Source organism: Tenrec ecaudatus, chromosome 3 (genome assembly GCF_050624435.1).
Source record: "Tenrec ecaudatus isolate mTenEca1 chromosome 3, mTenEca1.hap1, whole genome shotgun sequence".
Classification (NCBI taxonomy): domain Eukaryota; kingdom Metazoa; phylum Chordata; class Mammalia; order Afrosoricida; family Tenrecidae; genus Tenrec; species Tenrec ecaudatus.
The window spans coordinates 168,213,966-168,335,861 of NC_134532.1; the positions used below are offsets into that span (position 1 = coordinate 168,213,966).

The 121,896-nt window shown below is 40.3% G+C and overlaps 2 protein-coding genes across 2 annotated transcripts; both read left to right on the top strand.

The window, feature by feature from the left end:
- Positions 1-30,878: 30,878 nt before the first annotated feature.
- On the top strand, positions 30,879-60,088 carry NMU (neuromedin U). The gene is made up of 8 exons (XM_075543579.1): positions 30,879-30,935; positions 45,599-45,658; positions 47,243-47,272; positions 49,161-49,358; positions 49,676-49,753; positions 53,428-53,481; positions 57,019-57,058; positions 59,911-60,088. Exons 1-7 carry the CDS (start codon positions 30,879-30,881, stop codon positions 57,052-57,054), a joined length of 513 nt encoding a protein of 170 aa, XP_075399694.1. The 3' UTR covers positions 57,055-57,058; positions 59,911-60,088.
- Positions 60,089-62,865: 2,777 nt separating this feature from the next.
- On the top strand, positions 62,866-107,990 carry PDCL2 (phosducin like 2). The gene is made up of 6 exons (XM_075543580.1): positions 62,866-62,871; positions 79,691-79,811; positions 82,473-82,563; positions 95,196-95,339; positions 104,026-104,234; positions 107,836-107,990. Exons 1-6 carry the CDS (start codon positions 62,866-62,868, stop codon positions 107,988-107,990), a joined length of 726 nt encoding a protein of 241 aa, XP_075399695.1.
- The last annotated feature ends 13,906 nt before the right edge of the window (positions 107,991-121,896 follow it).

Sequence of the window (121,896 nt, forward strand, 5' to 3'; positions counted from 1 at the left end):
GAATGTCTACGTGTCTGCCCTTTGGGGAGCGCGGGGGAGGCACGCTTCTCTCTCTTGAGATGTAATGAGATGCAGCTGATCCATCAGCCACCACAGCTCTGGAGGCTCCCAAAGCAGTCAAATCAAATAAAAGAAAACAAGATGATCCTAAATGACTTTTGAATACAAAGCAGCTCTTCCACTTGCTACACGGCTTTGACAATAAGATGAGAAGGATGAAACACAACCAAGGGCAATTTAATGCTCTTAAGACCTTATAGGCACCTTTTCAGCAAATGTTGCTGAAGCAACTGGACATTTATAGGCAAAAATAAATAAACATTGACCTAAACGTATAGACCTTATACACACACACATTTTTAATGTGGCAGATTTAAATGTGAACGTGGCATTTTAAAAGATTTTAAGAAAATCAAAGAGAAAACTTTCAACCCATAGGACCTGAAGCTAAGTGAAGAGTTTCCAAAAATCATTGCAGCAGGACATTGACAGGGAGCCCGTTGAAAATCTAATCAGATTCAAAGAGGGCGTGGTGTGAGGAAGGTCATTGCTGGGCTAAGATGGATCTTGGCTGAAAGCAGAGAGTAGCACAAAAGTGTTTCCTTGTGTTTAATTGACTATGCAAAGGCATTCGTTTGTGAGGATTACAACACACTAAAGATAACATTGAAAGACGGGGAATCCCAGAACACTTCATTGTGCTCGTGTGGAACCTGAACATGGATCAAGAGGCAATCATCAGAGCAGAATGAGGGCATGTTGCTGTTTTAATAGTTTCATTGGCATATAATTCACATATCATAAATTCAATAGTTCGGTCACATCAAAAAGAGTTGTGCAGTCATCTCCATAGTCAGTTTTAGAATCTTGGGTTTTTTGGAGTGGATTGCACTGCTCCTTGCAAGAAAGGGTGGCAAGAGTTTTCTCATCTATTTGGGCTATGGTAGCAGGAGAGACTAGTCCCTGGAAAAGGGCTCCGGAGGAGCATTCTGGGTGTACTTCTTCCAAGACATATTTGTTTATTCTTGGATTTTGTTTTCTTCTCCAATACCATAATTCAAATGCATCAAGTCTTCTTCAGTTTTCCTTATTCAATGTCCAACTTTCGAATGCATATGAAGTGATTTAAAATATCATGGCTAGGGACAGGTGCACCCTAGTCCTCAAAGTGATGTCTTTGCTTGTCAACACTTTAAAGAGGTCTGAGTTAAAGTTTATTGTGCCAACTTGGCCAATAAACACAGGTGGGGTTAATTGAAGGCTGGAGGGATAAATGGCTTGGTAAGCTTCGTCTTTCTATTTCTCGATTCTCTTGCTTTCTGATGGTCAGACCAGGATGCAGCTGCCTTAGCAGTTCCCTGCTTCAGCTGGTAAAGCTCACTTCCTGCAAGACATCCCTGAGGAGAAGCCACATGGACCTACCCGATGTAGCCCTGGGTGCTGGAGCAGCTGTGTGGAGATCCCTGCCAGCACTGAGTTGCTTACACGTTCACTGACTTGGCTTTCCTCCTGCAGTCGGCATCATTGCATGTGTTTTGTGAGATGGAGGAGGACTTTGTGGATTGGTGTTGGACATATAGGTTAATGTTGGACTTGTAGGCTTGGAGAGCACTAGGTTGGGATGTTTTCTTGATGCACACTTACCTTTTATATAAAACTCTCTCTCATACATCAGTCTCTGTGGATTTGTTTCTCTAAAGTACCCAGACTAACACAAGGACTTTATCAGCAGATATTTTTAATCATTTTATTGGGGGCTCATACAATTCTTATCACAATCCATACATCCATTGTGTCAAGAACATATGTACATTTGTTGCCATCAGCATTCTCAAAGCATTTGCCTTCTACTTGAGCCCTTAATATCCGCTGCTCATTTTCCTCTCCCTCCCCACTCCCCACCTCATGAACCCTTCATCATTCATAAATTATTATTATTTTGTCATATGTTACACTGTTCGGTGTGTCCCCCACCTTCTTCTCTGCTGTCCATCCCTCAGGGAGGAGGCTATATGTAGATTCTTGTGATCGGTTCCCTCTTTCTACCCCACATTCTCTCCACCCTCCAGGCATCGCCACTCTCACCACTGGTCCTGAAGGAGTCATCTGTCCTGGATTCCCTGTGTTTCTAGTTGCTTTCTGTACCTATGTACATCCTCTGGTCTAGCCAGATTTGTAAGGTAGAATTGGGATCATGATAGTTGGGATGCAGGGGGGGGGGAGCATTTAAGAACTAGAGGAAAGTTATATGTTTCATCGTTGTTATCCTGCACCCTGACTGGCTCATCTCCTCCCCACAACCCTTCAGTAAGAGGGTGTCCAGTTGGCTACCAATGGGCTTTGAGTCTCCACTCTGCACTCACCCACATTTACAATGATATGGGGTTTTTTTGTTCCTTGATGCTTGATACCTGATCCCTTTGACAGCTCGTGGTCACACAGGCTGGTGTGTTCTTCCATGTGGGCTTTGTTGCTTCTGAACTAGATAGCCACTTGTTTATCTTTGAGCCTTTAAGACCCAAGATGCTATATCTTTTGATAGCCGGGTACCATCAGCTTTCTTCACCACATTTGCTTATGCACACATTTGTCTTCAGCAATCGTGTCGGGAAGGTGTAGTAGCAGATTTTTGCAGTGTGATATTGTCATTTGATTTCTTAACTACTGCTGCCATGAGCCTGGATTGTGGATTGAAGTAACATGAAATCCTTGACAACTTCAATCTTTTCTCCATTTATCGTGTCTTTGGCCCAGTTGTGAGGATTTTTGTTTTCTTTACACTGAATTGCAATCCATTCCAAAGACTTTGATCTTCATCAACAAGTGCTTCAAGTCCTGAATAGATGATGAAGCAGTCCCTCTACCAATGAAAAAGAGGACGACTCCAACGCAGGTGAATGGACATAGTGGCTGCAGCAATGGGTTCAGATCTAACAGCACACGTGAAGCTGGCACAGATGGGGCAGTGTTTTGTTCTATTGTATGTGGGTTTGCTATGATGTGGAACCAACTCAGCAGAACCTAACAAGAGGTTAAAAAATGAGAAGTATGAAAATCTAGTTGATCAACTTCAATGGTCATAAATCAATCATCAGCAATTGAATCAATGGACAATCAGCAGCTAGGTATTTCTGTTTCATCAGTTAGGGACGGCTTCATCATCTATTCAGGAGCCTGGTAAACAGTGGATTGAACCTTGTACTGCTAACACGAAGGTAGGTTGTTCAAAGATGAGGCAGTTTGGTATCATAAAGATTTAATCTTGGAAACCCTCTAGGATCCTACTGATCCTATAAGATTCCTGAGTCAGAATGGACTCGATGGTAGTGATTGACTTTTTGTTAATTACTGCATAGTTATAATACCTATACTCCTACTTTCCATTCAGTCATGGATTTATAGCCTAAAGGGGAGAGGACAAGGAATAATTTTATTTGGCTAACTCTGCACACTACTATTTATTTAATGCATGTGGTTACAAGATGTAACATTTTAGCTTTTTAATCAGTTTCTTATTTTGCAATCTTTATTTGCCAATCCCATTTCTTCTTTTCTGCCTTTATTGCTTTAATAAGGTTTTCTGTACTGTTCTCTCTAATATTTCAGAAATTTTACCTATTACCATCCTTTAATATTAATCTTTAATTGTTAACATGCTCCTGTGACTTAATTTTTATTTCAATGGCGTTTTTTCATTCTACTTGGTATTTTTGTTAAATCTGTCCTTGATGTTTTTAATTCCATTTCTTATATCTGCCAATTCTCCTTTGCTTTGGGATTACTTGTAGGGTATATTCTTTTGATTGAAAGCATATCTTCTATGGAAATTTGCCCATGCCCCCAATGGAGTTCAAGATGGAGCCCTGCTGGCACTGTTAGATAAGTGTTGGAGTGCAAACTACAAAGTCCAGGGCAGGGGGACCAAAACCAATAGCAGCTGTTCAGGAGAAACAGGGGGTTATCTGCTTCTGTAAAGATTTCTAGCCTCAGAATCCCCATAGAGAGTCACTGTGAGTTTGAATCAACTCAATGACAGAATTTTTTGTTTTGTTTTTATGACTTCTCCAGAGGGTTCATTGTGCCAGAATGAGTTTTGATATTAAATTCCTAGCTTGGGTATTATCTCATGATGAAAGCAATTTAAAATTGGACTCCACACTCTTGTTGATAGTGCAGGCAGTTTCCCCGCAATGTTCCCAACCCCACTGCACAACCCTTCAGTCAGATCCAAGACAGAGGTCAGCTTCTTCCACGTGGCCATTGGGAAATTTTCTTTTTTCATTATGTGGATGGTTCTCCCAGTTGTTGTTAGGTGCCATTGAGTGGATTCTGACTCATGGCAACACCATGACTGTGGAGTGGAACTGCTCCACAGGGTTTCTTGGCTGTAATCATAACGTAAGCAAATTGTCAGGCCTCTGTTTGGTAGTCACATTGGAGAGTTGGCAACCACCAGTTGAGCGCAAAGCAGGGAGCACCACCCGAGGAACCCATGCTTGATGTAATGGTATCAGATTGAGTTACTGGATTCACTGGGTCTTTGGTGCCCATGTTTTCCTGCTCTCTCAGCCCGCTGTGCTGACTTGAAATCCCTTCTTCATTTTTGGCACCTGGGGATTTTTCAGCTTAGTTTTTTTCTGTGAGTTTTACCTTGATTATACTTTACCCAGGAGTTTTTGCTTGCCTGTTACAGGAAAGTTGGGCATTTTCTGAGCTCAAGACAGCATGTAGCTAGAATTAAATTTTTCTTGGCAGTTGCTTCATTTGGGGACTCAGTGGCTATTCTAGGATATGACACACTTTATTTCTGGTAAAATAGGGTAACAAGGAACATAGGAGCTGGTCCTGGACCTGCCACTGAGGTGGATCAGGCAATGAGGGTAGATATTAAAACTAAGAGCTAAAAATCAGGGAGCATAGTCACTTCAGGCAGATGGCTGACCTTGGTAGCCTAATGGCTTCCATGTTAGGTTAAGGATCCTCCTTCAAAAATAGAGGAAAGAACTAGGAGGTAAAGGGCATTTATAGAGGTCTAAATACAAGCATATACATATTAAATATATATATTAAATGATAGAGAAATTTATCTATGTACATATATTTATATGTTAAGTATCAAGGTCACAGACAGACACTGGGCCTCCACTCAAGAACTCCCTCAACTCCCTAATAACCTGGCATTTCACGATGCTCACCTTCCCATCATGATCGCTGAAGACAAAATGGGTGCATAAGATAATGTGGTGAAGAAATGTGATGGTGCCCAGCTATCAAATGATATAGCATCTGGGATCTTAAAGGCTGAAAGATAAACTAGCGGCCATCTAGCTGAGAAGCAACAAATCCACATGGAAGAAGCATACCAGCCTGTGTGATCTTGAGGTGTTGATGAGATCAGGTATCAGGCATCAAAGACTCAAAACAAAAAATCATATCATTGTGAATGAGGGAGAGTGAGGAGTGAAGACCCAAAGCCCATTGGATAGCCCCTTACAGAAGGGTCACAAGGAAGAGATGAGTCAGTCAGGGTGCAGTATAGTACCATTGAAACATACAAATTTCCTCTAGTTTTTTAATGCTTCCTTTCCCCCACTATCATGATCCCAGTTCTACCTTACAAATATGTCTATAAGAGCTGGAAACACAGGGAATCCAGGATAGATAAACCCGTCAATATGGATATTGAGGGTAGGAATACCAGGAGGGAAAGGGGAAGGTGGGAGGAGAATGGGGGAACCGATCACAATGATCTACATATAAACCCCTCTCAGGGACATGGACAACAGAAAAATGGGTAAAGGGAGGCATCGGTCAGTGTAAGATATGAAAAAAATAATACTACTTCATAAATTATCAAGGGCTCATAAGGGACAGAGGGTGAGGGAGGGGGGGGAAAATGAGGAGCTGATATCAAGGGTTCAAGTAAAAGAAAATATTTTGAAAATGATGATGGCAACAAATGTACAAACGTACTTGACACAATGGAGGCATGTATGGATTGTGAGAAGAGTTGTACGAGCCCCCAGTAAAATGATTTTAAAAAATCCTCCTTGAAGTCAGAAGTTCAAACCATCCAGCTCTCTGCAGGAAAAAGACGGATCTCAGAATCTCTGAGGGGCAGTTTTACTCTGTCCTGCAGGTTGCTCATGAGTTGAAACAAGCTCGATGGCAATGAGTTTTTAAAAATAAAGAATGATAAAAGCACAAAAGGTTGTTTGTTTGTTCGTTCATTTGTTATGAGTCCAAAGCACAGTTTGGTCTGACACCCACGGGGTCACCATGAGCTGGAGTGGACCTGATGGCCATTGGTTTGATTTGCTATATTACGAATGGGCTTCCTTGTTCTGTAAAGTGATTCTGGGAAGAAGCCATTCCAATTCCCCTGATGTTTCAGATGTTAAAGTTGATTTCAAGTTTTCTGGGCTTTACATTTCCCCCCCAGCTACAAATCTAAATAAAGGAACTTTGTCTTAAGTTTTAAGGAAAACGCAGTATGAACCACAGAAATGATTCTCCTATCAACCTCAGCCACAGAGCAAACCCACGGTACCATGAGCTGGTTCCAACTCATTGCGACCCTCTAAGACTCAAGTTCTAAGTTCTCAACTTGTGGGTTGCAACCCCTTTGGAGGTAGAATGACCCTTTCACATGGGGCCGACGGATTCATCACAGTAACAAAATACAGTGATGAAGTAGCAACAAAATAACTTTATGGTTGGGGGTCACCACAACATGAGGAACTGTATTAAAGGGTCGCGGTATTAGGAAGGTTGAGAACCACTGCTCTAAGACAAGGTAGAACTGCCCCTGTGGCTTCCTAAAACGGTAACTCTACAGAAATAGAAAATCTCGTGGTTCTCCCACAGAGAGGCTGGTGCTGTCCAGCTCCGGACTTTCCAGTTAACCGCCCAGTGTGTAAACCACTATGCCTCCAAGGCTCCCTCAGCAGGCATAACAATTTCAGACATACGCCACCTCTGATTCCTTTCTAAAACACTACTAGATAGACTGAATGAGTGAGAAATGGGCTCATGTTCCCCACAGAAGACGACATTAGTTGCCTAGGAAGAAGTGAAATAAATTTTCCTTCTTGAACAGCTAAAGTTTTAATGCGATTTTATTAGGGAAGTTGGGACCTGAACGATGAACACAGCAGGAAATAGGGACACCTCATGTCCTTGTTACACACACACACACACACACACACACACACACACACACACACACACACACACCGGCATTAGCGAATCACAGGGAGTCATCTGCCCAGCTCCCTTCACACTGGCATATCAACAACAAGTCCCAGTTTGAGTTCCGGTCCCTCTTGCGGACAGCAGCACAGGGCTCTCAGCCACAATCGTCATTAAGGAACAGCAGAAGATCATTGACATGTCAGTTTTCATTTGCTTCCCCATGGCTCTCATTCTTGTCGTCTCCACTGAGACACCAGCTGCCTGCTCAGTGCCCACTGCCCTTCAAGCAATTCCCTGGAGGAGGGTGAAGGAAAAATAGACTGACTGGGAGTGGAAGGAGCGACAAAAAACAATGGGTAAAGCATTCCTATGCCTTTAGTGCGGAAAATCAGATCAGCCCAGAAGCTCTACCAGTTCCTTGAAATCTGTCTACAGAGTAGAACTAGATAGCTTTCCCACAAACGTTGCATGACTTGGCTTCCAGGGGGCCTCCCAAGTCATCAGTAAGATAAAATTTGTAGAAAAGAGACTAAGACAAAAAATATAAAGAAAAATACGAAAAAGAGACTTTTAGGAGAAACACTGTTCGATTTCATAAAACTACTAATTACGGTAATTATAACTATCACTTACATTTTGTGAGTGAGTGCTTAGTAAATGCCAGGTCCAGTGCTAAGCCCTTTCTGTGGATTAGCACATACAATTCTCACAAAATTCCCATGAGGACTGCATTCGGGGTCAGTGACAGAGTCCCAGCAAACAGGGAGATGAAGGGTCAGAGGGAGCAGGTCCCAAAGTCCCTCACGTTCATACAAAAGGCTTATGACACCAAGGGGGTGCCATCAGGCTCCAACTTGATTGACAGGTTTAATGCCACCCCGGGCCAGTAGTGTCTAGTTGATCCAACCCCTGACTTCCACAAATAACTTGTCTCATAACTTCAGAAGCATTAATGTGAATAACAAAGGGCCCATGGCTTATCCCTGTGGAGGGCAGACATCACTTCACTCTAATTTTTTTTTTTTTGGTACTAATTTTGATACCAACCTCCCTCTCCCAACATTGTCTATTTCCTTTGAGTTGGATAATCTTTTGCAGGAACCACATAGAACTCATAGATCATGCTTACAGTTAAGTGGTTTATTAAAAATTTAACAAGGTACAGTTTAGGATTAGTATCAACAGGATACAACTCAGGGTCCTGAATAGGAAGCTTGTGGGCAAAAGAATCCTTTCTTCAGTGCAGGACGGCTCTCTCACTCTTCTCAGACATAAAGGCCTCCTCTCTCAGCCCCCTCAGGATAGACCACACAGCCTCCTCAAGACAGGCTGCCTTGACCTTGCTGTCTGTCACCACTAGCACTGCCACCTCTCCCCCTTTGGGGATTTTCATTACCTTCAGTGTTTCAGCTCTAAACTGTTAACAGCTGTTTTTGAATGTCTCTATCTATCTATCTATCTATCTATCTATCTATCTATCTATCTATCTATCTGCCCATATCCCCCCTTCTTTCTTCTTCTACTTCTCTTCCTGTTCTTTATTATTTTAAAAACTTCTGTGGGACAATCACAAGGAACAAAGAAACCAACGCCACCACATAAAACTACACAGCAAACTGACAGCAAGAATTTCATACCTCTTAAAAATACGCATTTCTAGAAATGTAATGTCTACCCAAATTAACACAGACGGGCGTAGAAAACCTCGTCTACACTGTAACAACCTGACTCCTGTGTATGAATAAAGAGAACCCTGAAAAACAAATCAGAAGTCATAGAAAAAATAAAATACTTAGGAGTAAGCCTAGCCAGAGAAACAAGCAAACTAAAAAACATTACTACAGGAAATCAAAAGAGACCTCCATCAAGGAAGAAACATATCATATTTGCTTATAGGAAGACGACATTTCCCTGCAGGAGAAAGATGCCATGTTCTGCTCCCAGAAAGATTTATCGCCTCGGAAATCCAAGGGCAGTGCTTCTCTGTCCTGGAGGGTCCCTCTGCGTGAGAACTGACTCCAGGACGGGGGGTTGAAAAGTGCCCCCGAGCACTGAGATGACTAGATTCGGAACAGATACATAAATTCCCTTCAGGAGAAGAATAAACGGAAAGGAAACCTCAGTTATGCTGTGCCAATTTTCATTACTTTACCTACTCTGTACCGATATCTTTTTTAACTATAGTGGTAAGAAATAGAACAGCACACAAACACACAACTACCAGGCTCCAGATGAAAGTTTACTTGGTTCTGACTCTCTGGGCTCCCTTAGGGAAGCAGGGCTCTGTACAACATTGTATCCCCTACACAAACTGACCGTGGGTGAAGCTTGTGATGAAAAATATATATTTCATTGTCCTTCCCTGATCTGATTTGGAAGATTAAGAAATCATCCCCTAACATCTTCTTTGAAGCAGAAAAAAAAAAAGACAAAACAAAACCCACCAAACTCAATGCCTTGCAGTTGATTCCGACTCACCGCAACCATATACCATATGAACCCAATCCAAACCAAACTCACTGTCAAGTCCATGTTGACTCCCAGGACAGAGTAGAACTGCCCCTGTGAGTTTCCAGGACTGCAACTCTTTACAGGAAGAGAAAGCTTCATCATTCTCCCAAGGAGCTGAGTGGTTGATGGTTTTGACCTTGGGGCTAGCAGCCCAATGTGCAGCCCCTACACCACGAGGGCTCCTGTAACCCCCAGTAGCCTATCTTCCTTAATCAGGTGTGTCTGCTTAGAGCATTGTGCTCTTCGAAAGCCGTGGCCACATGAGATAAAGCTAACAACAGCGACACAAAGGTTGGCTGGGAAGCTTTGGGGTCTTAATGGTGGCTTTGCTGCAGCCAATGCAACCGCAACCCATGGAAGGTCACTGGTGCCATTGTGTTTACATGAGGACATTGTTGAAATGGTGTGTTTTGGGCTGTGTAGATGTGCTCCCCGAGATAAAAATGTAAGTCCAATATAAAATTTAAAAAGCTATCTTGAGAGTCCTGCTTTGCTTTTGTATTCATTCAGTAACTCCTTTGAGGGTTTGTGATTGAGCCCCTTAAAAAACAAAACAGGCAAGGTTTCACTCATCACAGAGCTGCCACCTGTTGCTGTTGGGAGAGAGGCACAAGCAGTGAGCAAGTCAACAAACAAATGCAAAAGGTCCTACTGTCAGGAGTGTCGTGAGAATATGTCGTAATCGAAAATACCAGGAGCTTGGAAATTTATCAGTTAAGGTACTGCTTTGCCTTAGCTTTAAGTTTTCAGTTTTCTCTGAGAAGCAAAATACATTGTAATCCTACAACTTCCTAGCTTTTTTTCTTTACGCTGTTTGAAAACTTTTAAATCAGTGTTGAAATGCTGTTAAGAATGAAATCACACTAAAAGGAGATTGCATGGAAGAAGACTTGCAATTATTTTTAAACTTTTTTTTTACTGTGGTTTGGTTGAAAGTTGGCAGAGCAAATTAGTTTCCCATTCAACAATTTATACACATTTTTGTTTTTATTTTAGTCACAATTCATTCAATGGAAGAGCACTCTTCTCACATCCTTCCTAGGTTCCCTGTTTCCATTTGCCCGTCTTCTCTGCCCCTTCCTGACTTCTGATATTTGTCTTTGGGCAACTGCTGCTCTTTGAATCGCATGTTATTTATTCTTTTTGATGAAATGAACAAGACCGTTTTAATGTGTGGGGGGAAAAGGGTATTATATTACTTTAAGAAGTGGGGTGCTCCTGACCCAAGCCATAGTATTTTCAATGGCTTCATATACATGGGAGAGTTAGACATTGAATAAGGAAGACTGAAGAAGAATCGATACATCTGAATTGTGGTGCTGGAAAGGAATATTGGAAGTACCATGGACTGCCAATAGTACAAACAAATCTGTCTTGGAAGAAGTACGACCAGAGTGTTCCTTAGAGGCCAGGATGTCCATCACATTGGGGTAAAGCTTGCAGTAAAACAGACACTTCCAGACTTATGAGGTTTTATATACACAGAACCTCAAATTAAATGAAAGCAATCAAAATACAGGACATGTGGGCAACAGGAAAGTGAGTGAGGGGAGACGCCGGGCAGTGTAAGAGAAGATAAAATAATAATTTATAAATTTTAAGGGTTCATGGGTGGGGGGAGTGGGGAAGGAGGGGAAGGAGATAAAGGAAAATGAGCTGATTCCAGGAACCCAAGTGGAAGGTGAATTTTGAGAATGATGAGGACAACGAATGTATGTGTGCTTTACACAATTGATGTATGTGTGGATTGTGATAAGAGTTGTATGAGCCCCAATAAAATGATTTATTTTAAAAAAACAAGTAAAGACAACAACAACAAAAAATACAGGACATGTTGGACATGTTGTCAGGAGCAACAAGCCCCTGGAGAAGGACATCATGCTTGGTAAAGTGGAGGGGTGGCTACAAAAGGGAGAATCTGGACAAGAGAGACTGATGGAATGTTACAGCAATGAGCTCAAACATAAGAACAATGGTGAGGATGGTCAGAACTGGGAGTGTTTCCTTGTGCTGCACACAGGGTCGCTCTGGGTTGGAACAAACTGGATGGCGCCCAACAACAACAACGTGGATGGACCGACTCAATGGCACTGAGCAACAGCACCATGGAATGGCTGAAAAAAGATGAAACTGTTCACAGATCTCTGTGTCATTCTCCCACAGGGGCCATTCTCTGCATCACCCCGATTTTAGTTCAAGTGCTGCCAAAGTGAGCACCCTCTCATTAATTTTTAAGAAAAATAGATTGGTTCACAGATGAAGGAAAAGAACAAATTAGTCAACAGTGGGTACTTTTAGTCTTCTCGGAAGTTTCTTAAGTGTCTTAAAATAGTATCAAGTAGTGCGTAATCTAGAGCAATGTGACATGCGTGCATGTGCAACTTCCAGCTTTCCTAGTTCTCCGGTCCACTTAAAATCAGAGCTCAGATTATTTGAGACACTAGATACAAGATGAGTAGTGATTACTCCTTTTCTGATACTAGCTAGCATGTCACTCATTTTTATATTCAAAATTTTGTCCCAGTGCTCTTTAAAAAGAGAATCTTATTTCTATTCCAGTTGTCATCGGATTGTTTCAGATTTTTCTTTATAATTTTTAATGATAAAACTTCTACCGCCTTTTTCTCTTTTGTTTCAAGTTCCTCTGATCAAATGAAATAAAAAGTTTTTACTTGAACATGTCGACATTAAGGTGTTGATGTATTTTTCATAAATACCAAATGCTTTTAGAAAATATAATACTGTTTTGATGCCATTTATAAACCGAGTGGAAACCATTCTAACTATAATAGATGGCTACATAATTTACTGTGTAGATATAATAAAAATACTTTCTCTGTCTCTGTATTTTTATTGCTTTCATTTAATTTTAGGTTCTGTTTATATAAAACCTCATAAGTCTGGAAATGTCTTTTTTTCTGCCAGCTTTACCCAATACGATCCATAAATATGTCAAGAAAATCTCATAAATCTTTCATTAGTGTGCATTAATATTTTAATTGCAATTTGAGGGACAAAGAAAATACTCTGCCTTCAACAGATTGTTTTTTTAACATCATGTTTCAAATTAGCAATAGCATTGCTGCTTTTCTATAATAACTGTATGCTCAAAACATCGATCATGTGAATACCTGGTGGCTTTGGGACCACCAATGTTGCTACATAAGGTATAGACTTTGCTTTTAAAAAGCATTCCCTTAATATCTTTCTTGGAAGTAATTTATCTTTGGAGGCTGTGTTTCAAGAACTCACCAACGGTTTTCAGACATTGAGCAAACCAGCCTCAGAAGAGGTAAAGCCAGAATGCCCTTTAGAAGTACGGATGGCAAGATTTCATCTTGCTCAGTTGGGCCACATGCTCAGGAAAGACCAACGACAGGCAGGACTTCATAGCTGGTACAGTAGAGGGGTTACCTTAGGAGAGGGAAACTTTCAATAAGGTGGATTTCACAATAGCCACCATGGTGAGCTCATGCATGTCAAAGATCATGAAGATGGTGTGGGACTGGGTGGCATTTCATCCTGTTGTATGTGTGGTGCCAACCAGATAGTAACTGATAACAACATCCCCACCCAGAATGCCTCCTGATCTCAGGAGACTGAATAAATGAAATCTAGCTTTAAAAATATATATATATCAATAAAAATTCTTGAGCTTTTATACAAACCTTTTATTCTCTGTCAGTCCACATCTAAATCATTATGTGCATTGGATGAACCCAAAACAACCACCAGGGAAAGGGTTTTCATAATTATTATGTCTATAAGCTGCTTGAATAACTTTTATCAGGAAATTAGAGGAAGCATAACACAGTTTTGCTCTTCTGTTATGAAGATTGTGTTTCTTACAATGATGTAGGCTGCTGTGTCCTTAGCAGGATAGAGCAAAATATCCATTCCAGAGAGGGGTTTTGTTTCATTTTGTTTTTGTAATGAATAAATGTATTTGCTCTGAGGGGCTGTACTTCTCCAGTTGTAATATTGCTGTCCTTTATTCACCGCTATCGAGTCAATACTGACTCGCAGTGACTGTAGGACAGGGTAGAACTGACCCCTGAGTTTCAGAAACTGTCCTTCTCCCACGGAGTGGCTAATGGCTTCAAACCTTTTGGATCACAGCTCAAAGCATAACCACTGTGCCACCAGCGCTCCTGTTTACTGCTGTATCACAAGCTTCTAGCACGCATCACATTGTTGTCGCTAGTGCCATTCACCTTATTTTCAATTGACAGCAGCCCCGTGTGGCAGATTAAGACTGCCCCAGGGGTTTTCTAGGCTATAATATTTATATTAGATCTCCAGGTCTCTCTCCCACAAAACATGGTGGGTTAGAACCACCAATCTTTCAGTTTAGCAGCTGAGCAATGAACCCGTGTGACACTGGGATAGGGACACTGTAGGTACTTAATGTTTAAAGGAAACAATTATTTTATTGCCTAAAATTCCCACATCTTCTGAATCTTGTCCCTAACCTCAAACAAACTAGACTCTTCTATTGACAACTATCACCTGTCTGGATTTCCACCTATTAAGAATGCTCCCATGTTCATGACATTCCAGCTGCCTCTCCATCCTTAAGCATTCCGGGAGGACTTTCCTGGAGCTCCCTGTCACAGGCTAGCAAGGCTTGCTAATCTTCGGATCTATTACCTAATGGCGCCTTCATTCTTATTCGTTGCCACCAGAAAGCAAAATGTAAATGCCAATTTTCATTTGATAATACCAGAGATAACAAAAGGGAGGAATTAAATTTCAGTCTGGAACAAAGTAAGCCAAGTACTTCAGATACTAAACTATACCTGGTGGTACATCGTCAGTGTCATGGATTGAATTGTGTTCCCCCAAAAGATATGCTGAAGTGCCAAACTGCAGTATCTGTGTGACTGTCTTAGAAATAAGGTCCTTGGAAATATTATCAATTAGGTTAAGATGAAGTCATATTGGAATCGGATGAGTTTTAATCCCATATGACTGGTATTCGTATACAAAGAAGTGAAGAGACACCGATTCACTAAAAGGAAACAGGCAAGTGAAGTCAGGGGTAGAAATTGCAGCTACAAGTCAAAAAATGTTTAAGACCATCCAAATCTGGGGGAGGATTTTCTCCTAGAATCTCTAGAACCCTGACAGCATCTTGAATTTAGACTGCTGGCTCCCAGAGCTGTGATAAAAAAATTAATTTCTTAAAAGTGACCCATTTTGTGGTCCTTTATTATGGCAGTTCTAGAACCATAATGAATCAGAATCAACTCAATGACAATGAGTGTGAGAAGTCAAATATGCTGAGAGTTATAGCATGCCAGCCACCTGAGAATAACTGCTCAAGACGAGATTGAGTCATGGGGGAATGGAGAGGTCCTCATAGGAGAGAGAACCTCCTGAGCTTGCCCGCTTCACTGGTTTTCATTTGTATGCCAAAGGAGGAAGCTTATAAAAGTTCAAATGTGGGGTCTACCATAGGGCACAACAACTTCAGGCTCACGATGTCCTCAAGGTTCATAACTAAAAACATTCTCTCACATAAGCACATTCTGACCTGAAGGAGCTCCTTCTGTCTGCAGCAAGGGTTCTGCGTGTCACTCAGCATTTGCACCAAGTTCCTGGCACTTGCAAACAGTTTCACACTCAAGGTTTACTCAGTGTGTGTGCCCAGGTCACCCTGCCAGGTGAAACAAGACAATGTTTCAATGTTTTCCTGCAGATGGAGAACTCTAGATGAAGACTAGCATTTAGGGGCATGTCAGAATGTGTGTTACTAGATTGTCCGCGTTCCATTGAAAAGACCTGGGAGTGATCTAGGGTAATGTAACCAAGAGGAATTACAGAAACCCAAATGAAGACTGAGCATGATGGTGGGACAAGAGGAAAGTCAAAGGAAATAGAGGAAAGAACTAGGAGGCAAAGGGCATTTACAGAGGCCTAAGTAAAGGCATGTACATATGCAGATATATTTATATATGAGGATAGGGAAATAGATCTATGTGCATATATTTATAGGTTTAGTATTAAGGTAGCAGATGGACATTGGGCCTCCACTCAAGTACTCCCTCAATGCAAGAATAATTTCTTCTATTAAATTGGCATTCTATGATGCTCACCTTCCCGACATGATCGCTGAAGAAAAAGCAGGTGAATAAGTAAATGTGGTAAAGAAAGCTGATAGTGCCTGGCTATCAAAAGATATAGTGGCCGGGGTCTTAAAGGCTTGAAGGTAAACAAGCGGCCATCTAGCTCAGAAGCAATAAAGCCCACAAGAAAGAAGCATACCAGCCTGTGTGATCATGAGGTGCCAAAGGGATCAGTTATTAGACACCAAAGAACAAAAAAATCATATCATTGGGTGCTCACCTCCCTGATATGATCGCTGAAGTCAAAGCGGGTGAATAAGTAAATGTGGTAAAGAAAGCTGATGGTGCCCGGCTATCAAAAGATATAGTGTCTAGGGTCTTAAAGGCTTGAAGTAAACAAGTGGCCATCTAGCTCAGAAGCAACAAAGCCCACATGGAAGAAGCACATCAGCCTGTGCGATCATGAGGTGTTGAAGAGATCAGGTATCATCAGAACAAAAAACTGTATCACAGTGAATGAGGAGGCGAGTGTGGAGTGGAGACGCAAAGCCCATTTGCAGGCCACTGGACATCCCCTTACAGAAGGGTCTTGTGGAGGAGATGAGCCAGTCACTATGTGATGTAGCAATGATAAAACATACAACTTTCCTCTAGTTCTTCCTCCCCAACTATCATGATCCCAATTCTACCTTACAAATTTGGCTAGACTAGAGAATGTACACTGGTTCAGATAGGAACTGGAAACAGAGAATCCAGGGCGGATGATCCCTTCAGGACCAGTGGTGAGAGTGGCGATACTGGGAGGGTGAAAGGAGGGTGGGTTGGAAGGGGGAACCGATTACAAGGATCTACATGTGACCTCCTCCCTGGTGGACAGACAACAGAAGAGTGGGTGAAGGGAGACTTTGGACAGGGCAAGATATAACAAAATAATAATTTATAAATTATCAAGGGTTCATGAGCAGGGAGGAGGGAAAAATGAGGAGCTGATGCCAAAGGCTTAGGTGGAGAGCAAATGTTTTGAGAATGATAAGGACAATAAATGTACAAATGTGCTTTACACAATTGATGTATGGATGGATTGTGATAAGAGTTGTATGAGCCCCTAATAAAATGATTAAAACAAATTTTATACATTAAAAATATATTTTAAAAATGACTTGGGATATAGCTTTCTTGGGATGCTTGGACAACTAGAGATCTGTACAATCTGGGATAGACCATTGCTCATAAACAAGTTTAGTTGGAAGCTAAAGAAAAGTGAAATAAGCCCACAATAGCCAAAACACAACCTCGAGGATATCCCATCTGCATTTAGAGAACATCTCAGTAGCTTCTCAGCCTTTTGGCTCAGGTCAAGTGTAGAGAACATTTCAGAAACAGAGTTGTGTTCTATCTCAAACAACATTATGTACCTTTAAAAATCTAGATTCAATAATCCATTGCAATGACGACACAGAATACACTGACAATGTTGATAATTAAAAAGGTTTATTCAGGTTGCAATGCAAGTGAGAAATGTTCAGGATGCAGTTAACCATCAGGCTGTGTTACAACATTCTTTCATGGCTACTAGTAAATGACCAAAGGGCATACCACTCAACCCAAAGACATTCAACTCAACCTCTGTGGATTAGAAGTTCCCCAAATTAAGTGCCCAGAGGCACCTTACTCCAGTAAGCCACAACTAACTCTAAGGCACTCAGTTGCCTTTCCACAGATCAGCAAACTATAACCCCCCCGCCCCCAATTAAGTGCCCAGAGGCACCTCACTCAACAAGCTAGCCTCCTGTCCCAAAGAACTAAACTCTACTTGCTCCATGGGCTGAGAAGTCCACTACTCTGGTTTTATGCTCTGATTCTTGGTTCTGCTGCTGAAGCTCCTCTGAGGTCACAGCTGTCTTCTGGATCCAAGATGTTCATTGAACAGGGATCTCAGGGTACACAGGGCACAACGCACTCCTAGCTCTTGCTACTAATGAAATCCCCTCTCCTACTTCTCATAGGGGTCCCTTTATACCCAGTAGGATAGCACTCCAATGAATCCTGGTCGCAAGTGAATTCTATCAGTCTCCCCACCCCACGAAGGAAAAGGGAGTTAGAGACTTTGGCTAAAATAGCCACATTAACTAAGTCACAAGATTGACGCAGTGATCACTAACGATAGAACACCTGACAAGGGATGGCATCAGAGTTTAAACTGTGGAACTCTGATTTGAAGAAGGCTATGGATGACAGTGGGAGCCCAAAATCCATTTTCGGGGTCCACACATGGTTTAAGTCTCTGGTGAATCCCCTCTAATCACAGATCAATGCTGTGAACAGTCCTGTTATCAGATGGAGAGCAATGTAAAGTCAAGTATAGAAGACCTTAGGTTTAAAATGTAGTATCTTATCATTTGAGCTCCCTTTTGACCCATTTTAAAGCTGTTCCAGTTTAAAAGAAATGGAAGGGAAATACATATGGATTCAGCCTCTGATGGTACCCTTCTGCCCTTGGACCAGGGATGTGAATGGCACCAGGGATGTGAATGTGTTTCCAGCACAGGCAGAATGTGTTGGAAAGTGGATTGCTGCAGAGGCAGTTAGGCTAAAATTTAACAACCTATCATTTAATCTCCCTTATGCGCCATTTAAATTTATTCTAGTTTTTAATATTTTCTGCTTTCTTTGGATTGATGTTTTTTCTGTTTTGCTTTGTTATTGTTGTTAATTTTTGTTTGTTTTTTTCATGTTTTTCTGCAAATGGAACCTAGAATCTCTAGAGTCAGTAACTGAATTAATGGTTCCCTGTGGGTATGGCAGGGAGGTTGAGGTGAGATGGGTCACAAATAATGATGACAAGAATGAAAAATAAATGTTCTCAAACACATTGTGATAATTGTTCAACTCTTCTTGATGTGATTGAACTGGTAAATTGTATATGTGAATTGTGTGCCAATAAAGCTGTTGAAAGAAAGAAACCAGATAGTGCCCGGGTATGAGGAAAAAAATAGTGTCTAGGGTTTTAAAGTCTTGTCTTAAAACAAGCAGCCATCAAAATAAGCAACTAATTCACATGGGAGCACACCAGCCTGAATGATCCAAGGTTTGTTAATATTAAAATTCAAGACTAGAGGAGGAAATTGCATTAGAGCTTAAATTCTGTTCGTTCAGTTTCTAGAAAGCTATCCATGCCAGTCAAAGCCTAAAGTCCACATACAGGGTGTCCACGCAGATTAAGCTTCCAGAAAATCCTCTCTGTCAATTGACCCTGAATGTGAATAGCCTTTCCATCAGAGTGCATTGAAAGGTGGATTAATGCAGGTGTAGTTAGATTAAAATTCAACACCTTATTTGTTCTCCCATTTGACTCATTTTAAATTTGTTCTAGAGTTTGTATTTTCTTGCTTTTTAATTGAGAATATTCTCTGTTTTGTTGGAATTATTGTTGTTGTTTTTCTGTATATGAAATTCAGAATAGGTAAATCTACAGAGACAGAAACTGGAAGGATGGTTTCATAGTGTTATGCAGTGGAGGTTGGAAGGAAATAAGGATGGCTACAAGAAAGAAGAAAATGTTCTAAACTTGATTGTGGTGTTGAGTGTGCAACTCTTTTTAATATGAATTATATGATGTGTACATTGTATCTCAATAAAGCTGTTTAAAAGGTGGGGGACATCATATGTGAAGAAAGCAAAAGATCATAAAAGAAGACGTGAAAGGAAAGAAAGACCAAAATGAATGTCAGAAGGTCAGTTCAAGAAGACAAAGTATTACAATGAAATATGCAAAAACCTGGGTTAGAAAGCCAAAAAGGAAGAATTCACTCAGTGTATCTCAAAATGAAAGAACTGAACTGATTGTGGCGATGTATATACAACCCTTTAAAATAGCAATTTAACTGTGGAAGGGTATGATATGTGAATATATGTGTGGTATGTGATATAATATCAAGACAACTACCAAAAAAGAAAGAACAAACTTGACCTATGGCTACCATTGGCGGAAGAGGACGAGTATTTATTTATTTAGGGGACACTGAGTTTATGTTATTGGTGGTGGAATTTGGAAAAGAATATCAGTAATGGTTGTACAACATGAAGGGTATAATCAATGACACTACATTATACCTGTAGAAGTTGTTGAATTAGAGAATGTTATGTTGTGGACATTTTTGCCAAAATTAAAAAATAATTAATGAGTAACAATGTGTACAAGGAAGAAAATGTTCTAAAATTGATTGTGATAATGATTGTTCAATTCTTCCTTATATGATTGAACTATTGAATTGTATGATTTGTGGATGAAGTGCTGATGAAACTGTTCATAAAAATTAAAGAACTGAAGGAAAAATCACTTGGGGTCTTAAATGCTTGTCCCAAACAAACAATCATCTAAGTGAGGTGTGAGCTGAGTCCACCTGGGGTCAGGTAAGTCCACACCAGCCCATGTGATTCAAGGCTTGTAAACAATACAATCCAGAAGAAAGGAACTGTATTAGGGCTTAAATTCTGAACACTCCGCTTGGAGGAGGCTATGGATGACCGTGAAAGCCCAAAACACATTTGATGGCCTTCCACATGCATTGAGCCTCTGGCGAATCCCTTGTGGCCACAGTCCAGGGATTTGCATAGCCTTGCTATCAGAGAGCATTGTAAAGTCGATCAGGCAGATGGAGTTAAGTTAATATTTAGCATCTTATCATTTGTTCCTCTTTGACTCATTTTAAATTTGTTTAATTTTAAAAATTTGTATTGGCATATACTTCAAGATGTAATAAAAATTTAATTCTTTAATCCTGTTAAGAAGAGTTGTGTAAATTTAATTCTTTAATCCTGTTAAGAAGAGTTGTGTATAGCATGTGGCCTAGGTCAGCCGCGGCTGGCTAGACACTAGGTCAAAAGTGTCCAATTAGGAACATAGTACTGGGCATATTCTCCCCGTTGGTCCTCTATGACTATTGCTAAGACTTTATTTTCTGATGAGAGGTTGCTACACCTGGCTTACCCACCAACAGAAGTGTAATTGCCTTCTCGCAGACATACATGATTTCATTTGAATTTCCATTAAGGTTCATTTATCACTCTTTTATTTTTTAATCAGTTTATTGGAGGTTTGTGAAACTATTATCACAATCCATCCATACATCCATCCATTTATGACTCCTGTAGGACTGTGTTTACTGGGGTTACCTTAGCACAATGGCCATGTTGGATGAATATGGCTCTCCCCATCTTCAGAAACTGACCCCAGCTGAGGTTAGCTCTTTGGTGAAGTGGTTTTAAAGATGGACATAACGAGAGTTATAGATATGGTTTATAGGCACGAGGCAGGCTCTCCGCCTCATTGCTTGGGACACCAAATTAGACATTTAAATAACCTAAGAGCAGAAATCTGCTTCGTTTTTATCTTTACAGTGGTGGACTCATACAATATTTGTCCTTGTGTAATTGACTAACTTGCCTCAACATAATGGTTTCCACGTCCACTGATGTCATGAGGTATTTCATGATTTCATAACATGTTTATGCATAGTATTCCATTGTAGGTTTATACTCTAGTTTTTAAAATCCATTATTTGACTGATGACTATTTTGGTTGTTTCCCACTTCTTGCTATTGTGAACTACGTTGCGATGAACATAGGAGAGCGTATGTCTGTGTTATGTACCTTAGTTTTGGGGGTATATACCCAGCAAAGATATTGCTGAGTCATATGGTATTTCTATTTCCAATTGTTTTAGGTAGTGCCATATCACTTTCCACAGGGGCTGTACATATTTACAATCCCACCAACAATGTATGAGGGTCCCAATCTCTCTATAGCCTCTCCAGCATCTGTTTCTCTCTCTCTTTTTTCATTTGGCTATTATTTTGAGTATAAGGTGATATCGCTTTGTTGTTTTGATTTTAATTTCCTAGACAGCTAGTGATCATAAGTATTTCTCATGTGTTTGCCAGGATTTTGAGTGTGGTCCCTTGAGAATTCTCTATTCCTGTCCTTTGCCCACTTTTTAGTTGAATATTAGTTTTTTTAAATTATTGAAGTGTTGCAAAATTCTATAGATTTTAGGAATTAGTCCCTTGTCTGTTGTGTCATTGCTAAAGATTTTTCCCCCTATAAAATGATTTTTTTAAAGATTTTTTTCCCAGACCCTCAGCTTTGAATTTAGTCTTCTAATGAAATATTTCAACCTGCATAAATGTTTTATGTTTAATAAGTTTTAATAATTTATTTCACTTTCCACTGTGTACATGCTTCCTTTATTATGTCTGTCAAATACTTTTCCTGCATCTTTTGATACGATCATGTGGTTCTTATTGTCTCTTCTGCTTATGGTGTGGATTATATTGATCATTTTTCAAATATTTAACAATTCTTGCATCCCTAGTAAGAATCCCACTTTTACGTGTTATATTATTGGATTCTATTAGCCAGAATTTTGTTGAGAATTCCTTCATCTAGGTTCATGAGGGATATTGGTTTCTGGTTTTCTGGTTGCCTGGCTTTGGTCTCAGGGTTGTGCTTGCTTCTAAAAATGAGTTTGGGGATTTTTCTATCCCTTTCGATATTCTGGAATAATTTGTGTAGAATTGGTGCCTACTCTTCACTGAGTACCTGGTAGAATTATCCTGTGACGCCGTCTGGTCCTGAGCATTCCTTGGTTACAAGTTTCTTGATGACCTTCGCTATTTGTTCTCATGATATGGGTCTGTTCAAGTTTTCTACATCATCTGCATCAATTTGGGTAGATGGCATATTTAGGTTCTGTCCATTACTTCTCGATGATCAAATCTGTTGAAGTGCAGTATTTCATAGTAATGTGTTATTATTCTTTTTATTTTATTTGGATCTACTGTGATGTTGTCCCTGTCATCTCTAATTCTAGATAGTTGAATCTTCTCTTTCTTTTCCTTTGTTAAGTTTGCCAGCAGTTTGTCAATTTTGTAAATCCTTTCAAAGAACCAACTTCTTGTTGCTTTCTGTTTTGTAGTTCATTTATTTTTCCTCTAATCTTTATAATTGCTTCTCTTCTGTTTTGGAGGTTTATGTTGTTGCCCTTGGTGTAGTTGTTGGAGGTGTTGTGTTAAGGTGTTAATTTTGAATTTCTCTTTTTTCACGTGTGCATTGATCACTATAAATTAACACCTGTGATAACTGCTGTATCTGGCTGCCAATCGCTTTAGTATGTTGTGTTATCATTCATGTTTGTTTTTTTTTTAATTCTTGATCCCTTCTTTGAGCTCTTACTCAATCTCCAAGTACTATGGTACTCAGTCTCCAAGTGTTTGTCTTTATGTTTCTGTTCTTTTTATTTCTATTGTTGATTCCCAGCTTTATAGTGTTGTGGTCTGAGAAAGTGGATTGTAGACTCTCAATGTTTTATTAATTTATTGAGATTTGCTTTGTGGCCTACCAAGTGACCTATTCTTGAGTATGTACTATGTGCACTGGAGAAGAATGTATACTGTTTTATTGTTAGGTGGAGTGCTCTGTACATATCTAGGAAGTCAAGTTGGTTGATTGTATTGTTTAGCTCTTCTGCTTCTTTATTGAGTTTCCTGATGATCTGTATTTCTTTCAGAGTGGTGCCTTGAAGTCTCCTACTAAATGAGCTGTTTATTTTTGTTTTCAGGTCTGATAGAATGTAACTTTTATATTTTGAAGGTTTTTCATTGAGTGTATATATGGGTTTTTTTTATTTTTTGTTGTTTGCTTGTTTGGTTTAATCATTTTGTTGGGGGCTTTTACAGCTCTGATAGCAATCCATACAACCATTGTGTCAAACACATCTGTATATATATTGCTATCATCCTTTTCAAAACATTTTTAAATCATTTTATTGGGGGCTTATACAACTCAACACAATCCATACATACATCCTTTGTGTCAGGCACATTTGCACATTTGTTGCCCTCATCATTCTCAAAACATTTGCTTTCCACTTGAGCCCTTGGTATCAGCTCCTCATTTTCTTCTTTTTCAAAGCATTTTCTTTGTAAGTGAGCCTTCGGTACAGCAGTCTAATTTTTTTAAATCATTTTATTGGGTGGTCTTACAATGCTTATCATAATCCATATGGGTGTATATATGTTATTACGGTCACATGTTCCCGGTGTATTTTTTCTTTAATCATTATGTAGTTTCCATTTTTGTCTCTCATTGTGTTATTTGCCTTTAAATCTATTTTACCGGGGATTGCCACTTTTGCCTTTTTATGGTTGTCATTGGCTTGGTAGATTTCCACTATCTTTTGATTTTAGCCTATTTTTGTCTTTGAGTTTAAGGTGTGTCTCATGTGGGCAGCATATAGATGGGTCCTGTTCTCTAATCTAGTCTTCTACTCTGTTTTTTGTTGGTGCATCCAATCCATTGGCATTCCCTGTCATTACTGACATATATAGGATTTTTGCTGTTGCATTGTTGTGTTTGTATTTGATTTCTTTCCCCCTTTTGTGGTTTTATTGGTGACGTTTTTCCTCCTCTACTTCTGTGTTGCTGTGTTGCAGCCTTCATGGTGTTGGTTTCTGGTTGGTGTGCTGTGTGATGCTTTCAGGTTTCTCTGCTATGGGCTTGATTCTCTGGTGGGAATTCAGGCACTGTGAAGCAGGGGAGTTTGTTTGGGTGGGTGTGCCCAAATCTACAGGCTTACTTATTTTTCTTGGGGGGAATGAATATCCTCTAGAAGTTGGGGTCAAAGTACAAGAGGAACTGAGAATGTCTGCACCAAGCTTTCTGTGGGGTGTCCTCTCCATGCACAGCCCCCAGAGGCCAGTGAGGTAAAATGTTTGGCTGACTGACTTGCCTCAGGGGCCAGGAACATTGGCTGTGCCAGGCTCACAGAAGCAGCTTGTGCACTGGTCAGTGGTAAAGGGGGATCTGTCAGAAGGCCTTGCTGCTCTCCCACTTTAAGAAAGTTAGGTCTACCTAGCTTCAAAGTAGCTTTTCTGACTACCAGGAAGTGCAGCGTATCCCTCCTAGTGGAACCTCGCACTAGTTGCTGAGGAGATCTTCCGTCCTTGTTACCTGGTGGCCATATTCTCCCATCTCCCTTGTCTACATTTTACATATTTTCTGCTTGCTTCTCAGTTGAAGTTTTTCTCTATTTTATTTTATTTTTGTTGGTTTTGTTTTACTTTTTGTATACTTTTCTGTATATTAAATCCAGGAGAGGCAGATCTATAGAGATAGTAACTGGATTATATTTTGCAGGGTTATGGGAGGGAAGTTGGGAGTGGGAGTGGGCAGCTTATAATAATAAGTACAAGAAAGAATAAACTTTTCTAAAATTGATTTTGGTGTTGATTGCATGATGCTTTTTACTGTTTAAACCATTGAATTGAATAATATGTGAAATATGTCAATAAAACTATCAACATTTAAAGTTTTGCCTGTGTCTAACCCTCATTGTTTTCCCTTTCTTCTCTCCCCGCCAACTGTTTCTTTAGCAGTCTTTAGTCACTTGCACTTTTAATCTGTACAACTAAATCTTCCATGTTATTTTAGACCAATGAGCTTCCTATACATGCACATGTTCTTTTTCTCACTAGTATTCTAAATACTGAACCATTAAAAATATGGTTATTAGAATTATCAAATGCCTCTGCAGTTAAGTTATCTTGTTTAACAAGAAACTGATACTGATGCCTGTATAGTGGACCAGGAACATATGCAAACCTTACATATATGAATGTATTTTGAGCTTCCACCTAACCATATTGCCCTAATTGATACACAATTAGTTCTTATGATATAGCCCTACTCAATATTTGCTCTCATGATGTGATTACTGAAGATATGGGTGCTATAGCAAAGTATGGTGAAGAAATCAGAGGTTGCCTAGCTATCAGAAAAACAACTAGCATCTGGGGTCTTAGAGGCTTGTCTAAAAATAAGCAGCAATCTAAGTGCAATGTCAATTAAGTCCACAAGAAAGAAACACACCAGCATATGTGATGCAAGCATTGCAAACAATAAAACCCAAAACAAAGAAGGGGAATTACATTATAGCTTAAACTCTGAACACCTGGTCTGCAGAAGTCTATGGATGACAGGGAAAGCCAAAATTCCATGCCCGGAGTCCTCACATGGTTCATCTTCTTCTGGATTCCCTCAGACTTTTAACTAGGGATGTGAAGGGTCCTGTCCTCAAACAGAGTGTAAAGTAGATTACTGTAGCTATAGTTAGGCTCAAATTCAATATCTTACCCTTTGGTTTAGTATTTTGTACTTTCTTTTGGACTGAGGCTTTTCTCTGTGTGTGTGTATGTGTGTGTGTGTATGTATGTATATATATATGAAATCTAGGATTGGTAAATCTATAGATATAGCAAGTAGATTAATGGGTTTCTAGGGGAAGTGGAGTTTGGGGGAAATGGAGAGCTAATAGTAGATACAAGAATGAAGAAAATGATCTAAAATTGATTGTGGTGATAATTGCACAACTCTTTTTAATATATTTAAAACAATTCATTCTATAGTACACAAATTACATGTCAATAAAATAGGAAAAAGAAATCAATGACATCTTGCATTGGGCAAGTCTATGGCATAGACCTTTTTAAACTGTTAAAGAGCAAAGACGTTATTTTGATGATTATGGTGCACATGACCCAAGCCATGGTATTTTCAATGGCTTCATATGCATGTGAATGATGTCAATAAATAAAAATGAATGCATTTGAATTAATAATATGTAAAACATCATGGACTTCCAGAAGGACAAACAAATCTGTCTTAGAGAAAACACAGCCAAAATGTTTCCTAAATACAAGAATGGGGAGACTGTGTCACATACTTCAGACATGTTATCGGGAGAGACAAGTCCCTGGAGAACAACAGCAAGCTTGGAAAAGTCTAAGATCAGTGAAAAGGAGGAAGACCCTAAATGAGATTAATGGATACACTGGCTGCAACAATGGTGTCAGACGTAAGAACAATCCTCAAGTTGGCGCAGGGCCAACAGTGCTTCCCTCTGGGCGCATAGGGTGGCTGTGAGTCAGAATTGATTTGGCAGGACCTCACGGCAACCGACTTGGCTTCTATGTAGTCAGTGGTGAAATTCCCAAACTTTGATTTTAGGAAAATAAAATGCTGATCTCCTGTCCCCACCATGTTCTATATCATTTAAGTCACATCAGGATGTGGCCGTTGGTCTACAAGTTTTTCCTTAAAAATTTACTTTGAGTTGAGTAACAACTCAAGATCAATGATACAGCTTGACACCGTCATCACAATAATGGATTATATACACAATGCATGACCCAGGACCTTCTGAGTATAAAAGAGGACCAGGCAATGTTCCCTTCTGTTCACTCACAGTCACCATGAGGACTAACCCAACAGCAGCATCAGAAAGGGCGTAAAGGTGAAGCCACAAAGAGAGGTGAAAGACCTGTCAGACATTTAGTCCAGAAAGGTTTCAGAATACTTACCCCAATCCTACAATCACCAAGAACGAGCCAACAAACTAAATGGGGTAAAATATGGGCCAAAAAGATAACCAGATAGTTCATTAGAGAAGAAATAATAATAGCCAATATCCTTGTGGGAAAAATACTCCATTTTATTAGTAAACTGAGAATGGTAAATGAACTCAGCCATGAACTGCCACACTCATCAAGCTGGTGTGATTTTGGAAAAGAATATACAATAATACAATAATGGGAACTTCACTCACTGTGAGTGGAAATGTAAATTGGTAAAATGTATTAAGTACGAGTGAAGTTTAACTCGATCATCCATGTGACATAACAAAGCCACTCCTCTTGTTGTTAGTCGTTGTCCAGTCAATTCTGTTACATAGTGATTACCACCTTCCAGATAGCAGTCAAGAGCTTAATTCATTGCATCACCTTGAATCACCTAGGAACTCTGTACCGTACACCTCAGTATAAAGAAGGACATGACCAAGAGACATGCATGGGGACATTTAGAGCAGTCAGGTTCTTAAAGAAAACAAAATTGTAATACACAATTTCCTTTGCTGACTTGCTGGGGACATTGGATCAGCTGCTTAAGGCTTCTCTGAGACCTGGAGGAAAAGTGTCACACAGGTCGGTGACACTAATAAATCTTTAGTACATCTGCGGGGAACACAAGCAAGGCAGTTGAGGATCAGATTCATGCCCCCACCTACTTTGTTATTTCACTTACATCCTTTGCACTACTTTTTGTCTGTGATAAGAATAATCAAATTATAAGCAATTGTGTTAGGTAGAGTTCTCTAGAGAAACAAAACCAGTTACTAGTGTATATGTTATATACAGAGATTTATATCAAGAAATAGCTCACATGGTTACAGAAAGAGGTAAGTCCAGTCCGGCTCAAGTCAACCTTCTCCTGATTCGTGGAAGCTGAAGAATACGAAGCAGGAATACATAGCAGAGACAAGAGGGGTCACAGGCTGGTGGACCCCGAAGTCCACAGTCAGCCGAATGAATCCTGTGTTGGTAGTCTGTTAACTGCTACACAGTAGATTAAGGAACCAGATACAAGACTCAGCTCTGGCAGAAGGTGAAGGGCCAAAGAAGATTGGACTCTGCTTGGTCTCTCTCTCTTATACCAAGTGGCTTAGGACACTAGAGAGGTGTCATCAGTCTGTGACACAATTGATAGGTTGAGCTCTAATCCTACCCTGACCCAGGAGACTCTAGTTGACACGAGCTTTAACCATTACAGCACTATTGGATCAAATCGCTTCATACTCATCCCCGAACCTGACCCAGACCTGGAATCTAGCCCACTCGTGTCTGTGTATAAAGCCCTTGAAAATGGCAGCCATTTTCATTTCATCTCTCAGACTAGAAGAACATCCCAGGGATTTTTCCTGCTTCTCTAGTTCCGACACATTACTATCTCAGTCAGCTGTGTAATGCAGCTAGTACAGTTTGGGGTTGGAGTCCAAACTGTAATTTCCTTCAGGAAAGATCTTACTTGTATTACATGTGATATCTCCCAAGGACCTACACACTACATACCACCTACATTAAATCCCTTAGCTTAAGGAAGAAGCCTCTTTGCACAAGAGAATGGCCAACGGTTCCTTCATATGCTAATATCCTTCAGTAAATGGTGTCATTTCTCTCACTCAAATCAAATTCCCTGCCTTAGAGTCAATTCCGACCCTGACGCATAAAGACCCCTAGAGGACAGAGTAGAATTACCTTGTTTGGGGTTTTAGAGACTGTAAATCTTCACAGGTGCAGAAAGCCTCATCTTTCCCTCTTGGTATGGTTGATGGGTCCAAACTGCTGACCATATGACCCCTGAATCATCTCTCAAATCAACATAAAATCCAAAGCATTATACTTGCACATCCCACAGATACTGTGAATATTAAACAAAAAAACAACAACAAAGGAAAGTGCTTGACATGAAGTTGCCTCTGAAGACATGTTGCTTCTCTTATGCTCCATTGTGTGTGTGTGTGTGTGTGTGTGTGTGTGTGTGTGTGTGTGTGTGTAAGATCATGGAGTCCTTGGGTGTACAAACTGTGAACATGCTGAGCTGCTAATGGAAAAGTTGGAGACTGTCTACCTAGAGAGGCCTCTGAAGGAAAGTTGGCATGACGTGCTCTGTAAAGCAGCCCATGCAAACCCTGTGGATCCAAATTCTGCTCGGCCACACCGGGATTGCCCTGGGTTGGAACTGGCTCAAAGGCAGCTGGTGCTGATCCACCACTTTGCTCAGCACTCCTCTCTATCAAAGGGATCTCCCTCTCTACAGAAGGAATTCCGAACCCTGCCAGCTGATGCCCTGCCCAGTCTTTACCTTAAAGTCAGGAGAAGGGTGGAGGTGGAAGTACAGATAGCAATCAATAGCAGGATGCAACAGGTTGGGAGGGACAGCAGCCGAAATAGACAGGAGGTGTTCTTCATGGGATATCCAGAAACATTTCTTCAGGTGCAAATGCGGGGGTGGCCAAGCCCCTGCAGGCCCTTCTTTTTGCTCCTTCATTCACAGCCTATTGTATTTCCCCAGAGGTCTCAGACGCGGTAGGAATGTGGACCACGGCTAGCAGTTTCAGCATGGCTGGGTCCCATGCAGCACCGCCTTCATGTGCACAAAGCACCGTGCTAACGACAATAACGAAAAAGAGGGGCTTGGGCAGAGGCGTGCACTGGGGGCTACTGGTGCTTTGGTGGGGAAGACAAGCAGAACAGTCTTGGGGGGCAGAATGGGCTTCCAGGGGCCTGGAATCGTGTGGTGGTGTCCCAAGCAATGGTCGAAATGAGAGAGCATCCCCACTACTAAGTTTAGGTGACCCTGAAGGTTCAGACCGCCTGGTGGGCGGTCCCCCTCCGACTCCCACTAAGAGCCCCTCCAAGCCCGGAAGGGGCGTGCAGGTTTCAAGACACTCAGCTCTGTCCCCTAGGGCAGCGAGAGCTCAGATGCGTGGCGCCTGAGTCAGAAACTCCGGCCAACGGGGCGCGGGTCTGGCTGCGGACACGAAGCGGGTCCAGGGTGACGCGAGGAAGGCCGGGGGCGTCAAGGTGACGTGCGCGGGGGACAGCACCATTTCAGCCCACGTGTCCGCAAGATTTAAAAGTTGGTGGCGCTCCGGAGACCAGTCAGGCAGCCCAGTCCAGCGCGCGGCGCAAAGGAGGACGTGGAAGCACTGCCCGGGGTCCAGAGTCCGGAGTCCAGAGCCACCTGCAGGAGCCGAGATGCCACCAGCGGCCAGCCGCCGTCCCCAGCCGTCCCCGCTCCCGCTCCCGCTGCTGCTGCTGCTCGCTTGCAGCGCGGGCACCTGCCGAGGTAAGCGGCCCTGCTGCCCCTCCAGTGGCCTCCGGCCCTCGCCACTCTCTTTGGCTCCCACTCCCCTTCTCTAGTCTCAGGGACTTTTCAAAGGTCTCTGGTGCCTTCAGGCTTCTCGCCCATGATTTCAGAGCAGGGGGACAGGCGCTGATGCCCTTGGCCGGGCTCCAGGACACCTCCAAGCTTCGGGCGAAATGCCGGGCGCCGGCGCCGCAGGCGTCTGCAGGGACCCGTTGGTCCCGCGGGCTGCAAGTTGAGAGAGTCCCCGTCTCTGCCTCGGTTTGTCCGATTCCATGACAAACGGGAATCGCAGCAGGGATGGCGACCATGCCTTTCCTTTGATTGCACTCCTTAGAGAGAGGATGGGTGGAGCAAAGCAACCTGTGGATGCGAGGGAACGCGGCGCGCTCAACTTCACGGTGCGTGAGCCCCTGTCTCTTGAGAGAATCCTGAGCGGGAGCCCTCTAGGAGGGGAAACAGTGGGCCTCCTGCCGGATAGGAAGTCGCCTGGGGGTGCCGAGGCTTAGGCTTGGGCCGCTGACTGCGCTGACTGCGTGGGTTTGAAGGGCTACCCCCAGGACTTCCTTCCCACTCAGAGCGACCCTCCTGGACAGACAGCATTGTCCTTTGAGGCTGCACATCTTTACAGGAGCAGAGCACTCCGTCTTTCTCCAGCAAGGCTCCCGCGGAGATGGGCCGCCTCCATGGTAGTGGGGATGTTGGTGCCGGAAACGGGGGCTGGTGGCGCAGTGGGTTAAGCGCTGGGCTGTAACCAAGAGGCTTCTGTTCAAGTGCACCAGCCTGTACTGGCGATAACTCACCGCCATCGAGTCGATGTCCACTCAAAGGGACCTTTTCGGACAGGGTAGAACTGCCCCCTGTGAATATATGAGACTGTAATTCTTCAGCGGGTACAAAGCACCGGTTCCGTCAAGTAGCTGGTAGTTTTGAACTGTTGACCTTATGGTTAGCCAGCCAACGCACACTACATCACTAGGGCTCCTGTCGTCGAGATATCCAACCTGGGGAGCCCTCTGTGGCAATCTGCCCTCTATAGATTGTGGACTCCTCCGCAAGTGGGGCTGGGGCTTGGGGGTGAGGGTACCTGATCAATGTTAAGGCACTAGGGCAGGAAAGGGACACTGGCCGTCTCCTGATGCAGGTTTGCAGGGGCAGTGTGCAAGCGGGACTTCCCGCCACTGCTGAGCAGGTGCCGGGAAAGGTGGATGTGGTTTCTTAGCAACAGGCAGCTCCCTAGAGTGGTGTCAAGGCAGGAAGCAGGTTTCCCAGTTGGGCAGGTACAGGTCTGACACTTGAGAGACCTGTCAAAGCAGAAGACCAGGTCCCATGGAAGGATCATTATGTCCCTAGGTTAGCACGTTCAAGCTCCAGCTACACTCCTGATCACCTGAACTTTCTAGGTCTGCAGCAGTTTCCCTCTGCTGTCCCTGGGGTAAAGGTGGGTAGACCGTTTAATCATTATCCAGGCAGTTGGGGACTTCAAACCATAACAGCAGAGGCCTTTCAGATCATGGGGCTCAGCTGTCACCTGGGCTGATTTTGCTGGTTATCTCTGAGCAGCTTCTGGCTCATGGCGTCACAGACAGGTATGTAGAGTGGAAGGACGACATTGACTGCAGGTGCTCATCGTCTTCATCCATGAGCTTCAGCCCCTTGTTGTGGCCCTTGTTTAGTGACTGCTGACCCCGGGGATCGCCTTCAACATGATGGACAAGATTCTGTTGTGATTCACAGAGTTTTATTGTCTATTTTTTTTTAAGTAGCCTATCCGGCTTTTCTTCCTGCTCTCTCCGTGGCCAGGCTTCCTTGAAAGCTGACCTCAGAGGATGGATCCCCCACTGGCATAGTAACACACACAAAGCTTGCCACAGCATGACAAGCTGATGAGCAGGGCGTCTGAGGCTATGGTCCGTTTTCTCTCTGTCTTTTCATGGCTTTCAGTTTTTTCCTTTCCTGAGGCACCGAGGGTCTAGGGGGGGTTCAGTGCCGGAAAGAAAAGTAATTCAGCTTTGAAATGCAAGTACTCAGAAGCTGGAAGACCTAACCCCTTTAGATCTGATCGCATAGCCCGTAGAGAGAAATCATGACTTATGCAAAGAATGGGAATCCTCTTTGGGTTTTAATTTGCTATGGATCAAATCAGTTGTTCTTGTTACTTGGTGTCACTGAAGCGATACCAGCTCCTGGGGTCCCGCTCCTACGTACAGCAGACCAAAACCCTTCCAGGTCCCATGCCCACTTCACAAGTACTGTTATGTTTGAGCCCATGGTTGCAGCCAATCCATCTCCTTGAGGATCTTCCTCTTTAAAAAAAAATGAGAGCGCTATTGTCATCTACCTTTTTAAAGGAAGGAGATGATCACAGTTCTAGAAGTGGCATTGCTGTGTAAAGCAATGTGCTTTCTATGTATGTAACGTGCCATATGTTTGCAGTTTTCATGGCGAGTAAGCAACACATGCGTTTTTGGGAGGGAATTCAGGGGAGTTTTACCAGGAGTGAATGGCGCATGACCAGTACTTATGAGAGTGAGCAAGAGGAGGCCAAATTTACTTCTAAAAAAGAAGGAAGGAAGAATGAAAGAAAGAAAATGTCTTTAGTTTCATTTCTAAAATGAAACTGGCTGAACAATTGGCTTATAAACATCACCAATATTTTTCAAGCAAAAGCATAAACTGCCTCTTTCACTACCCTTATCCCTTTAAAATACCTTTTTATGCCTCCTCTCTCCCTTCCCAGCTGTTTTCAATACTTACAACGCCATTTTAGCTCTCAATAACTATGATGGAGATCAGAGAGGGGGAATACACAAGACAATCTGTCCCCAAAGCTGGGCCTGGCGGGAAAGCATAGCATGAACACAACTCAGTGATCATCTACCCAGATGGCTCCTAATGCAAGATGCAACTGCATGCCGCTGAAAACAGCAACGCAGTCATAAAGCCAGGAGATGGGAATTAGAGCTGGTATTATGTGCAACATCCTGGGCAAAAGTGAGTAGCAGAGTCAACAATAGAGAAATATGAGAACAGAATGGGCCAGTCGCAGATTTGATGAGGGGAAATAGTTTCTTCAGGAGATTTCCTTTAAGGGGGACACATTTTAGATACTCCATACAAAACTGTGGCTTGATTTTACCAGTGATAGTAAATGATCATGTGCCCAAGATGCAATGGAGAAGCATCTTTTCCTACCAGGGCCCCTACTCACTCAATGTCTTTTTCGAGAGACTAGTCTCTCCTGATAACGTGTCCAAAGTTATCGGCTGAAGTCTCGCTCTCCTTGCTTCTCGGGAACATTCCAGTTGCGCTTCCTCCAAGAAAGCGTCCTGTTCTCTTGGCAGTCCATTGTCCTTTCAACATTCTTCTCCAGCACTGTCACGCAAATGCACAGGTCTCTGTCTGCCAGTTTTCTCAGGCACAAGAGACCATTTGTCACAGGTTAGGGGTACCTTAGTCCTCAAAGTTGTATCTTTGTTCGTTAGCACTGTAAAGAGATCTTTTGCAGCAGATTTGTCCAGTGCAATATGTCATTTGATTTCTCAACTGCTAAAAATTATTTATACAATTCAAGTAATTTTTAGTCAATTTAGAAAGTTGCGATTCTATCATGAAAATGCAATTTTAGAATTTTTGTATTACTTTCAAAATATTTATCATCTCCGCTGGCACACAATCCATGTTCTTACACTCAACCCCAGTCTGCTTTTCTGGACACCTGGTGTAAATATTTGACCTTTTGTATCTGGCTTCTTTGACTTAGCATAATGTTACTGAGGTGCACCCGTGATGTAGCATATAACAGCAGTTCACTCCTTTTTATGACAAAGTATGTCCCATTTTATGGATATACTGCATTGTGTTTAGCCATTCACTAGCTGATGATCATTATTTTCACGTTGGGGCTATTGTGAATAATGTTTCCATGAATATTCATACACAAGCATTCTTGAGAGTGATGTCACTGTAATGTTATTAAGATTTCCTTAGTAATTATTTCTCTTTACACTAAGTCATGTGCTGAAATTTGAAGTGCAAATAAGAAGGTAGCAATGTACAGTGGAAAATGAGTCGCATCTGAAAAGGAATTAGAAAAGATCATTCGGCTCTCTTTTTATTTTAGGTGCTCCGGTATCATCTCAAGAATTATCTCCTGAAAAAGAATTACAGCTATGGAATGAGGTACAGAATTAATATCACATCAATAAGTGGAAGCTTTATCCTTTGTTGAAATTAACACGGGATATGAAATATATCATTGAGCTTTGGGCCAACTCTGATTTCACTAACATTCTACTACCATGATACTCAGAATTGGTATTTTTATAAAATAAAAGAGAAGGAATGTGAGAAAGAAATTTGAAAAAGAAAAAAGTGGTAAAGTAAGATGGCAGAAATAAGTTCTAATAAATAGAATAAGTATAATTCACGTAAATGTGTTAAGCAGAGACTCTCAGATTGGATTATTTTTAAAAAGACCATCACTATGTTGTCTGTAAGAGGTATGTTTAAAACAGGAAACAAAGAATGACTACACATGAAAGGAGGAGAAATCATGCGCAACCAAATATGAACTGGAGGAAAAACAGAATAGATGTCACAAAATAAGTCAAAATAGATCCAATGAGAAGACGCCCTAACAAAGAGGGTTTTTTTTGTGCTGGTAAAAAGAACAATAAAGTAAGGCAATACAACCACCATGAACATATACCAACAATGCAACCTCAAAGCTTATTTCACGATTGAGGCCGTCTCCTCCGGCACAGATTCACAGTCTCGAGACCCTGCATAGAGGCCCTGTGAGCTGGAAGCGAGCCAGTGACAGTGGGTTTGGGTTTTCAAGAAGAAACAGATAAATCAACAGTTTGGGTTGTACACTTTAGTACATCTCACTCAGAAATTGACAGTAAAAAGGATAAAATATAAGCAGATATAAAAGATGTAACTATAAAGGGAATAAATTTGAACTATTCGATATATTTTTCAATCTACACGAAATATAATGAGCATTATATTTTAGTATAATTGGAGCATTTTTTAATTAAAGACCATGTGTTAGATCACAAAGAAGCTTCCATAAATTAGAAAGATTCATTCCAAATGTTTCTAGCATAATGCAATAAAATTAGGAATAGGAAAAATATAACTGGTAGAACCATCTAGAAAGCAATCTATATATCCCCATAATCCAACATTCCTTTTACTAAGTACAGAGGCCAAAAATACAGATACCTTCCATTTCTTCTGGTTCCACGTTCCTGGATTCAACCAATCAACTGACCATACTGTGGTGGAGCAGAAGCAATTAAGCAATTTTTTAATGGCTAGGAGGTAGTCTAAGTATCATACTAGGTATCATAAACACCTAATTATCATAAACAGTATAGAGGTGATTTAAAGTACACAGAAGGCTTTGTGTACACAGGCAGTAATGTGCAAATATTTTATATAAGGACTCTGAGCACCTACAGATTTGGGTATCCTCATGGGTGGAGGGGACATGGAGCCAATCCTCCATGGATAGTGAGAAATAGCTGTATCAACCTATAGATCCATAATTGGAGGACAGATCAGAAGGACTGTGAGCAAAGCTATGTTTGCAATGGAAGGAATTGGAAAGAATCCAGCTGTCCTGGGTTTCTGAAGAGAGGTTGGGTAATATGTAGCGGTGGTACACATTATAGAATATAACAGTTAGGCACAACATATTAAATGTACACCCAGCAGGATGGGGAGCTATCAAAGCATTAATGCATTAAAGAAAAAAAAGTAAGAAAGTAGCACTCATGCAGACAGAACTGATTTTACAAGAACATATGCAGAGGATATGCATCAAATGCATTATGCAGATGGGAGGATGGAATTGGAGTAGGAATATAAACGTAGAATGGATATATAAATAAATAAAACAAGACTAATGATGGTAGTAAGCTATGCACTGGGAACTTTTGGGCCTAAGCTAGCCCCTAAAAATTACACAAAGCGGAAGGATAAGCTAATAAGAGTCCATATACAAGTGGGGAGAGAAGGCAGCGCCAATCACAATGAATGGCACATAATTACACACCCCAAGTCCGGGGGAAGAGCAACAGAAACCAGAGGGGAAGGGAGACAGCGGTCGAAGTGAGATTTAAAAATAATTAGCAATCTACAATCTATCAGGGGACCATAAGGATTGGTGGGAGGCGGGGGAGGGAGGGAAAAAAGGAGGAGCTGATCCCAAGGGCTCAGTGGAAAGTAAATGTCTAGAAAAGAACGATGGAATATATGTATGAATATGTCGGATACAATTGATATGTGGTTTGTACCAAGAGTTGTAAGAGCCTACAATAAAATGAAAAAAAGGGGGGAAAGAGTCCATATACAAAATAGATTTACTAATATGTATATAGCTTATTAATAAGATTTCTGGCATGGTAGGATATCAAAATACATGCTAGAACATATGTACAAAGATGCCTGATTCAATTGATGTATGGATTGTGATAAGGGTTGTGTGAGCCCCCAATAAAATGATTTAAAAAAAATACATGCTAGAAAATAAAAAATAATTTAGGAACAGATTGAAGATTAATGCATAACTCAGAAGCCTCTTATTTTTAGTTTCAAATCATATATTCTGTGGGAAATATTTTAGATAATAATTCTAGAAGAAAACTCCCAGAGAATTGTAAAAGCACTGTAAATTCTTTTACAGGGAAGATATTTGAAGGTATTAAAATGTCAAGACGCCTCATTAATTTTTCTGCGAGGGATTATAGAAGTTCCAAGGTTATTCAGAATCAGAAACATGTCCTTTCAAACCACATATAGGGACTTAACCTCTTTGAAACAGGTTAATCAATGACCTCCACAGACTTCTCAAAGGCATTTAACGGTGCTCGATTAGCTCTAATAGCCTTGAACTATTAGAGCTGAATGCTGAGAAAGCTGAATAAGTGTTTACTTCAAAGGAAACTGAGTGATCAGTTTTACTATGCCTTCCCCCCAAAACGTCATTGCCATTGAGTTGATGCCAACTCTTAGTGACTCTGTAGGACAGGGTAGAACTGACCCTGAGAGTTTGAGACTGTTTCCAGGATCAGAAAGCCTCATCTATCTCCTGCGGAGGCTGGTGTTCTTGAACTGCTGGCCTTTTGGATGACAGCCCAACATGTAAGCACTACACTACCAAGGCTCCTTTAAGACTGGATAATAGCTCCTCCTAATGTGATAAATCGCATCTTGTATTTCCCATGTTTTCAGTCAAACGTCAGACATGTTGGTGTACTGGCAGTGAGTTTGGAGGCTCAAGGGTTCTAGCTAGCTCCCTGGTGGATGGGTGGACGGCTTTCTCCTTGAGCTTGTAAGATTTTCAGATACCAAGCACCACAAACTTTAGGGGGAACAAATTCCTCTTACAACATCCCATACATCAATTCTTTCAGGCATATTTGCGCATATGTTGCCATGATCATTTCCTAAACATTTACTTTTTATTTGAGCATTTGAGCCCTTGATATCAGCTCCTCTTTTTTCCCTCTTTCCCCCACTCTCCCACCTTCGTGACCCCTTGGTAAGTGATAAATTATTATTTTTCATATCGTACACTGACCACTATCTCCTTCAGCCCACGTTTCTGTTGTTCATCCCCCTGGGGGAGGGGAGTTATGCGTCAATCACTGTGATCAGTTCCCCTTTCCTTCCTTCTTCTCCCCACCTTCCCCGTACTCTCCTTGAATCGCTATCCCCATTTCTGTTCCTGAGGGGTTTATCTGACCTGGACTCCGTGTGTCGTCAGCTCTTCTCTGTACCCGTGTCCATGCTCCGGTCTCACCAGAACTGAAAGCAAGACTGGGGTTATGATAGTGGGGGATGAGGAACCCTCAAAGAACCAGAGGACTAAACCTATACTTTTCTACAATTTCCGATACCTTTGTTACTCTGTTATTCTCAAAATTAGAGGACCAGACACTTTAGACATGTTCCATTTGGAATAAGAAGTAATGAGTATTTAGAAGTTTGGTAAATTATGACCACAGACTATAAAAATACTCTGTTTGGTATAAAAATAGGAATTCCATTAAATTACAAGTCAAAAGAATTTGGGGGCTTCCAGGTGTAGCGATTGTGCACTGGGCTGCAAACCTTGAAATCGACCAGTCAAGACCACCAGCAGCTCCTAGAGAGAAAGACGAGGCTTTCTACTTCCATAACAAGTTACAATCTCTGAAACCCACAGAAGCAGTTCTATTATGCCCTATAAGGTCACCAGGAGTCAGAATTGACTCAATGGCAACGTGTTTGGTTTGAGAGGACCCTTGAGACGTGTCATAAAATGGACTCAATCTAAATGATCCCAGACAGGCGGGAATCAATCCCATTTTCCCCATTGTTAAAGGCGTCCAAGAAATAAATACTGTAGACATTCAGCTTCGTGCTTACCTTTTCTGCATGCTTTTGGTTTGTTTTTGAATGATTAATATAAATCATGCACACCACTGTGAAAAGGCTCTCCCACAGCTTTTCTTGCTAAGGTAAAGGATGAGAAGAGCTAGTTGCCCACAGTAGCTCAGGAAACCATCACAAGACGGCAGAACTTGCTTGGAATGCTGGCCCGATGGTACGTAATTGTGGAGTCCCTAGGTTGTATAAGAATGCTGACTGTCTGCAGTTATGTTAATTTAGATAATATGATTAGATTTGTGTGCTATTTTCAAAATGCCTGCATGATAACAAGGGATTCCTTAATTTTGTGGTAATTCCTTAGTAACATTTCCTCCTATTTCTCAGGCTAAATAACACCTGAAAGTTTTTCTCTCAATAGCCAAGGACTCCTTGTACTTTCTCATGATCCTTATCATTATTATTTTTTAACAATTTATTGGGGCTCATACAATTCTTTTCACAGTTCATACATATACATACATCAATTGTATAAAGCACATCTGTACAGTCTTTGCCCTAATCATTTTTTTCTCTTTTCTTCTTTTACATTTTATTAGGGACTCATACAACTCTTACCACAATCCATACATATACATACATCAATTGTATAAAGCACATCCATACATTCTCTGCCCCAATCATTCTCAAGGCATTTGCTCTCCACTTAAGCCCCTTGCATCAGGTCCTCGATCCTTATCATTATTATTAGAGAAGTAGACCCATGTTTCTACGGGAACATCCTGGGAAAATCCCAGTCCAGCCACATTGTTAGAAAGTTTCAGAGCCTCTTTGCCTGAGCCCTGGTGGCATAGTGGGTTACACATTGGGCTACTAACCATGAGGTCAGCACTTTGAAACCACCAGCTGCTCTTCAGGAGAAAGATGAGGCTTTCTATTCTCATGAGGACTTGCAGTCACAGAAACCCACAGGGGCAGTTCAACTCTGTCCTATAGGGGGTCTATGAGCCAGAATCAAATCAACGACAGTGAATTGAACTAAGCTGTCCTGGAACTTTAATTATTACTAAATAATAACGAGTTTGCAGATTCTTCTAAATTAATAGTGGCTCATTCTGTCATTTTCCTGCAATTTTCTGCCTATGTCCAAGATTGTAATGGCATTTTTAAAGATTGAAGTGAAAATTGACACAACAAAACATACACCATCACAACAATTTCGGCACATACAATTCACTGACACCGATGACCTTTCTTTAAGTTTATCCCCATTATCACTATCTTTTTAAAAGGTATTCCAACACCATTAACATAAACTCAATGCCCGTTGAGGAAACTCTTCCCTTCTCCTTTCTCTTTCACTCCTAGTAACCACCAGTCCGCGCTGGTTTCCATATGCTTACGGAGCCCTGATCGCAGAGTGCTTAAGTGCTTGGCCCCAAAGTTAGGTAGTGTGGACCCACCAGCCACCCCATGGGAGCAAATATGGCAGTTGGCTTTATAGCCTTGGGACCCGGGGACAATACGACTGTGTCCTATAGAGTCCGAATTGAGTCGCTGGCAATGGGTTGGAGTTAGTTTGTTTCACTATAGAGTCTTTGCTTATTTCATATAAATTGGTCGTTCGGCACTTGCCCTTTTGTGACTTCCTTTGCTCAGCATGTTGTCAAGGTTCATCTTGGTTGTGGCACACATCCGGTTTCCCTTCTCTTTACGGCTGTTGTATTCCACTGTACACATAAAGCGCATTCGTTCGTCTTTTGGTGGAGTGACTGGTATGTTTGTTTTCCACAGATCGATGATGCTTGCTCATCGCTCCAGTTCACTGGGTCTCCGCCTCAGGTAATTCTAACTGGAGGTGCTTTGAGATGTGGAGGCATCTGTGCATGTTGAAATACTGGTCGCTCCATTTAGACCTGCCATTTCTTTACAGATTCAATAAAACATATCAACATATTAGAAATTATGACAGCATCTGCAGGTACTAATAATGTTTTAAGCTTATGTTGTAAGCTTTTATTTCGAAATAAAGTAGATTTGCAGATTATATCTGCATATTTTGGAAATTGGGCAATGTCAAAATAAAATGTTCATTTCAAAATTAAACTGTGTGTTAGGTTAAAAAAACATATATTTTGCTATAGTTTATGGCTAATATACTTGTTACCCAAATGATTCTGAAATTCACAGAGCAAGAAGAGATTTAAGGAGGCAGTTACAGAAATTATTAAAGTATCATCAATACAACTGAAAAGCCAAGTGTGTTTATTAAAAGTACCCCTAGAACTTCACTTTTCTGTAGGAGTAGGACCATGACGTTGGGCCTCCAAGTCAGAATCGTGTTCTCTGCCACACAACAGAGGTCAGACAAGAACTGCAGCCCAGACAGCTGCCTCCGAAAGAGCAAAGGGCTGACGTGGGCACGTCCCATCTCCCCCTCCCAGGTCACCTATCAGAAACCTCACTGCTCTTTCTGTGGAGGACAGTTAACAGAGGGTTGGGGAGATAGGCCAAGATGTTAGTTCAGCTTTTGTCCTTGGAAACGAGACTGGTTTCGTTCTTATACTGACCAGAAGGTGGTACTTCTGTCGGCAGCTCCAGCTCTGAGCGTAGCTCTGTATCTGAGAGCAGAATCTGTTTTAGAGCCTTGACTTTTCGACCACCAGTATCCTGAAATAGAGAAGAGGGCTTGGCAGAGACTTCTGGGTCTATCCCTTTTAGAGCCATCACCTAGCTGCCTGACTGGGATGAACACTTACAAGATCTGACCAAGGTGCCCTGGCCCTTACTCACTCCAAGTCCTCCCAGCGTGTTCGCCTGGTTCGTCTGGAGAAACAGCCCTGCGCAGTGTGATGTATTTGCCTTGCCTTAATCCATTCCTCAGTCTGAAGAGGACCACTTAGAAGAAGTAGAAAGGCATTGGATGATAAAGAAAGACTAAAATCAAAAGAGATGGCATTTATAAAGACTATTTTAAATTCCTTCAAGAATGTTGACTGCTAAGTGATGGATATTAATCACCATACAAGCTTTGGGCATTCTATTTAAAATTCGAGAACACTCCCCAGTTGTTTTTATTACCACAAATGTCTCACGGCTGTTGGGTGGGTTACAACTCACAACTACCCCACGTTCTTGCACGATCCTCACAATCATTGCTTATGTTTGAGCCCCTTGTTGCAGCCATTGGCAGTCCGTCTTGTTGTGGCTCTTCCTCTTTCTCCCTGACCCCTACTTTACTCAACATGATGTCCTTCTCTGGGAACTGGCCTCTCCAGATACCGTGCTTCTAAGGAACATTTGACTGTACTTCTTCCAAGATAGATCTTGTTCATTCTATTGGCAGTCCATGGAACTTTTAATATTGTTTTATTATTTATGGAATTATCTGAACAATGCTTTAAAGCCTTTTTATCAAATAGAAAGTAAAAAAGTTAAAGCCCCATAATTGAAAAGTAAAATAGTAAATCTTTAACATAAGAAAAAGGTTGAAAGAATAGTTGGAGCTCAGTGAATAAAGGTTTCTTGTGAAGAGGCGCTGGAAAAAATGCATTCACTTTTTAAAACTTTTTGGCTTTTTATCCATGCCTCATCCTGCTTACAAGTTGTTTTATAAAGAAAGAGAAACTCATCTTTCTGAACTGATTCTTCTTTGAGCCGAGAGCCACATCTTTGCCACAAACATTGCTAGATATTTTCTTTTTATTGTTATGCTTTGCATGACAGCATTTCTAGATGGACTATAAGAGGTGGTTGATGGGATTTATTTCCAGATTATTTTGTAGGGTGACCTATGTACCCATTCCTTAGGGTGGAAAAGTGAGAAAGGATGCATCATTGTTGACACTTTGCCTTTTCTTTCACCCAGCTCCCGCCATAGGTTAAACAGTCACTTCCAATGGAATAGACACAGATCAGAGGACCTAGTTCTCAGATGACAGGCTACCAAGTACTAGCGATGCAGTGTTGGGCAAGTGACTTAATTTCTTACAGCCTCACTTGTGCCCTCTGTACATAAGAATAATAATCCTGCCCTACGTTTCTCACAGCTGTGCTCTAAGGGCAAGTAGGGATTATGTATACAAAAGTGCGTGTGATTTATTGCTGGAGTCCTGGTGGCATAGTTACTTACACAATGGCTGCTAACCTCAGGGTCGGCAATTTGAACCCGACTTTCCCATGGGAAAAAGTTAAGACTGTGCCCCCCTCAAGATCCACAGTCTCAGAAACCAGTTCTGCTTTGTCCTCTTGGGTCATCGTGAGTTGAATCTACTGGCTTGCATTGTATTCGTCTTTTTGGTGTGTCATTTATTGAAGTACTACTTAAATATGTAGGATAAGGAGACTTCCTCTCATGGACTTTGGCCATGTTATTAGCTGAGCGCAGACGCTGGGTAAAGGCATCAGGCTCGATGGAGTGGAGGTCCAGCCAAAGAGAGGAAGGCCGTGAATGAGATGAATTGACACAGTGGCTGCACCAATGGCAACAATGTGAGGATGGCACGGGACCAGGCAGTACTTCATACGTAGGATCACCATGAGTTAGGGCCGTCTCAAAGGCTCCTGACCACACCATAAATATGCACCACTTCATGTTGTTGATCAATATCACAACCCCAAAACTTTGCCCAGCAGGCAAACACATGGAAAGACACAAAGCAAGACTCTGGTGCTAAGACAGAGGCTCTGAGAAACTGCTGCTTGGCTCCAGCTGTATCCCGAACTCCCGCCAACCATGGGAAGCTGGCCCTGCGGTTCAAAGGATTGGGAGCATGGATGGCCCCAAACAAGCCTTGTCACACTTCAAACACTTCTGAGTCAAGAGTGATCAAGCCGTAAACCAAGCATTACAGAACACACACACACACACACACACACACACACACACATAAGCATTTTATTATATATATATTATTTATATATATAAACATTTTATTACAAGCTCTGTCAGATAGCCTTACAGTCCATAGTTCCATTATGTCAAGCATAATTGTACAATTGCTATCATTGTCATTTGCAATACATGTTCTTCCCTCTTGAACTCTTTGACATCAGCTCCCCCTTATCCCTTCCCTCCCCCACCCTACCACCCCCATGGACCCTTAATGTATTGTATATTATTATTCCCATATCTTACATCCAATGTATCCATTCACCTACAATTCTGTTGTTCGTTTCCCTTGAGTAGGGTTGTACATTCATCATTGCTATCAGTTCCCGCTCCCCTCTTCCCTACCTCCCTGTGCCCTCAGGGAATCGTTACTCCCATTACTGTTTCTGAGAGGTCTATCTACCTTGGAATTCGTGCATCCAAAGATCTTGATTGTACAAGTGGACATACACAGGTCTAGCAAGATTAGTGAGGCAAAACTAAGGCCGTAATAGTGGGAGGAGGAAATATTAAAGAACTAGAGGTTAGTTATATGTTTCATCAGTGCTGTACTGCATCCTGGATATATCATTCCTTGTGAACTCTAAGAGCCCTTATGGTGTAGGAGTTACCCTTTGGCCTGCTAACCACAAGGTCAGCAGTTCGAAATCACCAGCCAATCCTCAGGGGAATGATGAGACTTTCTACTCCAGCAACTATTACAGTCTTGGAAACCCACAGGGCCCTGTGCTACAGGGCTGCTATGATTTGGGGTCAACTGGATGGCAGTGAGAGCGCGTGGGTTAGGGAGGGAGGGAGGGAGGGAGGGAGGGAGGGAGGGAGGGAGGGAGGGAGGGAGAGTGTTAAATAATTATTAGGTAACTGGCACTTTGCTAAGAACGTTGCCTACATCTAATCCTTCCAAGAACTCTCTGCTGTGATGTTGTCATCTCTGATTTATGGATGAAGAAACTGAGCTAGAGCTAGAGAGGTTACCTAACTAGAGAGGTTAAGTAAGAGCTGGTAAACAGTAGAAAGTGAATTTGTACTACCAGATAAGGGCAGGATTTCCAGCTCTCCAGCCCATGCTTTACTCACTTGCTGCTTCCCTCTCTGCTCCAGCTCCTCCGTACTCCCCAAACACCCCTCTTCAGTAATCAATTGTCCACAGTACTACCATGCTGCAGCTGTGCAAGAGCAGGTTTCGCCCCTGCTTGTCCATTTGTGCTGTTCCTCACCGCACCCAGCTGGCTGCTAACCACAGCGGCCCTGCCCTGCTTCCTTGATCGAATGCTTTGAAAAACCTGATCCTAGGGTGTGCAGTCAGCAGCCTGGAAGGGTGGTACACTGATGAGCCGCGTCATGCAGGGCTCCTTCCTCCGCCACCCTGCAGTGTTTGTGAGCAGCCGCATGCTTTTCAAATGAGCCAGGAATGACTAATGTTCTTCTGGACTCCCAGCGTTGGCATGTAGGTGTAGACTTTGCTACAAACTGGGCAGAGAGCTATTTCTTTTGGCATTGCTCTGCTTACTCAGTCATAGCATTTCATGAATGCTTAGTCGTGTCTCAGCCACCAGGGAAGCCTGGACCAGGGCGTCTGGACAGTCGCTGGCCTTTGTTTCTGGTCGAAAGGAGGGTTACTTTTCACAGCCAAGTTCTTGGCATGAGGGAAATCAAGGCACGCCAACAGAGTTGGAATCTTTTCTGAGTAGCTGGGATCCTCATGCTCCTGAAAGTTCAGAGTATTTTCTCTACCCAAATGTTGTGAAAGCGAAAACGTGGCCCATGTTCCCTTCTCCTTCCCATTAGGCACCCGCTGCCTTAGAGGAGCTGTGTCTGCTGATTACGGGGATGCTTCGGAAGCCTCAGGTACGGGTAAAATAGTGTTTTGTTTGCAGGCGAGCAAGCCTTTCTGAAAGAAAGTGTTACCAATTTTGGAACACACTAAGAGAAAGCTAGGAGAGGATATGTAGAATACAGAAACAAGTACTGCAGCGCCTCATTCTGCTGCGCTTTCAGTCGCTATGGGACGAACCGACTTGACGGCAACAGCAGAGCCTCTGAAAGTTGAGAATGTAGGTCACATTAATGGAGTCTATAGTCATGTAATTTGGAAATGCTGTGCCCCTTCCATTATAAGACTGTTCCAGTTCTGATGGGGGCAGGGGTCACGCTGTCTTTATCTCTCCCCTTGACTCGCACTACGATTGGAGAACAGATACAGCTTTCTAAGCTGCTGAGCATATCTGATTTGGCTCTAAGAGTAAGATGCTGTGCTTTGTTAGCGAGAAGGGCACACAATGCAAATGGAAACAAGCTGCAATGCCCATGCCAATCTGGAAAGTTTATTCTTACCCAGGTCTTTGGAGCCCTGGTGACATAGTGGATTACAAGTTGGGCTACTACCTGCAAGGGAAGCAGTTCAAATCCACCAGCTGCTCCATGGGAGGACAAATAAGGCTGTCTGCTTCCCTATAGATTTACAGCCTCTAGAACCCGGGGGTGGGGGTGCGGGGAGTTGCAGTTCTACTCTGTCCTGCAGGGTTGCCATGAGTTGGAATTGTTTTGAGAACACTAATGTATAGTGTCCTGGTTTCTTAAAAAAATATTTGATTCTTTGAAGAATCTTTTGTTTTGAAGTAATGATAGATAAGAACTTGAAATCAGTGTCATGTATCATACCTTATTTTATATTCTGTGTATGTATTATAAAGGAACTATTTTAAAAGTACCCTTCTAAGGAGAACGAGCCTCAGGTTTGGAATGATCTTTGTCATTAGCAATTCTAAGTGTACTTATGGTCATTGGTGTACCTTCTGATTTCTAAACCTTTCCTATGTAATAAGTCAAAGAAACTTAATCATTTGAAAGTTTGAATGGTTTCTGAATCTAAATAATATAGGGATTTACAAGTAGATTCTCCAGTGTTTTTTAATGATGAAATGCCACCTCAAAACCAGTGGATTTCCCCCCTAGTTAATATGAAATTGAGGTGCATTGACCATGCCATTTATCCATGATCTCACTTTTGCATGAAAAGCAAGTAAGAGCTAAAAGGGAAAAACAGATCGAGATGATTTCTATTACCAAGATTTGGGGAGAAAGGAGTAGAGAATATTAACAGGAGAAAGCAAAAATAACTCATAACCTTATCATTTCATGATAATAGCTATTTGCTATTTTGATGTGATTCCATCTAGTCTAACCACTCTATCATGTGATTATAGCATTCTTTCCCTTTGCACCTCTGTTGAACATTTAGGATGTTTCTTATTTTTTACTCGAGAATAATAATACAATAAAGAGCTTTGTCTATGTCTCTAATTATTCGCTTAGCAATATTTAATTTCTTGTGTTATGTTTAACCAATTTAAGTCCCATAGTTTATGTGATATTTAGATACCAGATGTGATGTGGTTTTAAAAGTTATCTATATCTCTCGCTTTTCAATAGGAATCATATGAAAAAGATAACACCAAAAGGGTAAGGCTGTTTTCTTTAACAAGCACATCAATTTAATTAAGGAAGCCACTAATCTTCTAAAGTAATCCTCACTCCTTATTTATTTATCTATTTTAACAGTTCTTATTTCATTATTCAAAGACACAGAAGTTGGGAAATTCAAATGTTGTGGTAAGTTGTAAAATTACTATGAGTAATCACTGTCTATTTTTAAACCTGTTCTTTATGGTTTATCTAATAACACTAGATCATATTCCATACTTCTATCAAATGCAGAATATTCATGTGGATGAACAAATAGAATTGAAATTTCATAACACATTAATTTATTCCATGTCAATCATTACATGGACATTAAATGTACTCATCCATTCATTCAACAATTACTTACTAAGTATCTGCCAGATATAATTTAAGGTACTATAATTATGGCCATAAATTAAAAAGTGAAATTCCTACTCTCATAAAGTTTAAATTCTAGAGCCTGCCCACAATCAAATAAATAAGTGAAATTTTTATAATATATTTCAAATGGTGATTAGTATAAGCAAGGAATAGTTTGATCCAAAGATGTTTTAATCATTATTTTAAAGGATGATTATAAAAAATTAAATATAACTGGAAAAAAATATCTTCTATCCTAATGTCACCTTACTAGTAAGTAGTTAGGAATTTAATGTGATAATTTAGAGTTTTAAGTCAGAAGCCAATAGCTATAATTCAGTTCACTTCTGTGGTGGCACAGTGGTTACACGTCGAGCTGCTCACCGCAAGGTCAGCAGTTCCAGACCACTAGCCATGTCTGGGCCTCAGCAAAGATGAGACTTTCTACTCCTGTAACGAGGTCTAGTCTCAGGTGTCCAGTGGGCAAGTCTTATCTGCCCTATGACATCCCTGTGAGTTAGTGTGGACGTGATGGCAGAGAGTAGATTTACTTCTCAATTGTGTTTATAGTGGTAGTTTGTCCCTTTACACATCTGCATTTAAAAATGCTTACCAGCTCATTTTAGTGTTTCACCCTGAATACTTATTCTTTGACGGCAGTATTCTTCTAAGATTTAAAATTGATATCTAATCTTTTAAACATGTCAATACTCACCACCACAAACCAACACAGGAACTGAAGAGAATACTGTAGCTTAAAAATGTGGGAGCAAAAGGAAAGAGACTCTAAATTAACTGTAAACTGTTTCAAATGTTCATCACATGTGGTAGTCGCACATATGAGACGTTGCCAGTTAGACCATACTGGCTGTAAACCAAATGCAAACTGAATCCGTTACCATAAAGCCCTTACATAGGACTTCCAGTAATCCATTTGATAAACAAATTAATACCAGTGAGAAGGCTCGATTCAAGCCATGCCTTTAAAATGAAACATTCTCAGGTAGCGACATGTCTCAAATGTGGTTCATTTTCTTCAGCTTGGCGTCTTTTCATTGTGGAAAAAAAATAGGTAGCTTCATAACATTTTTTTTTTTACCATTACACATAATTTATGTCCTCTGGGTAGCTATCGGTCGGGATCGACTCCATGGCGATGAGGTTTCTTTACTTTGATTAAGGTCTCCATGAGTCAGAATTGACTCAATGGCAAGGAATTGGTTTTATTCGGGCCTATCTTGCTTCACACAGGTCGATTTCAAACACTTCATCAAGGAGATGATTAAATGCATGCAGACAATCTCATTCACCCCATCAGTCAACTCGAACTCATAGCTGCCTTGTAAGATGGGAGGACAGGAGGACGGTGCCGGGGGCTGGGAGATGGTCACTCCCTGCCGGAGGAGGAAGCCCCGCTGTCCTCCCCTCGCGTGCCGCGTGCCTGCCTTCACACTGTTGCCCTTGCGGTCAGCAGCCCCATGCGTCATGACTCACTGTGCCACTGGGCTCAGTTTCCCAATGAAAGACGGCTTCATCAGCCCTGAGTCATTCAAGTCCAGAAGCAGACAGAGCACTCGGCTCTCGGAGATGCAGCGCAGTGTTCTACTCACTGGCGGCCCGGAGGAGGGCTGAGGGTCCTGGAGAGTGCTCCTTCAACATAAGACAAAGATGCCAGCCTGTCAAGGGTGGGGGCCGGGTCCTCTTGTGTGCGGCTAACTCTCAGGTCGGTGACACGGAACCGGCCAGCTGCTTCTGGGGAGAAAGACAAGGCGGTTAGCGCCTGTCAAGGGGTAGTCCGGGAAGCCTCTTTGGCATGACTGGGGTTGAATCCACTCGCTGGCCGGGGGCTCTCCTTGTTTCCTCTTGGACTGTTTTTAAAAGGGTTTATTCGCAGATGGTTGTCTTAGATAACCCCCTGTTTCTTATGTGTGGAGCAAGGAGAGTGGGGAAAGCCCCAAACAAACAAACAAACAAACAAACAAACAAACAAACGGGAAACAGGTCTTTGTGCTCCTCACATGTGTGCTTGTGTCCTCGCAGACGTCGTCGGTCGTGCACCCGTTGCTGCAGCTCATTCCTCAACTGCAGGAGAGAAGGATGAAGAGGTTCAAAGTGGGGGTACGTACGACCAGCCGCCTGCTTGCCACTCTGTGTGCGACAGCCCTCTCCATTCCTTTGCACTGGCGGTGGCTTGCACAGCGCTCTTCTACGGGCTGAACGCTTCCATAGACACCCACCCACCTAGCCTCTGGAAGAGTGGCTGCTTGTGGAGCTATTTTGCATCTAGGGAGAGGAGAATTGGTACTTCTTTGTGGTCTCCAACTAGGGGTATGAAAGCTGGGTTTCCACTTCCCTCTAAGAGGGACGACCCTCCTAGAAAAAACTTGCACTTGTTTTAAGAAAAGACGCTGCAGTTAGGTAGAACGAGAAGAACAAATGAAAAACAATTGACTGAAAGGCTGGCTGTTCAAACCCACCAGCCACTCGATGGAAGACATACGAGGCTGAATACTCTTGCAAAGATTTAGTCTCATAAATCCTATGTAGTGCCACTAGACGTTGGCATTCAGTCGATGATAGTGGGTTGGGTTGCATTTGGATTGGTGTGTGTGTGTGTGTGTGTGTGTGTGTGTGTGTGTGTTTCACTGTCTCTCTTTATCCAGGTTAGCAAAGAGCTAAGATGGCAAGCTTTCTAAACAAGACTTAAAAAGTCAGTAAGAATAAGGCTCATGGAGTAGATATAGTTAGTAGAAGTGTAGGTATTTTGTTTTGCCACAATTAACAAAAATACGGAACAAATTGAGTATCTACACTTAAGGGACTTTAACGGAGTTGAACAGTTTAAACTAGAAATTAAGAGAGTAGTAATGCCATTTTGAAAGAATTCTGACTCTTCCGAAGACTAGAGATTCTGTTATTTGTAAAATAATTTATTCATTTTATTGTTGTTGTTGAGAATATACACAGCACACCAAACGAGGGAACTTCCAAAAGTTGGTGGAAAAGTAGAATTTAAGAATAATGGAACTTTTCCATGAATTATTTGAAGCCTCTTTATAGACCAACAATTCAGTCACGTTGGTTACTTTCTTCTCATGTGCAACCACTCCGAGTTGTCACTCTCTTTTCAGCTTGTCCTCCTCGATTAACGTAAACTCAACTGCTCTCAAAGTTTTCTACCTCCTGGCTATTATCAGTTTGGTTCCATATAAATGGATCTTAAAAGAGCACAATGCTCAAAGTGGACATTTTTACTAGGTAAATAAACTTATGTTTGGTATAAGAAGACTTCAGTATGGGTATTCTTGGTTTATGGTTTAAAGATTATTTTAAGGCCATAGGTTGAAGGGCTCATCCAGCCTCAGTGGCTCCAGAAGGTCCATTAGAATTTGAAATTCTGATCTGTATTTTTCCCCTTTTTATTATAATTCTTCTATAAAATATCTGACCAAAAACATTCAGTCATGATAGCTGGGCACCATCAAGTTCTTCTGGTCTCATGGCAAAAAAGATCTAGGTACTGTGGTTAAGTAATGTCTGGCATGAGTGTAAAGCTTTATAGTTTTCAGTCTTATTTCATTTTCTTTTGGGAACTGTATCAAGTAAATAAAGCAGTATTACTATCCCCCGTTTACAAGAGGGTAAACAAGGCTCAGAATAGTTAAAGGAGTTTCTCAGAATCATACTGAATTATCAAGATTAGAAATTACAACAGCCTTGACTTCTTTTTGTAGTTGTTAGCTGTAGCCAGGTTGATTTCAACTCATGCCAACCCCATAAATGCAGAGTAGAATGGTTTAACCTTCAGTGCTATTTTACTATGAAAAGTTGAATTTAGGTAAATAATTCCCTAAGTTTCAACACCATATGATTTTCTTTCCTCTGCGCTATGAAAGCCTTTAAGTATTTATTAAAATGTATGTAACTCAGGCAAATAAATTTTTCAAAAATTACTTTTATGCTTACTATTTCCTCTCTAAATTCTCCACATTCTTGAACTAAGTTTCCATTAAAGAAGATAATATTTGCTGCCAACTTTAAGGGGACTGTAAGAGAAACTGTAGTAGCCACTCAAATTTTTAGAATTTTCAGTTTTTTGAAATTCAGCCATCAAGCTTTGGGGTGCTATTTTGGATGGTTCAATACTTAATTTGTGACATGCTTCTTTGGTTATGAAAAGCATAAAAATTCAGTTTAAAAGTCCAGTTTTGTTTAATATACCAACAAAATATCAGTTTGAAGTATCAGTGTCCTTAGACAAAGCAAAGCATTCCGTTTTGTGGTCAGGCTGGTACTTTACTTTCCTTCCTTAAGTGAAGTCACGTGTATTTCCAGGCAAGTGACTGAAAACATGAACTCTGAGTTAATAGGAGATCGTATTGGGGAAGTGATTAATTTTAAAAGTATTTGCAGCAATTTAAGTTAAACCTAAAGAAGGAAATTAGGTAAAACATGAGTAGGAAAAAACTACATCTCAATAGTGTTAGCTTGGCTAGCTCAAAGTCATGTTAAGATATGATTTTTTTCATAGTAAAATATTCAGAGGTTTTGAAAAAAGTAAGTTTTCTACCTTAGCGCATTTGAGTATTTGAATTTTGATTGGTAGGAATCCTCCTCTCCCAGCCCCGATAACTCCTTTACATACATTTTCTGAATTCCTTTCCATAGAGCTCTGTTTCCAATGTCAAGACTCTAAATGACTTTAAAGTAAGGTTTTGTATTTGAAAATTTCATATTTGAAAGTTACGTTTGTCCTTTGTTCTTTTATTTCTTCTTTTTTATGCGATCGTGTCTTATAAAGGCATTCATAAACTCAGGTTCTACGAGTATATTTCTACCTAGCAATTTTTCAATCTCTTAAATAACTTGGGGGGTTGTAGTAAAGATGGAATTACAAACAAACATGTAGAATTTTAAGACATTGTTATTGTAAAGCAAAGCTTTCAGTATTTTGAGCAGATCTCAGAACATTCCATAGGATTTGAAGAAATAGTTGTACTTAAATGAATTGCAGATGGCCTTGACTGACAGTATTTCATGGTGACGGGCGCCTTAATGATACTTTAAAAATAAGCAGTGATTACTAAAAATTGGAAGTGACATAAGCCAATTTTATGGAAGTATAACATGTAAAATATTTTTGTCAAGTTTAAAAGGAAATGTAAGAAAGGAAACTGCAAAATATAACCATTATGGATAACTAATTAGTTACTACTTAGAATTTTTTAATAACCATTTTGGAAGTACATTATATTGTGAAAATATCTCTGACGTATCTTCTAGATATCTTCCAGAATATCTTTTGAATAAGCATAGTTTACTAGCATTGCCCTTCAGTTTCAATGTGCATTCTTAAAGAAAAAAAATATGTGTAATGTTTCTTACACAATAGAATTTCTATTATTTCCCTGTCCGTGTTAGGTACATATATGCAACGTGTGTTTTAAAGAAACTATTTAATTGTATTAAAATGCTGAAAGGTGATTTTAAACATAGTTAATTCTCTATGAAGTGTAGGTCATTTTAAGTTCTGCTTGGTGGTGACATGTACAAATCGAATCTGCTGTATTAATGTGGATATTATCTTTAAATACAATCTACTGCTATAGTTGGATGTTGAAAATTCTTTGAGTGTAGCTAGAAATTCAGTAGTGATATAAATTATATGCTATAGTCCTTGATTACCTCTGTTTAATTATTATCGCTACAAACTTTTTGGCTATTCACTACACCTGCAAGGAGGCTTGCACTTTGTATCACTTGTTTCATCATAGCCTGGTTTTCTCTTTCAGGAGGAGTTCCCAGGCCCTGTTGCAATTCGAAGTCGAGGATACTTTCTATTCAGGGTATGCATCTTGTTGTACTTTTTCAAATGTATTTACATTATCGCATAAGTTTCTATTAAGCTTTAGAGTTTATATGTATGCATTTAGTGTCAAAAATTATGATCTGAAATTGCTTTTGGTCACTACCTCATTGTTCAGTACCACTACATCTCTAGTCTCTGATCCATTACACATGTTTATAAAAACTGCTTCCAAGTGGATGGCCATAACAATTTATGTAAAGGAAATGAGTGTCTTAAAGTTACATTACCTTTAAGTGCCAATCATTTAAGAATTTTGAAGTGGAGATAAAGCTTATTTAGATTGGAACAGTTATGACTACTTTTCACAAATTCTTAAAATTAAAAGAATCAACTGACGTAGATGCTATATGTGGACAAAATTTTGTAATTGTATTTCATATTTTGTCTGTCAGAATTGTATATGAAATACTAATTTCTTCTGAAGCTGCTAAACTTTTTGAAATATTGGCCTCCTTAATGCATTGCCAGAGTTTTCATGTATGAAGGCAGCATTGTTCAGTGAACCTCGACTGGGGTATGATCAGTGTCCCAAGGGTTGTGAATATGATGGATAAGATTCCACATGTAAATCCTGGAAGGTTATAGCAAACTGGAGGATATAAGTAAGAAACAAATACAGATCAAGGTTAAATGCACCTTCAATACAGGGACTGTTTTTTCCACCACCAAGGTACCTACCCCAGGCTGCGAAGGCAAAGTGGTGTGTCCTTTTTGGGTGCCATTGAGCCTTTACTATGCATAGCAACCTATATAGACCAGGACCCAACTGCTCCTCCCGCCCCAGCCTTACAATTGCTGGGATGATTGGGCCCATGGTTGTAGCCACTGGGCCATCTCATTGAAGGTCTTCCTCTTTGTTGCCAGCCCTTCCCTTTACCAAGCACAATGTCCTGGGTGCAGTGCTCAGCGCTTTGAACCTGCCAGCCACTCCACGGGGAAGGAAAATAAAACTTTCTGCCCCATAAAGAGTTACAACTTTGGAAACTCTAACTTGTAAACCACTCACACCACCAGAACTCCTGATGAATCCACAGGAATTGTTCAATGACATAATTAACTCAGAAATATTAGCTTTAGTGTGAAATTGAAGGAGAGCTTGAGGCTAAGATCTACATTTTGAGAAATAATACTATCAGCAAAATTAGCCAATGTATTGAAGAAGCAATACATTGAAGCCATATTAATAGGAGGAAGAAATGACACGAAACAATTATGACTTCCGTAAGTTAATTTTGGCTCACATTAAATTAAAATTGTTAAACTTTGTTTAAAATGTTAGTACCTTCAAGAAAATGAACAAGATAAGCAGAAATCTAATAATATCTAATTAAACTGGCTGTGTTGGTGTGGGCTTTCTAGAGAAGCAAAACCACTGACACTCATATATACCAAAAAAAAAGAGCTTTATATCAAGAAGTAATTTTTATATTGTCAAGCCATCCCAGTCCAGTCCAACCCAAGTGCATGAGTCTGCTGCTAGGGGAGGCCCTCTTCAGATCCATGTCGTTGCAGGATAATGACACAGAAAGGTGACACGGGAAGCAGGGACACCGCAGGGAAGCGGTGCAGAGTTACATGGATCCAAGGTCTGTGGAAACATGACAGGGCGCCCTCAACTCTCCAGGCTGTCAGCCCACATGGGGCTGCCGTGGAGGCAGACATAGTCCCAGCGAGGAGGAAGGCAAAGGGCGAGAGAGGGGGACGTTCTCACTGTCTCTCATAAAAAGGCTACGCCCAAGGAAGAATCATCAGGCCGTGACCTGACTGATAGATTGGACTTCACCCCTACACTTTCGCACGGGTGCACGTTGACATAAACTCTAACTGCCAATTAACCAGAGGCATTATAAACCATAGATCTATAAATGGATTGGGGGCTCAATTCTAACCCCCAAATAAGAACAATTCATTCTTTTGATATTCACCCTCATGGGGAAGACAGATCACTGCAGTAGTAGTAAAGTGTGGTGAAGAAAGCAGATGGTACCCAGCTACCAGAGAGAAAAGCACCTGGTGTCTTAAAGGCTTGTCGTGTTAGTCTGGGCTGACTAGAGAAACAAATTCATAGACACTCATATGTGTATACGAGAGAGCTTTATATACAAGAGCAACTGAATATTGAGAAAACACCCCAGCCCAGTCCAGTTCAAGAATATAAGTCCGACATTAGCTCATATAGCCGATACCAACCTGTAAATTCCTCTTCAGACTCACACAACACATGCCATGATGCCTAAGCAGGAAGATCACAGACCAGTGGTGGAAAGTCTTGTGGATCCAGTGGCAGAGGGAACATCTCAGCGCTGGCAGGGGTCTCCACGTGGCTCCTTCAGCTCCAGTGCTCTAGCATAGCTCCATGTGTCTTCCCAACAGGAATGTCTCGCAGGGAGAATGTATGTGTCCCACCTCCAGAGAGAATTTATCTCCTTAGTACCTCCAAACGAGGTCATCAAGCTGCGACCTGATTGGCAGGCTAAACTCCACGCCTTCAGATTATGTAACTACCGCACTTGTCATCAAAGGAGCCGCCATCTAAGTGAGGCATCAACTAGGTCCACTAAAAGAAGCCTACCAGCCTGTATGATGCACAGATTATAAATGATAAAATTAAAATCTGGAAGGAATGGTTTCAGAGCTTAAATCGCAAACATCCAACTTGCAGAAGGGTATGGATGGCAGAGAAAGCCCCAAATCCAGTGCAGAGCTCCCATATGGATGAAGCCTCTGGTGAAACCCGTCTCTGAATGGCCTTGTCATCAGACAGGGAGCACGGTCGAACTGATATGGCAGATGTAGGTGAAAATTTAACACCTTTTCATTCGAGCTCCCTTTTGATCCATTTCAAAGTTATTCCAGTTTTTAATGTTTTCTGCTTTCTTTTCTATTGAGGTTTTTCTATGTTTTCTGTGTCTTGCCATTATTGTTTTTGTTTGTTTCTTGTTTGGGTTTTTGTATGGCTTTCTGTACATGAAATCCGGGAGAGGTGACTCTATAGAGACAGTACCTGGGTGAATAATTGCCTAGGGTCATGGCAGGCATTGGGGACAAATGAGGTGCTAACAGCAATGAGTGCAAGAAGGTAATGTTGTGAAATTGATTGTAGTGATGATTACATAACTCTTCTTCCTTGGACTGAATGGTCAAATTGAATGGTAAGTAAAATGTATGTCAATAAAACTGAAAAGAAAACAAAAACTGACTGCCACACTGGTCTCATGAGCTTCAGTATCACCTCAGAAATGACTTAAAATGCAAATGATAGGGCCCCATCCCAGATGTACTAAGTCAGAAATTCCTGCTGGGAAGCCCAGCAAGCCGTGAGAAGTCCCTATTCTTTAAATATGCTGCTGAATTATACTTGGTAGTATTTAAATTAAATTAAAAATATACCATCAAATAATTTTTCAGATGATACTGATAAACATAAAAATTAAAGAAACATGGATCTACCTCATTGCAAATGGGCATTGTTCTTTAGGTAAAGTGATTTATTTCCAATTTATTTCTTTTCCAGCCACGCAATGGAAGAAGGTCAGGAGGTTTCAGTTAAGATGGTATGTGTTTGGCTTTTCAAATCAAGTTGAGAATTCCTGCAATTTTCAAATATATACAAATTAGCATGTGATGAGTATATTGCTATTATTTGATCACACATAGATATTGGTTTTCTATATAAATACAAATAGAATGATTGTGGCCACTTTCTATTGTGGAAAATACCAGTAGCTTAAGGTCATTTTTGCTTTGTCCATGTCACATATTTCTCACATGTCCCACACTGCTACAACACTAACCATCATCATTTTTTATGTAGGCATTGACTTTCTCATCCTTTAGTGTACAAGGACTTATGACAGGGATTTCATTCTTACTGTAGTTATCTGTTTTTAATAGAGTGGGCCAGAATTTACAGACTGAATGTGTTTGTCTTCCAAATAACCTATACTCAAAGACTCTTTATAAAAGCTGTGACTTTCCAGTCTCTGGAGAGCTCAGAAACTGCAAAGACATGGAAGCATGACTGTCCTTTGTTACTTCCACTTTCCACCACAGTATGAGATACCAGTCGCTCTTTACTGACTCTACATAATTGATTTATCTTAATGTTGAATTAGATGAGACAATTTGAAATTAAACCATGGGAAAGTTGATAATATAAAAACTTATTAACACAAATTAAATTTACATTTTATTAACTTCATATAATCCAAATTCTAGATACTATGCTAAACATATTTCTTTAGGTATTTCATTTTTGTTATTTATTCTAACTCTTAAATACATTTACCATATAAATATTAAAGTTCTTAATGTTTTCTTATAGAAAACAGCCCCACCATTTCTAACTAAAAATTATAGCAACACTCAAACTGTACAGTATCTGGACAATAAAGGAAATGAAAATGTTGACTATGGAAACTATGGGACTTGGCCAAAGCTGTATTGAGTAGAGTGTTTATGGCTTTAAACACCAAGCAAAACAGAATCAAACCACTGAAGATTTAAGCCAGCAAGCAAAATGAGAAGGAATGAAAGCAGTTGGAAGAAAATTATAAAAGTAAAAGTATTAATAAATTAGAAAATGAGAGGACGTAGAATTGGAAAACAAAGCAAAATGCTAGTTCTTAGTCAAAACAACACCGATAAAAATAAATTAGCCAATTGAATAGCTAACCAAGAAAAAAGAAGAAATATAAAAAAGTACTAATGAAAAGATATAAAAGATACATAAAGATGTAAAAGAAATGAAAATTCTAAAAGCATAATTTTCAAATATTTGTGCATATAAACTTGAAAAAACCACCAACCTCTTATTACCCTTGAGTCAATGCTGACTCATAACGCTCCTATGAGTCATAGTGACCCTACAGGGCTCAGTATAGCTACCATCAGAGTCTCAGAGATGGTAACTGTTTACAAGAGTAGAAAGCACCGTTCTCCTTCACGGCGCCTGGTGGTTTTGAACTGCCTAACTTGTAACCACTATGCCACCAGAGATCCCATATATATGAGAGACTCGCGAAATAATGTGTGTCCCCGTATCTTGAGAGAGTTTAACATTTGAAGGTCTATTAAAATATTTTCACCCCTAAAACAAAAATTTCAAAGTAATCTCAATCTAGGAACTGTATTTGGTAAAACTTTACACCCAAACTGATGTTTTAAAAGGAGACCCTATAGAAAAAGAGGCATTAGCTGCGGCAAAAAAAAGAGAGAGAGAAAAAGAGGCATTATTAATGTACAATGGGGCTCCAAAAAGGCCCGTAGTAAATTAAAATATCTCTCGATTCCATTTTCCGATGAATTTTTTGAACGCCCTTGTAGTGTGATAGTCTCGCAGTCAGGAGTAGGCTGACTATGATGGAGGGTTTCCCCTAATGTCAAAACCAGATGAGGATGCTGCCACGATTTCTGTCCCACAGTCATTGTTTTGTTTGTTTGTTGTTGTTTTTGGTCCCATAATTCATAATTCACTTGCCAGTTCAACTAGACAAGTAAGAAATAAGAGATATAAATATAAGGAAAGGAGAGATTTAATATATTCATAGGGCTTAAGTAGGTATTTACATTATAAAATTATGTTTGGGATTAGCTTCTGTTACAGAAGAGGCCTGCTAAGTTATTTTTCCCCATCATGGATATGAGAAAACTTATTATTTTAATATTTTCCTTATCTTTTCATAGAACTCAAAACAAAGTTAATCGAATATAAAGTCTGCCTTTTATAATATGACACATAGACACAGACATTTTCAAAATGCAAACAGAGAGGTTAACTGGAAACAAAGCCTGTGAACCTAACTCTAAATTGTAGCAGTGCTCACACTCGGAAATGGAATTTAATCCAGAATTTATAGCCTCCAAGTTAGTAAAAAATTCTCTCTCTGAACTTGAGAAAAATAGCACAGACTAATTCATTCAAGGTTTCATTTTATTTGGTCAATATAGAATCCATTTGTAATCAGTTTTTCTTTGTTTTTCTCATGAAATTATCTAAGGTCTTAGTCTGCCCTGAGTGATTTATATTTACTTAGAAAGTAGTTAAGCATAAAAAAAGGATAAATTAAGCGCAAACACGGGAAGAAATACCAATTGGGAATAGTTTAGCAACCTTTTGAATATTTTATTTTTAAATCTTATTGGCATCAATGAGTTTGGGGCAGAGTTTTATATTAATTCTTGTAAAACACAGGACATAATAAATAACAGGCACACAGAATAAATGTTTTATCAGAGAGAAATTAAATCATACAGAGTTAAAAATATACAGACTGAAGAACAGCTGGAAGATATGCCAGATGTCAATTTTAGCATATGTACTGTGACAAAATATTTAACGAAATGTCTGTATACACACATTCATAGAATTGTTGAACCTTGAATCCAATTCAACCTTTTTTTATAGGACACTGACTCATGTTCCACAGAAGCAGTGCCATGGAACAAAAAGAGCCCACGGACATCTTGTTTCCTTTGGAAAAACAATCCTTTCCAAATTTACCACGTCTGAGGATCCCCGCTGTAAATGCTCTCAGTGAAATTTGGTTAAGATTGTAAATATTTAATTTCTTGAAAATAATAAAAAGCACCTTAAAAGATTGTGTTTCTTAGTGTTACAATGATGATGTGAAATAAATCTGTAAATCATGCCAGGACCGATACACACGTTCTTTGTTATTTTTAGTAAGGGCACTCAATAGAAAAGTTGGGATTTGCTGAGCTAATGTTGGAATTTCCTCCTTGAATCTCAGAAGTGACAAAGTTGCCAGCACTTATAAATGACCAGAATGTCCAGTAGCCAATGATCTTAAAATGTGAATGACAACTGATACAATACTAGTTTGTTTGTTTGTTTGTTTTGGGGGGGAGGTAGAGTTAGTTAACCCAAATCCAACCAATCATCTAATAAGCAATTTCTGATTTAGATACAATAAAATGGGTTTCTGGTTGCTACAAATAAACCAGGGGGCTACCTTTTTCTACCAACTAAAGACAGACGAGAAACTCACTGTCATCGCGGCACTTCTGCGACCCTACGCTCAGTGTTCAATTTACAGTGTTAGCTTCCGCCTTCAGCATTTGAACATGCTCTCTGTTACCTGAAAGGAAATACCTTACTAGTGGAGGATCCTCAATGCACTTGAACACACTTTACACCCCGTCAGTGAAGAACAGATGCAGAATTAACCGGAGACGGCCACTGAGTTAGCTTCTCCAGGCAACTTGTCCCCAATCGCTGCCCTCCCTTTTCTCCAGGTGGGCCGATACCAGAGTGGCGGCTCTTTGAAAGGGTTGGCGAGATCCTGGAAATGCTCCAGGGAGAGAGAGCATCTAACAAACCTATGTCTTTCTAATGCTAGTGCACATTACAGGTTACATCTGGAGAATTAAACTTTTTACCAACAAACTTCCCAATTTTCACTACTTCTTGTCAACTCAAGAAAAGAGCCTTAAGAAAGAAGGTGCAGAAAAGGATAAAACATACATACTTCTTATTCTTTTTTTAAAAATGCTTGATAAGATGTAGACTTGTGAGCGGGGGGAGGCAGGCCTGATCCGAAGCTGCTGATGCACGGGGAAGCCTAAGCTAGAGATGTGCAGAGTAATTTAGCTTGATTTGCTTTGGGATTGTCAAGAAAAGGCAATGAAATCTTAATCTAAGCAGCCGTTCGTTCCTAGGGTATCTCAGGATTTTAAGCTCTTTAGTCACTTATATTTTTAGGGCTCTAAGGATATTAAAATTAAAAAGAGAAAAAGAAATATCAAAATATGAAACCCCCAAATTGCGGTATAATTTTAAGTGAATAAATTAAGGTTCATGTAAAATAGCCTGGCATTAGTCCGTTTTAAGTATTTAACATATTAATGTCTCAGACACAAGCACAAAATAACACATGTATATGAGCAACTTAGAGATTGTCCATATTCTCTTTGCAAAACAGATGGAATGGCTCAATACTGAAGCCAAGTTTAAAATGGTGACACTGAATTCCTTTTTAAAATGGACTTTCTTTCAGAAATAGTGTTGGTCTGGGACCATGTGTCTAAACAAACTTATTTGGTAGTATCACACAATGTTTTCCCCAAGTTCCAGCTGTGTTATTAGGGGTCCTGGAGAGAGCTCCAACACACAGTGACCCAATGTGGGACAGAATGAAACACGAATGTCCGCACAAGTGTTACGGTTGGGTCCAGTTTTATAGCCTCTCTGTCAACCCATGTCCTTGAAGGTCTTGCTCTTTGCCCTGACCCTCTCGTCACCAAGTGTGAACCCCTGCATCAGGGACTGAAGAACGTGAGACAACGTGCCACCATCTTTGCGTCTCAAGGGCACTCCGGCTGTACTTCGCACGGCCATTCGTTTTTCTTCTGGCTGTCCAGGACACTTTCAGTATTTCCCCCACACTATAACTTACGCCCTCAATGCGTCTACATTATTCAATGTCCAATTTTTACATGGCTATGAGGCTAATAAAAATACCCTGGCTTGGGGCGGGTGCGCCTTAATACTCAAAGTGACACCCTCGCGCTGTAACACTTAATGGGTGGTGCACACAGGCTTGCCCAGCACGAGATAGGGTTTGAGTCGTGACTGCTGTTCCCCGTTTGTTGATGGTAGAGCTAAGGAAACGAAATCGTGGCAGTTCCCAGTAAACGTACTTCCTTTAACAAAAATACCGGGAACCTAACTAATTTGTTTTGTTTTTACCTAAGGCCAGGGATCCTGTGCCTTTAGTGGATTGTCAAGACGTGCGTGTGCGTGTGTGTGTGTGTGTGTGTGTGTGTGTGTGTTGGGGGGAGGGCAGTTCCATGATCTCATTTGAGACTCTGATGAACGCAGTGGGCCATAATTAGAAAAGAGGAAAAGCTGTACACATACAACAAATTACGTTTACAATGAGCGGGAGGGGGAATTGAGTATCCCCTAAAATCCGTCCAAGTTCTGGCTACAGACTCGAATCTAAGCACTCCTATCTAAAGAGCTGAGGTCTCCTTCAGGACTTTGCTGTTCTCCGTGAGACAGACTCAGAAATAACGGGTTGAACTGGTGGCGGTAGAAGGAAGACGAGAGATCGCTCCGCACAAACACCCAACAGCAAAGTGGAAAGAGTGGTTGATGTGCAGGGACAAAGGAGGCCAGTGCCCGCAACCACCGTCCTGCTCCCGCGCCCTGTTGCCTGGCAACAGAGCTGCACTGGGGGTGCGAGCACACAAAGCCTTTGTTCTCCGATTTCCATCCCAGGGGACGTTTGAAACCGCTAGGCCTGCTGGGGGCTTCTCTTCGCCTTGAGGTGGCCGAAGTCCAGAGAGCCTCCCCAGAGGCCAATGACATGAGTCCGTGAGCACTGGGCGGAACACCATGCAGGTGAGAGTAGGGTGCCTGAGGTGGCCCCCCTGGCACCCGAGGGGATCCTCGGTTGGAGTCGAGAGAGTGGTTGGAGAAGCTTTGACTTCGTACATCCGGGAGAGCCCAATTTTGTGTGTGCCTCTACATTTGAGGGAAATCTGAACTAACTCTAGGAGAACGCCAGTCCTCTTCTCTACATTCAAGACCTCGGGGAGGGAGGATACTGTCGTAGTGTTTGGGGATTGCTTTTTACACCTGAATCTTGGGGATTCATAATGGGCTCTATTTCTAACTAGCACCTCTGTCCAAGTGTAAGTTCTTTTTCATTGCTCTTCCCGACCGTCTTAAGAAAAGTCAGAGTGGAAACCTTATTACTCTCTGCCTTGATGACACCAGAAGTTCCTTCCTCCCTGGTGTATCTCTTAGGCAACCAACAAGACCAGTTGCCACGGTGACCCAGGAGTAGGGCCGCACTCTGTAGGATGGCCAATGACTGTGGTCTCTGCGAAAGAGGTCCTCCAACCACTGACTCTTCGGTTAGTCCCGGATCTTCACCAGCACGCTTGAGCTTCCGTTTATTCCTCGGAAGAGGCCTGCTCTGCCTAAAGCATTCGAACTACTTGGAAGCTTCTGCTTCTGGCTCTCTGATTTTAGCAGACAAAAATGCTCACTTTTGAATGAAGAGAAACTGTTTTGCTCCACCTGCTCTACAAATTAAAACCCATATGATCTTCCCTAACTTGCGTGTTTCATTTTGGTATTTGTATAGACTCTTGTTGATTAGGCTATTTGGACAAACCAAGGAACAAAAACAAACAAGCAAAAAAAAAACATCGAGTTACCATCAAGTTGCCCCCTGATAGTGAGTGAGACTACAGAACAGTGCAGAACCATCCCGTGGGGCTGCCCAGGCTGTACATCATTACCGAAGCAGGGTGCCCGACCTTTCTACCACATCTTCCTCTCCTGAAGCAGCTGGTGGGATTGTAGCTGCAACCTTTTAGTATACAACTCAGCATGCAACTACTGTCTCATGTTATTTTGAATGGATAGATCTTTCATGTTAAAAGTAGATGCTTAGCACATACTTTTTATGCTTTGGGGAGAAACATTGAAAATTTGTCCTGGTGTGCACCTGCTTTTCAAGAACCAAGCTCAAATGGAATTAAAGGTGAAGTCAACAGCACATTAACCGTTATTTATTCACTGACATTTTAAAAAAATAACTCTGCATCTAGGACTTATGCCCTAGTGGTGTAAGTGTAGGCACTGGGCTACTAAGCACAAGTTCAAACTCACTAGTTGCTTCTCAGGAGGAAAATGAGGCTGTCTGCTCCTGTAAAGATTTATAGCCCCCAAAATTCTATACAAAGTTCCTATGTGTCAGAATCAATTCAATGGCAGTGATGTAGGTTTTGTAGGCTTCAGCTGTGGTCCTGTTCTTAAAATATCTTACGATGAGGTGATAAGAGGAAGACATGCAACTTAATAAGTGCTGTAGTAGTTTAAACAGATGGATTGTGGAATCTGTTTCTATCAGATAAAATGTCACAAATCATTTCTAAAAGTGAAGGCAAGAACTGTTATATTGAGAAATTACTGTTACATTAAATCTCATCACAACTAACGACTAGATCAGTTAAGGAAAAATAATCAGAGATGTGATAAAAGCATAACAACTTCTTGAAAAGTGTTTCAAGAATCAAGAATTAGAAAGTCTTACCCAACGCTCCTTGAAAGGCCAGGTACCACACAGACCCATTGGGCATAACATTGTGGAGCCCAGAGGTGACTGTAACAGAGCAGTGTCGACGAGATTTTAGAGACAGACGTCAACTCGGAGTATGTTGAAGAATGAATCAGAGGTGGAAGTGGTTCCAGCACATAAGGCAATTTAAAAAAGGAATTTGGTTATGAAGAGAAAAAAATGCTTATAATAGGGTGGTAGTGGATGTAAAGTGCAGGGAGCATTTTTAAAAGATTGTGTTAGTCCAGGTAGACTCGAGAAACAAATTATAGACACTCATATGTGTATAAGAAAGAGCTTTATATAAGAGAGTAATTGTATATTAAGAAAACATCCCAGCACAGTCTAGATCAAGTCCATAAGTCCAATATTAGCCCATATGTCCAATACAATCTATAATTTCCTCTTCAGACACAACACATGCAATGACGCTGAATGCAGGAAGATCATAGGCCAGTGGGCAGAAAGTCTTGTGGATGTAGTAGTGGTGGAAACATGTCAGCACTGACAGGGAGTCTTCATATGGCTCCTCCAGCTCCAGGGCTTTGGTTCCTTCAGGGGTCTCCATGTGGCTTGTCAGCAGGAAGACAAGCAGAGTGTGTCTCCCACCTCCAGGTAGGAATATAAGAGTTCCCAGGATTCAGGAGAAGGGCATGCCCATGTAGAGGCCTCATTGACTATGGCCTAATTGACAGGCTAGACTCCACCCCTTAGCAAGTTGACAGGAGATTATGTAACTGCCACAAGGATGGTTGCTAGAATTAAAGTTCTAGCGAATATATGTTAGGATATTTGCACTAACTCACTAGCTATAAACAGGAAAAATTGCTAGCTAGAGTGTAAATCTGGACCAAGGGGTAAAATTATGATAAACGGGGAATAGATTGAAGTTTCAAGGATTTCATCTTTGCTTGTACCTACAATCGGTGCTTATGGAAGCAACAGTTAAGAAATCAAATGATGCATAGCAATGGAGAAATTTGCTGTGCGAGACCTTGTTAAAGTGTTGATAATTAAGATTATTTTGAGGCTAAAGTTGTGCCTAACCCAAGCCATGGTGTTTTTAGCTGCTTCATACGTATGTGAAAGTTGGACATTGAATAAAGAAGACCGAAGAAGAACTGGTGCATTTGATTTATGGTGCTGGCGAAGAATGTTGAAAACCATTAATTCCAAAAGAACAAACGAGTCTATTTGAAGAAAGACAGCCAGAATGCTCCTTTAAAGGCAAGGATAGCAAGACTTTGTTTTACATGCTTGAGCCATGTTGTCAGGAGAGACTGGTCCCTGGAGAAGGACATCATGCTTGGTACAGGAGAGAAAGAGTGAAAAAGAGGAAGGCTCTCAACAAGATGGATTGATACAGTGACTGCAGCAATGGACCCGGACATAATAATAATTGTGAGAATGGCAAAGGACCGGGCAATGGTCTTCTCTGTTGTTCAGAGAGCCACTACGAGTTGGAACCAATTTAACGGGCCTAATGATAACAACAGAGCGCAAAACATATCTCCCTACAAGCATCAGAGGAGTTTTAAGAGAACAGCAGCTAGCAAGTCCAAATCAAAGGGAAACTGGAAATGCAGGTACATGGGAGGCTGTGGCACCAGCGCCACCTTTGCTGTGAGGGCATTAGTGATCTGCGTGCTGGCCTGGGCATGCATATGGAGTAGGGAGTAACCAAGGCTGTCGATGCTGCCACTCCCCAGTGCCATGCGCTGATTATGACTTACAGCCACCCTAGCACAGAGTAGAACTGACCCTATGGGATTTCAAGATCGTAACTTCACAGCAACAGAAAGCTTCCTTTGTCTCCCACAGAGTGGCAGGTGGTGGTAAAATTGCTCACCGCATGGTTCACTGCCGAATGTGTACCCCGCCATGACACCAGAACGCCTCCATGCTGCTGTTGGGTGCTGCCAAGTTGGGTCTGGCATCTAGTGAACCTGTATGCAAGAGAAAGAACAATTTTCAGAATGGTTGTTATCCCTGGATAAATAAATAAATAAAAAAGAAATATCTAGAAAAATGTTATCTTCAAAAGCCCAAGACTGACAGCACCAAGGAATCCAAAAGGTGGCTAAAAATATCTTCAGTGTATTAGAGAGAAAATTCAAATTATTTCTAATAGAGAAAAAATAGACATCTTAAGAGAATAATTTGGAGAATTAATTCCTAATAGGTCGTCATTATGGGAAATTTTCAAAGCCAAAGAAAAACATTTCCAAATGGAAGATCTAATATTTACTTAAAAACAACAGCAAAAAACTTTGGTTAAATATGTAGATAAATTGAAAGAAAATGGGCTAAACAAAATAATTATTATTGTGGCATTATACATATATAATATTAATAAAAACAATATATTAGTTGGAAGAGAGGTAAATGGAGTTGATGTTTTTGTGCAAAGAACTTAGGTTTACTCAATGCGAGGTGGCCTTTGTTCTTGGTTCCTGAGAAAGAATTCTTGAAGTGATTGGGACTTCCAGGCTATACCTAAGGATTTGTCTGACAAGTGAGGACTGGTCAGACCAGAAAAAACGCACTACTAAGCCTTTGGTAACTAGCTTCAGGAAGCATTATTTAGCCTATCACAGCATGGCTAGCCAACAGATACCCAGAGCACAAAGGTTTGGAAGTGTCTTTCTTTGAGTTGTGAAAATTCTGTGTTGCGAATCCCCCCCAGACCTCTTCTGCGTGTTTCTTCCTTATGAGTACGCTGGTTTGTATCCTTTTGCTACAGTAAATCTGTAATCAGAAGCTTAGTCTCCCACATATGTCCTATGAGTCATTCCAGTGAATTATTGAAGCCAAAGGAGAGGCAGGAGCCAACAGGCGAAAGTGAGGGTTTCAACTGGTTTATGCCTATTTGGCAGTCAAAAGGATAGTGTCTTTTGTGCCTGTGAGATTTTTCTCTAACTCTGGGTGGCTAGAGACAGAGTAAGTACCATATAGGTGACAGTGTCAGAATTGATTAAGAAATGAGAAGGTGGGGAATATATCAACTTCCGCATTTGGGGGATTGGTTTTATGTTGATTTGGTTCTTTTTTAAACATTTTATTAGGGGCTCATACAACTCTGATCACACTCCATACGTATACATTCATCAATTGTATAAAGCACATCCGTACTTCGTTGCCCTAATCATTTTCTTTTTCTTTTCTTTTCTTTTTTTACATTTTATTAGGGGCTCATGCAACTCTTATCACAATCCATTAAGGGTTGTATTACTTGACTTTATTTTACACTAGGTGGTAACCACAAGCAATCCTCCATGATAAAGTTGACAATTCGTTTCGCTCAGAACATTGTTCATAACGCACATGGATAAAAGTGTTCATCGTTCAAATTGTGCTGCAGTCCAAATGTGCAGTAGCTTGGAAAACAATAGTAAGAAAGTAAAAGCCAGCGCCCCAGATGTGATCAAAGGGCGATAAATAATAAAATCCAAATCTGAAGAAGGGAATAGTATCAGAGCTTCAGTTGTGAACGCCTGAGCTGCAGAAGGCACTGGGAGACGGTGGGAACCCACAGTCCATTTACTGGGTCTCTGTGTGGATTAAACATCGACGAGCCCCTCTGACCACAGCTGAGGGGTGTGAATAGCCTTACTGTCAGACAGAGAGCACTGTAAACTCAATTATGACACTTGTCATATTAGGTTATAATGTGATACCTGATCATTTGATCTCCCTTCTGACCTATTCTATATTTGTTCTAATTTTTAATATGTCCTGCTTTTTTCTTGATTGGGGTATATTCTCTGTTTTTTTGGGGGGGGTTTCTTATTTTCTTTTTTTGTACGTTTAGGGGCTTACTGGGGACACAGGGGAGGTTGAAGGGAAATGGGGAGCTAACAACAAATAGAAGAAGGAAGAAAATGTTCTGTAACTGATTGTGGTGATGATTTTACAACTCTTTTTAGTATGACTATACAATGAAAGTTTGATATATGTATGACCTATATATCAATAAAAACTATTATAAATAATAGTTTTTTAAAAAGAAATTAAAAGCCCATATAAAAAGACAGGTTAATCTATGTAAGGAATCAACCAAGTCCACATGAAAGAAGCACACTAGCCTGTGGGATCAAAGGATTTTATACATAATGAAATCCAAATCCCGAGGAGGGAATGGTATCAGAGTTTAAACTGTGAACAGCCAGTTTGCAGAATGCTGTGGATGGCAGTGGAAGCCCAAAGTCTAGTTGAGATGCCTACATGGATTGAGCCTCTGGTGAATTCCCTCTGACCATAATCCAAGGGTTTGAACAGGTTTGCTATCAGAGAGCATTGTAAATTAGGTTATGACAGATGTAGTTAGGTTAAAACTTAACACTTTATCAGTTCATCACCCTTTTGGCCCATTTTAAAGTTGTTTTGGGTGTTTTTCAATTGAGGTTTTTCTGTTTTGGTTTGTCATTGTTGGGTTGAGATTTTTTGTGGTCATTTTCATTTTGTATAACTTTCTGTGTATGAAATCCAGGATAGATAAATCTATAGTGACAGTAAGCAGAGTGATAAGGGCATGGCAAGGGGTATTGGGGGAAATTGGGGTGCTAACAACAATGAACAGAGGAAAGAAAGAAATGTTCTGAAATTGATTGTGGTGATGATTGTCCATTCTTCTAAATATGATCAAACTATCAAATTACAATAAAATTCACTCTAAAGATTACTAGGAGACTACTGGTTTGATATGACTCTGATTTATAGCTTTCTTACTGCATCCTCGGTGTCAGGAATCTGTTCTGTTAGCTGCCTTCACTACCTGGAATTCATAGAACTACCTTTTCTTGCTGATTTCAATTAAGACTTTCCCTGTGCACCCCAAACACTGACGGACCTCATTTCCCCCGTCTGAAACATCGTCTCTGCAGCTGCTGCTGCTCTGCATAGAGGAAGACAGGACTCTGGAGACTTCTCCAGATTTTGCTTCTTTGCAGGGTTTTTTTTTTTTCTGTAGCAACTTCCTTTTTCCTCTTTAACTTTCTGTCGACTTCACCATCATAATCACAGCCGGATGAACTTGAAGAAATAAGTTCCATTGATTTCGAGATTGCTCAGCTCCTGCAGCCCAAAGACCTTCAACTCCATGCTGTTCCTTATCCATAAGCTATCCATGAAGTTGTAAACCTAGCGCAGGGACAAGAGGAAGTGCAAAATTAAATGGAAAAATTAAACCCAACTGTATTCGTGTTTCTATAAGATGTAATGGACTAGATGCTCTAGTTAAAAGACAAAAGTTTTCAGACTACAAACGAGCAAACAGAGCTCATATAGACATGCAGCTACAGACCGAAGCAAACCCACTGCTGTTGATCGTGTCGATTCCAGCTCATAAAGAACCCTGTGGGATAGAACAGAAGTGCCTGGATGGTTTCCAAGGCAGTAAATTTTTTCAAAAACAGACTGCCACGTCTTTCCTTCACGGAACATCTGATGGGTCTAGAACCCTGACCGACCTTTTGGCTAGCAGTCAACCTCTTTAACCGCCTTGCTACCAGGGCTCTTGCGGGTACAGACAATTGAACATACATTGATGGGGGAAAAAATCACAAAAGGGAAAAGTAACTTCTGCTTCTGTGGCAGAGTAACAAAAGCGTCGAGAAGTTCTCACAGCCCACAATCAGAATGACCCTAGTATACTATTCTTTTGGGGGCTCGAATCGTCTAGTAGAGTTCTCTGGGAGCTTCCTCCCTCCAAACAGACAAATGAAAGCTGAATGCAAGGTGACTGACACATAGCAAGCCCCATAGGCTTTTCTAAGGATGCTTAAGTGTCAACAACAACACGACAGCTGGCTTCCCCAACAAGAAGTAAGAAAGACAAAGGAGAAAGGGGAGTTGAAGTGTCTTTTATAACCAAGTGGATTAGTTTGGGTTCTCTGAGGAAGCAAACTAGTGATGCTTGTATGTGTTGCACATAGAAAGATTTATATCAAGAAATGGCTTACACAGTTGAAAGAAATAGGCGTCCAGACTGGTTCAAGTCAGGCTTCTCCTAACGTGTGAAAACCGATGAACAGGAAGGAGGATGACAAAAAGCAGACACAGCTGAGGACAGAGTCTGGCAGATACAGAGGTCCAAAGTCGGCCAAATGAGTCCCCATTGGTCATTCACTGACAGCTCTTGGAATCGACAGGCAGCACAACAGGAAGTTGAAGAGCCCCACAAGATTCAGGTTGGGAAGAACATGAAGACTTCACTCGGTCTCTCTCTCTTATACAGAAAGGCTTATGACACCAAGAGGTTTCATCAGGTTTCATCACATACCATCACTTCCATAACTCTTCATTTTGAGAAGTGGAACAGTAGAGGAAAAGCCTCACTTCCTCAAAGAAGAGTATCAAGGAATTTAAAAATATTTTTTAAAACCATCACACAAGAGGTTAAAAGCATCTTAGGTACAGTTGAGAGTCCGAGGCGTTCCACAAGCTTGTGCCACAAGTGGCAGAGCGCCACAGTCTTAATGGGTGTAGATGCTAGAGAGTAAGGGAAGATAGGGAGGAGGTCCCTGAAAGATTGGAGATTCAAAATGGAGATTAAAAATTAAGTCTTAAATTCTGTGAATAAAATCTGCTCAACTCCTTGGATGTCAGCCATTCTCAAAAACAAACAAACTTCACTAGAAGCTGTAAGAACTGAGCTAATCTGAGGTCTGTCACAAGTGAAAGAGTCTGGTATTTGAGCCTAGCCTAATTAATGGTCTTTATGTATAAACACCAATACACTTGAGAGAAATGTATAAAATCTTGAATCGCTATGACATAGCATTCATTTTTAATCTGCTCAGTATGAGTTTATTATTATTAGTGGTAATACATAACAAAATATTTGTCATTTCAACATGCTACATAAACTAGTCAGTGAGATTAATTATATTAGCATATATTACTACTATAACCACTACCGATTTCCAAATTTTTCTCTAGTGCCCTTTAACAGAGACCAGTACCTTTTAAGCAATAAATCCTGATTTTCTAACCCATCTACCCATGGTAACCTCTAATATACTTGAGTCTCTGCAATTTCCTGTTATAGATATTTCACTTAAGGGGGATAATACAATATTTGTCTTTTTGTCTCTAGCTTATTTCACTTATGATGTTTTTAACCACAGCCCAGTTTGCTGTACTGTGCTGGCTTGGGTGTGGCTGTGACGTGAGAGGCTATGCCATTGTATTTCAAATACCGTCATGGTCACCGTGCTGAAGAGGTTTTAACAGACCTTGCAGCCCAAGAAGAGACTACGAAGAAGGAATGGGCTGCCCGTTTCGGAGGAATTAGCCATTGAAAACTTTATGAATAGCAGAACAGTGTCTGATAAAGTGCCAGAAGACAAGCCCCTCCGGCTAGAAGGCACTTAACATATGACAGGAAGAGCCTCCTCAAAACAGAGTCTGCTTTAATGATGTGGCTAGAATAAAACTATGGGGACTTTCATCTGCTGATGGGGCGTGACTCAAAATGAGAAGAAATGGTCGCAAACATCCATTGGTAATTGGAACTTGGAATGTCCAAAATAATGGATTTAGGAAAATTGGAAATCCTCAAAAATGAAATGGAATACATAAAGGTCAACATCCTAGGTATTAATGAGCTGAAATGGACGGGCGGTCGCTATTTTGAGTCTGACAATTAGATAGTTTACAATGCCAGGAATGAAAAGTTCAAGAGGAATAGCATTAATTTCATCATCAAAAATGAACATTTTAAGACCTATATTGAATTATAAAGGAGCCCTTGTGGCAGAGTGGCTATGAGATGGGTTACCATCCACAAGGTTGGCAGTTCAAAACCACTAGCCTCCAAGGAGTTTCTACTCCTGTAAACAGTACAGTCTCAGATTCATGGGGCAGCTCTGTACTGTCCTATAGGGTGGCAGTGAATTTGCTTGTTTTTTAATATGGAATTACAAGGATGTATGTGATGAGATAATTTTGAAGGAAGAAGTTCATGTTGAACTAAAGATAATGAAAAATAAGGCTCTGAATTGTGGTGCTGGCAAATAATGTCGAAAGCATCATGAACTGTTAAAAAACAAACAAACAAACAAATCTGTCTTGGAAGAAGTACCAACCAGAGCGCTCCTTGGAGGTAAGGGTGGTGAGACTTCATCTTACATACTTTGGACATTTTGTCAGGAGCGACCGCTCGCTGGAGAAGGACATCATGCATGATAAAGTGGAGGGGCAGCAAGAACGAAGAAGGCCCTCAGAGAGATGGACGGACACAGTAGATGAGACAATGAACTCAACCATGGGAACCATTGTGAGGATGGCGCAGGATCAGGCAGAGTTTAATTGTGTTGTGTCTAAGGTCATTATGGGTTGGAACCAACTCCACAGTATTTAACAACAAAAGCATACATGTTGACATCACCACAAGGAATCATAAGAACCAAATCAACTACATCTGTGGAAAGAGATACTGGAGAAGAGCAATTTCATGAGGCAAAACCAGGCCATGGACCAAATGTGGATGGAACACACCATATGTTGCTTATATACAAGTCCAGGCTGAAGCTGAAGAAAATTAAAACAAGTCCACGAGAGCCAAATTTAGAGAGCATTTCCAGAACAAATTTGGTTGACTGAACACTATCATCAGAAGACCTGACAAACTGTGGGAGGACATCAAGAACATCAGACAAAAGAAAGCAAAGGGTCATTAAAAAGACAGGAAAGAAAAGACCAAAGTGGATGTTAGAAAACACATCTTAACTTGCTTTGAACATAGAGTAACTAAAGCACTGAACAGAAAATCTCAACAGGAAATTCAAGAAAACAACGTAAAGCATTATAATGGCATGTGCAAAGACCGGGAGTTGGGTAACCAAAAAGGAAGAATGCACTCAGCATATGAAAACTGAAATATGGAGCCTTCGTTGTAATACTAAAGGATTCTCTGGGCAAAACATTGAGTGATGCAGGAAAATCAAAAGAGGGAAGAAATACACAGTCACTCTACCAAGAAGAAATGGTCAGCATTCAGCCAATGTATTGAAGGAAGAAGTCAATGCTGAACTAAGGGAATGATTGGAAAACAAGGCTCTGGGAGCTGAAAGAATGACAAATGAAATCTTTTTTTAAATCATGTTATTGGGGGCTCTTACAACTCTTTTTTTCTTTTTTTTAACATTTTATTAGGGGCTAATACAACTTATCACAATCCACACATATACATACATCAATTGTATAAAGCACATGCATACATTCTTTGCCCTAATCACTCTCAAAGCATTTGCTCTCCACTTAAGCCCTCTGTATCAGGTCCTCCTTTTTTTTCCCCTCCCTCCCCGCTCACCCCTCCCTCATGAGCCCTTGATAATCCACAGATTATTATTTTGTCATATCTTGTCCTATTCGGAGTCTCCCTTCCCCCCTTCTCTGCCGTCCATCTCCCAGGGAGGAGGTCACATGTGGATCCTTGTAATCAGTTCCACCTTTTCAACCCACTCACCCTCTACTCTCCCAGCATCACCCCTCACACCCCTGGTCTTGAAGGTATCGTCCACTATTTTTTTAAGCGTTCACTCTTCTATGACAGGAAACTTAGAAGACAGCTATCTGGCCAACCGATGGGAAGAAATCCATATTTGTTCCCATTCAAAGGAAAGTGAGCTAACCAAATGAGGGAGTTATCAAACAATGTCATGAATATCACATGCAAGTATAATATTCTGAAGGTCCTCCAACAATGGTTGTAGCAGTACAGTGAGAGGGAGCTGCCAGAAGTTCAGGCTGGATTCAGAACATATGTAACAAGGGATATCGTCGCTGACATCTCTGAAAGCAGAGACTATTGAAAGTTTTTGCTTGTGTTTCATTGACTATGCAAACGCATTTGTGTGAATTTTAACAAACTCTGGATAACATTGTGAAGGATGGGAATTCTGCAACACTTCTTGTGTTCATGGGAAACTCGTGCAGAGACCAAAAGTCAGTCTTAGGAGAGAACAATGGAATACAACTTGGTTTACAGTCAGAAAAGATATATGTTGAGTTTGCATCCTTTCAGTAAATTTATTCAATCCGTATGCTGATCAGATCCTTAGAGAAGCTGGACTGTATGGAGAAGAGCATGGTATTGGGATTGGAGGAAGGATGGTTAGCAAGCTGAGATGTGCATATGACACAACCTTGCTTGCCGAAAGTGAGGAAGACTTGAAGCACTTGCTGATGAAGATCAAGGAGTGCAGTCTTCAGTATAGAGTACAACTCAATGTAAAGAAAACCAAAATCCTCACAACTGGACCAATAGACAAGATCACGATAAACAGAAATTGACATTACCAAGGATTTCATTTTACTTGGATCCCCAATCAGTCCTCATGTAATTCTCAGGCAAGAATTCAAACGAGCTATTTCATTGGGTAAATCTTGTTACACAAGACATCTTTAAAGTGTTCAAGAACCAGGATGTCACTTTGAGGACTTGGTTACACCTAACCCAAGCCATGGGATGTTCAGTTACCTCACATGCATGTGGAAGCTGAACAATGACTAGGGGGCACTGGAAAAGAACTAAGACATTTGGATTATGGTATTAGGGAGAAACTTGAACGTACCATCAACTGAGAGAAGAACAAGTCAGTCTGTCTTGGAGGAAGTACAGCCAGGATGCTCAGTGGCACCTGACCAAAATGCATTTGAAAAGATTAAAAATTTAAGAATATATTCTCTGACAAATTGAAATTTTTCATACGATACCTAGAAAAGCCTTATTTACTTTTAAATTAAACAGGCAAATAATAAGAATCAGATATTAGAAAATATTTTATCAAATGACAATAGAAATTTATCAAAAATTGTAGGATAAGATATAGGATTTGTTTAAGGGAAATCAGTACCTTTACATAATACAAAGAGGTTTAAAATCAATTATTTAAGTTCCCACATTAAAGGAAGAAATAAAAAACCATGAACAACATATAATAGAGAGGATTCTCTTTTTTAAAAGTTTTTATTTTCTAAAATAATTTCCCTGTGGTATTTCTAATATTACTTATTTGTATTTTTTGCACATTTTTCTTTTTGAAAATTTAATATCTATATCATATCATTCCATAGTTCAATCACCCCAAGGAGAATTGTACAATTGCTTCCACAATCAGTTGCTAAATGTTCGTTTTTTACATGGGCTCCTTGACCTCATCTCCCCTTCACAACCCACCTCCCCCACTAACATCTTCCCTCCAAAACCCATAGGTTTTGATTGAACCTCTATAGGTTCAATCAATCTGGGTTTCACATATCAGAAAAGTAAAAACATCCTACAGCACCACTTCAAGAGGGTGACCTCCAGCGACATGACACCTCTGAGATGTACCTTAATACAAACAAACCAAACAATACAAACCAAAATTACAGAAAATTTTGAAAACCAGATCAGGCCCAGCATGCAGCAGAGTGGGGGATCTACTGATGAAGTTTTAAACCAAATTTATGCCTTTGATCTTTTATACTCATTTCTCCAAAACTCTCTATGCAGTAACCACTTCCCGCCCTCCCTCAATTGTAGACAGAGGGAGTTCTCCAAAGACGTATTTCCTAACGTAGTTCCACAAATGAATCCGGGTTCCCACTGTCATCCGTACAACTTTTGCCCTTGTTAATCTTCTCTATTGTATGTTATTCATTTTGCCATCTGCTTTCATCTTCAATTACCTTTGATGCATTATGCTGTCCTTTCCCCAGCATTCTAAGTTGGAAGCATAGACTATTAATTTTGAAATCTTTCTTTTCTAACATGTCTAACATGGCATATATTTAAATTAAGGCTCTAAAATATTTTATGAACTGTTTAAATCAGAACCCTCATTTTCAGATGTAACTTTATTTGTATTCAGTTTCTAAATAACTCTTTCTAATTCCTTTGTGATTTATTTTTATATTCATGGGTTGTTTAGAAATGTTGACTTCCAAATATCTGATGGTCCCTTTGTTATTGCTCTCTCTCTCTCTCTCTCTCTCTCTCTCTCTCTCTCTCCTTTGCTGTAGTCACTGGACTCATATTTTGCAGAGTTTTGCTCAGCTGCTCAACCTCTTGGCCCCAGAATTGGCAGTTATTCTCAGGAGAGTGGCCCCCAATGCCAAACTCTTTTCTGTAGGTCTCCTTTTCCTCCATGATCTTGGCTCTGATTCTTTTCACTGCCTTGATGAATCTTCTGTGCCTTCAGATGTATTCTTATTTATTTTCCCTAGTTTTTTCTAATTGTTCTGAGCAGGAGGGTTAGTTTGAATTACCAAACTTTCTATTACCAAACACAGAACATGTGATGGTTGTGATTTCTAATTGTTATAGAGTTACAGTAGGGGAGGACGGGGGAACATATCCCAAGGATCGATGCATAATTCCCCTCCCCAGGGGGATGAACAACAGATAAGTGGGTGAAGGGAAACAGACATCAATGTAAGATATGAAAACAATAGTAATTTATAATTTATCAAGAGGTCACGAAGGTGGGAGAGTGGGGGAGGGAGGGAAAAAAGAGATGCTGATATCAAGGGCTCAAATAGAAAGTAAATGTTTAGAAAATGATGCTGGCAACATATGTACAAATATGCTTGATACAATTGATGTATGGAATGTTTCAAGATCTGTAAGAGCCCCCAATAAAATGATTTTTTTTGAGTTACAGTACGAATGGGGATAGGGAAAGCTATTGGACAAAGGGACCATTAAAAGACTCCGTGGAGATAAAGGGGGAAATAAAACTAAACTTCAGCCAGAAAAACAGAAAAGAGAAATATTTGTATTTTTAATCTGCATAACAAATCACCACAGATTTGGTCGTTTAGAACACACATTTATTATCTGCCAGTTGCTCGGTGCACAGTAGTCCAGAGAGATGACCCCCCAGCGACCCCGACAGGAGTAAGGGGTCTGTGAGGGCACAGGAAGGGGAGGGGGCAAGGAGGGTGGTGACAGCATTGATGATTGTCTAGCCCCATCCCTGATGGGATTGAACAACAGAACCATATGGGAAGGGAAGGGATATATTGGAATGAGTAAGATATGACAATAAAAATGATTGTCCAGGAAAACAAAACAGGATTCAGACATGGCTTTGCTGGATGTCCATCCCACAAATTATGGTCAAAGTGTCTAGAGCTGGGGACGTATTTGAAGTCACAACAAAGTAATGATCCACTTCTAACCTTACTTACATGGTGCCTGGCAGAATTGAATTCTTTGGGGGCTATCTGACTCAGTTCTTAGCTGGCTTTTGGCCCCAAGGTGACCTCAGCTCCCTGCCACATAGGTTGCCCCATAGGTCAGATGACAACATGGCCGTTTCTTTCACGGAATCCAGTAAGAGTGCTTGGCAGCAAAGTGGAATTTGCAGTATTATCACAGACGGTAACCTCGGAGACGACATTACTGACCCTTTTGAAACATTTGGCTCCCTTTCACCAGATTTTTTTTTTTAAGTCTGGTTACTTCCTACGATAGTCTCCATCTCTACCTTGTACCTTCTTTCAGCCTGTCTTTTCAGTGTCTACCCAGAAGTAAGGACAAACACAAGCTACAGAGAAGAGGGAAAGGGGCTAGGGATGAGAAATGACATTACTTTGCCTCCCTGTCCTGTGGGTTACACGTAAGTCACAGGTACTGTGCTCAAGGACACGAGATCCCACAAAGCTGGGAAGACCAGTAGATGGAGATCCTTCAAGACTGCCATAGACTCTGCTTTCCACATTATCTAGTCGTATACAAGTTAGTTCTTCCTCCTCCAGGAAATGTCAGAGAATATGGACAAGTTAGACAATATTTAATGTGTTACATAATAAAAACAACAAAAACCATCCATGCTGCCCTGGAGTCAATGCTGACTCACAGTGACCCCCTGTGGGTTTCCAAGATTACAGGAGTAGAAAACCTAGTCGTTCTCCCATGGAGGCTATTGGTTTCAAACTGCTGACCATGCGGATGACAGCCCAATGCATCACCACTACACCACCAGGGGTTCTGTTTATAGCTTCTTCAAAAGCAACAAATAAAAGATCACAACCTATGTAACAAGGGAAACAGGACAAACTCATAGAAACATATGGTGGCTGGACAGAAATTGAACTGTGAAAAGATTGTTGGCCTCTTGTAAGATTTACCTTATGATGACAGTCCCACAAGACTGTACAGCTGAAAATAGAAACAAGTTCACCTGGAGGTCTTGAGGGCTAATCTGGCAGGAGAAATAAAGCAATATTTGCGCATGATGTGAACTGACATGACTCACTATATCATCTGCGAGTTTTCTATGGCTAATAAGTTTAATCTCTCTCTCTTTTAATGTTTTAAAGAAACTTGTGGGTCACTAACGACTCCAAGTCCAGTTCAGTTTTACTTTTACTCTCTTTTTTAGCTGCTCAGACAAATGTTTAGATCTGAGGTTTAAGGAATCTGAAGGGCTTTTATTATTATTATTTTGTAATGAGATTTTTATTTAATCCATTGCTCTGACTTTACTCTTAATGTTTGACATATATGTTCTAAATAGATTTCTCATGAATCTTCTCAGTATATTTATGGGTAGATGATGTACCCCATTTATCACAGTGTATATGGGGCCTTCAGAAAGTTTGTGGAAGAAGGAATTAAAAGATAATGGAAAAACTGAATAAAAAGAAAATGGAATTTTCCCATGAGCTTATTTGAAGCCTCTTCTTTTAGTTCCAACAGTGCTGGGAAATCATGGGGGTGGGAGAACACACACTAGAAACACTGTCATCAAGTTGATTCTGATTTATAGTGACCCTGCTGTACAAAAGTAGAACTGCCCCCATAGGGTTCCAATACTAGTCTCTATGGGAGCAATAGCCTCATCTTTCTCTTGAGGAGCAATGAGTGGGTTTGAACTGCGGATCTTGCAACTAGCAGCCCAACGCATAGTAAATAACATCACCAGGACTCTTTGGAAAGGGGAATAGTTAGGTCAATTTACTCTAGTCTTTTACACAAATTAACTAGCTATGTTTAGAGTGCAGGGAAAATTATACTTGGAAATGCCACAACACATGTCAATTTTACACGTACATATTAAAATGCTCAAGTATGTTAATTTATGTTTTTCTATATAGGACCCAAATGAAGACACAGAATGGAATGACATTTTGAGAGACTTTGGCATTCTTCCTCCGAAAGAAGAACCAAAAGATGAAATTGAAGAAATGGTTTTACGTCTACAGAAAGAAGCAATGGGTACGGTTGTGCATTTGGTGGGCTGGATGAAGAGGAGACTACAGTTATGGAAACCCCCTTGCCCTCAAAACAAAACAAAAACACTGACATCAAATGGATGCCACTCACAGGATTCCTGAGATCTTTCTCAGAGCAGAACGGCTCATCTTTCTGGGGCAGAGCAGCTGGCAGGTCTGAAACTGCATTGTCGCGAGCAGTCCAGTGCTTCCCTGACTCCATGGCAGTCCGTTTGGTTGGATTAGAAAACATTTGTCAATACTTCCAAGTGTGTGTAATAAACTAAATTTATGGGGTCTAAATTTGATTATTAAAATGAAACTTACTGTCATTGAGTTGATTCTGATTCATAGAAACCTTCTAGGATGGAGTGGAGCTGCCCCTGTGGGGCTGAGGGTGGAACTAACTCTATATCAGCAGAAAGCGTCATTTTTCTCCTGAGGAGGAGCTCTAGTGTGTTTGAGTTGCCCACCTCAAGGTTTGCATTCCAATGAGCCACCTACTATATTATCAGCGCTCATTACATATTAGTTCAAAAATTTGGGAAACAGCTTCCTGACCAACTGCCTGGAGGGGATTCATATTTTTAACTCCATATTGCTAACTCCAAATAAAGATGGCACAACAGAGTGTGAAAATTATCAAACAATATCATTAATATCACTTGCAAGCCAAATTTTTCTGAAGGTCATGCAAAACTGGTTATACTTCGTCTAGAGCTGCCAGAATGTCGAGCTGGATTCAGAAATGGACATGGTATGGGGGATATCATCGCTGACAGTCAGGTGGATCTTGGTAAAAGCTGAGAATACAAGAAATATGTTTACTTGGGGGGAGCGGGGAGGGGAAAAGAAAAGATGACCTGATGCAGAGGGCTTAAGTGGAGAGCAAATGCTTTGAGAGTGATTAGGGCAAAGAATGTATGGATGTGCTTTATACAATTGATGTGTGTATATGTATGGATTGTGATAAGAGTTGTATGAGCCCCTAATAAAATGTTTTTAAAAATATGTTTACTTATGGTGGGGTTTTTTTTGACTATGCAAAGAGTTCAACGGGGGGCATCAAAACAAACTATGGACAAAATTAAGGAGACTGGAAATTCCAGGACACTTAATTTTACTAATGCAGGACCTGTTTATAGACCCAGAGGCAGTTGTTTGAACAGAACAAAGGAATACACTGCGGTTTAAAATCAGGAAAAGTGTGAGTCAGGGTTACATCCCTTCACCTTACTTATTCAATTTGTATACTGAGCAAGTAATCCGAGAAGCTGTGCTTTTTGAAGACGACCGTGGCATCAGGGCTAGAGGAAGACCCATTAACCATGAAAATGTGATAATACAAGCTTGCTTGCTGAAAAGGAGGAGGACTTGAAGAGCACTTGCCGATGAAGATCAAGCCTTCACTATGGATTACAACTCAATGTAAAGCAAGCAAAACTCTGCACTGCTGGACTAAAGTATCACGATAAACAGAAAACGCTGGCGTGGTGGAGGATTTCCTCTTGCTTGGACCCACGAACAATGCTCATGGAAGCAGCAGTCAAGGAAGTGAACGATGTACTGCATTGGACAGATCTGCTGCACTAGAGTTCTTCAAGGTGTTGAAGAGCAAGGATGGCACTTTGAAGATTATCAGGTGCCCGACCTGAGCCATGGTATCGTCAGTCACTTCTTATGAATATGAACGTTACATAATGAATAAGGAAATCTGAAGAAGAATTGAGGCATTTGAATGATGGTGTTGGTGAAGAATATTGAAAGTGCTTTCAGAATGCTGCCAGAAGAAGAAGCAAATCTGTCTTGGAAGAAGTATAGCTAGCATGCTCCTTAGAAGACACTCATCTCATGTACTTTGGACATGTTGTCAAGAGCCATCAGTCCCTGGGGGCGGGGGAGAGGGAAACACCGTACTTGGTAAAGTAGAGGGACAAGTGAAAAAGAAGGCCTTTGGGGAGAGGGATTGACACCATGGCTGTCAGAATGGACTCAAACATAGGAACTGTGCTGCTGGCAAAAGAGCGGGCAGTGTTTCATACTGAGTGGGAGCTCACTCAGTGACACCGAACAAGAGCAGTTGATTCTCAAGGAACCCGGGTGGTGCTGTCTGATTGCTAGGAGTCAGATTATCCTGGTGGAAGCAACTTAATGAGAGTGGAAATTGATTCTTACATGTCATTTTAAATGTTTTCTGGTAGTTCTCTAAACTTTAGGAGAGTGATAGCAGTTTAATATTGCAGTTTTTCTGACATATAAAACAATATTGTAGCTGACTGCTTAGAAGAAATTGATCTCTATTTGTCTTAGATATTATTTTCCAATATGTGTCTTAAGTAAGAATCATTTTTATATGTAAATAATTATCTTTATAACAATCCATACAACAATTGTATCAAGCACATTTGTACATATGTTGCCATCATCATTTTCAAAACATTTTCTTTCTACTTGAGCCCTTGGTATCAGCTCCTCTTGCTTCCCTCCCTCCCCCACTCTCCCGCCCTCGTGAATCCTTGATAAAATTATAAATCGTTATTATTTTCATATCTTACACTGACTGCTGTCTCCCTTAACCTATGTTTCTTTTGTTCATCCCCATGGGAGGGGGAAGTAAGAGTCATTTTAAATTAATATTATCACCTTTCATTTTGCGTTATTCCAGTGAAACCATATGAAAAGATGACGCTTGCACAGTTGAAAGAAGCTGAAGATGAATTTGATGATGAAGATATGCAAGCAATTGAAATATATAGGTACAGTGATTTGTTTGGATTACTTAGAGTTTTTAATTTTTATGATTGTTATTTGGGCGAAAGTTTACAGGGAAAATGTATGCACATTTTGATTCATGACATTGATTGCAATCCTCACAATTTAATTAGTCTCTTCCTATTTCCTCCTCGTGCTTGCCATTTCCCTGTGTCCTTCTTTCCGCCTGTGTCCTGCCTCCTGCGCTTCATGCCTGAGCAAGGGCTCGCCTTTAGATCCCTTGTGGTTTGCTGTCTAAGGAATGGTCATGGCCTTGGTGTTATCGTTCCCTTCATAGGCCTGTCTCTTTAGCTAAAAGCTGAGCTCTGGAAGTAAGTTTAATTCCAGGTCTACAGAATAACTCAGTGCCATAGTCTCCGAATTCTACCAGTCTCTATCAAAATCGTAAGCCTGAAATTTTATTATTTTGAGTTTTGGTCCATCTTTTTCTCCCACTCTCTCCATCCATCTCCTTGCCATCTTTCTTAGTATGGTAAACAGTAACTATGTACCACCTCAGTCTTCTCTCACCATTGTGGAGGGTGAGGTGGGTGTACTCGATTTGTCCTTTGGCCTAAGTGTTTCCACGTGTTTTGGATTTTATTCAGTCGTCTTGGTTCTGGACAAAGAGAGACTAATAGTTACAACTTAGATGACTGTTCTATGTCTGAGTTTTTGAATGGAGAAAGTAGTTTAAGGATGAAACTAAGTACAAATCCTGTTTTGTCTATGAAATAAATAAAACAGAACAAAGCAGAATAATTTTAAATGGCATTTAAAAACCACCTACCTTTACATAAAAGAAATGACTTCATTATTTTTCTTAAAATTTAAGTAATATACAACACTTGCCCAAACTATATATGAGTAAAACAGGAAATATCAATAAAAGATCAGTGAGAAGAGGGCTACAATTGTTTCTCTAGCGTGTCTTTTGTTAGGTTCTAGAAGAAAATTATTATATTCCTCATTGAGGTACTACTTGTCTCACCAAGATAAAGGAGCTTGCTAAGAACCCAACAAACCCACTACCATCAAGTCTATTCTGACTCATAGCAACCCCCTAGGACAGAGCAGAACTGGTCCTCCGTGTTTCTAAGACTTTAAATCTTTACAGAAGCAGACAGCCTCTTCTTTGTCCTGGGGAGCAGCTTTTGGGTTCGAACTGCTGACGTTGCAATCAGCAGCCCCAGTGCCTACCCCACGGCACCACCAAAGCACTTTGAAGCTTGCTAACTCCAAAGGGTTGCTGTGAGGGCGGATGCTACTGGCAATGCTGTTCAGGATTTTGAGTCATGGCTTTGTAGAGAAGTAAGGATACTGAGCCAAAAGCCCTACATTAAGCCAACATCTTTAGACGGCATGGGGTTTGAAGTCCTGGCTCCCTGAAAAGATTGAAGCAGATCTTCTGGGTCTGGTTCCTTGGAGATGTAGAAGACAACCTTTCCGGAGGAGGGCTTTCCACTTAAGCCCAACAATGTCTACTGATAAAGATCATGCACCGGACACAACAATTAAAGACTTAGCAACCCCCGAGGACAATTTACCAAGGGTGACAACAGAAATAAATTTAGCTCCCCAAGGATTATACACAGTGCAGTTATGGGGGGTGGGGGGGCTGTATTAAATGTTTAAAGAAATATGAGCTGCAACAACAGAGATGAGCATGTATTGAAAGACTGAGGAATAAGCAGACACAATTGAAAAGTGCTGTGGCATACAGAACTTCATTGTACCCTAATTAAAGTGGCTATTTTCCTTGGCCTGGATCACTGAAGCCACGTCGGAGGGTTTCTATTGGTGAACAGGGGCTTGGGCAGACTGGAAAAACAAGTCACCTGGGAGGAAATAACGAGAAATAAACCAGACTTAGCAGCAATGGTTTAGCCTATCATGGAAAACAGACTTCTAACCTCCCTGAACATTAGAGGCTCAAAGTGCTTCCTCCTTGGAGAGAACATCTGCTTTGGGGAGGGAGCCTGTTCCCAGGATGCAGAAGCTCCGCACTGGAAACCCTCCCAAGCCTCGCCCTGCGCAGCACTTCAGTTATATGCCTTTGGGCCAAGATAAATCTGTAGTAAGAATTATGATATACTTTCTGTGAATTCATTGGGTTCTGGCGAATTATTGAACCCAAAGGGGCAGTGGGCAGTAGCAGGTCAGAATATAGGGTGTCACGGGGCTTCTGAGCATGTAGCAGGCATTCTACAGAGGTAACAAGAAACCAGCCCCCCATTTTGTGGCCACCAAATCATGAAGTTGGCCATTGTGTGGAATCCCAAACTTATGGCTGGTATCTGCTAATTTCACAATCCGACAAACATTGCCTTTTAACTCGGGAGCTCTGTTTGTGCCCCGGTGGTTAGAGTCATAGGAGGGGGGCAGCTGGCAATGAGGATGAATCAGTGGGAATCTGAAAACTGACTTCATTGAATTAATGCTGATCTTTACCACACCACTGGCAACAGTGATAAGATTTGACCCTGACTTGGTACAAATGAATACCTTCTAAGTGGAAACTATGAAGTTGAAATAAAATCCACAGTTCAAATAGCTTATTAGGTACACATGAAGAAACAGTTTACAGACGGGAAATTAAACAAAAAGAAAATTACTCACAATGTAAAACAAAGAGATAGAACACATAAAGGAGATATTCAGAGATGAAGAAGATAAATTGAGAAATATATCTGCTTTGAGTTCCAAGAAGAACAGAATGGAGGAGAGGCAATATTTGAATAAGTGATGGTGGTTGTGATACAATTCCTGAGTTTGCTTATTCTGGTAGAAGAAATGTGTTCCAAATAGGAAAAGTGAAAATAAATTCATACCTGGGTACATGTCAGTGGGCATCTCTAGTGCCAAAGACAGAGGGGAAAGGCTTAGAAGAAGCCCAACATCAAGAACCCATCACTTCCCATGGGACAGACTGAACAATGGAAGCCAGGAGACCGTGGGATAACATTGGAGCATAGCTGCTGTGTGATAACTTTGGCCTCCTCTTGCCAATAAAGAGAAGGCCAAGAACAGTGTTGCCGTACTGGCAGGAATAATGAACCTAATCAGCAAAAGGAGTCCTGGTGTAAGAAAAATTACTAGTTGGAGGGGTGCCAGTGGAGGGGCCTGAGGGCGTGGCCCCCACACCAGCTATGTGGACAACTGCCCCTCCCCCCAGAAGAATTTACATGAGAGGATGGCCCTGAAGCTGCAGCGAGGGGAGAGGGACGTGTCTGATCAGAGCACATGGGAGCAAATGGGGAAGAAGAGAAAGTGGAGCACATCCTGGCCCACCAGGCCTGGAGGAGGTCCTCCCCCCCCCCACTCTGAACAATCAATGCACAGAGTAGACCATATGGCTGATCCCACTCTGAGACATGACATCCCTCGCTGACACATGGCCGTAGGAGGACAACACTGGAGACTCAGTGTTGGGATTGGCTTGGACTGACTCTCTGACACTGAGGCAAAACACTAAAGAAGGCATACAGCAGAGCAAGGGGGGGGGGGCGGGTAGCAGATCAGGGAACTCCCGAGGGAGTGCAAAGGATAGACTCTGGGGCCAGAGCATGGCATCCCATTGGACTTGACTGGAGGACACACCTAGAGAAATCAGACCTTGATCTATTTACAGGTTTTTCTTTCTTTTTCAAATTTTTAAAATAAAAAAAAAATGACTAGTTGGGCTGCTACCACAAGGTCAAGAGCTCTAAATCACTAGCCACAAGAGATAGATGAGGCTTTCTTCTCCCATGAAGATTTACAGTCAGAAACACAGGGCAGTTCTATGCTGCCCTGTAGCATTGCTATAAATCAGAATTGACTCCCTGGCAATTAAGTTCAGGCATCAAGAGGAGACAGGGCTGATGCTCCAAAATGGGAAGGGAGTGATTTGTTTAACACTTAGAAGATGCACTGACACCACTTTTGCTATTCCTATGCCCACTTCTAAGTCTCGGTGAGTAAAGTAACCGTTATCTGATCAGGATATAATACTAGGATCTCAGACCCGGACGGGTTAAGAATTTAGGACATTGAGGTCAGTAGAAATTCTAAGATAGGGGGAGGGCAAATCTCTATTGGTTGATGCATTGAAAGAATGACTAGCAGCTAATCTATCTGGCCTCTATTTACAGCACTGGAAGCTATAATTTTTACCAATATTCCTTTTTAAAGTTTTCCCAGAAATATGACCATCAGATATGAAGAAACTGCTTGCATGGAATGAACTTCTTATGAGAAATCAATGGATCTCATCTCCACTTGGGAAGTTGCACTTCCTGCTTCTACTGACCTCCTATAGTCAGTGATTAATAAAGGAGCCAAAAAACGGCAGACACAGCCCCCACCCCCACCCCGCATCAAAGATAGACCAGTTTTGTGATGCAATCCACAGACCAGAGATTCCCATGGGCTCTGAAACCGAGTCTGCCCTGGTTGAGCACCTGCTTCTATAGTAGGGGTCTTCAACCTACAGGCTGCAGACCAAATCAGCCCACTGTCTATTTCTATAGGCAAACTCTTGTAGGAACACAGCCGACCATAGTCACTATGTATTGTACATGGTTGCTTTCCTACTACAGTGACAAAGTTAAATAGCAGTGACAGAAGCCATAAAATGTTTGCTGGTTGGCTCTTTACAGGAAAACATTTGCCAACCCTTGCCCTACATTTGATCTCTTCTGAAAGCACCCTTCAATGAAACACGCACACATGCATCCTTGTGTCAGATTCAGCTTCTAGAAAACACGGTCCAATGCAAGACGTTAAATTCTCATCAATCAGATAATGTTTAAAGTTGAAAACTGATGAAATTGTATGACTACTGCTCCATAGTCTGAAGTTATAACCAGAAGAGGAACTAAGCATTAAAAAAGTGCTTTCCTCTAGTTAAGGAATATTATAATGGCTATAATAATATCAGATCAAATGGAATAGATATAAATAGGAAAACTTCATCGTGTTAATTAACATTATATCAAAAGACATAACAATCCTAAATGTGCATTCACTAAGTGACAGAAAGAACTTCAAAATATATAAAGCAAAATCTGATGTAATGGAAATAAGTAGACAAAGTCCCATTCATAATTAGATATCTCAATATTGCTCTCTTAGCAAGTGATAGAACAATTAGAAAATCATTAAGGAGCTGGAGAACCTAACACTGTCAACACGGCCTCCTTACCACATAGCACTCCAAATAATAATAGCAGGAGCCACTGTCTTTTATGGGCTCATGGAGCATTTACTAAAACATACATGCAAGTAGTCTTCAAAAAAACCATGGCTCTCAGCTAGATGGCCACTTGTTTATCTTCAAGCCTTTAAGACCTCAGACGCTATATCTTTTGATAACTGGGCATCATCAGCTTTCTTCACCACATTTGCTTATGCACCAAAGCCCACATTGAAGAAGCACACCAGCCTGTCTGACCATGAGGTGTAGAAGGGACTACTTATCAGACCTCAAAGAACTAAAAATCATATCAGTGGGTGCCCACCTTCCTGATATGATCAATGAAGACAAGCGTGTGCATAAGCAAATGTGGTGAAGAAAGCTGATGGTTCCTGGCTATCAAAAGATACAGCATCTGGGGTCTTGGAGGCTCGAAGATAAACAAGTGGCCATCTGGTTAAGAAGAAGCAAAGCCACATGGAAGAAACACACCAGCCTGTGTGACCACAAAGTGTAGAAGGGACCAGGTATCAAGCATCAAGGAACAAAAAATCATATCATTGTAAATGTATGAGTGCAGAGTGGAGACTCAAAGCCCATCGGCAGCCAACCAGACACCCCCTTACTGAATGAGGGTGCAGAGTAGCAATGAAAAAACATGTAACTTTCCTCTAGTTCTTAAATACTTCTCCCCCCCCCCCCCACTATCATGATCCCAATTTCTACCTTACAAATCTGGCTAGACCAGAGGATGTACATTGGTACAGATAGCAACTGGAAACATGGGGAATCCAGGACAGATGACTCCTTCAGGACCAGTGGTCAGAGTGGTGATGCCTGGAGGGTGGAGGGACCATGGGATAGAAAGGGGGAACTGATCACAAGAATCTACATATAGCCTCTTCCCTGGGGGATGGACAGCAGTGAAGAGGGCAGGAGGAGACATTGGACAGTGTAACATATGACAAAATAATAACAATTTATGAATGATGAAGGGTTCATGAGGTAGGGGGTGTGAGGAGGGAGGGAGAAAATGAGCAGCTGATATTAAGGGTTCAAGTGGAAGGTAAATGTTTTGAGAATGATGATGGCAACAAATGCACATATGCGCCTGACACAATGGATGTATATATGGATAGTGATAAGAATTGTACGATCCCCAATAAAAAGGTTTTTTAAAAACCATGGGAAAATTCCATTGTCTTTTAATTCTTTCTTCTCAAGAGCTTTGTGAAGCTTCCTAGCAGACTAAATACAAATTTCAATAAAGTTAAAGGATTGGAATTCTCTTACTACAAATCAGAAATCAACAACAAAAGATATTCTGACAATCCGCAAGTATTCTGAATGACTCAACCCATTTTTAAATAATTCGTGGATCTAAGTAAGAAAAATATAAGAGAAAAACTTTTAAATTATTTTAAATAACTGGATATGAAAAAAAATTATCTAACTCTGTAGAGTGCAAGCAATGTAGTCCTTGAGGGCAAGTATCAAAAAGTAAGAATAATCATAAAAAATATTTTAAAACAGTGAAGTAGTTATCTGAGTCCAGACTGATATAAATAAGTAACTGAATACATACAAATTTGAAAGAAATAGCAACCCATTCCTTACAGAAAAATTAGAATTAATAAATGTAGATAGAATGAAAAAATAGAAAATTACTACTAGAAAACTATAGTAGTAATTGATATGGGCAAACTAATCAGTGGATGCTTTAGTGAGTAGACGTTGCACTAAGCAGCAACAGGATATAAATAATCTCAAAATATTTCTTGCCATACATTCTAATTATAAAGGGGAAAATTGTAGCTAACACCTTCAGCAACTGATCAGCAATAAGTACCCCAGCTAATTTATTCACAAGTATATCCAGTAGCCCCTTGATATGATCCACCGAGAAAGACCCATCACCTCTGTACTTTTCATCTTAATGGTGTATAAATTTAATTACATTCATGAGAAATCAGACAAATCCAGAAACTGGGATTTTCAACAAATACAAGTAACCGTTACTCTTCAGAAGGATCAGCGTTGTGGAGAACAAAAAACGACTGAGGTGCTTGACAAATTGAAAATCACCCAGATACAATGTGAGAGCCTGAATTGGATCGAAGGGAAATAACCTTGGTAGGAAAATTGGTGGAATCTGGATCAGTTCTGTCCTATTAAAGTTAGTGTCTTAGTTTGGGTGATAACTCTATCAGACATTAAGGGATGAAACTGGGAAAAGGGCATACCGGTTTTCGGTGCCTTATTTTCTGAAATTCTTTTCTACGTCCGAAAGTTTGTCAAAAGTTTAAACTGTAAAAAGGAAAGGAAGAATGAAGCAACAGAGAAAGCAACTGAGAAACTGCTGTAGCTAAACAGATGAAGGAAATCTGTATGTAAATATGCACAGTTTCGTGGCAGACATGCTAAACTGGTTCCTGGGTTCTTTGCAGCAAGGGCGGTGGATGTGATTTAAGTGTGGCGAACGCATCCACAAAAGTCATCAGACTAAGGCTCTCCCGAATAGACAGTTTCTGCTGCCGCGAAAGTCTCAGCTGCAGAACGAATCTGCAGTGGGGAAGAAGTGGTAGCAGCCAAAGCATCCGGTTTTGTTCGTACAGGTCCAGCGTTTGCTTAGTTTCGGCGCCTTTGTCTGGTGGTGGTTACACACCTCCAGATAGTTGCTGAGCAGGTAGGTTTCTAGAAGTGACGGTTGTTATACCGCTTCCCAATTCCTGGAGTAGCATGATACTGGGCAAAGCACTGGAACAGAGTTCCTGATCTCCCAGTTTCTGGATTGTGGCAAAGAAAGCTCTTCCCTTGGCAGACCAGACCAATTTTGCAATGTTGTTCTAATCTAAAAGTCATTCCTAGTAGCCAGACTATAGCCTGCTCTTTCTGCCTTCCCATTCAGTTTGAAGCACTTAATTTCCCCATGCAAAACTCCTTTCTGCTTAAAATAACGTTCGCTTTATGCAACTGAATCCCAAGTGACATGATTGTTAGATGAAAACTACTGGCCACTGAACACACTATGGATTCTTCTTTTTTAAAAAATCATTTTATTGGCTCATACAACTCATCACAATCCATACATACATCAATTGTATAAATCACACTGTCCGAGGTCTCCCTTCACCCACTTTTCTGTTGTCTGTTCCCCAGGGAGGAGGTTATATGTAGATCCCTGTAATTGGTTCCCCCTTTCCAACCCACCCTCCCTCCACCCTCCCAGTGTCGCCACTCTCACCACCACTGGTCCTAAAGGGATCATCTATCCTGAATTCCCTGTGTTTCCAGTTCCTATCTGTGTTTCCAGTTCCTATCTGTACTGGTGTACATCCTCTGGTCTAGCCAGACTTGCAAGGTAGAATTGGGGTCATGATAGTGGGGGAGGGAGGAAGCATTTAAGAACTAGAGGAAAGTTGCATGTTTTGTTGCCACCCTGCACCCTGACTGGCTCGTCTCCTCCCCATGACTCTTCTGTAAGGGGATGTTCAGTTGCTTACAGATGGGCTTTGGGTCCCCACTCCGCACTCCCCCTCATTCACAATGATATGATTTTTTTTGTTCTTTGATGCCTGATACCGATCCCTTCAACACCTCACACACTGTGGCTTCTTGGTGGAAAAACTAAACTAGATGTTTGCCTCTCTCCATCCTCTAAGATCAATGAATAACAAAGAAAAGGTAGAGGGAGGAGGATGAGAAGAGGGAGAGAGAAATCATTTATAATTGCACCATTAAATAGGCCATGTGGGGCAGGGAGAGGAAAAAATAGCTGATATTAAGGGATCAAACAGAAAGAAAATATTTTGAAAATGATAAAGGCAACATATATATAACTCTGCTTGATACAATTGATATATGGATTGTTATGAGAGCTGTAAGAGCCCCCAATAAAATGACTTATTTATAATAAAAATGAAAACAGGGTAGGATTCAACTCTTGTAGTGAAAACTTTTAGAAATCATTGAGAGTAAATCAAATTGAGAAAAATGAATGATGTTTTTAGGTGTAGTTTAGTCGGTTGTGACTCATAGGGATCTTGTGCAAAACAAAATAAACACCACCTCGTCCAGCCTCCTCCTCAGGTTGTACCTATGTGTGAGCCCATTGTTTCAATCAGTGTGTGAATCCATTTTGTCTAGAACCTTCTTATTTTTTGCTGCCCCTCTACTTTTCCAAGCATGATGTCCTTCTCCGTGTACTGGTCTCTCCCGATATCATGATCAAAATATGTGAGACATGGTTGTGCCACCCTTGACTCTAAGGAGCATATTGGTTGTACATTCCAAGGTAGATTGATTTGTTCCTTTGACAGTACATATTCTTTTTCAACACCTTAATTCAAATACATTGATTCTTCCTTGGTTTTCCTTATTCCAAATTTCACATGCATGTGAGGCAATTGAAAATACATGGCTGGGGTCAGGTGCACCTTAACCTTCAAAGTAACATCCTTCCTTTTCAACACTCCAAAAAGTTCTTGAGTAGCAGATTTACCCAATGCAACACATCTTTTGATCTCTTGATCTTCCATGAGCACTGATTGGAGATCCGAGCAAGACAAAATCATTGACAGCTTTAACCTTTTCTCTTTTTATATTACCTAATGGTCCAGCTGTGAGGGTTTGGGTCTTCTTTACATTGGGCTGTAATCAGTACTGAAGGTTGCAATCCTTGGCTTTCATCAGCAAGTGCTTCAAGGGAGCAAGTCTCCTCACTTTGAGCAAAGTCTGTATCATCTGCATATCTCAGGTTGCTAATAAGCCTTCCTCCAATCCTGATGCTGCATTTTTCTTTATATATTTCAGCTTCTCTGAGGATTTTCTCAGCATACAGATTGAATAAGTATGATGAGAGGATATAGCCCTGAGGCACACCTTTCCTGATTTTAAATCATGTGGTATTCCCTTGTTCTGTTCTCACACTGCCTCTTTTTACCCACTTACAAGCTCCACATCAGTACAATCAAGTGTTTTGGAATTCCCATTCTTCTCAAGGTTATCCATGGTTTGGTATCTCAAGGTTATCCAAGGTTATCCATGGTTTGGTACAATCCACACAGTCAAATGCCTTGACATAGTCAATAAAACTCAAATATACATCTTTCTGGCATTCTCTACTCTTAGCCAGGCTCCATCTGGGTTCTCCTTTCTTTGATACGGGTACAAACATGAACCTCTTCCAGTCAGTTGTCTGGGTGGCTGTCCTCCAAATTCCGTGGCACAGATGAGTGAGTGTTTCCAATGTGTCATCGGCTTGTTGAAACATTCCAATTTGGATTCCATCAATTCCTGGAGCCTTGTTTTTGCATTGGCCCTTTCAGTGCGGCTTGAACTTCTGTCAGAACCATTGTATTGTTTTCCTTCATATGCTGTCTCATGAAATAGTAGAATATCGACTAGTTATTTTGGTACGACTGTGTATTCTTTCCATCTTCTTTTGCTGCTTATTGCATCAGTCAATATGTTGCCCATAGAATCAACTTTGTTCAGTTTAGGATATGCTGAGTGTTTTCTTCCTTCTGGATTTTCTTACTGTAGGTCTTTACACATTTAATTATAATGTTTTACTTCATCTTATCAAGTTACCATTTGAAATGTTCTGTCAAGCTCTTTGACTCCACCATGCTTTCCATTGGCCTGAGCTACTCTGCGTACAATCAAGAACCAGTTTCAGAGTCTCTCTGACAGCCACTTCGATCTTCCCTTTCTTTCCCATCTTTTGAGTGACGTTCGCCTTCTCCGTGTGTGGTGTTCTAGATGTCTGCCCACCGCTCATCGGGTCTTCAGTCCGTAGTGTTCAGTGCATCAGATCTGCTCTTGAACTTGAAGAAACAGGCATGTCATTTCATCACCACCAATTCCATGCTTATAGATATTAGTGTTATTCTCAGTTACAGGTAGGGAAAACCGAAGCTAGATAGATTGAGTAACTTGCCTGTGGTCATTATGCTAGTAAAGTGGTGGAGCTAGCATTTGGAGTCTGTTTAGTCTGACCACAGAGTTTAAGCTCTTGATCACTCTCCTCTACTAACCACTTGTTTAAATCCAGTAATTGCATTATTTACAAACGCTTTGGACTGCAGATCAGCTTACTTTGGCCCTTAAAGCATGTAACATTGACACAGCAAGAGTATCATGTTTATTTTTGCAAGGATTACATTAATTAACGTAATCGATCTAACGTAATGCACTAAAAGATACCTTGGTGGCACCGTGAGCATTCAGTGATGTTAGCTATTGTATCGGTCAGAGTTGATTTGATGATGGCAATGAGAACTAAACTCGGGTAAGCGTTGGCCCAGTAACCTCAAGATTGCTGGAGCAAACTCACTAGCTGCTCCATAGGAGAAAGATGAAGCTATCTGTTCCCATATAGAGTTACAACCTCAGAAACCCTATCTTTATGATTTGTTTCTCTAATACCCCACTCCTGATTCTGATAATGTGTTGGTCTGGGATTACTAAAGAAACAAGTCCAAAGACATTCATATGTGTATAAGAAAGAACTTTATATACAAGAGCAATTGAATATTGAGAAAACATCCCAGCCCAGTCCAGATCTAGTCCTTAAGTCTGATATTAGTCCATACATCCAACACCAATCTATAAAGTCCTCTTCAGACTCATGAAGCACATGCAATGTCACTGAATGCAGGAAGATCACAGGCCAGTGGGTGGAAAATCTTGTGGATCCAGTGGCAGTGGAAACATCTTAGTGCTGGCAGGGATCTCCACGTGGCTCCTTCAGCTCCATGGCTCTAGTGTAGCTCCATGTGTCTTCTCAACAAGAATGTCTCTCAGGGAGTGAGCGTAGGTCCCACCTCCAGGGAGCTATTTATCTTATCTCCTTAGCACCTCCAAATGAGGTCATCAAGCTGCGACCTCATTGACAGGCTACATTCCACCCCTTCACTCTTAATGACAACCATTGTCTTAATGAGATAGCAGTCTCAAACTGTCATCAGATTACATAACTACCACACCCTGTATAAGGTCACTATGAGTCAGAAGTGACGCGATAACAATAAGATGAATAAACTCCATACTGACGATTCAAAGAAGCCCTGGTGGCACAGTGGTTAAAGTATTTGGCTGCTCTGCAAAAAGTCATCGATTTGAACCCACCAGTCACTCTGTCAGACAAAGGGTGGCAGTCTGCTCTGTAAAGAAATTACAGCCCTGGGACATTTCTTTCTCCTAGAAGGTTGCGGGTTTGGCAGTTTACTTAGTAATGATCAAAAGCTTTCGCTAAAAATAAATTTATAATAGTCCATTTATCCTTTGTTATACTTATGACAGCACAGATGTTGGTTAAAAATGGTTGTTATAAGGTCATGCTAACATTCTTTACAATATTTAATGCGTTTATCTGACACTACAGGATGCTGTAACTGTGTATATGGAAATTACATTAAGAATACAGAATTTTAAAATTTAATTTAACTTTTTAATTAGAGAAAAGCGGTTGCAAGAATGGAAAGCCCTTAAGAAAAAACAAAATTTTGGGGAATTAAGAGAAATATCTGGAAATCAGTATGTGAAGGAAGTCACAAATGCAGAAGAAGATGTGTGGGTTATAATACATCTATACAGATCAAGGTAATTTACATAACATTTAATCAAAATATTACTAATAATGTTATTAATAGAAATATCTGGTTTTAAGATTTTGTAAAGCATATAATAAGGTATTCAAGAATGATATACTTGTATATATAAATATATATCTTGAGTTTTTATATTCATTGGTTTCAATAATTAAATTAGGTATTTTAAATTATTTCTATTTCTGATATAAAGAATATCCTACTCTTAGAAAATAAGCACTCTGGCAGTAAATTAAAATAACTTGTGTGTGTGTGTGTGAGAAATCTATCAATATCTGTATCCATCAAAGAACAGACTTTTTATTGATGAATTAAAAAATAATGTGTCATAGTGTTACTAGTGAAATAGATGTGTTCATTTGTATTGCATTTATTAGATAGCAACAATATTATACTTAAAGTCATGTTGTAGCACTGGAAAAATAATATTCATCAAAGGCCATGTAGGCGTTGGCTAAAGTTCCAAAATATTTAAACTTCAGCTAAGGAGGCACTCCTTGTGTAGCCCCAGCTCACCCAGAGGTCACTTCTCCCATCCACCCATGATTCCCTTGTCCCCCACGTTTCCAGGCTAGACTACAACCTGACACATTACACAGTCTGGTGCACACGATAGCAGGAACCTACCAATGAGCTTCAAGTACTAACATCATTGTGAACAGACCTGGTAACATAGTGGGTTATGCTTTGGGCTGCTAACCTCAAGGTTAGCTCTTCAAAACCACCACCTCCTCTGTGGGGGAAAGATGAGGCTTTCTACTCCCATAAAGAGTGAGAGCCTTGGAAACCCAAGGGGGCAGTTCAACCCTGTCATATAGGGTCGCTACGAGTAGGAATTGACACATGGCAATGAGTCAGAAGTCTTAAGCACAAATAGTTTCAGGCACCCACCTCACTCAAAGTTGTTTGTAAAAAAAAACACCAAACATCTTCTCATAATAAAAGGTCTCAAATATACAGAAAACCGAATGATAAAAGGAGGACCTTAAATACCTAACATCTAGATTCAACAATATGTTACAGCATTTATGTATGTGTTTATATATTTGCAGAATAAGTTCAAAGTAAATTGCACACAGCATGACACTTAATCCTGTATATTTCTATATGCATCTTCAAAATAAGGACATGTTTCTATGTAGGCACAGTGACATTCCCACACCTAACAAATTAAGAATTCCCTAATTACATCTAATACTTTGTTCTTACTCAAATTTCTCAACTAACTTCAAAATATCATGCCCTCATTTTATTTGATGTATATTAATCTGGTAGGTGTAGTTCTGCCATTGTTAATTAATGTTACGGAAAGGTTTTCATTCTTTGTGTAAATAGTGTCCAGTTACTTAAAGAGTACACATCAAACATTCATGGAATTCGATTTGTAGCTGGCCTATACCTGTACAATTCTTTTCTCAACAGTGTTTTAAATTCTATACCATTGGCTAAATCAATAAACCCAATCAATAGAATTACCTTATGCCCCTGGGGCATGATTGATAATGTTCTCTAACATAAAATGACAATGATGCCTCTAAGGTGAACCAGAGACATAGCTAAACCATAATTATATGAATGGATTTGGGGCTCACACTTAATTCTAGGTTCAGTATAAGAACAATTAGTTCTTATGTGACATGGCCCTCATCGATGCTTCCCCTCATGAAGCAATCTCTGAAGGTGAGAGTGTTATAGCAAAGCTTGGGGCAGAAACTAGATGGCGACTAGCTACAACCAATAGCATCTGGGAGCTTAACAGGTTATCTTCAAATGAGCAGCCATCTAAATGAAGTGTCAACCCAGTCCACGTGGAAGGAGCACACCAGCCTGTGTGATCCAAGGACTATAAACAATAACATCCAAATTTGAAGGAAGGAGTGGTATCTGAGCTTAATTGTGAACACCTGGTTTGCAGAAGGCGATGGATGACAGTCCTCATGAGGTCTTCTGTCATTATTGGGGCAGGAGGAGGCACTTAAAAGTCAGCTGTTGTTGGATGATCATCAGCACAATTTCACTAGCATTTGATATTAATGATATTGTTCTATAATTTGAGCAGCCTATTGGGTTACCTTTCTTTAGACTGGGTCTTTTCCAGTGAATTGGCCAGGTAGCTGTCTTCCAAATTTCCTGGCATAGATGATGAATAACTACTTCCAGTGCTTCATCAGCTTGTGGAAACATTTCAAATGATATTCCATCAATTCCTGAAGCCTTGTTTGGGTAATGCTTTCAATGCAGTTTGAACTTCTTCCTTCAATAGCGTTAGTTCTTGCTCATATGCTATCTCCAGAAATTTGGAATTTCAATGGGTTCTTTTTGATCTGTTGTGTATTTTTTCCATCTTCTTTTGATGTTTCCTGCATCATTCAATGTTTTTCTCCAAGTATCTTTCAATATTTCAACTCAATGCTTGAAGGTTTTTAAAGTTGTTTCAGTTTAAGATATACTGAGAATGTTCTTTCTTTTTGGTTTTCTAACTTTAGCTCTTTCAACATTTTATTATAATATTTTACTTTGTCTTGTGGAGGTGCCATTTGAAAGTGCTTATTCAGATCTTTGACTGCACCATTTTTTCCATTTGCCTTAGTTACTCTACAACTAAGAGAAAATTTCAGAGTCTCTTCTGATATCCACTTTGGTCTTTTCTTTCTCTCCTGTCTTTTTATTTCTTCTTCTATGAATGATGTTCTTGATGTCCTCCCACGGCTCTTCAGGTCTTCTGTCATCAGTGTTCAATGTGCCAAATATGTTCTTGAGATGTTCTCTAAATTAAGATGGCATCGACTCAAGGTTGTATTTTGGCTCTTGTGGACTTGTTTTGATTTTTTTCAACTTAAATTTGAATTTACATATGAGCAATGATGATAAATTACACAGTCAGCCCCTGGCCTGATTTTAATTGTTGATGTTGAACTTCTCCATGGTCTCTCCCCACAGATGTAATCAGTGTGATTTCTGTGTACTCCATAAGGAGAAGTGTATGTTTATAGTTGAGTTTTGTGTTTTACAAGGGTAATTGTGATGACCAAGTCATTTGTCTTGCAAATTTTATCATGTGATTTCTAGCTTCGTCTCTATACCAAGACCATATTTTCCAATGATTGTTCCTTCATTCTTTGTTTCTAACTTTTGCATTACAATGACCTATAATTATCAATCCATCTTGATCGCAAGTTTGACCAATCTCAGACTGAAGATGTTGATAGAATTCTTCAATCTCTGCATCACTCTCTTTAGTGGTTGGTGCACAATTCTGATTAATGGCTGTATTGATTGGATTTTCTTGTATGCGATATACATCATTTATTACAGACAGCATTATGCTTTGAGATAGATCTTGAAATGTCCTATTTGACGATGAATGCAGTGCCATTCCTCTTGATTACGTCATCCCCAGCATAGTCAACCATGTGATTGTCTGATTCAAAATGGCCAAAACAATCTATTTCAGCTCCCTGAAGTCTATAAAACCTTTATGTGTTCCATTTCATTTTTAATGATTTCCAATTTTACTAGATTCATACTTTGTACATACCAGGTTCCAATTATTAATGGATGTTTACATCTGTTTCTCCTTATTGCGAGTCATGCCTCATCAGGAAATGTAGGTGCTGAAGGCTTAATCTCCTGCAGGCTTTACGCCATGCATTTTGCTGACTCTACTTTGAGAAGGCAGCTCTTCCTCAGTCATCTTTTGTTGTGTCTTCCAACCTGGGGGCTCATCTTCTGGCACACTCTCTGATAATGCTCTGTTTCTACTCATTAGGTTTTCAGTAGCTGGATACTGAATATTCAAAGATATCCATATAATGCTATCCATGTGATTTTCAGTGGCTAATTTCTCTGAAGTCCTCCTTTTTAGTCTTTTCTTATTTAAAAGTTCTGCTGAAACCTATTCACTTTGGGTGGCCCTGGTGGTGTTTGAAATACCAGTGACATCACTTTCAGCATCACACCACTCATGCCATCACAGTATGACAAACTAACAGACAAATGACACCCCCCCCCCTTCCTGCTTCTGTCGTAGCTCAATTTACACCCAGCAGAATGGCAAAATTGGCCAATCTCAATCTTAGAGTTCCATGATTTTACATTGGAAATGAACCCTGTTAATAATCACTAACAAGCGAGGAATAAGATCTTGTCAGCATCTTTCCCCATCTTCTCTTACCCAATCTCATTAGCAATAAAGGAAATACATCCAATCTGCATGGGCCTACCTCTTCATTTGGTGAGAGCTACAAAGATTGTGGGTAGAAAAGCCATCTCAAGAAATATTGTACCACAAAATCACTTTCTCCTTTCACCACAGTCTGTTATGCCATTTTCTCTTCCTCTTTAAAAAAACATTGTGAAAATATTCAAAACAAAATTATGAAACCACTATGAAAAGTGGTATATGCTTCCTCAAACAAGTGGAGATAGAAACTCCATGTGATCCAGCAATCTCTTGACTTTATAAATAACCTAAAGAAATAAGAGCCATAACACGGACAGATAAATACACACCCATGTTCATCACAGTACTCACGGAGAAACATCCCAAATAGCTATCAGTGGAAGAATGGCTAAATACACCTGGTCACATACATACGATGGTATTGTGCGTGCTGCTAAAGAACAATAATGAAACTGTGAACATTATGCTGAGTTAAATTAGTTAACCACAAAAGGGCAAATATTGTATGAGACCACAGTTATATTAAAAAAAAAAAGTAACAAGACAAAGGTTTCATACAGAAATGAACAGATTCTGATAGCTACTATAGGGGGCAGATAATTATTTAATCTAGCTTTTCTAACCAGAGTCTCTAACTCCCACCAAACAACATTTCCCTGCATGGGTCTGGTAAGAAGGTGGGGGAAGATACTGATAGGATTCCTTCACCTGTGAGTAACTGTGAACAGGATTTCCTGGAATGCCATCCTGCTGTGTATACAACAACCTTTCAAAAGCCTCTTGTGTGGGTCCAAAAGGCCAACATTTAGTCCGAAGCAAAGAGGAGAAAATACGGGGCCAGGGAAACTGGAGTACAGGAAACAGAACCACCAGTGCACACTGAGATTGCGGATTTAAGGTGGAAAATGTAACTAACATCACTGATCAATTTGTGTCAGAATTTTCAAAGGGGAACCTTTGTAAACTTTCACCAAAAGCACAATAAAATATTATTTTTAAAAACCCACAATAGTATAATTAAAAATGAAATGAGTAGTTTATGCTCCTCTCTGAGAAGCAGAGGAAGAACCTCATTACTAGAAAGAGCCAGGAGTGGAGCACACTAGGGGGTGCCAAAAAAAAAGGAATTTTTTTCAAAGCTACGTATTAAATTTTTTTAAAACAAAACAACCTTATCACCTTCAAAGTACTGTCCATTACACTTAATATGCTTGTCAAATCTGTGATTCCATTCTTAGAAACATTTTTCAAAGTAATTTTTCAAAGGTGGCTGACAGCACCTCCCTCGTTTTTTTCTTCATCTCTTCTATGTCATCAAATTGCTGTCCTTTCATGTCCCTCTGCATTTGCAGAAACAAAAAGAGTGAGGTCAGGTGAGTCAGGTGTGTGGGGAAAGAGAGTCATGCTGTTTTTGCCAAAAACTGGTGCACTGAGGTGGCTGTGTGAGTCATGATGGGAAAACCAGTAGCCCCACCCACCCACCCCCAGTGTCTGCCACAAGTCCCACCCACCACCCCCACTGTCTGCCTTTTGGTCGCATATTGTTATGAAATCTTTTCAGAATCTTTAAATAGCTTGATTAAAAGTCTGACCTGGTGGAATGAACTCTAAACGCACTGAGTCAACGTTTTCATTTGTCCGGGAAGTTGATGGATGTCCAGAATGAGGTTTGTCATCAATCAACATTTCACTTTTTTGAAAGGAGAAAATGACTCATACACTTGAGTTTTTTTTTATAGTGCTGTCCTTTTAAGCTGTGTTCAGCATCTCAACAGTTTCTGTGACATTTTTCCTGAGCAGGAATCAGAATTTCACAGCTGCATGCTGTTCTCTTAAATTGGTCATTACACAAAAAAAGAGGTTTGAGCAAAACTGATTTTGTGGAAAAAATTCACTGTAACCAGAGAACCTTCCCAGTGATGCTATTGGGTGCACTAACTCAGAGCGAGTTGCTCCATACTTCCCTAGCGGGAAAAATTGGTACTACAAAAGTTCTGCTCTCCCCAGCATAATTCCAGATTATTTGAGGGGGAGGGGTAACCTCTCATATCCTCTGGACCCAAGACAACGAACTTCCCGGATTCAGAAAAGAGCTGTAATATCAAAGGAGCAGCTGCAGAACCAGGAGCCAGAGCACGGACAGCGTGGTGGACTTCCCAACCTACGGAGCGAGTGAGCAGTGCTTGCATGCAGGAGGAACGGAACGTCTTTAGGCTGATGCTTGCTGGAGAGGAGTGCATTTGGACACGAATTCAGAGAGCAGGTTTGATAACTCATGGACCTTGAGCTGAATGATTTGGGCTTGAGGTTCACAGCAGAGTGACATTCCCATTGGCATTTATCAGTAGACCTGAGAGAACTTTGGAATGTGTGTTGATGAATAACTGTATCCTGAGCAAACCTCACTTGCATTACAACCTGCCAACTTCCTTCATAAACCCTTTAAGGACCAGTATAGTCGGTGAGTACTGTAGAGCCATTGCAGTGGGTTTACAGGCCAGAGGTGAAGCAGAGACTACCAGAGAAAAGCACACCGATACAAGGGAGAGAGGAGGAAGCAGAGGCCAGCGGGCAGATAGGTGTTACCGTGAAGGGGAGGGCAGTGTTCTTTAAGAGGGAAAGGAGGAAACAGGAAGGGCACAACAAGCTAGTTGGAGGTTTGATAGGTGGTTTATGTGGTTGTGTACAAAAACGATCATCTGAAATGCAAATGCCTACAAAATTCACAATGAAGTATTTTTAAAAATAAATCATTTTATTGGTGTCCTTTACAGCTCTTATAACAACCCATATACCCATTGTGTCAGGCACATTCATACATATGTTGCCCTCATCCTTTTCAAAAGATTTTCTTTCTACCTGAGCCTTGGTATCAGCTCCTCTTTTTTCGCCCTCCCTTCACCACCTTCCCACCCTTGTGAACCCTGGGTAAATTATAAATGATTATTTTCAAATCTTAGACCATCTGCTGTCTCCCTTCACCTATGCTTCTATTGTTTGTCCCCCTGATGTGTGTGTGTTGGGGTTATATGTCGATCATCATAATCTATTTACCCTTCTCCTCCTACCTTCTACCTTCCCCCTACCCTCATGGTATCCCTACTCCCATTACTGTTCCTGAGGGGTTTATCTGTCTTGGATTCTGTGAGTTGAGAGCTCTATCTGTATCAGTGGACATGCTCTGGTCTAGCCGGATTTGTAAGGTCGAACTGGGGTCATGACAATGGTGGGGAGGAAGCATTAAAGAACTAGAGGGATCATCAGACCGAATAAGATTGCTCAATTAATGGGTCTAAATGAGAAGATGGTCCAGGACATAATAAGAAACATCTGAATTTTGGGCATAAACAGATGAAGGAAATCAGAATAAAAGAAAATTAATAGAAAATGTTTTCAGAGAAGCCAAGAAAAGAGAGAATTTCAAGAAGAATGATGAATAGAAATAGCAACTTTTATTTTTTTAATCTGGCTATGAACAGGAAAAGAGAAGGTTCTTATTTAAAGGATCCATAAACTTGCAAAGGAACATTATTTTAAAGATTTAGTCACTTGAATTTGTTATGTCATGTGGAGAAAGGAGCCTTCGGAGAAGGAAAGATTAAGAAACTATGACCCAGAGAAGCAGGAGAACCCATTGAGAAAGGTCTCCCACAAAGTGGAAGGCATGTGGGATGAAAGAGAGATGAAGGAACTCACCACCAGACTGGGAACCATTTAACAAAGCGGTGCGTGGGTGGGGAGCTGGAAGGAAAGGGACTTGGTTCCTCCCAATTTGGAAGAATGGATACAATGGGAGTAATGTAATAGAAAATAAAGAATTGGAAATTGGGCCATACTTCCAATCAATTTCAAAACTTTGAAGAGGAATAGTTCTGGATAATGGGACAAGATGAGGCATGGTTATAGAATCTTAAAAAAAAAGTTTATTGGGGTCAAGAAAGTTAAGAAGGATTCAGAAGAAACATCTGAATGTGATCATCAGCCATTCATGTGACAATAAGCCCATGCAAGCCCTGTGAAAGGGTTGTTCATCCCCACAGGGGTCACGACCCTCAGGCTGAGAACGCTGTGTCAGGAGGTTGCATTCAGAAATAAGTCCTAACATAAATATAAATAAGCACTGTCTACACTCACATTTAAAAAAAGAAGAAGAGAAGCCCATGATCGTGATAAGATTTGGGATCCTCCTGTTATCATTAAAACTTCCAGGAATTCCCTCGAAGTTTTCTTTTTAAAATTTTCCCTCTAAGTGGCCTACAAACTGGGGACTAATTTAATTAAGCTTCAAATTTCATCAAATCACAACAAATTTCATTCTCAGGTTATAATGTTGTTTGCAATACACACCAGAGGACTTTCTGATTCAGTATTTAGGCAAAGATGGTAATGGTAAAAACTAAAGATAATTTTTTTTTGCTATAGAGATGTTTGAATTTATTAGACTGAGATAAATTGTCTGCTTTAAAGTTATCATAGCCACTGTTTCTCTTTTTAGCATCCCGATGTGTTTGTTGGTTAACCAACATCTTAGTCTCCTTGCAAGAAAGTTTCCAGAAACGAAATTTGTCAAAGCCATTGTGAATAGCTGTATTCAACATTACCATGACAACTGCTTACCAACAATTTTTGTTTATAAAAATGGTCAGATAGAAGGCAAATTCATTGGAATTATGGAATGTGGAGGGATAAACCTCAAACTAGAAGGTAATATTATTTTTGTTTATTAAAATAACATGGGAAAGCTTCTATAAATTATATCATTATATATACAGATATTACGAAAGTTTATTTCCTTAAAATATTAAGTTGTCTTCTTATACTTGGTCTTTTTTATACACTCACAAATTAATTTTCCTATAATAGTACTCTTGTATAAAAACCATAATGGTTTCCTATTTCTAATAAGGTAAAAATTATCTTCTGCTTCAGAATTTGATCCAACCTATCCAACAATATTTAATCAGTATTTCCTGGTCTTCAGCCACGACCTGCAAATTCTCTTTCCTTATTTGGACCATTCAACATTATTTTGTGTCTTTCTTAGTACCTACAATACCCTACTCTCTTTATTCTCCCTGTCCAAACTCTAATAGCACATATATTTTTTTCTAGACTATATTATTTACTCACTTGCTACCTAAATACTATTGATTAATCAATTCCCTTTGAGCCTTATCTCCCTAACAAGTAGAAGGACCATGGAGCTTACCATTTTCTTTCCCAGCATATAGCACAGGACTTTATACATGATTGCTAACTGTAAACCAAAGCAGAACCAAATCCATTGTTACTAAGTTAATTCTGCCTCAGAGTGACCCTGTGGGACAGCTTAGAATTGGCCCAGAGGGTTCACCAGGCTGTGAAAGCAAAACACCACATCTTTCTCCCACAAAGTGGTGATTGGTTTTGAACCTCTAATTTCTCAGTTACCAGACAAGCATTTTAGCCACTGCACCACTACAGCTCCTCTATCCCTAACTGGGTAGCAACTTCCTCCTAAATTCACCATTGATCCGCTTGATTGAGTTTTAGGAAAGAATAGTTATTATCAAAGATATTTTTTGACACTCTTATTCTTCTAACCTGTTTTTGGACTTACTGAGACTCCTCATACTTTAATTGGTCCAGAATCCTGTCCTCTTTCCCTTTTAGTCTCTTAATGCCCCTCCTGTTTCCAACACCTCTTTTCCAGTCTTTGGTCTCATCCTTTTAATTGAAAGTTAATGCATGAATATGAAGAAAAAATACAGCAAACATCCATGCAATCTCTTATTAAAAAAATAACTAGTTCAAAAAATATTTATTTGCTCACTGTGAATTCTGCTCTTTGTTAGCTGCTTTTGAAATAAACTATATAGATAGGATTGAAGTTATTTATATTCTTGTTCCTTACCTCAACCCCAACTCCACTTGCCTAGAGGCAATTATGACCATGAATTTAGTGTGTTTCTGATCCATATTTTTATGCTTTAACAACACACAATATAGTTAACATAGGTGTTGTGTTGTACATTGTATGATTTCACAAGCTAGTCAATAAATGGGATGATAGTGTATCCCTTTGCAACTTTTCTAACAACATTGTTTTCACATAAATCGTACTCAGTTATTCTAAAAGCTATCTAGTATTTTCTCATCCACAAGTTATATCACAATTTGTTTGAGTCTTTCCTACTGGTAGAAATTTCAGTTATTTCCAGTTTTCAAATTATAAGATAATTGCCTTTGAACTTCTTTGTGTCTATTTGTGAAATTTCCTCCAGAAACTATAGGGACTTGTGAAATCATACAGATATGCTTTCAGTGTCCCTAGCTATTGTCAAATTGCTCTCTAAATTGACCATGCATTATTCCTCCCACCAGCAGTCTATAAGAGTTCCACTGACCCACATCCTCACCCAATTTCCATATTGTCAAACTTTCTTTTTTTGTGCCAATCTGATGGATATGAAATGGTACGTTGTCGTTTAAATTTACATCTCCATGATTACTAGTAGGTTTAAGCATTTTTTCTTTTATACTAGTTTTTCTGATTGCCTCTCCTAATTGTTCATAAATTTTGCCCATTTTCAGTTGTTTTGTTTTTGATTTATTAGAGAGTATGTATGTTATGAATTGAATTATATCCTCCCTGCCCCTCCCAAATATGTGTCAGTGTAGCTAGGCCATGATTCTCAGTGCTGTGAGATTATCCTCCATGTTGTTATCTGATGTGATTATCCTATGCATTGTGAATCCTCACCTATATGATGTTAATGAGGCAAGATTCGAGGCAATTATTAATGAGGCAGGATGCAATCTACAAAATTGAGTTGTATCTTGAGTCAATCTCTTTTGAGATTAAAAAAAGAGAGAGATTAAAAAGTGAACAGAGACCAGAGGGAGGGAACTACCACCATCAAAAAGAAGAGCCTGGAGTGGAATGCATCCTTTGGACCTGGGGGTCCCTGTGCTGAGAAACTCCTAGACACAGAGGACCACAGTTGACAAGGTCCTTGCCCCAGACCTACCAGAGAGGGAAAGCCTTTCTCTACAGTTAGCACCCTGAAATGGAACGTCTAGTCTCTTGAACTATGATAGAATACATTTGTTTAAGTTATTCACTGGTAGAATTTCTGTTACAGATAGATAAGAATGTATCTTTTAATTCAGATATTAATCTTATATGTATTGCTAATCCGTTCTCACCCACTGTGACTTAGTTTCAGTTGTCAGATAGTTTAAAAATTGGCCCAGTTAAATGTATTACTCCTTCAGTTTATTTTGTACTTTCTTGAAAATTGGAAGGAAAAAAAAAACTGTCTCTGTTCCCAAGGTGAAAAAGATCTTCTAGATATGTCTATTTTGAAGTTTCCCCCTCAACCCCAACTTGGTCTTGAATGACACTGGGCTGACTTTTGTGTATGATATTCTGTGTAAGATATGTCTATCATCGAGGTTTTTAATTGTTTCCTGTATTTGTTGACCGTATGAATATCCTCCGTGGTGAAGCGTCTACGCAGTCCTTTGCCCATTTTTTTAATTGGGACTGTTGTCTTTTGTTTAGTTATAGAAGTTTGGGCTCTATTTTAGATAATATACTCTTATAGAATAGATGGTTCCTCAAAATACCCTTTTATCTGTGGGTTGTCTTTTCACTTTTTTATTATAAATCCTTTGATGAATGAAAGCATTTAGCTTTTAGGAGGACCCCTTGAAATTCTTTATGTTGATTAATTTCTTTGTCTTGTGGCCAGTTTTGCATGAAATGTGTCTATTAGGCTCTTCTGAGAGCCAGCCATCTTTTTATTCTATTTTGTTGGCCCTACTGTTTTTGCATGGTGGCATTGTGCACTAGGCATTGGACTCCTAACCAAAAGATTGGCAGTTCAAATCCAGCAGGCACTCCATGGATGAAAGATTAGGTTATCTGCCCCCAGAAAGAGTTACAGTCTCAGAAACCCTAAATTGGGTTGGAATCAACCCACTGGCAGTGGGCTTGGGTTGCTGGTTTCTTTAGCTTTGTTAGTTTTCTCTTCATTAAAATCCTTCTGCTTTCCTTGGTTTTACTTTATTTTTTCCTAGCTTCTTGACATACACTTTCAAATCATTTAAATGGAATCATTTTCAAGTAAGCTTAGCCATATTTTTCCCTTTAGCTACATTCAATGTGTATTTTATTATATACTACTTTATCAGTCAGTACTAAATAAGTCATTACCTTCCACATTACTTTATGCATCAATTTCCATTTCACATAGATAAGAAAATCTTTTTTAATTCTTCCAATGTTTTATCCAATTTAATGATTGGTTATTTATTTCAGAACTTGAATGGAAGCTAGCAGAAGTGGGAGCAATAGAGACTGATTTGGAAGAAAACCCCAAAAAAGGCATTGTAGATGTGATGGTATCTTCAATTAGAAACACCTCTATTTATGATGATAGTAATAGTTCAAACAGTGATAATGATACAATATAGAAACAATTAATAAATGACTTTAAAGAACATATAAGCTGTTTTGTTTGCCTTCATAATCAGAGATCAGAAAGTGTTTAAACTGGTCTATTTTCATTTTTATTTTGGTATTATAGCTTATGTCATTTCAAGTATTCCAGAATATTCATGGAAACCAACAAAATCAGAATTTGTACTTAATATTTTCATTCTGATCCATATTATGCTAAAATAAAATATTATGGATCCTTGAGTTGCTTAGTTATTTCCAAAGAAACCTGTGAATGAAAATAATAATACAGAACCATGAAGTTTTAGCTTATATAAATCTACCAATTTTGGGGTAAAACTATGTTAAATTAAATGTATGACCATTACGCTTTTTCTTTGAAGGCTCTTACCTGTTAAAGTGTAATTGCTTAATAAAAATGTAATTAAAAGCATGTGAAAAGTACAAAAGAAACATCTTTCATTAATAATTATTATTCTTAGTTTTTAAATTAGGAAACTATTAAGCAGTCTCACCTAACTTCCAAATCATGGGAGGAAAGGTGAGAAAAAAAGACAGTATTTTGGGGTGTATCTTAGTCCCTGGTAATGCAAATGGTTAACACTCTGCTAAATGAACAGTTAGAGGCTTGCATTTTCCAGGAGGCACCTTGTAAGCAAGGTCTGGGGTTCTGCTTCTGAAAATCAGCCATTGAAAACTCAATGGAACACAATTTTACTCTGCTACACATTGAGTCAGAATTGACTCGATGCCACTGACACTGGGGTGTCTTAACAGTAATCACAGAAGCATGCAGAATGAAGAAACAAAACATTAGGGTGCTGCACAAGACTTGCAGGTGTCTTCTCTTGGCGTAATAATGGACATTACTTGTAGAGAAAAAGATTTGGTGGCAAATCCAACACATGGTAGTGCATTTACATATTTTATTCTCATACTGTCTCTATTGACTACCCATAATTCTGAATATGATTAATCTGTTTGTGTGAATACCAGGGTGCGTAAAAATATATTGCTATTCTGCTTGATGTGCTTGAACTATGGAATGGTATGATATATATGTTAATTTTTTAAAGTATTGCCACTAGAGTTCCACTTCATAGCTGCACAGGTTTAATCCAAATAAAATGTGTCTAATCATGTCTCTTTGATTAGTGGATGCATGCAGGCTAGTTCTCATGATACACTTATCTTAGTCTTGTTGTGGTGCCTTGAAAAAAAAGGTCCAATTAAAATAGTATCTTCTAAGGGAATTGGCTGGAACAGTTAAATTAATTCAAGGCAGAGAGCTCAGCTCAGAAGGTTCTGGTGGCTGTTTGGGGAGACTCCACAGGGGAATTCTTGATGGATTTTCTCAAAGGATGCAGTACAATCATGAAGGATTACTAGGAAGAAGTTCATTATAAGGAAATTAAAACTGCATTTGTTTTTTTTTTTTAATTCTGGAGAGTTGCGCTGAGGAATTTTCCTCATTATGACAATGCATCTGCTTATTCTTCAAGGGCAACAAGAGCTGTCCTGTGAGGATTTCATTGAGAATTTTATCCATTCTCCCTACAACCCTGATCTTGCCCCTTTAGATTTTTTGTTTCAAACATCAAAGTACTTTTAAAAGGAAAACAAGTTGAGCCCATCAAGGATGACAAAGCTAGTTTTGATGTGGTGTAAAGTAAAGAATGTAGAAGTTTTCAGAAAAGGGTTAGATAGAAAGGAAACCAGCATTCATAAAAACAATGATTCAGTGTATCCCTGGAAATTTGAAGATATCATATTTTGCTTGAACATTGACTACAGTTTTAAGAGTATTTTACTATAAATTAATTGCCTTTTCTATATGTCGCAGAAAGTGCATTATGTATATTTTTCATAATGCTCATAGGTTAGTTATATTACCTAAGAATTCCATTTCATGATAGAAATGGATGTAATGTCCCAATACATATTGTAATGCAATATGTGCTGTTGAAAAGAAACAATGAGGCTAATAGAAAACAGAAAGAAAAGAAAGCCGGCATACAGAAATGCATCGACCTAAATGAAGAATATGTCTAGAAATACTAACTCCACATTTTGATATTTTTGTGTGATGAAGGTTTCTATGACTTTATAGCAATATTTTTCAACTTGAACTTATATTGAGTTTAAATGCGAATATTTCTGTGTTAGGCAGTGTTCTCTAGAGAAACAAAATCAGGACACTTATGATTAGATAGATAGATTTCTACAGTGAGAAGGAATGTAACAACTAATTAGTCCACTTAGTAGTACAGAGGGCTCAGTTCAACTCACTTTTGTGAAGCAGTTAATATACTAAAGATCCTTCAACTCCAAGGTCAAGGAAGCAGACAGCAGAATCTGCCCTCAGGCAAGACAAGCAGGGTCTGCGCAGGCAGATGTGCAAGCAGATGGCAGGGTGGGGCAGCAACAGTCAGTAGCTCTGGAGCATAGGGAAGCAGGCTCAGAGGCGTCTCAAGCTCTAGGATTCAGGGCAAGGAGATATGGTCCCTAGGTTGGCTCAGCCCACAGATAGTGCAGCACATGGTTGAAGCAAAGGACTAGCTCAAGCAGCAGCCCACTGGTTCAGAAAGCATTTATCTCGGGAGCCCTCCAGTCAAGCTGCACCCTGGTTAAACTCTGCCCACATGTTCCTATGAAGGCCTACTTGGCACAATAAACCTATCACAATTACAAAAATAAGTTCAAAAGAATAAGGTATGTTAGCGTGGAGTAGAAAAAGGTTGTGTTATTATGGCATGGGAATGTTAGTGGTCACATTAGACTGTAGAGAAGGGCGTGACGGGAAGTTAAAGGCTTGACTGAGGTAATGATAAAAATGTAAGGCCAACAAGGATAATTTATTGTACCACAGAATATACAATCAAATAGTCTAACATTGGAAAGAATTAGAAAGACTCCATCCTCCTGAAATAGTAAAGAAGGATTTGTAAACATATAAATTTTAGAACTGCTGTTGCTAGGTGCCATCTCATCAATTTCTCACCCATCACAAACTTGTTCACAACAGAACGAAACACTGCCTGGTCCTGCACCATCCTCACAATTGCTCCTATGCTTGAGCCCATCGTTGGAACCACAGTGTCCATCCAACTTGCTGAGGACCTTCCTTTTTTGAAATCCTGCTACTTTACCAAGCATGATGGGATTGGACACTCCTTATAACATGTCCAAAGTGCGTGAGATGAAATCTTGCCATCCTTGCTTCTAAGGAACATTCTGGCCATACTTCATCCAAGATAGATTTGTTTGTTCTTTTGGCAGTCCATGGTACTTTCAGTATTCTTCACTAGCACCACAATTCAAAATCATCGATTCCTCTTTGGTCTTCCTTTTTCAATGTTCAACTTCTACCTGCATTTGAGACAAATGGAAAATACTATGCATTAGGTGCACCTTAGTCTGCAAAGTAACATGTTTGCTTTTCAACACCTTGTGAAGCATATTTACCTAATGTAGCCCACTCTTTGATATCTTGGCTTACTTCCACAAGCACTGATGGTGAATCCAAACAAGCTGAAATCCTTGACGTCAATCTTTTCTCCATTTATTGTGTTACTTATTGGTCCAGTTGGGAGGATTTAGGTTTTCTTTACAGTGAATAGTAATGCATATTGAAGTCTGCAATCCTAGATCTTCATCAGCAAGCACTTCCAGTCTTCCTCATTTTCAGAAAGCAAGGTTGAGTCATCTGCATAATGCAGGTTGTTAATAAACCTTCCTGCACTCCTGATCCCACATTCTTCTTCATATGATTCAGTTTCTCTGATGATTTGCTCAGAGTGCAAATTGAATAAGAATGCAATCCTGATGCTTACCTTTTATGATTTCAAACCATACAGTATTCCCTTGTTCTGTTCACATCACTGCCTCTTGATCCACATATAGGTTCTGCATGAGCACAATGAAGTGTCCTGGGATTCCCATTCTTCTTATGAACATCCACAGCTTGTTATGGTCTACACAGTTGAATCCTTGGCAGAGTCAATAATATACAAGTAAACATCTTTCTGGTATTTTCTGTTTTAAGCCAAGCTCCATTTGAAAATAGAAATTAGATCCTTTGTTCCAAATCCTCTTCTGAATTTAGCCTGGATGTCAGGCAGCTCCCTGTCAATGGACTGCTCCAGCCATTTTACTTGCTTGTTATATTAATGATCTTGTTCTACAATTTCAGCATTCTGATGAGTCACCTTTCTTTGAAATGGGTACAGATATGGATCTCTTCCATTCGTTGGTCAGGTAACTGTCTCCCAAATTTCTTGGCACAGACAAGTGAGTGCTTCCATTGCCTCATCAGCTGGTTGAAATATTTCCATTGTTTTTCCATCAATTCCTGGAACCTTGTTTTGGCAAATGCCTCCAATGCAGCTAGAACTTCCTCCTTCAGTGTCATTAGCTCTTAATCATATGCTACCTCTTGAAATAGTTGACTGCAGACCAGTTCTTTTTGGTATAGTAACCCGATGTATTATTTCCATCATCTTTGTATGCTTCCTACATTACTCAACATTTGGGCTATAGAACTGGCCAAGTTCCAATATTGCAACTTAAGGCTTGATTTTTTCCAAGTTCTAATCATTAATAGATATTTGTGGCTGTTTCTTTTAGCAAATTAAGGCCCCAAAGGCTATACTATATCCACATCATTATGGGCAACTCTATTCGAGAAGGCAGATCTTCTTTAGTCATCTTTTAAGTGTCCTCTGACGTGAGGGCCTCCTCTTCTGGCATTATCTCTGACAATGTTCTGCTTCCATCCATTAGATTTTCAGTATCTGACAATGTTTTGATGCTATCCATAAGTTTTTCAGTGGCTAATTCCTCTAAATTTGGATAACTTATTCCTTCGGTTGATACTCCGAAAGCTCTGCTGAAACCTGTTTACTTTTGGTGAACCTGCTGGTGAAAGTACCAGTGACATAGCTTTCAGCATCACAGCAACATGCAAGCCACAACAATATAACAAACTGACAGAGAAGAAGACTAGAGGGAAGAAAAACTGGCAGGTGTAAGAGAAGTGTTTGCCTAGCCATATGTATGCAGATCCTGAATTCCACTTAACAAATGTGTAGATAATCTGTCTTCAGGTTAAAACAGTTGTAGAAGTGAAAGAAGGAACATATTATCATGAAGGTCAATGCAATTCTAATGCTTTCGAATACATATATATTAGAAAAAAAAACCTCATTGGCATTGAGTCAATTCTGATTTATAGCAGCCTTTTAGAGCAGAGTACAACTGCCCCTGTGAGTTACCAAAACTATATCTTTACCAGAGTAGAAAGTCTCATCTTTCTCCTACAGAGCGGCTTATGTTTTTGAACTGCTGACCTTGCTATACCACCAGGGCTCCTGTGCATGCACACATGCTCGCTCTCTCTCTATTATATATATATATAATATATATATACACACACACATATACAGTTATATACATATACATATATACAACATGCACTTATATACATATACATTATTTTCTCCTCCAATTTAAACCAAATTCAAAAGGTCCCCCTAATAACTTAAAAAATACTTAGCTATTTTCTCTCTCAAGTTAAAATTAAAAGAAGCAATACCAATATTATTTAAGAACATGGAATAAAAAAGGTATTTCCTTCATAGCTCTGCTCTGATCCACCAGGTGGCAGTAAGCTTGTATACATAATTACAGCTCATGAAGATGTTCACATTTGTAAAAATCACCTAACTGCAGCTGTTAGAGCTGAGAGCTTAGATTACAGCTCCCTTACCCACAACGCACACACACACACATATTCTTCTACCCTGGAGTCATAGGCAACACAAGTCAGGACTATTTCTATATCCCACTTTATAATTTTCACTCAAGTAGCATATAAAGATTTCTTAGAATATGGGAAATTAATGCCTAATACCAAAGAAACATGTAAATTGAAATTATGAGATGGACCACGAAGTTTTATTTAATATAAATTTATTTATTTAATATAAATTAATATTTTTATCGAACAGTCTATAGTTGTTTAGTTTAGTTGACTTAGGTCAACTTAAAGGATTTTTAAATTGCCAATATTCAACTTTTTACCTATAAAAACATACTTTATATATGGCAACACAGCATTTTTGTATATTCCTTGCTGCCAATAGTACTGAGTTGAAACTTCCCTTCAATCTACCCATTGCTAACTTAGCAGATTCTGACTCAGAGTAACACAGTAGGGCAGAGTAGAACTGTACCGTAGGATTCCTCCCTACTCAATGTCACTTTTTTGTCAAAGTAGAGCCCTAGAGTCATCAACATCACCAGGTCCTTGTTAGAAATCCAGAGCTCAGGGCCTGTTCTAAACTAAGGGGAATTTATGAGGTTAAATTTAAGAAGCATGGACTAGAATTGTGCATCATATGGAAAGAAAGCAAAAGATTGAGAAGACAAGAAAGAGAAAAAACAAAATGTATGGCAGAAGAGACTCAAACTTGCAGAATGTAGAGCAGGGGAAGCAAATGGAGGAAATGTGTAATATATGAACAGATTTGAAAGGGTAGCTCAAGAAAAGAAAGTAAAACACTACAATGGACCTGGGGGAAATGATGTAGAATGAAATTAGTTGATCACAAAAGGGCACTATTATATTAGATCACTATTGTAAAAAGTCAAGAAGAGGTTTTTGAACTTGAAGAAACACTGTTTGAGGGTCACTAGGGCCGGGAAGGGAGGAGAGGAAGGAGAAGTCATGGGCTAGAGAGTAGTCAAGTGTGTGGGTAAAGGACAGGTAATATACAATACAATGGAGGTTGTTAAAATACGGAGTCAGGGGAAGACACTGGGAGGTTTGCCGGAGTTAAAAAAAATTTTTTTAAAACAAGTAATACTGCTAAATACACAATCCCATAATAGTAGTGATCTATGAGTAGATGCTCACACGGGCTCAACAGATGTGTGGGGAGAATTCAAGTACATATACAGGTAGCATGTGTGTGTGTGTGTGTGTGTGTGTGTGTGTGAGAGAGAGAGAGAGAGAGAGAGAGAGAGAGAGAGAGAGAGAGAGAGAGAGAGAGAGAGAGAGAGAGACTTCGATATATGTATTTATTTTTAATACAAATGCATCCACGACTGTGTTCAAGCATAAAGGTAGCAGAGTTAGGAAAACTCCTTAGACATAATCATATACCCTGAGGGAGTAAATTGCTGGGTTTAGGGGATCGGGACCTTAGTCTTGGGGTCACCAGGTCAACCGCCATAATACAGTTCACAAAGAGAACATTTCACATCCTACTCGGGTGAGTTGGGACTGGGGTTTTATAAGCTTTTCAGCAACAATCTAAGGTGCAAGCTATTGGTTTCTCTCCCTTCAGAGGGAAAAAGACTGATAAAAATTGAGAGATGCCTGGAAACAATTAGTCCAATAGACTAGTGTACCACAGAAACATCAATCTACAGAATCCAGAGACCAGAAGAAGTAGATGCTGCCCAGCTACCACTACCAACTACTCTGAAAATGACCACATTGGAAGGTCTTGGATAGAGAAGACAAATCCATCAGCTGCTCTTTGGAAGAAAGACAAGGTTTTCTGCACTCATAAACAATTTGTAGCCTCATAAACCCACAGGGGCAGCTCTACCCTGCCCTATAGCTGCTGTGAGTCAGAATTGACTGGATGTCAGTGAGTATAGAACAGGATAAAATGTAGAACAAAACTCAAAATCAGAAAGAGATTAAGTTTACTCATTGGCTAGAAACTGGTGGTACCCTCAGGAATATGAACCTTAGTTACCCTTCAGGTCTGGGATTGAACTCATTTTGTGTTAGAATAATCAACCACTTAAGATCAAAAGGGGACAGCACTGAAGCTACAGCTCAAGGAGAGGGACATGGCTGATCAGAGCACACAGGAGCAAATGAAGGGGGCAGAAGAGAGAGAGGAGCACATCCTGGCCCATCAAGCCTTGAGGACGATATCCCTGCTCAGAGTAGCCAATGCACAGAGGACCACATGGCTGGCCCCCTATGAGACACAACATCCCTCAATGACCCATAGCCCTAGGGGGAACAACACTGGAGACACAGTATGGTAATTGAGCCTCATCTGACTCCACCACACAGAGGCAAAACACTAAGGGTGTGGAACAGAAGAGCATGGGGAACAGAGCAACAAAGTCCCAGGGAATACTTTGGGGCCAGGGTGTGGCACCCCATCAGACTCCACCAGAAAACACTCCTAAAGGTCAACAAACAGACCTTGAACTTTTTATAGGCTTTTCATTTTTGTGTGTGTGCCTTTTGTTGTTTTATTTTTCTTTTCTTTTAAATAATTTTATTGGGGGCTCATACAACTCTTACTATAATCCATATAGCCATCCATTGTGTCAAGCACATTTGTACATAGGTTGCCATCATCACTCTCAAAACATTTGCTTTCTACTTGAGCCCTTGGTATCAGCTCCTCATTTTCCCCTCCCGCCCCCTTCCACATGAACCCTTGATAATTTATAAATTATTGCCATATCTTGAACCATCCAACGTCTCCCTTCACCCACTTCTCCGCTGTCCATCCCCTAGAGAGGAGGTTATATGTAGATCCTTGTAATCTGTTCCCCCTTTCTCCCTCACCTTCCCTTCACCCTCCTGGTATCGCCACTCCCACCACTGGTCCCGGTGGGGGGGGAGGGGGTTCATCTGTCCTGGATTCCCTGTGTTTTCAGTTCCTATATGTGCCAGTGTACATCCTCTGGTCCAGCTGGATTGGTAAGGTAGAATTGGGATCATGATAGTGTGGGGGAGGAAGCATTCAATAACTAGAGGAACATTGTATGTTACATCATTGTTACACTGCACCAACTGGCTTGTCTCCTCCTCGCAGCCCTTCTGCAAGGGGATGTTCAATTTCTCACAGATGGGCCTGGGTCCTCACTCCATATTCCCCCTCATTCACAATGCTTTTTTTTTTGGTCTTTGATGCCTCATACCTAATCCCTTCAATGTCTTGTGATCTCACAGGCTGGTGTGCTTCTGTTTTGTTTTCTTTTGTTGCTTTGTTTTGCTCTGTCTTGTTTTCTGTGCATATTATCATCTCTGCAGATCTATCTACACAAGATAGGCAGGATAAACAATCTGGAGGAGAAAACAATGGGACCAATGGTTCCAGGGGGACACAGGAGAGAGGGAGATGGGGAAAGGAAGTGGGTGTTAACAAACCCAGGGAAAAGGGAACTAGTGATCCAAAATCAATGGTGAGGAGGGCGTAGAAGGCCTGGTAGCGCTTGATCAAGGGCAATGTAACCAAGTGGAATTACTGAAACGCAAATGAAAGCTGAGCATGATAGTGGGACAATAGGAAAATAAAAGGAAATAGAGGAAAGAGCTAGGAGACAAAGGGCATTGATAGAGGTCTAAATAAAAGCATGTACATATGTAAATATAGTTATATATGACGATGGGAAAATAGATCTACTTGCGTATATTTATAGGTTTAGTATTAAGGTAGCAGATGGACATTGGGCCTCTACTCAAGTACTCCCTCAATGTAAGAACACTTTGTTCGATTAAACTGGCATTTCATGATGCTCACCTTCCCGACATGATTGGTGAAGACAAATGGGTGCATAAGCAAATGTGGTGAAGAAAGTTGATGGTACCAGGATCTCAAAAGATTTAGCATCTGGGGTTTTAAAGGCCTGAAGGTAAACAATTGGCCATCTAGCTCAGAAGCAACAAAGCCCACATGGAAGAAGCACACCTGCCTGTGTGATCAAAAGGTGTCAGTGGGATCAGGTATCAGGCATCAAAGAACAAAAAATCATATCATTGTGAATGAGGAGGGGGAGTGCAGAGTGGAGACCCAGAGCCCATAGGCAACTGGACATCCCCCTACAGAAGGGTCACAGGGAGGAGATGATCCAGTCAGGGTGAAGTATAGTTACATGAAATATACAAGTTTCCTCTAGTTTCTTAATGCTTCATCCCCTCCCTGCACCACTATCAAGATCCCAATTTTACCTTACAAATCTAGTTAGACCAGAGGATGTACACTGGTATAGGTAAGAGCTGGAAACACAGGGAATCTAGGACAGATAAACCCCTCAAGACCAATAATGAGAGCAGCAGTATCAGGAGGGTAAGGGGAAGGTGAGGTAGAAAGGGGAATCGATTACAAGGATCTACATACCACCTCCTCCCTGGAGGACGGACAGCAGAAAAGTGGGTGAAGGGAGATGTCTGACAGTGTAAGACATGGCAAAATAATAATAATTTATAAATTATCAAGGGTTTATGAGAGGGATGGTGGTGAGGGAGGGTTAAAATGAGAAGCTGATACCAAGGGCTCAAAATAGAAAATATTTTGAGAATGACGATGGCAAAAAATGCACAAATGTGCTTGACAAAAAGGATGTATGTATGGATTGTGATGAGTTGTATGAGCCCCCAATAAAATGATTTTTTTAAATGATCAAAATTGTAGCATTTACCTAAGGACAGTTTAAAGGGTCAGTAAAGAAGGAAGGGTGGAAAGAGGAAACATAAGGAATGGGCTATGGGGATTGCAATGAATGAGTTGAAACAAAACGTGTATGAATCATTGAGTGTTAAATTGCTTATCTATTTTGAAAGCCTTTACCTAATTCACAATAAAAAGTTAACAAACAAAAACAGGACTTGCATATTTAAAATGACAAAAAAACCTATTCAATTTAAAAATTCATTCTTAGTTTCCATCCAATTATTCTTTGGCCAAACTTGTGACTCAGAGAAGTCTGATGATGGACGGTGGGATTTGTTGTTGGCTCATTCTTTCTCTCTTTTCAGGGCACATCCTATTTGGGGGACTAGTTGGGAGAGCAAGGGAGAGAGGGTTAGCTTTTCCCTAATTGTTTGAGTATAATCCATATTACATATAAATGTTCACCTATAATGAGTTAGAAGTCACTCTCACTGCATAATTCTTTAACATGGGAGATATACAAGTTAGATGAATCTACCTCAAATAGACACTTCTGGGTAGAGGTGCAGTCAAACCTGTCAATCAGGTCACATCCTGATGTTGAGTCCTTAGGGGTGTGGCTTTCTCACCTCTCTTCTCATAAGGAGGACCCTGGAACCCTCCCTCTCCGCCAATGTCAGTTTTTCACTGACCTTGGATCCACATGACTCTACACCCACTGGCCTAAGATCTTTCTGCATTTTGCGTCATTGTGCGTGGCTGCGTGAGCTGGAAAAGGGACTTATGGACCAGTATTGAACTTAGGGACTTGAGTTGGACAGGGCTGAAGCACTTTCTTGATACATAATTACTTCTTGCTATAAAGCTCTTTCCTATACATAGATGAGTGTTACTGGATCTGTTTCTCCAGTCAAGCCGTTCTGACACAGGAGCTCACCTTGCCATTCTGAATCTCTTCCGTTCTCTCTCAGATTCCATTCCCAGAAGTATATCCAATCTCTTGCTGCTAGGATTTTGAGATGGTTCAAACCTGGACAGCACTTTCTACACCGCACCGATCAACATTTAAGACACATCCTTATCATAATTCAGCCAATTCCCTTGTTCAAGCTGGTGCAGGGCACATCAACAGTGAATGAGATCAATCTCCTGTTTTTCTTTTATCAACAGTAGCCTCTGATTTCCCAAGCTGAGTCTTGCTCATTTAACTTGGAGTGAGAGAGTAAAAAAACAGCCCAGTGCTGTGGAGAAGATTCTGACTCAAAGACCTTACAGAGATCCCACAGGACAGAAACGAAGTTTACAAAGAATTGGCCATAGAACTTCTGAGGCTGTAAATCTTTATGGAAGCAGAATTCCTAGTATGTCTTCTGAGGAGTGGTTGGTGGGCTGGAACCTTTCAGCAATGTTTAAATTAACCTTCTGCACCAGCGGGATACATAGGATGGAAAACACTACATTACTCCTTAGTAAATGTGATTAATCTTCCTCTTTCCGAGAGGTTTAGATATATGGTCTGAGAGCAGGGAGTTGAAGGTTTTGATTGAGGTGGTACTGACTGCCAGATCAGAGGTTCAAGCTTTATGTTGTTCTGAGGGAGAAAGTGGCGGCTAGCTGCTTCCATAGAGTGGTATGGCCTCGGAATGCTACGTAGGGTTGCTGTGAGTTGGAATGGACTTGATGGCAGTGGGTTGGGTAGGACATGTTTTGCCCAGCTTTCAGACTGATGTAGGATTGGGGTTGAAAATGTTGTGTCTGACCTTCTCTCCAACCTTTTTACCAGTTCTGAGACCAAGTATTCCTCCCTCAATATTCTCTACTTCTCTGCTGGATTTGATTTTAATTCATTTGCAATGGCCACATAGAACTTACAAACCACACTTACGTGATTATGGGGTTTCCAAAGGAAGTAATAGGTTACAATTCAGGCTCAGAAACACTCAGAATGCAGTGCTTCGATCAGAATAACCTCTTCTCAACCATACCAGCAGGCTCCTTGGCTTGGCCTCTACTCTGTTCTGGCAAGTACTACAAAGCTGTGTTGTTGCTGTTGTTGTTAGGTGACACTGACTGGATTCCAACTCATAGCAATCCTATGCACACAACAAAAACACTGCCCTGCCCTGTGCCATACTCATTAGTCCTATATCTGATCCCATTATTGCAGCCACAGTGTTAATCCATCTCTGTGAGCGCCTTTCTTTTTCACTGCCTTCCACTTCCCCAAGCATGATGTCCTTCTCCATGGTGTCTCTCCTGACATGTCCAAATTATGTAAGAAGAAGTCTCACCATCCTTGCCTCTAACACTCTGGCGGTACTTCTTCCAAGAGAGACTTGCTTATTCTTTTAGCTGTCCATGGTTCTTCTAATATTCTTCTGTAGCACCACATGCAAATGTATCAATTCTTCCTTATTCAGTGTCCAAGTATCATATATATCAAATGGAAGTACCATGGCTTAAAGGGTCAGGTGTACTTTAAAGTACCACCCTTGCTTTTCAATATTCTAGAGAAGTTTTGCGCAGTACTAATGTAATGCACAATTTGATCTCTTCGCTACTGCTTCCATGAACACTGATTGTGGATCCAGGCAAAACAAAATCATTGATGGCTTCAAAATGTTCTCCATTTATCATGATGTTACCCAGTGGTCCAGTTGTGAGGATTTTGGTTTCCTTTACATTGAGTTTTAATCCATACCAAAGGCTGAACTCCCTCATCTTCATCGGCAAGAGCTTCAAGTCTCCTCACTTTCAGCAAGCAAGGTTGTGTTATCAGCATATTGCAAGTTTTAAATAAATCTTCCTCCAATCCTGACACCAAATTCTTCTTCATATAATCTAGCTTCTCTGATGATTTGCTCAGCAGGCAGATTGAATAAGTATACAACCCTGATGCACACCTTTCCTGATTTTAAACCATGCAGTATTCCCTTTTCAATTTGCACAATTGCCTCTTGATCCATGTGTAATTCCTTATGAGCAAATGAAGGATTCTGGAATTCTCATTCTTCTCAAAGTTATCCATCATTTGTTATGGTCCACACACAGTCCAATGCCTTGGCATATTCAATAAAACACAAGTAAGCACCTTGCTAGTGCTCTCTGCTTTCAGCCAAGATTCTTCTGACATCAGCAATGATATCCCTTGTTCCAAGCCCACTTCTGAATCCAGCTGGACCTCTGGAAGCTCCCTGTCAATGTATTGCTGCAACCTTTGTAAGATGCCCTCGGCAAAATTTTACTTGTGTGCGATATCTATAATATTGTTCTATAATCTAGCATGCTGTTAGATCACCTTTCTTTGGAACGGGCACGCATATGGATCTCTTCCAGTTAGCTGGCCACGAAGCTGTCTTCCAAATTTCCTGGCATAGATAAGTACTTCCAGTGCTTTATTAGTTTGTAAAAACATTTCCGTGGGTACTCCATCAATTCCTGGAGCCTTGTTTTTGGCTAATGCTTTCGGTGCAGCTTGAGCTTCTTC

Excerpts from the sequence above, each read along its gene's own strand:
- NMU (XM_075543579.1), top strand. The coding sequence starts at position 30,879 with ATGGGTGGAGCAAAGCAACCTGTGGATGCGAGGGAACGCGGCGCGCTC. Across the intron at positions 30,936-45,598 it reads GCGGCGCGCTCAACTTCACG|GCACCCGCTGCCTTAGAGGA; the intron begins GTGCGTGAGCCC and ends CCTTCCCATTAG. Across the intron at positions 45,659-47,242 it reads GGATGCTTCGGAAGCCTCAG|GAATCATATGAAAAAGATAA; the intron begins GTACGGGTAAAA and ends GCTTTTCAATAG.
- PDCL2 (XM_075543580.1), top strand. Across the intron at positions 95,340-104,025 it reads ATACATCTATACAGATCAAG|CATCCCGATGTGTTTGTTGG; the intron begins GTAATTTACATA and ends TTCTCTTTTTAG. Across the intron at positions 104,235-107,835 it reads GATAAACCTCAAACTAGAAG|AACTTGAATGGAAGCTAGCA; the intron begins GTAATATTATTT and ends TATTTATTTCAG.